General features: G+C 48.7%; 7 protein-coding genes and 1 non-coding gene across 14 annotated transcripts; 4 read left to right on the forward strand and 4 right to left on the reverse strand.

Annotated features, from left to right (window-relative positions):
* The first annotated feature begins 5119 nt into the window (after positions 1–5119).
* Marchf9 (membrane associated ring-CH-type finger 9) lies at positions 5120–8957 on the forward strand. The gene is made up of 4 exons (XM_012948403.2): positions 5120–5476; positions 6481–6636; positions 7271–7463; positions 8094–8957. The coding sequence occupies exons 1-4, from the start codon at positions 5120–5122 to the stop codon at positions 8426–8428; spliced, it is 1041 nt and encodes a 346-aa protein (XP_012803857.2). The 3' UTR covers positions 8429–8957.
* A 2636-nt stretch (positions 8958–11593) lies between these two features.
* On the reverse strand, positions 11594–17482 carry LOC101617739 (25-hydroxyvitamin D-1 alpha hydroxylase, mitochondrial). The gene is made up of 9 exons (XM_004650038.2): positions 17245–17482; positions 16376–16566; positions 15688–15890; positions 14997–15197; positions 14738–14910; positions 14358–14530; positions 14087–14165; positions 13131–13328; positions 11594–12546 (listed from the first exon to the last, which is right to left on the reverse strand). The coding sequence occupies exons 1-9, from the start codon at positions 17437–17439 to the stop codon at positions 12433–12435; spliced, it is 1527 nt and encodes a 508-aa protein (XP_004650095.2). The 5' UTR covers positions 17440–17482; the 3' UTR covers positions 11594–12432.
* Positions 17483–20118: 2636 nt separating this feature from the next.
* LOC101618045 (histone chaperone ASF1) lies at positions 20119–20754 on the forward strand. Its single transcript, XM_012948404.2, is given in 3 exon segments — positions 20119–20324; positions 20327–20477; positions 20479–20754. Coding segments are annotated over 3 exon segments (597 nt in total). The 5' UTR covers positions 20119–20125; the 3' UTR covers positions 20726–20754.
* Positions 20698–20804, forward strand: LOC123461806. Its single transcript, XR_006637871.1, has one exon. It is a non-coding gene; the product is annotated as a U6 spliceosomal RNA (small nuclear RNA).
* A 689-nt stretch (positions 20805–21493) lies between these two features.
* Mettl1 (methyltransferase 1, tRNA methylguanosine) lies at positions 21494–26433 on the reverse strand. 2 transcript variants are annotated; one of them, XM_045151958.1, is made up of 7 exons: positions 25640–26433; positions 24387–24550; positions 24137–24253; positions 23347–23531; positions 23137–23250; positions 22880–22981; positions 21494–22746 (listed from the first exon to the last, which is right to left on the reverse strand). In XM_045151958.1, the coding sequence occupies exons 1-7, from the start codon at positions 25750–25752 to the stop codon at positions 22591–22593; spliced, it is 951 nt and encodes a 316-aa protein (XP_045007893.1). In that variant the 5' UTR covers positions 25753–26433; the 3' UTR covers positions 21494–22590. The 2 variants fall into 2 exon arrangements, with proteins under 2 accessions (XP_045007893.1, XP_004650097.1); XM_004650040.2 differs by lacking the exon at positions 24137–24253.
* LOC101612122 (EEF1A lysine methyltransferase 3) lies at positions 25839–59657 on the forward strand. Of its 6 annotated transcripts, none has more exons than XM_045151955.1 (9): positions 25839–26210; positions 26627–26683; positions 39302–39472; positions 40748–40876; positions 42145–42267; positions 42855–42942; positions 45203–45298; positions 49332–49397; positions 59329–59657. In XM_045151955.1, exons 1-8 carry the CDS (start codon positions 26001–26003, stop codon positions 49388–49390), a joined length of 933 nt encoding a protein of 310 aa, XP_045007890.1. In that variant the 5' UTR covers positions 25839–26000; the 3' UTR covers positions 49391–49397; positions 59329–59657. The 6 variants fall into 6 exon arrangements, with proteins under 6 accessions (XP_045007890.1, XP_045007892.1, XP_045007888.1 ...); XM_045151957.1 differs by lacking the exon at positions 59329–59657 and adding an exon at positions 49485–49668; XM_045151953.1 differs by lacking the exons at positions 45203–45298; positions 49332–49397; positions 59329–59657 and adding an exon at positions 45332–45924 and having other exon boundaries at positions 25855–26210.
* Positions 47164–75985, reverse strand: Avil (advillin). Its single transcript, XM_004650041.2, has 20 exons — positions 75663–75985; positions 71416–71500; positions 70328–70402; positions 68589–68785; positions 65960–66068; positions 65696–65806; positions 65204–65406; positions 62825–62903; positions 62615–62713; positions 61578–61731; positions 61383–61483; positions 60798–60935; positions 60552–60710; positions 59314–59493; positions 55928–56073; positions 55651–55795; positions 53356–53544; positions 52316–52384; positions 49087–49212; positions 47164–47689 (listed from the first exon to the last, which is right to left on the reverse strand). The coding sequence occupies exons 2-20, from the start codon at positions 71479–71481 to the stop codon at positions 47576–47578; spliced, it is 2460 nt and encodes an 819-aa protein (XP_004650098.2). The 5' UTR covers positions 71482–71500; positions 75663–75985; the 3' UTR covers positions 47164–47575.
* Positions 75986–76486: 501 nt separating this feature from the next.
* Positions 76487–102739, reverse strand: Ctdsp2 (CTD small phosphatase 2). Its single transcript, XM_004650042.2, has 8 exons — positions 102618–102739; positions 86478–86626; positions 84721–84759; positions 84231–84332; positions 82969–83025; positions 80714–80806; positions 80407–80592; positions 76487–80239 (listed from the first exon to the last, which is right to left on the reverse strand). The coding sequence occupies exons 1-8, from the start codon at positions 102679–102681 to the stop codon at positions 80114–80116; spliced, it is 816 nt and encodes a 271-aa protein (XP_004650099.1). The 5' UTR covers positions 102682–102739; the 3' UTR covers positions 76487–80113.
* Positions 102740–115577: the final 12838 nt, after the last annotated feature.

Consider the following 115577-nt stretch of genomic DNA (forward strand, 5'->3'; position numbering starts at 1 on the left):
GAGGGGCACGTGACTGGTGCCAAACCCTGGCTGCAGAGGAGGTGTGTGGGGGCGAGAGAGGGCGGAGCCCCAGGCGGTGCCATGGCAACCGGGCCACCCAGGTTCCCAACTCCTGGCGAAGGCCAAGCCCTGAGCGCGGTTCGGGGCTCGGTACTTGTCTGCCGGTGCCTCTACGTGGGCGGGGGGTCTGTGTGCGGGTGGAGACCCAGGTACCCGAGGTGGTGCTGTCACATTTTTCGCTCCATCGCTGTGGGAAAAATTTGCGGCTTTGTTTTACTCATTCATTCAACAAAATTTTGCTAAGCGCTTGCTTCCAGTCTGTATGCGATGTTTTTGTTTTGGTTTGCTTTTGGTGGCCCAGTCGCTAAGGTCTTCCAAGTAGGAAATAAAGCTCGTGTACCCAAGTGTGGTCTTAAACTGAGGGTAGACAATTTCCTTCTGAGAAAACTAGGATTGAAAGATGGACAGAAAGCCGAGCGTGGTGGCGCACGCCTTTAATCCCAGCACTCGGGAGGCAGAGGTAGGAGGATCGCCATGAGTTCGAAGCCACCCTGAGGCTACAGAGTGAATTCCAGGTCAGCCTGGGCTAGAGTGAAACCCTACATCGAAAAAAAAAAAAGAAGGAAGTTGAGTATAGTAATCCAATAGGAAGAGTGGCAAGGTAGTGATGCACTTACCAACTTCCAGACCTCCCCGGGAGTGTTAAGAGACTTGAGTACTCATTGGAGACAGGAATACTTCTCTTAAAGGTTCTTTGCAGCACTAAGATTCTGTATTCTGTTATGTGTGTGTATACGTATGTGGCGAGATACAAGATTAAACATGGAAGTTACCAACACCACAGAATGACTTACATCCTTCTTACTTCAAACCTTTTCTCCTCCTTGGTGTTACATTCTTTTTTCTTCCAGTGGGGTTTTCTTGGCCCTTGTTTCTGCCCTGAATAATTTTCTTTTCCTTTCCTTTTATTTTTGTGGCGGGGTCTCAATCTAGCCCAGGCTGACCTGGAACTCACTTTGTAGCTCTGGCTGACTTCAAACTCACAGTGATCCTCCTACCTCAGCCTCCCAAATACTGGAATTAAAGGTGTGGCTTTTTTTTTTTTTTTTTTAAAGCAGGGTCTCATTCTAGCCCAGACTGACCTGAGCCTCTCTCTGTAGCCCAGGCTGGCCTTGAATTCATGGTGATCCTATTTCAGCCTCCTGAGTGCTGGGGTTAAAGGCATGGACCACCTCGCCAGTCGGCAGAATAGTTTCCTTATGTGGTCTCTGCTCAGAAATCTAGGTAGACACAAGTAGATTTGTCTGGTTTCCTTTGTTTTATTATCATCAACTTCTTTATTATCTCCCAGTCTTTGGGGATATGGGAAGAAGGAATCACTATCCCATTTATGAGAAATTGGCGAAAATCTGAAACTTAAATTTATTTTTAAAGTATTTTTTTTATTTTACAGAATGAGGCAGAGATCGAGAGAGAAAGAGAGAGAGATATGGAGGGAGAGAGGGGAAATGGGTGCTCCAGGGCCTCCAGCCACTGCAAATGAACTTGAGACACATGTACCACCTTGTACATCTGGCTTACCTGGGTCCTGGGGAATTGAACTTGGGTCCTTTGGCTTTGCAGGCAGGTGCCTTCATTGCTAAGCCATCCTTCCAGCCCTTAAATTTAATTTTTGTTGCTGGGAACTGAAGCTGGGACTCTATGCAAGCTAAACATGCATTCAGCCACTGAACTACACCTCCAAGTCCTGGCTGGCCTCAAACTCACAACAGTCCTCCCACTTCAGCCCCCTGAGTGCTGGGATTATAGACATGAACCACCAAGCCTAGCTCTCCATTTTACTTTTTTTTGGTTTTTTTTTTTTTTGGTTTTTCAAGGTGGGTTCTCACTCTAGCCCAGGCTGATCTGGAATTCACTATGTAGTCTTAGAGTGTCCTCAAACTCATGGCGATCCTCTTACCTCTGCCTCCCGAGTGCTGGGATTAAAGGTGTGTGTGCCAGCATGTCCGGCCTTCTTCTTCTATTTTAATAATACTTATTTGCAAGCAGAGAGAAAATGTGGATGTACAAGGGCTTCTTGTCACTGAAAACAACTCTAGATGCATACACCACTTGGTGTATCTGGTTTTATGTGAATACTGGGGAATCAAACCTGCGCCAGCAGGCTTTGCAAGCAAGTGCCTTTACCTCTGAGTCATCTCCCCAGCCCCTAGGCACACTTTCTTTTTTATTTTATTTATTTATCAGAGAGAGAGAGAGAGAGAGAGAGAATGAGTGAGCCAGGGTCTCTAGCCACCACAAACAAACTCCAGACACAAGCATCACCACATGCATCTGGCTTACATGGGTTCTGGGGAATTGAACATGGGTCCGTAGGCTTTATAGGCAAGCTCCTTAACCACTAAGCCACCTCTCCAGCCCCCTAGACACACTTTCATACACATGCAAAAGCACAAAGGGTGGTCCACTCGATTCCAGCTTCACAAAGGAGTTAGTCAAGGTAGACTAGGTTATGCTAAAGAAACAGCCACCCAGATTTCTTTATCCCATGCAACACAACCCTAAAAAATGCACAGAAGATTCTCCTCTTGGCATCTTGCTGTGTCAGAACCCAGCCAGACAGAGTGCTGGGATTAAAGTTGTGTACCACCACACCTGGCCATTTTACTTAGTTTTGATTTTTTTTTTTTTTTTTTTTTTTGCTATTTTGTTTTTATGAGTGTCTCAAGTAGGCTATTTTGGCCTTGAACTCACTATGAAGCCAAAACTGGGCTTGAACTCCTGATCCTCCTGACTCATTCCAAGTGATGGAATTTTAACAAGGCACCACCACGTCCAGTTTTTTTTTTTTTTTCTTTTGACATGAGGTCTTCCAGCAACTTAAGTGCTGGGATTTCAGGTGTTAGCTATCATGTCCAGCCTGAAAACATTTCATTGCCCTGCTTGCCACTCCTTCCACCCTAACTTCTTTTTTTTAAAATAAATTAATTTATTTATATATGCATCTATGTGAATGCAAATGAATGCCTGTCCAGCATTATGTGGGTGGCTGGGGGTTTGAACCTAGGGCAAGAGGCTTTCCAAGCAACATCTCTAACTGCTGAGCATCTCACTAGTCCTGGGTTTTTGTTGATTTTTTTTTTTTTTTTTTCAAGGCAGGGTTTCACTCTAGCCCAGGCTGACCTGGAATTCACTGTTAGTCTCAGGGTAGCCTTGAACTCACAGTGATCCTCCTACTTTTGCCTCCTGAGTGCTGGGATTAAAGGCATGCACCACCACTCCGGCACCTGACCTTCCACCCTAACTTCTATTCTCCTTCATGATCTGGCTGAGAATCCAACAATGCAGGCTAACGTAATTCATGATTTAGGGCAAAATAGAAGAGACATTGGAACAAATTTCCTCCTTTTGCCATCCTCACACTGAGAGTTCTTGGCTCTTGCTGATAAGGACAACTAGGTGACTAGTATGAAAAACCTCCAGGCCTGAATTGGCTAAAGAACTACAGAAGTGGGTGTTTCATTGGCTGTCTTGCTGGGGCTGTTTGGTTTGTTAACCTTTGGAAAGCCTAAGTGTCTGTGAGCCTATCAAACGCCCGTCATAGGTAGTGGTCACTTTTGCTTCACCTTCCACACAAGCCCGCTGCAGCTTACAGTCTTTAGAACAGAAGCCAGTCTCTCTTTGTCTGGCTAAATCCGGGCCTTTTTTTTTTTTTTTTTTCCTGGTTCATTCATTTGTCCATCCCAAGCACTTGAATGCTTCATTAAAAACATGACTGTCTCCTTTGTCACTTTCTATTGAGGAGCCTTAATTTGGCAATCTGTCCCTGGTTACATTCCCTCCCTTCTCTGTTAATTACTCTTTTACTAATTAATTTTTCCCAGTGTATTTGACCCAGTGGGCTCTCCTGAAATCCCTTTTCCCTCAGCTTCACAAAGGCGATGAGAGGGAGAATCTAAGGATAAAGCGGGGGGGGGGGGGTGGATAGAACCAGTTCGGTGGGTCAAGACCCCCCGAAAAACAAAGATCTAAGTATGCATGTGTGATATTCACTTCATAAGAGTGGAGGTGAGGGCAGGAGGTTGCCAAGAAAGACACGCCCATTCCCTTAGCACTCTTTTCTTACTTGCTCACTCACCTCCCTCACACATTACAGTCAAACACTTCTGCTTCTCACACAATCCAATTCCATTCCTTACACATCACCGTCTCGCACTCAGCACACTTTACAGTCTTTTGTGTAAAATTGTTTATTGCTTGAGTGTTTCCTTGCCCACTCACCTCCCTCACACCCCGAACCCACGCAGAAGTCTCTCTTTGCATATGCTCATTTTGCGCGTCTCTCTGCTCCGGGGTACACCTGCATCCTCCGAGCACTCACCTCCCATCCTCGCCCCCACCCGCATTCACACACCTATTCTTCTGCCCGAGTGCACACTCCCCTTCCTTGGCCACTCCCCTCCCTCCCTCCCCCAGGTTCCCGCACACTCGCCCCGCCCCGGGGGACACCTGCTCGTGCCGGGCAGGGCGGGGATGCGCAGCCGCGGCCCCTGCTCCTCTCCCCCTCCCCGCCCCGCCCCTCCCTCCATCCCTCACCGGCTCCCCGGCTCCCGCCCCGCCCGCCCGCCGCTCCGGGGGGGTCTCCGCCGCCGCCGCCGCCGGAAGGAGCCGCCATTTGCCACCGCTACGCGCCCGGGCCGAGCCGAGCCTGATCCGAGAGTCGGGGCGGGACTGGGGCCCGGAGGACGGCGATGGGGGGCGGCCCCGTCGCCGGAACACCCGGGCGTGTAACCCCCCGGGCTCGGCCGGCGCCGGACCCGGACCCGCGGGGCGCGGCACCCTGAGCGCCCCCTCCCTCCTCCCTCCCCGCCCCCTGCCCCTGCCCGGGCCATGGCCGCCCACCCCGCCGCCCCCGGGCCGACGGCCCTCTCGGCCCCGCGAGCCCCGGAGCCCCCGCGGTGGCAGCTGTGAACAGCGCTTGCAGGCCCCGAAGACCCCGGCCGGGGCTCCGCTCTCCAGCGCGCGCCCCCCTCCCGGCCCGGTCCCCTCCCCTCCCCCCGCCGCCCGGGCGCCCCCCCCCCTCGCACGCCGCCCCCCGCTGCCCCCCGGCGCCCGGACGATGCTCAAGTCTCGGCTCCGCATGTTCCTGAACGAGCTGAAGCTGCTGGTGCTGACGGGCGGGGGGCGGCCCCGGGCCGAGCCGCAGCCCCCGGGGGGCGGGGGGAGCGGCTGCGGCTGGGCGCCCTTCTCGGGCTGCTCCGCCCGGGACGGCGACGGCGACGAGGAGGAGTACTACGGGTCGGAGCCGCGGGCCCGGGGCCTGGCCGGCGACAAGGAGCCGCGGGCCGGACCCCCGCCGCCGCCCGCGCCGCCCCCGCCGCCCCCGGGCGCGCTGGACGCCCTGTCCCTCAGCAGCAGCCTGGACAGCGGGCTCCGAACCCCCCAGTGCCGGATCTGCTTCCAGGGCCCGGAGCAGGTCAGGCCTGGGCATCTGGCCGCGCGGGGAGGGAGGGGTGCGGGCCGGCACCTGGGGCGTCCGCGGAGACCGGGAGCAGGGGGCGGGGCCGGGAGGCTGGGCGGGGCCCGGGGCCCGGAGTGGGACCGGGGCGAGGTTGGGCCGGCTGGAGACTCCCGGAGTGTGTCTGGGTTGGGGGGAGCCGGGGTCCCCGGGAAGGGGTGGGGCTTTCTCCTAGGAGGGTTCGGAATTCCTCCCAGCCTGTAACGGAGACAGCTGTTCTCGCCTGCTCTCCTCACCTTAGGGTCGCCATTGGCTGAGGGCATCTGTTCTTTCCGAGGTGGGCAGACAGTGCGTTTGTTCCCGCACCCTGCCTCGCTCGGCGTGTTCTTTTGGTGGGCACTTCTCATTTCTCATTCTGCAACTTCCTACCTCATTCCGAAGAGCCTTCTTTGTTAAATTGCCTAGGCAAAGTTGTCCCGGGATCGTGCCAGAGGGTGTCTCTGCAGAGAGAAATAATTGCTTGACCCAAGGGGAATACGCTGCACTCCCGCCCCCAGGATGTCTCCCCATGTTGACATATGGAAACCGAGAACAGTAACCTGTCCCAGTCACCACCAGATCTATGAAGCACTCTTGACAGTGGTGGAGTGGGTGAAGGAAGACATAGCTTCAGAGCTTTGAGTCTCCCCTCCAAATATCATACGGAGAGAGAGAGACCTTACCTTTGAGAAGTCTTAAAGACCCCTCTTTTCAAATTCTGGGAAAAAAGAAGGCCCACTCTTCCTCACCCCCTTCCCCCAGTTCCCATCCATCATCTCTTTGACGTGGGACGTTTTTCTTGAATTCTGACTTCCTCCTTATTTAGTGTAGCCTTGGCCTTCAGCTCTGTTTTGAGTGTAAGGCCCGAGTCTTCAAAAGTGGGAGTATGGCTGACCCAAAGAAGAGATTTTCAATGCTGCAGCGCAGCAGCGTGGGGTCCAGGTGTCTATGGCTAAAAGGGCCCCTCCCCTCTCTTCCTCCAGGGGGAGCTCTTGAGCCCTTGCCGCTGTGACGGCTCCGTGCGCTGCACACACCAGCCCTGCCTCATCCGTTGGATCAGTGAGAGGGGCTCCTGGAGCTGTGAACTCTGCTACTTCAAGTACCAGGTCCTGGCGATCAGCACCAAGAACCCACTGCAGGTGAGGTTCAGGGAGAGCATTCACACTGGGCAAAGGCCTTTCAGTCATCAGAACCAGAGAACTTGGAAGGAGCCTATTTTGTCTCACTGTTTTCCCAAAGCAACCTCTCCTCAGTGATTGCAGGCCTAAATCTGAAAAGCCTCCATTTATTCACAAAGACACTTACTGGGTGATACTTGTATTCCAGGCCCTGTACCAGACACTGGCACAATAGGAAAACAAAAGAGAGATGATAATGTTGATGACAGCAAACATATTGTGGTTTCTGTGTGTCAGGTTTTGGTGCATATTGTCTTTTACTCTTCATAAATAATCCCATTAGATACAATTATTATGACCATTTTGGAGATGAGGACACTAATGAACAGATTTCCCCAAGGTTACTCAGCTATGCGTAGTTAAGATTAGAATTTAAACTTACATGTTTGGACTTCACTCATCCAGTCCTGACTTGGTAGAGTAAGGCAGACAAACGGCGGCATGCAGGGCGTGCTCTATCAGATCAGGGCATGGAGAAGACAGATGGTAGTCTTGCCCTTCAGGTTTCGAGAAGGCTCCTTGAGCCCGTGCCTTAGGACTTCCCATTACTCGCCCTCTGTCTCTGTGACTTTTTGGACTACTTTCTCCCACACAGTGGCAGGCCATCTCTCTGACGGTCATTGAAAAGGTCCAGATTGCCGCCATAGTTCTGGGCTCGCTGTTCCTGGTTGCCAGCATCTCGTGGCTCATCTGGTCCTCGCTCAGCCCTTCAGCCAAGTGGCAGCGGCAGGACCTACTCTTCCAGATCTGCTATGGCATGTACGGTTTCATGGATGTCGTTTGCATTGGTGAGCACACTTCTCTCCTGGGACCTCCTCAGCATATTTATTTGCTCACTGCCTAATTTCCCTGGCCATCCCCTTAGTTTCCTAACAGTGTGTTCCGGGACTTATTCATTTATTTATTTAGTCTAAACCATACATGTCACTGAGGCCGACAGGGCTATCTTGTTGCCGCTTCCTTCCCTGGTTGTCCTGGGCTCTGTGCAGCTCTAACTTCTCACTCTGCAGAAATGCATGCTTAGTGGGACATGGTGGCACATGCCTTTAGTCCCAGCACACGGGACTAAAGGCAGAGGTATGGGATCACCATGAGTTCAAGGCCAGCCCAAGAGTACATAGTAAATTCCAGGTCAGCCTGGGCTAGAGTGAAACTGTTCCTCAAAAAAACAAAAAGAGCCAGGTGTGGAGGCACACGCCTTTAATCCCAGCACTTGGGAGGCAGAGGTAGAAGGATTGCCATGAGTGCAAGGCCACCCTGAGACTACATATAGAATTCCAGGTCAGCCTGAGCTAGAACGAGACCCTACTTTAGGAAAAAAACAACAACACCCCCCCCCCCCACAAAAGCATGCTTAAAGTCCTGTGGCCTAAGCCTTGACAGCAATTGACTCTGGATTTCTTGTTCCATTCGCTCAGGCCTCATCGTCCATGAAGGCTCTTCTGTCTACCGCATCTTCAAGCGCTGGCAGGCTGTGAATCAACAGTGGAAGGTCCTGAATTATGATAAGACCAAGGACATAGGAGGAGATGCAGGAGGAGGGGCAGCAGGAAAGCCAGGCCCCAGGACCTCACGGACGGGCCCCCCAGCTGGGGCCCCCAGTCGGCCCCCAGCTGCCCAGCGCATGCGGACGCTCTTGCCTCAGCGCTGTGGTTACACAATCCTGCACCTCCTTGGACAGCTGCGGCCACCAGATGCCCGGTCCAGCTCCCATTCTGGCCGAGAGGTTGTCATGAGGGTCACCACAGTCTGACCTGGACTCCAGGAGCAGGGATCTTAAGTCAGTGCATCAGCCAGAGATGAGATCTTCTGGCTGCTGGAGGTAACCACCTGGACAAGGTGTTTGGGGCACAGTGCTCCCACCATTGAGGATCTCTGTGAACAGCCTCCAGCTGGAGACATTGTCTGGCCTCTACTACCTATGGGTTAGAGACACCTGGATGACATTCCAGCTCCCACCGACACCGCCTCACACTCATCCTGAGATGGCCAGTGGGCAGGCGGAGAGAGCAGCTTTTCTTCCTAGAGAGAACCATCTTTACCTCAGCTCTAGGGCCTCCAGCCCTCTGGCTCCACCATGGTGACTTGGTGAAGGGAGACCAATGCCAGAAAAAAGGGGGCTGTAGACCCCTATTCCTCACCCCATGGCCACAGGGCATCTGGCAATAAGACTAGTAAACATTGACCTCCCGTTCCGTTCCCTGCATGAGGGCGGGGGATTTCCCCCTGCTCCACTCCCCCCCATTGCATGGGGGAAGGGCATAAAGAATCATTTATATGCACGTGGAGACTCCTTTCTCATCCGGCTTTTCTGGAGGGCTGGGAAATGTGGGGAGGTTTCTCAGCACAGGCTGCAAATGCAGCAGTGTGTTTGGAGTTGGAGGAGCAACTCCCACTTGCTGGTGAATAATTCACATTGGCTGCTAGGTGGCAGTGCTCAGAGCTAAGGAGGAATGGACCTGCCACCTGTGAGTTGTATGATTTTTTTGTGGGGGGGGATGGAAATCTCATCTATGGTTTTCCTGTCGACCTCATAGCATTAGAATGAGGATAAAATAAGGGATAGGTTGAATGCCATTGTGAAGAAAATTGATAATGGTATAGCAAATTCTAAAATGTGTTTTTCATCATGAGTAGCACAGACTCTTGGAATTTTGTGTTGACAAAATAGATATAGAAAGTTGAGAGGAAACTGATGCAACAAACAGGAAGGATGTTGGTTACTAGTGGCAGTGAGAACTCTGACCCTCTAAGATTGGGACCTGGGCAGTGGGGCAAGGCTGGATTTATCCAGCCTGTTCTGTGAGTGTCTGTGTTCTAGTAAGCATTTCCAGGTACTGTGCTTACCAAGAAAAATGCTGTGAATTGAATATGGACTCATTTGAGTGAGATAGAGGGAAACCTCCTGCAATGTATGGCAGTTGAGGGTCAAGTTCTGGTTCTGGTGGGCCCACCTAGTGGTATTAAGTGGAAGGTACTGTGATTGAAGGCAGGAATGTTGAAGGCTGTTGTTCATAGGGGATTTTGGGAAGGATTGATTGAAACATGGGTCAGAGGGCTGGGGGTGTAGCCCAGTGGTAGAGTGCTTGCCTAGCATGCATAAGGTCATGGGTTTGATCCCATGTACCACCAAAAGAAAGTGGGTCAAACTGAAACCTGGTCCCTTTCCCTTGAAGCCTAGAGGCTGGGTACTAGATGAATGACGGTGTTTTTTTGTTTTTAAGTGAACACAAGCAATTAAAATAATCCCCTCATACATTGCTAAAGTCAGAACCAGAGGCCTTTTTTACTGTTGTTCCTTCTTGTACAGAAGGGTCTGCTGTGCCTCCTCCCTTGAGACCTTGCACCGGCAAACCTAGCTCCATGGCTCTCCAGAAGGGGGTCTTGGCTGCTGTCCATGGTGCTGGCGTCAGCTGCACTTGTGGGTGTAGGAATCAAAGCTGCAACTGGGGTGTAATGAAGGTTCTGAGGGGATCAGGCAGGATGAAGAGGGAAGTGAGGCTGAACACTTCCGCTCGCTGGTGGGAAGCCTACTGCAGAGACATACCCCTGTGACCACTAACCTTAGAATAAGGGCTGGTGGTGAGCAGATGGGAAGCAGCAAATCAGAGTGATTACAAAGCCTATGTCGTAGGAAAGGGTTCAAGTAGTTAAAACACATGTGGGATGCCTGTACCAACCCTGGGATGCCCCCCATGATGGCTCCTCATGGAAGATTAGACATACTGAACAACGTAGTCACACACAGCACCCGTGGACACTGTTCTACAGGTTTGGGGAGACAGTACTTTCCTCCAGCACCCATGGAGAGGGCTAGGCCTGGGGCCAGCCATCAGTATGCTCTCCCTTCCCTTTCTCTAAGTTACAGAAATCATTGTCAAAAGGAGTCATGGGCACTGCTGCCCTCTTCAAGTGCACATTTCTGGGTGTCCATTGAGAAACTTGAGTTGATAGAATGTTTGTGGATTCTAGGAAAATGAGTTTGACAGAAAGGTGAACTCTATTACCCCTTAAAGCTTAAACCCACTAAAACCCAGGTCATTTGGGGTCAGGTTGAGTTTAGTGATAGGAAAGCAGAGGTAGCGACTCAGTGTGCAGTAGAATAGGCTATATGCTCTGTCCATCTACATCTTGCCACAGAAGGCCTGCTGGCTGCCAAGAGTTTCTGTGGTCAGAAAACCATGTCTAGGACAGGGGGCAGAGGTAATGTCAAATGATACCTCGACATCCAGCTAAGTGAAATGGGGGAGCAAAGGAGATGCAGGCCAGTGCTGACACGGGGAGGGTCATCTATCGGGAACAGAAGGAGCTGGACAGCGTGCTGACATCACAAGGGGAGTACTGTGTGCAGCCTCTGGGGGCCAGAGTGCTGACTCGGGAAAACAGATTTCCTTTGCCTAGACCCTTCCCTGTTCCTCAGTGCCCTAGGGCTCCTGGCCACTCTCACATTCAAATTTCATCCTGTTCAGCTGACTCCCCCGCCTGTGTTCCTATACTTCTCTGAAGGAAATTATCTTAGAATCACTGTTCCGGACAGGACAGAATGGTCATTCTATATATCCTTCAGTTCTGGGAAAATTACAGAAAGGTTATAAAAGTACTCTTACCAAAGTCAGCCACTTCTGCCCATCTCTGCAAATCCTTAGTTCCTCAACTGCTTTTACAGCTTAGCCATCACTCTCACTGTTCCCCACCACCCACTTAATCTCTTCCACGAAGCCAGACTTGGCTGATCCCAACTACCAACAGAAATGGGTCTGGGTTTGTCACAATCACAAACCACTCTCCCAGGTGGGGCATCTGGATCTCCCATTGTTGCAGGAGTTGCTCCCAGGATCCCAGAAGCTAACGTGGGAGGTAGGGGGTCAGCATCTTGCCAGAAGTAGGAGAAAAATAAGCCAAATGCCAAGGCTGAAACTTTTATTTTAAAAACTTTATTAATAACTATTAAAAATTCAGTATAAAAAAGACAGACGCCTGGACAAGGAACAGACCCAAAGATGGGAACTAAGTGGTAGGGAAAGCCTACTTATTAGTGGCCAGAGAGCCAACGAAAGCTTTAAAACTATTGTAAGCCAGGCCAGGACAGAGTCCCCTTGCCACTGGCCGGATAAAGAAGGAAGGGAACAGAGCCTGGTAAACTGTGCATCCTTCTGCCAGGTTCAATCTGAAGGTGTGTATGGTGTCACCTGGACAGGGATATAAAGGTCAAATAAGGCTAAGGGTGGTGGCTCATATCTGTAATCCAAGCACTAGGGAAGATGAGGCAAGGGTTCCAGGTCTGGGCTGTCTCAAACAAACAACAACCAAAAACCAAAAAACAACAACAACAAAACAGTAAGCAATAGGCCTCATCCTGTCACTTGAGAACCAACCAGGGGCCGAGCAGATACACACTTAGCTCATGTTGTGATAAATGCTTAGCTAGCAGCACCGGTGAAAACCAGTGGTTATTGGATCCTTCCTCAGGCCACCGAGGATTATTAGCATCTGAATTTGTCCTTGAGTGAGAGGTTCAAATCTGATCCGGATCCTTGAGGGATGATCAAGAGAAGCACTGTGCAGAAGAAGGGACCATGGTTTTTTCAGGACCCACTGAGTCAGGCCAACTATGTTCTTTACATGGATTAGGCCTGCTTCCTGCAGTTTGCTCAGATATACGGGTCTTGGGGGTGAGGCCTGACTTTTGTCCTGTGCCTAATAAGGAGAGCTCTAGCTGAACAGAAAGAGTGATGATGGCAGCCTCTGTCCACAGAACTATCTGTCCACAAACTGTAGATTGATGCTTCTCTCAGGTACCAGGACAGTGCGAGTCATGGGTCTGACTGGGGGAGCATCTGGTTCAGGCAGCACCTCAAAATGTGTCAAGATCTGGAAAGTGAAGAAGACTGGTTGGTAAAGAGCATTATTAGTATCAGACTGATTAATGTGGGGATGGTACATGTGGTCAACAGGGGACTTATTGGCACAGGAGGGGCTTTTGCCACTGCAAATGAACTACAGATGTACCATTTTGTGCATCTAGCTTTACAAGGTTAATGGGGAATTGAACATGGGAAGTCAGGCTTTGCAAGCAAGTGCTTTTAACTGTTGAGCCATCACTCCAGCTCATCTATTGAGTCTTTAAAAAAAAACATTTTATTGTTTATTTGAAAGTGACAGAAGGGGGAAGGGGAGAGAGAGAGAGAGAATATGAATGAATTGGTGTGTCAGGGTAGCCAGCCACTGCAAATGAACTTCAAATGCATGTGCCACATTGTGCATATGGCTTACATGGGTCCTGAGGAATTGAACCTGGGTCCTTTAGCTTTGCAGGCAAGTGCCTTAACCACCAAGCCATCCCTCCAGCCAGTGTTGAGTCTTATATTTTTTTTCTATGTCAGAGGAGTATAACATCCAACCTCAGAGAGTTTGGGTATTTCTAGTCAGGATGGTACAAAATCTAGATTACTCACCTGAGTCAAAGCCATTTGCAGCTCCAGCTCTGCTAGACGTCTCCCCATACAGCTGCGCTTGCCAAAGCCAAAGGGAAGAGATGCGAAAGGGTGGGGGGCTGGACCCTCCCCTAACCAACGAGCTGGATGAAAGGAATTTGGCTCTGGGAACTGGGAAGGGTCCCTTGAAGTAGCATAGTGACACAGAGAGACCAGTGTCTGGTGAAAGATGAACACAAACTTATCAGTTTGGTAGCCAGGTGTGTGGCCCTCACCTTTTATTCCAACCCTCACGAAATAGAGGCAGGAGGACAGTGAGTTTAAGGCCAATCTGGGCTCATAACAAGACCCTGTACTTTCTTTTTTAAATTAATTTAAAAGAAAGCAAGTGAGCTTAGGCACACCAGGGCCTCCTGCCACTGCAAATAAATTCCAAATGCATGTGCCACTTTGTGTACCTGACTATGTGGGTACTGCAGAATTGAACCCAGGCTGGCAGTCTTGGCAAGTAGTGAGCCATTTTTCTAGCTCAAGACCCTGTTCTTAGTACTGTCCTTCCAAAAACAAAACAACACAGACATCATGTCAACGGTGGTGGCACACGCCTTTAATCCCAGCACTTAGGAGGCATGAGGAGCACTGTGAGTTTGAGACCACCCTGAGACTACATAGTGAATTCCAGGTCAACTTGGGCTAGAGTGAGACCTTGAAAAACCAAAACAACAACAACAACAACAAAGACATCATTTTGGGTCCTGTAATATAGGATAGGGGAACATAAAAAAGATCAGTGGACTGAGACAAAAATAGATTCTGGTTGGTAATGAACTCTCTCTCTCCTGCTCTATATCCTAGAGGGATTATATCCTAGAGAGAGACACTGAGGTTAAAGGAAGAGTTGGAAGGCCTTTGGGGGAGTGTCTGAGAACAGGATTAGGACCCAAGATATGAATGGCTCCGCAAAAGAGTCTACTCACATTTTTAGGGATGACATAGTCACCCACATGAATATCTTTGTCTGGGACACGGGAATTTCCAGGTACCACAGGGTACAATCTAAGTCATAAAACAAGATGGAAACGGCAAGATGAGTTCATAGGCTCCTCCTAAATTACCTCCAGCTTCTAAGGTTCAGCCAAGAGCAAATGCCATTTTTCTCTCCTCTCACTCCCTGCTTCCATACACTATCTGCTTCCTCAACCCCATCCTAACATTTTTCGCTAGTGCTTCCCTTCCTTCCCCCCTCACCTTAGCACTTCCTTGACCACAGCCTTCAACAGGGGCAGCCGAGACAGAGCAGTGGATTGGACGCGGGCACAGGAGCCAGGGCCTAGGGCAGCTGTGATTTCAGAGTGGAGTGCGCACTGCACTTCAGGGTGTCGAGAGAGCTCGTAGAGGGCCCAGGAGAGCGTGTTGGAGACCTGGGGGAATAGGTGAGGACATCTCAGGTGCTAGGCATTGCAAGCCAGGTAAAAGGGTGGAGTAGGGGCAGCCTGGGAGCAAGGAGGTACTAAAGCAACGCTGGTCTACACGACCAGAGTGGAGTCCCTGAATCCAGAAAGTGTCTCCGGAGGTTGGGGAGCTTACATTCTGAAAGTGGGGCTCACAGCACGGAGGAAGAACCTTACCGTGTCCACTCCAGCCAGTAACAGCTCTGTCACATTCCCCACGATGGACTGAAGAGGCAATTTCTCCCGAAAAAGGAAGTAGGTTAGGTGAGGCCCAGACGACGGGCCCTTCGTAGGCTTTCCCGGGCTCCTCATGGTCACCTCACCCTCTCGCTGCTCCACGTGCTGCTGGGCTGGACGAGAAGCCACAAGGATGCCTAGCTTCTCCTACGTAGCTTTGTGACCCCTCCCCCACATCCCTCTCAGTTTTGTGCCTTACCAAAGGCAAACAACTGGTCCCAGTCTCGGCAAAGACGGTCCCAGGGCCCGGGCACAAGACGGTGCATCCAGCTGGGCATCGCCATGGTCAGCAGCGTGGACACAAACACCGAGCCTACTGCACGGATGAAGGTCTCTGTGTCCGGGGGTACTTCGGCCTCCAGGCAGCCCAGGCGCGACCCCAGCAGAACCGCGGCTATGCCTGGCCGAGAGGGGGCGCTGTTAGGCCCCAGCGTCGAGGGTGGGTGGCGGGTACCACCTATACCTGCCTTTCTTTTCTTCCTTCTAGTCCACGCTGACCTGGCATTCACTGTATAGTCTCGGGGTGGCCCCGAACTCACAGCAATCCTCCTACCTCTGCCTCCCAAGTCCTGGGATTAAAGGCGTGCAGCACACCCGGCTCTTTCTTTCTTTCTTTCTTTCTTTCTTTCTTTCTTTCTTTCTTTCTTTCTTTCTTTCTTCCTTCCTTCCTTCCTTCCTTCCTTCCTTCCTTCCTTCCTTCCTTCCTTCCTCCTTCCTCTCCTCCTCCTCCTCCTCCCTCCTCCCTCCTTCCTTCCTTCCTTCCTTCCTTCCTTCCTTTCTTTCCTTCTTTCCTTTCCTTCCTTCCCCTCCCCTCCCCTCCTCTCCTCTCCTCTCCCCTCTTTCCCTCCCTCCCTCCCTCCCTTCCTTCTTTATTTATTTATTTTTGATACCTTCCAGTCCAAACTTGTAAAACTCTCCTGCCACGTTCCGAACCAGGTTCGGCGGGCCGGTGCCACGTCCTCGCTGGCTCTTGAGTCGTCGCACAAGGTCACGGACCACACTGTCCAGGGTCTCAGCGTAGCCCGCGGCCGCTGGAGGCCGGAGGAGCAGAGGGGCCAGGAGGCTGCGGAGCCGCTGCCATTCCCCACCTTCCCTGCGGGGTGCCCAGAGGGCGCATCAGGGCGGCGTGCGTGCGCGCGGAGGAGGCGGGGTGGCCTGGGCACCGCGCCTGCTGCCTCCGGGGAGAGAAACTGCTCCTGCCTGCGCTCAGCGTCCATCCTCCTCCTCTTTACCCAGTTCCTGACCGGGGCGAGGGGGGAGGTGGTGGATTCCCAGGTAACCTGAGTCACAGACGCTACATTCTACCCCGATTCAAGAATTCTCAGCCCTTCCGCCGGTTCCCAGGATTCTAGGCTCGAACTATAAGGAGGCGGGGGCGGGGGCGAGGACCGGGCTCAACCCGAGTATGGACCGAACACACCCTAGAACCTGAAGCTGCCAGAAAAGGGGGATGGAAACTGTCGACCTCCTTCAAGCCACCGGACAGGTCGTGTCGTGACCCTCCGCAGGAGAGGGTCGGGATGGGACGGAGGGGGGAGGTGGGGTGGGGAGCTATGGGCCCAGGCCGAGAGGACTCACGCGGTGAGCAGCCCGCAAGCCCGCTGGTGGCGGCGACGGTGCTCCGCCCAAGAGGAGAAGCTGCAACGCTCGGGACAAGGACCCTCCTGTCGCAGCACCTGTTCCACCAGTGCGGGGGCGGCCACGTACACCGTGCGCAGTGTACCGAAGCTGGCCGACCACACTGGCCCGAAGCGCGCAGCGCCTTGCACCTGGAAAACCCACCCAGCAGACACTTGGGCTGGGGACTCTCAGCTGGGCTTCAGAGGGCTTTGGCTAGACTTTGGAAGAGGGATTCGTAAACGGCCCTGATGTTACAATCTTTTTCTCTCATCCCATTAACGTTTAAGTTGGATGGGCGAAACAGAGGAACTTTGCATAAAGCAGGCGGCATCTTTGGTCACCTGGGTTTAGCCCATGTGGAGAAATTCCTCAAAGGGTTTCTTAAACTGCATCTCAGAACCAGCCTCCAGTAAAACATCGAGGAGTGCGTCGCTTGAAGCGAGCCCTATCGCCTGCTTCCTTCTCTCTCAAGCGCTTGCCCCAGACCTGCACGGCATCCCAGGTGTTTGAACAGCCAGAGTACAACGCTTTGCTGGATGTTGGAATGGACTCCGGGGCAGTACAGCTCACCTCCTCTAATCCCAAACTTTCCTTTTTCATAACCCATGGGTATCTTCCCCCCGCACCCCCTCCCCCGAGGTAGGGTTTCATGTTAGCCCAGGCTGACCTGGAATTCAATCCTAGGGTGGCCTCGAACTCACTGCCATCCTACCTCAGCCTCCGGATTAAAGGCGTGCGCCGCCACCATCCATTCTTACTAGCATTCACTCCTGCGCTCTGCACTAGTCTGCCCTCATTAAAGACAGCTAGAACCTCGTCCCTCCTACCTGCAGGTCATGTAGCCTGGACAGCCCCCCTTTGCAGAAAAGTTCAGCCAGGAAGCTAGGCATGGAGGGACCCGGGATGCCCCTCAAGCTTGGGAGGGCTGAATTGGAGCCTCGCGAACCCAGGGAGGCAATCAACCGTGGAGACCAGCGGATTCCGTGGAACACTCTGGAGGCCAGTTTAACAGTCTGGGTCATGGTTAAATTCAGGGAGCCCGCTCAAGAGAGCACTTCTCGGGAGCATCTTGCCTGTTCCCCTATTTAACCCTTGAGGAGGTGATGACACCCCCTCTGCAAGATCCTCAGCCAATCCGCCCGGCGAGGGGTCCCGGGAGAGATCAGCACGGAGGGACAGTAGGCGGGGCTGGAACTTTACTGGCTCCTTTGGTTGTGTTGCAATGACCTTCAAGGGAGGCCGGGCTCCTCCAGTGCTAATGCCCTGGTCCAGCCGCCTAAGGGTCTTTTCCCGGGAATGGCTATTTAGAATGGATTACAGGAGACAATCCCTGGTATTCCCACTAATTCCTAAGGAAGCCAAGTCCCTTCAAATCCGTCTTCCAACTCCTTGCAAGATGGAAAACTAGGTAGAGGCACAATGCACCGGTCCCAAATTCTGTTCACTGGGCTGCCCCTTCTGTCTTTGTGAGAACTTTCCTGAACCAGCTACCCCTTTCTCTCCCCACTGTATAGATAGTATGGGCTAATGGGTTAAAACGACTCCCGGCACCTTCACCTTTCTTAGAGAAAGGTCTTTTAGCTCAAAAGCCCCCTCCTTCCAGCCATAGAACTGGAGTTTAAAGAACAAAAATGGAGGAGCTTTAATTTATTATTTTGATTTTTCGAGGTAGGGTTTCATTCTAGCCCAGGCTGACCTGGAGTTCACTATGGAGTCTCTGGGTGGCCTCCAACTGAAGGCCACTCTCCTACCTCTGCCTCCCGAGTGCTGGGAGTAAAGATGTGTGCCACCATGGCCAGCTTGAAGGAGCTTTTTAAAATAAACAACAAAAATATTTTATTTATTTACTTGAGAAAGAGGCAGATGGAGAGCGGTATGGGCTAGCCAGAGCCTCTTGCTACCGTAAATGTAGTCCAGATGTATGTGCCACTTTGTGATCTGGCATTGTGGGTACTGGGGAATTGAATCTGGGCCATCAAGATTTACAAGCAACCTCCATTTAACTGCTGAGCCATCTCTCTAGCCCCACGAAGAAGCTTTTTTTTTTTTTTTTTGTTTTTTCGAGGTAGGGTCTCACTCTGGCCCAGGCTGACCTGGAATTAACTCTGTCATCTCAGGGTGGCCTTGAACTCATGGCAATCCTCCTCCCCCTGCCTCCTGAGTGCTGGGATTAAAGGCATGCGCCACCATGCCCGGCTTATGAAGGAGCTTTTTACAAAGTAGAGAAGTGTAGAGATATTCTCTGGGACCTTAAGTGGAATAAAGGCTAACTAAGCTCATCCTTGAATCCCAAGTTGACTCAGAGTTCTGTGGATACCTTTCTGTTCAACGGATCTTTCCATTTTGAGCCACAGAATCCTCCAGCTCAGGAACAGGGGAGATGGCTCAGTAGGTAACAGACTTGCTGCACAAGCATGAGGACTCGAGTTCAATCCCCGCTGTCCACATAAAAAGCTAGAAGACATGGACCAGGTGTGGTGGTGCATGCCTTTAATCCCAGCACTTGGGAGGCAGAGGCATGAGGATCGCTGAGAGTTCAAGACCACCCTGAAACTACAAATTCCAGGTCAGCCTGGGCTACAGTGAGACCCTATTAAAAAAACAAAAACAAAAACAACCCTGGACATGGGACTGGAGTGGTGGCTCACAGGGTGCTAGCCTGCAAAGCCTTCAGGCCTGGATTCAACTCCTGAGTACCCACACAAAGCCAGCAGCACAAAGTGGTGCATACATCTGGAGTTCATCTTCAGCATGCTGCAGGGGTCCTGGCACACCTCCTCTCTCTGCTTGCAAATAAATAAACAAAAATATTTTTTAGAGCTGGAGGGATGGCTTGGTGGTTAAGGCACCTGCCAGCAAAATCTAACAACCCGGGTTCAATTCTCCAGTACCCACATATAGCCAGATGCACAAACTGGCACATGTCTGGAGTTAGTTTGCAGTAACTGGAAGCATGCCCATTGTTTCTATCTCTCTGCTTGCAAATAAATATACAAAAATATTTTTTAGAGCTGGAGAGATGGCTTAGAAGTTAAGGCATTTGGCTGCAAAGCCTAGGGACCCATGTTCAACTTTCCAGATCCAACATAAGCCAGATGCACAAAAGTGAGGCAAGACCAGAAAAAAACAAGTTTATAAAGGCCGGGCTGGTGGTGCACGCCTTTAATCCCAGCACTTGTGAGGCAAAGGTAGGATTGCTCAGAGTTCGAGGCAACCCTGAGACTACATAGTGAATTCCAGGTCAGCTTGAGCTAGTGAGACCCTATCTTGAAAAACCAAAATAAACAAATAAATAAATAGTGCAAGTATCTGGAGTTTGACTGTAGTAGCTGAGGCCCTGGCATTCTCTTTTTTTTTGGCCTGGAGGGATGACTTAACCCTTAAGGTGCTAGCCTACATAGGGCAAAGAACCCAGGTTTGATTCCCCAAGCAAGACCCACGTAAGCCAGGTGCACAAGAAGGCGCATGCTTCTGGAGTTCATTTGCAGCAGCAGCAGGACTTGGTGTGCCCATTCTTTCTCTTTACCTGCCTCTTTCTCTCTCTCAAATAAATAAAAGAAGTTTTAAATATGGAAATATTCTCTTAAACTTTATTTATTTAGTGCTGTGGCTCGGCTTGGCTCAGTGTGGGGTGGCAGGCGGGGATTGGCGGCGGTGGGGGACAGGATGGAGGGGCGCCAGGCCCGAGCCCATTGTTTTCTTCAAAATATGGCAAAGGTTCAGGTGAACAATGTAGTGGTGCTGGACAAGCCGTCTCCCTTCTACAACCCCTTCCAGATCACCTTCAAGTTCATCGAGGACCTGTCTGAAGACTTGGAATGGAAAATTATCTATGTGGGCTCCGCAGAAAGTGAAGAATATGACCAAGTTTTAGACTCTGTTTTAGTGGGCCCTGTTCCTGCCAGGAGACAATGTTTGTGTTTCAGGCTCATGCACCTAGCCCAGGACTCATTCCAGATGCAGACGCAGTGGGTGTAACAGTTGTGCTAATTACTTGCACCTATGAAGGTCAGGAATTTATTAGAGTTGGCTATTATGTAAATAATGAATATACTGAAACAATTAAGGGAAACTCCACCAGTAAAGCCAGAGTTTTCTAAGCTTCAAAGGAACATTTTGGCATCTAATCCCAGAGTCACAAGGTTCCACATTAACTGGGAAGATAACACAGAAAACCTGGAAGATGCAGAGATCAGTAATCCAAATCTACAGTTCCTTCTTTCCACAGATGCAATACCCTCAGCATCAAAGGGATGGTCCACATCAGAAAACTCACTAACGTGCTTGCTTCGGCAGCACACATGCTAAAATTGGAACAATACAGAGAAGATTAGCATGGCCCCTGTGCAAGGATGACACGCAAATTCGTGAAGCGTTCCATATTTAAAAAAAAAAAAAAAAAAACCTCACTAAATGTCACATTGGAATCCCACATGGACTGCATGTGACTACCTGCCATCCCATTAGTACAAATTAAGCTATTAAAAACAACGATTTTCCTGAAGTACACAGTCAAGACACCATGTGAAGAATTTGTTAAAAACATCCTGTAGAAAGTTTATCAGAAACAAGTATTTGAACAAATTGTGGAATATAAATACAACTATTTAAAAAAATTATTATTTTTTTTGGCTTTTCAAGGTAGGTCTTGCTTTAGACCAGGCTGACCTGGAATTAGTCTCAGGTGGCCTCAAATTCACAGCAATCGTCCTACCTCTGCCTCCTGAGTGCTGGGACTAAAGGTGAGTGGCACCACACCTGGCTTAAAAATATCATATATATATATATCTGGAATTAGCTGGGCATGGTGACACATATCTTTAATCCCAGCACTCAGGAGGGAGAGGTAGGAGGGTCTCTGTGAGTTTGAGGTCTGAGACTATATAGTGAATTCCAGGTCAGCCTGGGCTAGAGAGAGTGAGACCCTACCTTAGAAAAACAAACAAAAAAGGCTGGATATTTCCTAGTGTGGTGGTACACACCTTGAATCCCAGCACTCAGGAGGCAAAGGTAGGGGATCAATGTGAGCTCAAGGTCAGCTTGGAACTATAGAATTCCCAGTCAGCCTGGGGAGATGGTTCAGTGGTTAAAAGCATTTCCTTATGAAGCCTGCCAGCCAGGGTTCAATTCCCTAGCGACCATACAAAGCCACATGCAAAAGCTGGGCATGGTCACACATGTCTGTAACCTCAGCCCTGAGTTGGGCAGACAGTATCGTTGAGGTTCACTGGTCAGCCAGTCTAACCAAAAGACAGCAAGAACACCTGATATTCTCTGCATTCCTCACACGTGTGTGTCTGTGCACATGTATATGCACACAAACATGCATGCACCACATACACAATTCACATACACAAACTACGTATACTAAATAACACATAAAACCAGGCGTGGTGGCGCACGCCTTTAATCCCAGCACTTGGGAGGCAGAGGTAGGAGGACTGCCCAGAGTTCAAGGCCACCCTGAGACTCCATAGTGAATTCCGGGTCAGCCTGGGCTAGAGTGAGACCCTACCTTGAAAAACAAAAAAAATAAAAAATAAGACTCCTCCAGTTTAGTTCTCTACTTCTCCCCTCGTCCTCCCCTCCCTTAACAGTCCTCTCATCACCCTAATTAGGCTGTGTGCCAGTCAGTCCTGAAGTTCAGCAATCAAAGGTCAATATGAAAAAAGTGAGGGTCTCTGCTCCCTTGCCCTCCAGTGACAGCGACAATAAAGGGAACACAGATTGCCCAGGTCAGTTGAAGGTAGGCAGATGAGAGGAGGCATGTGATACACACCCAGGTCTTTCCTGAGAAATAGCAGCATGGGCACGTGGGCATGCACATCTTATCCTCAGGACTGCAAAGTAAACATAAGCGATGGTACATTTGAGCCAAGCAGACAGTTCAGAAAGTGGACCATTGCATTCTTCTCTCTAGCTGAGGAGAAACAAGAGGACAGTGCTGGGGGAGGTCAAGACCCCACACCTCTCCAAAGATTCCTCTGGTCCAAGGTCCTTTGACCTTCCCAGTCAGCTCTGTTTTCTGTTGGCAGGGGAGGGGCCAGAAGGTAAGAGGAGCCAGGAATGGCATGAACACAGGCTGTACCCCAACTTCTTGGAGAGAGCCCAGTCTCACAGCTGGGGTGGAGGTGGTGGTCTCCTTTCCGGTCTCTGGAAGATGGGTTGAGCAGTCAGTAACCAGGCACAGTGGGGTTGGAGGTCACTGCCTGGAGGATGGGGTCCTGTATTCTTCGGAAGACGGCTGGGAAATTTTTTCCTCCATTGCGTAGAACTTTCTTTCCTTCCTCAGTTGAAGTGCCTAGATGTCCCACAATTGGGTCTTCACTCTGGGGAAGAAGGGTCCAGTATATCCCTGGCCACCTTTCAGACTGCTCTGGGTCTCAAGATTCCCATCTTCCCTATCCTAAGTCAGGTTCAAAGACTACACCACCGATCTGGAATGGGTCTTATCCTACTTACCAGCTCCTCCAGAGGCACACGCTCAAACAGTGGATGCCCTTCAAAGTGGGTGCACATCCACTGGTGTAGCTCCAGCACATCTGTTACAGTATATACCAGGCCCTGTATAAGCAAGGTCATTCTAAACAGAGGCTGCATGCAACTGAGCAGTGACATGATGATGTAAATGATGGTGTGATACCTAAATGCCCCCACAACGAATACTGAATGATGGTCTCCTGGGTAAACTACTCACATTATTTTTCTTTCAAACTCACCCCAACTCTCAGCACGTAGGCATATTCTGCCAGCAGTGTAGGACTGATGATTCTCCACTTGTGTTTTGTTCGCTTGAAATGTGGGTCAGGGAAGAGGAAGAACATCTTTGTCAGCTGTGAGGTAGACATGTACCAACAGGGTTTGTTATGAGCAACTAACCACCATGCTCCATCTGCCTACCAGCTGAACCCACCACTGCTGCTTCCCACCTGGCCCTTGCGGAAGAAGTTAGGAAGGTGTTTCATGGCATTACTGCGGAGACAGGCAATATTCTGGAAGCCACCTCCAGGAGCTGCACGTAGAGCCCGAATCCGGTCTTGTACATAGTCCGACACCTTCACCCGAATCTCCAGACCCAGAATCAGAGTGTTAGGGAAGAGTGGAGACAGTTCCACTGGAGACAGAAATAGCAATAGGATCATCAATCTCATACTTGCAGAAGTGCAAAGAGGTTAACATAAGAATGAAGGCTTCAATTAGCAATTACTGAAGTCAGAAGTGGGGGCAGAGATATTTATATGGATAGATCTCTGCAGAAGAGACAAGGAAGATACAAAAATTGTCATTACAGGCACAATCTGCAATTACTTTAGGGTTTTTACAAGGACTTCATACAGGGTCTCACTCAATCGTTGTCTTTGGTAGACTGTGAAGATGAGGAAAGTGAGGCTCAGAAATGCTCAAGATCATACAATTAACAAAGAGGAGAGCTGAAACTTGAGTCAAAGTTTTCCACCTCCAAGTAACATATTCCTCCTCTACTTTAGGCAGCTACCTGTGTGGGGACATCTAAAACTATGGAAGTGTGTTGTCATGCATGGCCGGGACAAGACAAACAATGTAAGAGGAATCCCAAAACAAGAGAGTGGAGCAGAAAGAATGTGTACTGGTAAGAGAGGGGGCAGGTGAGAGGTGGTGGTGGAATCCCTGAGAAAGACAGTTCAGGATCAGTGGCCACAGTGGCTGATCTCTGACGCTTGTGCTGACCAGCTTACTGACCCAGCACAGAGCAGGTGAAATGGCTCATGCAGGAACTGGAGCCAGACAGGACAACCCAGGTTCTAAGAGGGACTTGAGGTAGCCTCCCCCACCTTCTCCAGGGCAAAGGCCACAGACCTAGAGTAGAGAGAAAGCATAGGCTCTGATGTCACCAGTGTCTGATCCAAAAGGTCAACTATGGTCCCCACCGATCTGCTGAGATGGCAGAACCTTGGCCTCTGCTTGTCCAGAGAGAGGCACGAAGCATTACCTAACAAGCCACCATAACCACAGCCGATGTCTGCAAACTCCACTTGAGCCTCAGCTTGCTTCTTTTTCTTGTCCTTCGGGTCATCATGGCTCGGATTTTGAGTGAGTGGAGCAAAGAACTCTGGGTATAGCTCAGACCAATCCATCTCCTCTGGCTTTACAGGGCTATTGGGAAGACATGACATATGAGAAGGTTGGTGATACCATTTCAGAAGGGCTACTGGTTGTGTGAGGGTGGGAAGTAGATTTTTCGAAACCTGCAACAGAGAGGGCCCTCTGACCACTGGAAGACACCATAGAAAGCCCCTTGGCTCCCAGGGTGAATCACAGGCCCATCATGAGACCAGGAATGCTGACCTGCCAATCTCCATTTCTCAGGGTTGATGTGTTCCTAGCCAGAGACTGGCTACCTAAGGTACTGGGTTACACTTTTATTTATGTGGTCTGTGGGAAGAGGATGGAGTAGGAAGGTACCAAGATTGTGAGTATGTTTGTCTTGTTATATCCAACAAACAAAATTAAAAGATAGAAATAACCTGTAGTTTCAGTAGTACTTGCAACATTTAAAAAATTAATTTATTTATTTTGTTTATTATTTATTTATTTATTTGAGAGCGACAGAGAGAGAGAGAGGGGCGCAGAGAGAAAGAATGGGCAAGCCAGGGCCTCCAGCCACTGCAAACGAACTCCAGACACGTGTGCCCCCTTGTGCATCTGGCTAACGTGGGTCCTGGGGAATCGAGCCTCGAACCGGGGTCCTTATGCTTCACAGGCAAGCGCTTAACCGCTAAGCCTTCTCTCCAGCCCTAATTTATTTATTTTGAGAGAGAGAGAGAGAGAGAGAGAGAGAAAGTGGCAGAGAGCGAGAGAGAGAGAGAATGGGTGCACCGGGGCCACTAGCCACTGCAAACTCCACAAGTGTGCGCCACCTGGCTTTACGTGGGTACCGGGGAACTGAACCTGGGTCCTTTGGCTTTGTCGGCAAGCGCCTTAACTGCTAAGCCATTTCCCTAGCCCTCAGCAGCATGTTTTTCTCTTCCTAGACTTGGCACCATTACCTAGACTTAGGCTAAAACAACACAACCCCTAGCACTGCGCTCTAGGACAAACTACCGGAGCCACGCCCCCAACCGACGTCACGGATCCGAGCCTCCCGCCCATTTCACGTCCTCGCTCAGGTCTCAGTTCTGTGGCTCTCCCAGTCTGCCTTGAGACCCCGGCCCTCTACTCTCTCCCCCGGGCAGGCCCGCTCACTAGCACAGCGTGTGGTCCGCCATGGGGTTGGAGTGTGCGCGCTGGCGGTAGTAGCGCTTCTGAGGCTGCGGGGCCTCGGCTACCGCCGCATTCCCAGCCTCCGCTCCCGCCATGATGCTGGCTCGCTGGCTTCCTCAGAGTCCACGTGGAGACTGGAGGTCCGGGGCGCGGGATGATGACGAAAGCAGACCCCGCCTCTTAAAGGCGCAGGGACAAATTCGGCTGAGCTGTTCTGGGAGGTCCGCGAGGGCAGAGCGCATCTCCCGGGCTCATCTTTCTCGGGACTGGAGGGTCCGACCCGGGGGTCCCGGCCTCTTTCCTGAGGCCCTGCCTGGTCCGGGTCTCTGGGCTGGTTACGGCCATGAGTGTGCCCCGCAGTGACGGGGATTTGGGGGCTCGCCTCCACCCGGAGACACGGTGGGTCTCGAGCCCGGGTTCTCCTCCGCCCTGGTCTCAGGCCGCGTCAGCCTGGCCTGACCTGAGTGGTCCTATGTGGGTCCTGTGGGGTGTGCTCTTGGAAGCGGGGCTCGGTCCCTCATCACCTCCAGGAAGTCCAACTGGAGGAAGCAGGGTAAATTGGGGAGGCGGGGCCGGGTGCCACGGGGCAGCCTGGACGGACCGCGGCTCTCATCCTGCACCCCGCACCGAGCCCGGGTCCGAGCGCTGGCCGTGGTCCTGGGGCCCGTCCTCCCTCCGCCCGATGGCCAACTCCCGCCGCGATTCTGAGACCGAACCCGAATCGGTGTTCCCTCGGGAGCTCGGGCTCTTCACCGACTCTTACTCGGAGAACAGCCGGTTCTGCTTCTGTGGACACGAGCTGAGCATCACGCAAAACTTTGGGTCGCGCCTCGGGGTGGCGGCGCGAGTGTGGGATGCGGTGAGGAATTGCGAGGGAAGGTCCCCAGGAGGTACAGAGCTTCGACCCCACCTCTCCCATACGGAGCCATCCCCGCGGCAATAGATGTTTTCTCTCTCTCTCTCTCTTAGGCTCTGAGTCTGTGCAAGTATTTCGAGAGACAAAATGTGGATTTTCGAGGCAAGAAGGTGATCGAACTGGGCGCGGGGACGGGCATCGTGGGAATCTTGGCAGCGCTGCAGGGTGCGTGAGGTGGCATCGTGGTGGGGGTGGGGGAGGTTTAGTGCTACGTGGATTCCTGGAGAGGGGAGGGTTTTGAGCTCAAGCCCAGTCCTTTCCTTTTAACTAACTCCTCACTCTTCTGTGTGGCCGACAGCCTTAACTGGCGTTCAAAACACCCAGGAGAGTTGCTTTGGGGATAGGAAATAAAAATCAGACAGGCCTTTTAGAGGGAATTGTCTCTACCTCTTTGCAGTTTCGTAGAGAATGCAGCTGCTTAAAGCCCCCTTTGAACATTGTTCTGTTAGATAAATGCATCTATGGGGGTGTTCTGTAGGCGGAAGCCACCTGTGGGTGTCAAATCTCACAGACAATTCTTTTTGTTTTTGTTTATCTTCTTTCTTCTGCCTTGACTCCCAAGTACTGAGATGACTGCTTCTGTCATCATGACCAGCTTTTTTTTTTTTTTTTTTTTTTTTTGAGACAGTCTTACTATGTAGTCTAGAATGGTTTTCAACTCAGCCATTCTCCTGCCTGTACTTTCCCAGTGCTGGGATTACAGATGTGTGCCTCCATACACAGCTAGACCCCTAAAATTTGTATTGCCAGAAGAAACAAGTTTATGAGGTTTTTTTTTTTTTTTTTTTTGAGGTGGGTAGGATGTGTTTTCCTAAAAGTAGGGACAGTAATTAAAAAACCCCGACTTGGGCTGGAGGGATAGCTTTGCAGTTAAGGTACTTGTCTGCAAAGAAAAGGACCCATGTTCAATTCTCCAGGATCCATGTAAGCCAGATGCACAAGGGGGCGCACGCATCTGGAGTTCGTTTGCACTGGCTGGAGCCCTGGCACGTCCATTCTCTCTCTCCCTCTTTCTCTCTGTCAAATAAATAAATAAAATAATAAAAATTATTTTTAAAAAACCCGACTTGGGAAAAGATAGGGTAAGGGAGACTGAACTTCAGTCTTATAAACAGCCAGTAACTAAAAGGTTTCTTAGTTTGTAATCTCAGGAGCAGACAAAACCCCACAGTGACAACACTCATTTACAAACACTTATGAAATCACATTAGGATGTCTTGTTCATAGGGACAGAACTAGGTCACATTGAGGGAAGTCTTTCCAGAGGCAGACATTCATCCCAACGTGTGTTCTAAGTCTTCTTTGTGCCAGGAATCATGCTAGATATTGAGGATTTGACAGTGAATAAGAAGAATTTGCTCTTCCAGGAGGTTGTGGGCTAGGGGAGAACTGTGGGAGTGCTGTGGCACCTTCACTAGGCAGGTCTGTCTTGACTTCTTGGGAATCTGTCAAGGGGAAGAAGCTAGGTCAGGTGAGGAATTGAAGTGTGTCATAAAGGAAGGAGGGAGTGGCAACAGCAACTTTTCCTTGAAGGACGGGTGGATGAGTCAGAAAGCTACCTTAAAAGGGAAGAAGAGGTGTCTGCATGGATAGAAGCACCCACCTTCACATGCGCATTGATCAGCAACTGTTTCTTACCCCCATGTAAAAATCCCAGCACTTCGGAGGCAGAGGTGGGCGGATCACTGTGAATTCGAGGCCACCCTGAGATTATGTAGTGAATTCCAGGTCAGCCTGAGCTAGAGTGAGACCCTACTTTGAAAAACGAATAAATAAAAAATCTGGGTGTTATCTCTTCTTGTGTTCTTTCACATGTCAGAAATTGGCCATCCCTGCATCCTTAACACTTGCACAATTCTCTGCTGCTCTTCCTACTATGTTTAGCTAGTCCACTATAATTTACTTTTCTTTATTTAGTTGAGAGAAAGAGAAATAGGCAGGGGGAGAGAGAGAGAGAATGGGCACACCAGGGCCTCCAGCTGTTGCAAATGAACTCCAGATGTGTGTGCCCCCTTGTACATCTGGCTTATGTGGGTCCTGGGGAATTGAACCTGGGTTCTTTGGCTTTGCAGGCAAACACCATAACCACTAAGCCATTTCTCCAGCCCTACTCCATTATAATTTATTATCTGGATTCTTTTTTTTAAAGATTTATTTTTATTTATTAGAGACAGAGGTAGAGAAAGCGAGTGAGAATGGGCACCCCAGGGCCTCTAGCCACTGCAAACGAACTCCAGATGCATGCACATCTGGCTTATGTGGGTCCTTAGGCTTCTCAGGCAAATAAATGCTCTAACCACTAAGCCATCTCTCCAGCCCCCTGGATTCTTCTTCTTTTTCTTCTTCTTTTTTTTTTTTTGTTTTTTGAGGTAGGGTCTCATTCTAGTCCAGGCTGACCTGGAATTCACTATGGAGTCTCAGGGTGGCCTCAAACTGATGGCAATCCTCCTACCTCTGCCTCCCGAGTGCTGGGATTAAAGGCGTGCGCCACCACGCCCAGGCCCCTGGATTCTTACTAATGTCTTCATGCTTGCCCATGGGAAAGCTTTGCAAGCCCAAATTAGTTTATGTGGTCTTCCCCACCAAACCTTTTTCTCCCTATGGCTTCCCCATCATACTGAATCAAACTACTATGTACCCAGTAGAAAACCTAGATATCATTTAACAAGTCAATGCTTTTATCCCAATACCCATTATTTAAGTCCTGTGGATTTTATCTTGTAAAATCCTTGGGTCTGGGTGTAGTGGCACACATCTTTAGTGCCAGCACTGCAACACAGACATAGAAGGATTGCTGAGTTCCAAGCTACCCTGATACTACATAATGAATTCCAGGTCAGCCTGGGCTAGAATGAGGCTCTACTTCAAAGCAAACAAACAAACAAACAAAACTCTTAGATTTTTTGGGTAAGGCAGTTGCCTGCAAAGCCTAAGGACCCATGTTAGACTCTCCAGATCCTACATAAGCCAGATGCACAAGGTGACGTGAGAGTGCAAGGATGCACGTGCGCACAAGGTGGCACAGACATCTGGAGTTCTATTACAGAGGCTGAAGGCCCTGGAATGCCAATTCTCTCTCCCTCCTCCTCATTCACTTGTATCCTCTTGCATATATATGTATGTATGTATGTATGTATGATACACACACACACACACACACACACTTATTTATTTCTTGGATTTTTCTTGTGCTTCTCCATGCCCACTACCAGTTCCCCAGCCCAAGCCCCTAGCATTACTTGCTCAGACTGCAAAAGTTAGTGCAACTGGTTTTCCCATTATGACTCCTACTGCCTCCTAAACCTCTGTCCACACCACTCCACAGGCAAATTGTGACAGTCATTACATCCTTCCCCACCCCAAATTTTTCCCAGGTTTCCTATTGTTTTTGCAGTGGAACTAATACTTCCATGTCCTGCCTCCCTCTCTTGTCTCTTCTCCCCTTCTTCTTTGTGCTATGTATTGCCCTTTAAAAAGTTTTTAAACATTTTATTTATTTATTTGAGACAGAGAGAGTGAGAGAGAGAGAGTGAGAATGGGTGCACCAGGGTCTCTAGCCACTGCAAATGAACTCCAGATGCATGTGCCACCTTGTGCATTTGGCTTATGTGGGACCTGGAGAATGGAAGATGGGTCCTTAGGCTTTGCAGGCATATGCCTTAAGCGCTAAGCCGTCTCTCCAGCCCTTCTTTTTTTTTTTTTTTTTTTTTTGAGGTAGGGTCTCACTCTGGTCCAGGCTGACCTGGAATTAACTCTGTAGTCTCAGGGTGGCCTCGAACTCACAGTGATCCTCCTACCTCTGCCTCCCAAGTGCTAGGATTTATTTTTTTCTTTTAACAAGCAGAGAGCAAGATCAGGAGAAGACAGACAGGCAGAAAGAATAGACATGCTGGGACCTCCAGCTACTGCAAAAGAACTCCAGATGCATGTGCCACTTTGTGCATCTGGCTGTTCGTGTGTACTGGGGAATTAAACTCAGGTTGTTAGCCTTTGCAGACAAGCGCCTTAACCGCTAAGCCATCTCTCCATCCCCTGTATAGTCCTTTTGTCAGTTCTGCAAACCTGCTTTGATGGTCCCTTCTAAGGGATGGCTTCCTTGGGACTCCCAGCCTCAGCTGGCTTAGCCTGTCCTAGTACTTACCTAGTTGTGCTGACTGGACTCATCTTCCTCTTGTTTTCCCTGAGCCTAGGACAGTCTCAAAGTTACCCAGCTAGCCTATCACACTTTTAAAAAATATATTTTTTTATTTTTATTTATTTGACAGAGAAAGAGAGAGAATGGGTGTGACAGGGCCTCCAGCTACTACAAATGAACTCCAGATGTGTGTACCCCCTTGTGCATCTGGCTAATGTGGGTCCTGAGGAATAGAACCTGGGTCCTTTGGCTTTGCAGGCAAACGCCTTAACCATTAAGCCATCCCTCCAGCTGCCTATCACACTGTCTTTGCCCATTTATTTTTTGACTCTCCTAATTATCTGCTTCATATCTTCCTACGCTTCATGCTTTGAATGCTTCTTCTGCTATGGGCACCCTCAGCTGACTTTCTTACCTTGTTTTTGTTTTTTTTTTTTTTTTTTTAAGACCCATGGAGGATGGCCTTTTAAAAATTTTATTTACTTTTTATTTACTTGAGAGAGAGAGAATGGGCATGCTAGGGCCTCTAGCTACTACAAATGAACTCCAGATGCATGTGCCACCTTGTGCATCTGGTTTACATAGGTCCTGGGGAATACAGCCTGGGTCCTTAGGTTTCACAGGCAAGTGCCTTGACTGCTAAGCCACTTCTCCAGCCCTCTTATCTTTAAAAAAATTATACATATACATATACATATATATATATATATATATATATATATATATATGTATATGTGTGTGTGTGTATATATGTATATATATATATATATATATACACACACACACACACACATACATACATACATACTTACATATACATATATAAGATGTAATTTTTATTTCTTCTTATTATTTGTTTTTTCAAGGTAGGGTTTCACTGTAGCCTAGGCTGACCTGGAATTCACTGTGTACTCTCAGGGTGGTCTCTAACTCATGGCGATCCTTCTACTTCTGTCCTCCTGAGCTCTGGGATCAGAGGTGTGAGCCACTACACCTGTCCTTTTTTTTTGTGTGTGTGTTGTTGGCTTAATTGATTAATTACATTTATTTGAGAGAGAGAGAGAGAGAGAGAGAAAGAGGAGAGAGAGAGAATGGGTACACCAGTGCCTTCAGCCGCTGCAACGGAACTCCAGGCATATGTGCCACTTTGTGCATCTGGCTTTACCTGGGTACTGGGGATTTGAACCTGGGCTGTTAGGCTTTGCAAGCAAGCACCTTTAACCCATTAACCATTTCTGCAGCCCATTTCCTACCTTCTTATTGTTTCTGTTTTCTCAGCAAATGTCCACATGTTTGTCACATCTACTCATCTAACTGTTTATGTCTGTAAGTAACTGCCTGCCATCTTGTTATAGATGGACATATTATGTAAGGTCACGCTCTCTGTGCATCCTGAGACTTCCAGCCTTTCCACCTGCTGAAAGAAACTCTTACAGCAACTCCTACCTTATCTCCCCTGCATTATTATTTTTTTCTTTCTCTCGGGGTTATATTCATATTCTCCCTACCCCTCTCGCTGTCTGTCACACGCATGCATACACACACACACACACACACACACACACACACACACACATATTTTCTGTAATTCCTCTTATCCAAGGAAAAACTTTGATCCTACATCTCTCTGGGGTTAACTAACCATTCCTCTGCTGTACTTTGAAGGAAAATACCTCTGAAATCAGTGTCATTGTCTGTAGTTCCTCTCCTTTCGTCATTTTCCTATCCATTTCAGTTTGGCTTCCCTAGGCCACCCTCCCTCACTTGCGCCCTTCACTTCCAAATACAGGTTGCTAACCTGGGAGTCAGTTTCCAGTCCATGTCAGTTAACTTTACACTTGACACTGACACTCCCTTCTCCTTGAAGCTTCCTTGGCTTTCTGGGGCAACGCCCTTCTGGTTTCTGCCTGCTTCACTGGCACACTTTGCCCTTCTCTTTTGTTGGTCTCTTTTCATCCTCCCCATGGAAAGCTTGAGTGCCCCAGCACTCAGGAGTAGCCTTTGACCCTGTCTTTTGTCTGTGCGTCCTCCTGAGCAGTCCTGCACTTTGTGCCTTCGCATGTCCTTTTATGCTGATGACCTCGATTCTCTTATTTCTTTTTAAAAACATTTATTTATTTATTTATTTGCAAGCAGAGACAGATGGAAAGAAGAGAGAGAGAATGAGCATGCCCGTGCCAGGGTCTCCAGCTGCTACAAATGAACTCTAGATGTATGCGTCACTTTGCACATCTGGCTTTATGGGTACTGGGGAATTGAATCTGAGTCACTAGGCTTTGCAGGCAAGCATCTTAATCTCTGAGCCATCTCTCCAACCTGCTTCCCTTCTTTCTTTCTTTCTTTTTGAGGTAGGGTCTCACTCTAGTCCAGGCTGACCTGGAATTCATTATGTAGTCTCACGTTGGCCTCATACTCATTGGATCCTCCTACCTCTGCCTCCCAATACTAGGATTAAAGGTGTGCACCACCACACCCGGCTTTTTCTCTCTCTCTCTCTCTCTTTTTTTTTTTTTTTTTTTTTGAGGTAGGGTCTCACTCTGGTCCAGGCTGACCTGGAATTAACTCTGTAATCTCAGGGTGGCCTTAAACTCACACCTCTGCCTCCCAAGTACTGGGATTAAAGGCGTGCACTACCACGCCCGGCTCTCTTATTTCTTTTAAATATTTTATTTATTTATTTGTGAGGAGAGAGAGAGAGAAAGAACAGGTGTGCCAAGGCCTCCAGCTGCTGCAAACAGACTCAGACGCATGTGCCACTATGTATTTGGCTTTATGTGGGTACTGGGGAATTGAACCCAGGTTGTTAGGCTTTGCAGGCAAGCACCTTGACTGCTGAGCCATCTCTCCAGCCCCCTGATCACTTCCTAGCCATTGCTAGTTCCCTAATTCAAGCCAACACCATCTCTCACCTGGTCATTGCAGCTGTCTTTTTCCTGTCTTCTTGCTTCTGGCCTTGCCCTTCTGCAGCTTTTTTGGTCACAGCCATCCAAGCTCTTCCCTTAAAGCATGTTCAGTACACGCAGTTCTGTGTAAGAGCCCTCATTGCTTCCCATATCACATGGATGGAAGGCCAAGTCTCCCAGACTTCTCACAAGGTTTAATTTATGACTCAGTCCCTGGAATCATTCCCCTCACCCAGCCCAGTCCCACTGCTGCTCTTCACACCTTCAGGCACAGTCCTGCCTCAAGGTCCTTGTGCTTTCTGACCTGTTTTTGGCTAGACTAGCCAGAGACATCCATGTGGTGTGCTCCATTACTTTCCCCAACCATGACTCACAAGCAACTCATGTCATTTCCCCTGTTTGGTGCTTCACCGTAGCACATATTAGTTTTTTTTTTTTTTTTAAATTTTTATTAACATTTTTCATGATTATAAAATATATCCCATGGTAATTCCCTCCCTCCCCACCCCCACACTTTCCCATTTGAAATTCCATTCTCCATCATACATATTAGTTTTATATATGAGGCGTCTTATTTATTTATCTACCAGGTCTTGCTTTGTAGCTCTGGCTGGCCTGGAACTCATAGCATTCCTCCTGCTTCCCCCTCCCAACTGTTGTGATTACAAGTGTGTACCATCACACTTGGCTATCTCATTTATTTTCTTGTTGCCATCTGTTTCATGCCACTGATTTTTTTTTTTTTTTTTTTTTTTGAGGTAGGGTCTCACTCTGGCCCAGGCTGACCTGGAATTCACTATGTAGTCTCAGGGTGGCCTTGAACTCATGGTGATCCACCTACCTCTGCTTCCCAAGTGCTGGGATTAAAGGCGTGTGCCACTACGTCCCACTTTCACTGTTTTTTTTTTTCTTTTAAGTTTTAGCCAGGTGTGGTGGTGTATGCCTTTAATCCTAGCACTCAGGATCACCATGAGTTCAAGGTCACTCTGAGACTACATAGTAAATTCCAGGCCAGCCTAGGCCAGAGCGAGACCCTTTCCTTGGAAAATAAAACAAAACAAAATTGGCTTATCTGTGTGTGTGTGTGTGTGTGTACACCCAGGCCCGTGCACCAGGACCTTTTGTTGCTGCAAATGAATGTCAGATGTTTGTGTCGTTTTTTTCTTTGTTTTTTCAAGGTAGGGTCTCACTCTAGTCCAAGCTAACCTGTAATTCACTATGGCGTCTCAGGGGTGGCCTTGAACACAAGACAATCCTCCTACCTCTGCCTCCCAAGTGCTGGGATTAAAGGTGTGTGCCACCACACCTGGCTTGTGTCATTTTTTTTTTTTTTTCTGGCTTATGTGAGTAGCCTGGGAATTTTGCCCAGGCTAACATGCTTTGTACATAAATTCCCTTAACCACTAAGCTATCTTCCTAGCCCTGAAATTTTTTTTTTTTTTTTTTTTTTTTGAGGCAAAGCTTCATGCATCCCAGGCTGGCCTCAACCTCACTGTGTAGCTGGGGATGGCCTTTATCTTCTGATCCTCCTGCTACTCCCTCCTGAGTGCTGGGACCATAGGCTTGTGGTGCTGAGGATTGAATCTAGGGCCTTTAAAAAAATTAGTTATTTACTTATTATAAGAGAGAGAATGGGCACACTAGGACCTTTAGCCACTGCAAGTGAACTTCAGAGATACGTGTGCCACCATATGCATCTGGTTTATGTGAGTTCTGGGATACTGAACCTGGGTCCTTAGGCTTCACAGGTAATTGCTTTAGCCGCTAAGCCATCTCTCCAACCAGAATCTGGGGCTTCGTGCATGCTAGGCAGTCACTCTACCAACTGAGCTACATCCCTGGTGACCCCTGCTTTTACTCTTAAAACTATTACCCTTTCAGACCTGAATCTCCTTAGCTTGTTATAATCCTCTTGTTTCAAGTCTTGACACTTTCCTCCTCATTTCTACATCTTCGAGCATGCAGCCTTTCTTCTGTATGCCAGGCTCTTTCGTTACTCGGTGCATGTGTTTACTAGTCTCTGCTTGGGAGGCCTCACATAACTACCTTCTACTTACCCTCCAGAGCTCAGCTGAGGTCACCTCTCCTGGGAGCCTTCCAGGCCCCTGAAGATGGGTGTGTCAGTGGGAGTGGGTGCACAGCTCATCTCCAGCTTAGTCCTGCCTAGGCTTCTGCTGACATCTCGTTGTTGTATGTTGGGCAGCAAAGTTGAAGATTAGCTCGCAGAGAATGTTGATGTTGTAGAATGTAGAGTAATGAGAGCGGCATGGGTGAGACTGGGGTTGGGGCGGCTAAGCCAAAGCATGGACTTTGGCCTGTTCAGACATCGTCCTTTTGGTGTTGAGGTCTCCAAACTCTCCAGGCAGAAGTCAGGAACCCTTGGTTGTTCCCTCTGACTTGCATTTCTCCTCCTTGCTCTCCCTCAGGGGGAGATGTTACCATCACTGACCTGCCTCTGGCCCTAGAGCAAATACAGGGCAACGTCCATGCTAATGTGCCATCTGGAGGCCGAGCACAGGTCTGTGCCTTGTCCTGGGGGATTGACCAGCATGTCTTCTCTGGAGACTATGATCTGGTACTGGGCGCAGATATCGTGTACCTGGAACCTACCTTCCCACTGCTACTGGGGACCCTCCGGCACCTGTGTGGACCCCATGGCACCGTCTATCTGGCCGCCAAAATGAGAGAGGAGCACAGGACACAGAGCTTCTTTCAGCATTTTCTGCCCCAGTACTTCCAGCTGGAGCTGGCCCAGCGGGATGAAGATGTGAATGTCAACATCTATAGGGCCAGGCATAGGGGAGCAAGACCTACTTGACATTACCCTTTCTGTTGTTCTCACCCACTTTTCCTAATGAAGGAACTGCCTATTTCCCAGAGCCGTAAACACAAAGACAAAAAAAAAAAAAAAAAAAAAAAAAAAGAAAGGAAAAAAGGATGGATTGCCCTGACTTCTGTTTCTTTCCTCCTCCTCCTCCTTTTTCTTCTTTTTGTTTTTTTGTTTTATACTTTAGCCCAGGCTGACCTGGAATTCACTATGTGGTCTGAGAGTGGCCTCAAACTCATGATGATCCTCCTACCTCTGCCTCCCGAGTGCTGGGATTAAAGGCGTGCGCCACCACGCCTGGCCTACTCCCTCCTTTTTGTTCCCCACTGTACACTTGGGCAGATGCAGAGAGTACCCTTCTTGCTGGGAACCACAGGGCCTTAGAAGCGCTGGATTTAGAGCTTACAAAGGTGCTAAGCTTTTACTTGAAGAGGAGGAGGGTGGGAAAGTGACCCGGATTGGGGGAGACAAGGGAGGAAAACTGCATGTGAGCACAGCGGCGGCAGGACTGTCGCTGATCACTTCCATTTCTGCTGGTGTCTGTTTATGCAGAGGGACTTTGAGAAATCAAATTCCATGGAATTTTTTAAAGGGAAAGAATAAGCATTTAGTGCTCTCTTCTGCATTCAAAGAATGCAGCTTAAAAAAATGTTTCTTTTCCCAGGAGGTGGGAAGAAACTTCAGATCATCTCTTTCTTTTTCTTTTAAATTCTTCTTTGGCTTTTTCTCCCCTAGGCTGCTTTGGTGTGGTTCCTATGCCACCATCTTAACTGGAAGTCTCTTAAATTCTTTTAAATTTTATTTATTTTTATTTGAGAGAGAGAGAGAGAATGGGCATACCAGGGCCTCCAGCCACTGCAAACAAACTCTGGACGTGTGAGCCACCTGTGCATCTGGTTTATGTGGCTCCTGGGGAATTGAACCTAGGTCCTTTGGCTTGCAGTAACCATTGAGCCATCTTTCCAGCTCCTATGTCTTGCTTGGAGAGGAGAGTCTGGAAGGACCATGATTCTCACTGAACAAGTCCTCCCAGCGCTGAAACTGGATATAAGCAGCAGACCTCTCACTTGTGGCCGTAGCTTCTTCATGCCTTTCAGAGTTCAAGAGCTGACCACAGGATGTCATGGTGGAACTCTACATTGAGTTCTAAGTTCTTATCTCTTGTCTTTGTCTTAAGCTCGGTCAGTCAGTCTTTCCTCCCTAGATTGATTGCCCTCACTTCTTGCATCGTTGCTCTGCGGCAGCTTGGGTGAAGGCTGTCTTTACTACTGCTTAGGCGCACAGCCGTCCCTGGACTGTCTGCTGCCATTCTCTTCCCTCCAAGCCACTCTTCAAACTCTTGTGTCTTACAGAATCAGCTCTAATTAGCTTCCATTGCCTTCAGAAGAACAATTTCCTCTGCTTGGTACTCAGTCTATCCCCTATGCGATCCCAAATTACCTTTCTATTTCATGTCCCTGCATATATTGAACTTCTAGCCAAATGACAAATTACTCTGTTCAAATTACTCTCTGTTCCCTAAATCTATACCAAGATTTCCTGACTTATTCCATTCTTTCTGATGATTCCCTGTCTGGAAATATTCATTCTTTGCTTATTTCTTGGGACAGTTTTTTTTTTTTTTCTCCTTTCCTGAGCCATTTGTTTGGATGTGATTTCTTTTCCTCTGTAATCATTAACTGTTTTCTCATCTTAAGGGGCCTTCCTTACCTTACTTTGTATATTTTCTGATGCTTATAGTTTGCTTCTTTTTGAGGTAGGGTTTCACTCTAGCCCAGGCTGACCTGGAATTCACTATGTAATCTCAAGGTGGTCTCGAACTCATGGTGATCCTCCTACCTCTGCCTCCTGAGTGCTGATTAAAGATGTGCATCACTAGGTCTGGCAAGGACTAGATTACCTTAAGGATAATTCTCTGAGGCTGGCATAGCTCCTGGCACACAGGTGTTAAGCAGATATTTTGCTATATTTATTAAATTTGTTTAAGTGACTCTATCCCACCTGTGTAGATGACCTTTGGCAATTTCCTGTACCCATCTACCTACCTCACAAGTTTGTGAGTCATAAATGGATAATAAATGTGAAACTACATTGGAAATAAAGTGTTTTCTACATGTCTTGTATTGCTATTTTATTTTTATTTATTTATTAGAGAAAGAGAGAGGGAGAGAGAGAATGGGCACGCCAAGGCCTCTAGTCACTGCAAACAAACTCCAGTCACATGTGCCATCTTGTGCATCTGACTTTGTGGGACTTGGAGAATCGAACCTGGGTCCTTCGGCTTTGCAGGCAAGCGCCTTAACTGCTAAGCCATCTCTCCAGCCCTTGTATTGTCATTTGCTAACAACCCATCCGATGGTTTCTCTTAGTTTACATGTTGGGGGTAATTTCACTACGAAATGTAGTTTTGGTAAGCCAAGCAAAGGTGGCAAGTGTATCCCTCCTGTCAGCAGGTGGCACAATCCTTTTCTGACGCGCTCTGGGGGAGTTTTGGGCCTTCCGCCACGCCGTAGGCTGACGCCTCACCGGCGCGCCAGTCCGCGGAAGTCCACTGCTGCCGCAGAGATGCCGCTGCTGGAGTCCTTGCGCCTCTGCCTGGTCGCACGGATTGGGACTCGCCCGGTGAGGGTGCCTTCCCGGCGGCTTTCCTGAGCGCACTCTAGCCTTCCCCCGACCTGGTTTGGCTCCGTTCCACGTTTCCTCCGAGGGCGTCGTCCCTTGGCAGTCCATTCCCCGGCCGTGTCCCTCCCGCAGGCCCCGAGCCTCGGGGTGTCCGCCCGCTCTGTGCTCGCCCACCTTCTCCCGGCCCCTGCCTGCAGCCGACTGCTCATCCCTCTCTCCCTCCCTCCCTCCCTCACTCCAGGCGGCGTCCCTGCTGCTGCCCGCGGCCCCGCTGCGGCGCACGTTCCACGTCGGCCCCTGCTGCCCTTCCTCCTCCGGCAAGGAGCTCCTCATGAAGCTGCGGCGGAAAACGGGCTACTCCTTCGTAAACTGCAAGAAAGCTCTGGAGACGTGTGGCGGGGATCTTAAGCAGGTGGGGGGAAGCTAGGGCCCCGCCGCCCTCTCTCCGTGGGGAGGTCTCGCCGGGGAGCATAGAAGTGACCGGCGATCCGTACCGGCCGAGCCCTAGAAAGAAGAAAATGTAGTTTAAGCGACACCTCAGCCTTTGGCTTCGTCTGGCTTGGAAGCAGTTAACTAAGCATTCCAGTGTTAGCTAACCTTATTTACGGAATACTGGCGTGGCAAGGGGTCCTGTGAGCTTTGAAGTGGGACCGACCAGGACTCAAATTATGTCGCCTTCGCAGTAACACTGTAACGCTGGATATTCTAATCAGTCCTTTAGTTGTGTCATTCTTGTCTATAACGAAAGGCCCCATAGGGTTTTGTGAAGAATAAAGTTATCCAAAGCACCATTTACTACAGTGCCTTGTATTGAGCATTTAGTGCTGGATTGTCGGTAAATAGATCATTGCAGTTGAACTCCAGAGGCATGTGTCACCTAATGCACACGTGCGACCTTGCACTTGCCTCACCTTTGTGCCTCTGGCTTACATGGGATCTGGAGAATAGAACATGGGTCCTTATGCTTGGCAAGCAAGTGCCTTCACCACTAAGTCATTTCTCCAGCCCAGGATTTCTTTTTTAAATCCTATGTGTTTGTGTGTGTGTCCACCTGTGCCAGAGTTTCTTCTTGCTGGCAAGGAACACCTGTCTCTATGTGGGTGGCTAGGGAATTGAACCCAGGACCATAGGCTTTGCAAGCAAGTGGCTTTACGTTCAGAGCCAGCTCTCTAGCCCCAAGGGCCTCCTAAGCGCCCCAATTAAAGGTATGCACCACCACATCCCACAAAGATACAGGAAGAATCATTTGATTTGAATATATTTTATTTTATTTTTTGTGGTTTTGCCAGGTAGGGTCTCGCTGTAGTCCAGGCTGACATGGAATTCACTGTGTAGTCTCAGGCTGCCCTTGAACTCATGGCAATCCTCCTACGTCTGCCTCCCAAGTGCTGGGATTAAAGGCTTGTGCCACCACTCCCAACCTTTATTTTTAAAGCATTTTTATTTATTTGAGAGAAAAAGAAAGTATGGGCACACCAGGGTCTTCAGCCACTGCACATAAACTCCAGATGCATGTGCCACTTTGTGCATCTGGCTTTCTGTGGGTACTAGAGAATCGAACTTAAGAGTGGAAGTCTTTGCAAACAAGTGCCTTTAACCTCCGAGCAATCTTTCCAGTCTGATTTGAGCATATTTTAAAGCACCATTCAGTTCTAACTTCTGTGACGCTTTTGTTTCTCATGTGTAGGCAGAGGTCTGGCTCCACAAGCAGGCCCAGAAGGAAGGCTGGAGCAAAGCTGCCAAGCTGCATGGGAGGAAGACTAAAGAAGGCCTGATCGGGTTGCTACAGGAAGGAAACATATCTGTATTAGTAGAAGTGAGTTGTTAATTCCACATACCAGGAACAGCTGTATCTTGGGGTGTAAGGACCATTTGCATTCTTTTTAAAAAATATTTTATTTATTTATTTGAGGGGGGAGGAGGCGGACAGAAAGCGATATATAGGCAGCCACTGCAAATGAATTCCAGATGCATGAGCCACGTTGTGCATCTGACTTACATGGCTTCTGGGGAATTGAACCTGGGTCCTTAGGCTTTCCAGGGAAGCACACCTTAACTGCTAAGCCATCTCTCCAGTCCACCATTTGCATTCTTTTTTTGTTGTTGTCGTTTTTGGGTTTTCCTAAGTAGGTTCTTGCTCTAGCTCAGGCTGACCTGGAATTCACTATGTAGTCTCAGGGTGGCCTCGAAGTCATGGCGATTCTCTTACCTCTGCCTCCCGCATGCTGGGATTAAAGGCATGCACCACCACATCTGGCCCCAATTTTCATTCTTAAAGAGGAGCTCTGTTTGAGAACCATACAAGATGGTTAAACTTTCAGCACCTCAGTTATTAGCTGGGGGTTAATTGTAAAAGTGCATATGTGTGTTGATGAGAAATGACCTAGCAACCTAGATTATTTCTCCTAGGGGTAAAAAGTCTTATTTTGAAAATTAAAAATATATATTTATATTTGAGGAAGAGAGAATGGGTGTGCCAGGACCTCTAGCCACTGCAAACAAACTCCAGACATGTGTGCCATCGTATGCAGCTGCTTTACATGAGTACCGGGGAATTGAACCTGGGTCCTTCGGCTTTGCCAGCAAGTGCCTTAACTGCTAAGCTATCAGTCCAGCTCCAAACAGTCTTGTTTTCTGAAACAAGTAGATTTTAAAGCTAGTAGACTGATTACAGGTGATTACACTTGTAATCTCAGCAGTTGAGAGGTGGAGGCATGAGGATCAGGAGTTTGAGATCATCCTCAGCTATATAGTAAGTTTGAGTCCAGTCTGAGCTTCATGAGACCCTGTCTCAGAACTGTTAGCAGTAGTTTGGAGTTGGAGGAGCCCTTGAGAACATTAGGCAATCCTCTTCTGAGTATGCAGGTTATTGCTAGCTCCGTGGCACAGCAGATGTCTGCATTCAGTTTCTGGCCTCAAGCAAAAGAAACTGCAGCTTAAAGACTGGGGCCAGTAATTTCTCTTGAATCTACAATATTAACACTGTACTATCAATCTTGGCTTATTCTTCAACCATAAGGTGCTTTTGGAAATTATAAGTAAATAGCATATACAACATGTATAAATTTCCAATTATTTCCACAGGTAAATTGTGAGACAGATTTTGTCTCCAGAAATTTAAAATTCCAACAGTTGGTCCAGCAGGTAGCTGTGGGAACCTTGTTGCATTGTCAGAGCCTGAAGGATCAACTCTCCACACACAGTAAAGTGAGTTGAATTGTCTCCAAAATGCTGGATTTGAATTTGTCACCCCCACCTTAGTCTTTTTTGTCTCCACTCCTTTTTTTAAAAAAATATTTTATTAGAGTGAGAGAGAAAGAGGCAGATAGAGAATGGGTGTGCCAGGGTCTCCAGCCACTGCAAACAAACTTCAGACACATGTGCCACCAGCTTACATGGGTATTGGGGAATTGAACGTGGGTCCTTAGGCTTTGTAGGCAAGCATCTTAACCACTAAGCCATCTCTGCAGCCCAGGTGTTTTTTTTTTGTTTTTTTTAAATTGTGTGCATGTATATGTCAGACGGCGAGATACACTGGGTATGCCAGGGCCTCTTACTGTTTCGAACAATTCCAGATGCATGTGCTACTTTACCCACTTAGCCTAGCTTTACGGGGTAATAGGAATCAAACCTAGGTTAGCAGGCTTTGCAAGCAAGTGCCTTTAACCACTGAGCCATTTCTCCAACCCAATATTTTATTGTTCTAGCCACTTTTTTGGGCATGGACTATTCATGGCCGCTCTCAATGGTTTTAGTGGTACAGTTGACTCACATTTGCTTTCTCTTGCACTTAGGGCTTCCTGAACTCCTCTGAGCTTTCTGGGCTTCAAGCTGGGCCAAACAAAGAAGGCTTTCTCAAGGATCATTTGGCATTAGCAATTGGTGAGCATCTCTAAGGGTTTGGGAAGCTGGAAGTTCAGGTCCTTAAAAGAATTTAGGTTATCAGCCTGGAGAGATGGCTTAGTGGTTAAGGCACTTGCCTGCAAAGCCAAAAGACCGAAGTCCAATTCCCTAGGACCCATGTAAGCCAGATGCTCAAGGTAGCCCATGTGTCTGGAGTTTGTTTGCAGTGGGTGGAAGCCCTGGTGTGCCCATTCTCTCTCTCTCTCTTTCTTGAATAAATTATTAACTAACTAACTAGCTAACTAACTAAAAAAAAAAAAAAAAAAAAAAAAAGCCAGGCATGGTGGCACATACCTTTAATCACAGCACTCTGGAGGCAGAGGTAGGAGGATCACCATGAGTTTCAGTCCACCCTGAGACTACATAGTGAATTCCAGGTCAGCCTGAGCTACCTTGAAAAACCAAAAAAAAAAAAGAGAAAGATTTACTTTTTATTTATTTATTTATTTATTTTTGTGGTAGGGTCACGTTCTAGCTTAGGCTGACCTGAAATTCACTATGTAGTCTCAGGGTGGCCTCGAGCTCACAGCAATCCTCCAACTTCTTGCCTCCCAAGTGCTGGGATTAAGAGTATGTGCCACCACACTGGGCTTGTTCAAATTTAGATTTATATGCAAAACTCTCATAGTTTAGCAGTTCGTAACTAGTTAAAATTATCTTCCTTACTGTTTTGATCAACCAAAGTGTGAACTTGGTGTTTCCTAGCACTGAGGGAGACAGAGGTAGGAGGATCCTATTGAGTTCAAGGCCACCCTGAGACTGCATAGTGAATTCCAGGTCAGCCTGGGGTAGAGTGAGACCCTACCTCAAAAAAAAAACAAAAAAACAAAAAAAGAACTTCCCAAAGTGTGTCCTTAGGCAGAGATGAGATGACCCTTTGGCTTCCATTGGGTCATCTGTGTATATGCTGTAGAGAAAAGAGTAGATGAAAGGTAAAAAGAAGAATTGAGGATCATCTACCTTAAAATAAAATTATTTATTTGAGAAAGTGTGTGTGTGAGAGAGAAAGGCAAATAGAATGAGTATACCAGGGCCTCCAGCCACTGCAAATGAACTCCAGATGCATTGTGCCATCTTGTGCATTTGGATTACGTGGGTACTAAGGAATTGAGCCAGTGTCATTAGGCTTTGCAGGCAAGCACCTTAGCTCTTGAGCCATCTTCCTGGCTCAGCCCCAACCTTTTTTTGTATGTGTGGTCTTTCAAGGTAGATAAAGTTTTACTCTAGCCAAGGCTAACCTGGAATTCATTATATAGTCTCAGAGTGACCTCAAACTCACAGTGATCCTCCTACCTCTGCCTCCTAAGTGCTGGGATTAAAGGCGTGTGCCACCACATCCAGCCAGCCTCAACATTTTGAAGTATATTTAAAATTATTTTTATTTCTGGGTCCTCCCTCTTTATAACTTTTAGTTGTAGTTGTGACTAATGTAGACATATTTATCCAGACCCCTCTGTTTAGTGTCCTATTTCTTCCTACTTTCTGGCTTATTTGGGTTTCTGATGGGAGGGAATCCTGAGAGAAAAAGAATACTGGAATCTGCTTCTCAGCTGTGAAAATGTTCTTTTACTTTTGATAAGGGAAGTCAAAACTGTAAGATTACATGGATTCTGGATTTTCTGGGGCTTTTTTTCCTTTTGGTTTTTTGAGGTAGAACTCAAAAAACCTTGAACTCACAGCAGTCCTCCTACCTCTGCCTCCTGAGTGCTATGATTAAAGGTGTGTACCACCATGCTGGCTTCTGGGGCTTTTTGTTATGGACCATTTCCCAACACAGTGGGTGATCAGCAGTTTTATGTGTCAGGAGTGGTAATATTTGGGAGGGACAATAATTTGCTGGGGTAAAAATCACTTCATTGCTTTGGAGTCAGGTCTGAATTGTAATTCCAGCTCTGCCACATATATTATTGGGTGGGTTACTTAAGTTCTTTATCCATAAGGTTAATGTAGCAGCCAGATTCTGAGTGCTGCCTGTGTGCCCAACACTGTAATAAACTCCCAGTATCCCTGAAAGGTAGTATCATCTCTGTTTTACAGACGAGGAAACTCAGGCTTGATAAGTTAGTAAATGAGGTTATGTTATTTAGCCTCATCCATGATTGTATAGCCAGAAGAGACAGAGCTGAGAAGTGTCTGTGACACCCAGCTTCTATTTTCAGCACTAGAGTACCTGGCACACAGTTGGTATGCCTTCGATCCTTTTCCTTTTTAAACAAAAACTGAAAATTGTGCCTCTCAGTCTTACTGCAGATGGAGTGCAAATGCAGAAGCACTACCTCCCACACCTGTCCCTCTGTGCCTGTGTTGGTGTCAACGCAGTCATCGAAATCTGGTGGTATGTTGGGTTTTTGTTTTTGCTGTCTTATAGGGAAACTAGGAGAAAACATGATTCTTAAGCGAGCTGCCTGGGTGAAGGTGCCATCTGGCTTCTACGTTGGCTCTTATGTCCATGGAACGATGCACAGCCCTTCACTCCACAACCTGGTGCTGGGGAAGTATGGGGCCCTGGTCATCTGCGAGACATCTGAGCAGAGTACAAACCTGAAGGACCTTGGCCGCCGCCTGGGGCAGCACGTGGTGGGCATGGCCCCTCTCTCTGTTGGCTCCCTTGATGATGAGCCTGGAGGAGAGGGAGAGACCAAGATGCTGTCTCAGCCATACCTGCTGGACCCCTCCATCACACTGGGACAGTATGTGCAGCCCCAAGGGGTGTCTGTGGTGGATTTTGTGCGGTTTGAATGTGGAGAGGATGAAGAGGCAACTGAGGCTGTATAGTTTACTGGGACTTTAGGGAGGAGGAAATTTATTTTTAGCTTTGGACATCATTACAAAAAGAAGTCATTTTCTACGCCTCTTCAGCCCCTGAATTTGGCTTTCTTTTGAGTTTATAGTGAAATTATATACTCATGGATAAAGTGATTAAATAGTTGTATAATAAAGTAAATTTTTTTGTTTGCATAACACTGGGTTTAGGCTTTTTGTGTCTTCCTTGTGACAGGCTTTGGGAAACAGCAGGTGGTGTCACCAAGGTGACTGGCTGTGATTGGGAGAACAGTGACAGTTTCCTGTCTTCAGTTTATCATGGTGTCCCTGATGCTTGTAACTCACATGTTCTGTTTTGCTCCTTCTGTGACTGAAGACTCTCATTTTGCTTTTGTTTTATGAAACTTTGTGCTATACACGCCTTTCCTGGAACTTCCCAAGTTATATTACTGTTGTCACATGGATTTTCTAATTGTCTGAAAAATATGGGTTCATTGTAGTTTGTAGCTTGCTTTTTTTTTTTTTTTTTTTTTGTTTTTGTTTTTCAAGGCAGGGTCTCACTCTGGCTCAGGCTGACCTGGAATTCACTATGTAGTCTCAGGGTGGCCTCGAACTCACGGTGATCCTCCTACCTCTGCTTCCCGAGTGCTGGGATTAAAGGCGTGCGCCACCACGCCCGGCTTTTTTTTTTTTTTTTTTGAGAGGTGGGTTCTCATTCTAGCCCAGGCTGACTTAGAATTCAGTATGTAATTTCAGGGTGGCCTTGAATGCACAGTGATCTTCCAACCTCTGCCTCCCGAGTACTGGGATTAAAGGGGTGTGCCACCATGCCCAGCTTGAAGCATGCTTTTTTAAAAATATATATTTTTATCTGAGTGTGGTGGCTCATGCCTTTAATCCCAGCACTCAGGGAGGCAGACATGGGAGAATCGCTTTAAGTTGGAGGCCACTCTGAGACTACATAGTGAATTCTAGGTCGGCCTGGGCTAGAGTGAGACCCCACCTCTCAAACTACCAAAAAAATACTGGCGTGGTGGCACACACCTTTAATCCCAGTACTTGGGCAGGCAGAGGTAGGAGGATTGCCATGAGATTGAGGCTACCCTGAGACTACATAGTGAATTCCAGATCAGCCTGGGCTAGAGTGAGACCCTACCTCAAAAAAACAAAACAAACAACAACAAAATACCAAAAAAAAAAACAAAAACCCAAAACAAAAAACAACAACAAAAAATTGAGAGAGGGTCTTTCTAAATTGCTCAGGTTGACTTTAAATTCTGAATTCATTATTATTGAATTTTGAACTCATTATCCTCTTGCTTCACTCTGCCTGTTCAGGCTCCAGCGTGGCCTTTATTTCCCCAGTACTGAAATACTCTGTCACCATGACATAAAAGCACATGGAAACTCCAGATATTGAAAAGAACTCCATTTGCTTTGATGCTCCCTTTATTTGAAAAGTTAAAAATGCCCTGGCACATCGTGGATCTAGGCATGTGGGTTTTGACCTTGAGCACATGCAATAACCAATGCTTTCAGCATCAAGCTAGGTTTTAGAAATGCCAATCTTAAATTTAAAGCAAATATAGGCCCTGACATAGTGTTAAACATTTTAAGCTTACTTATTTGGTACTTTTGATTTCTTTACATTCATGCTTTTTGTTAAAGCGTTAGCTAATGGCCACAAAAGCCAGAAAATGGGGAGGGGAAAGAGAACATGCTGTGATTTTTCAGAGTATTGTATCTGTATGCGTAGCTGAGTGTCAGGCAGAAATTGGTAAAGTCTTGCTCATATTGGCACTGTCTGCTTTCTTCTATGGTCTGGAAGCCGGCAAGACACTGTCTTGTTTTAGAAGAGTCCCTTTTCTTTCTTTAGCTGGAGCTGTTTCCAGCCAGGCAGAGCAACAAATTGCCCTCTTGTGATGCCAAACACAGTGACAAAGTCCTGTTCGGAGAGGTAATTCTAAGAGAGAAAACAAAGTTTGTAGTTAGAAGGGAAAACATGCCAACAGAGTTGAAGGGTGGGCAAGAGGAAGTCCTAGGGGCTATAAGTACATTTCTGTGGCACAGTGCAGATTTAGCAAGCATGAGGTCCTGGGTTTGAGCCCTAGCACCACAAGCAAGAGGCCTAGGTAAACTTACCTTGAAGGGGAAGGTAAATGAATTCTCAGGAAGGCTGTAACAGACCTAAATTATTCGTGGTTGTGGAGTCCCATTTTGGCATGTGGAAGAAGCTGACTAGGTTCACCACTCTCGTGGTCCCAGTCTCTTGCCAGAAGGATGGTAAATGGATTATATATTATGGATGAGTTATGAACAGTAGATTCTTCAAGGTTAGAGAATTAAAGTGAGTGATGCTCTGCCCCCTTCCCAGGTAGGGTCTCACTGTAGCCAGGTTGACCTGGAATTAACTATGTAGTCTCAGGATGGTCTCAAACTCACTGTGATACTCCTATTTCTGCCTTCCAAATGCTGGGATTAAAGGCGTGCGCCACCATGGCCAGCTATATGATGCATTTTTAACTAGTTGTCATCTGCTTTTAAAATATTCCTTGAGGGCCGGAAAGATGACTTAGCAGTTAAGGCACTTGCCTACAAAGCCAAAGGACCCAGGTTCAATTCCCTAGGACCCATGTAAGCTAGATGTTTAAGGTGGCTCATGTGTCTGGAGTTTGTTTGCAGAGGTTGAAGGCCCTAATGTGCCCAGATCTCCCCCTCTCTTTCCCTGCCTCTTTCTCTCTCTCAAATAAATAAAATATCCCTTGAGGGCTGGGGAGCTAGTTCAGCAGTAGACTGCTTGCCTAGCATGTAGAAGGCCCAGTGTTTGATTTCCCAGCACTACAAAAAGAAAAATAAAATAAACCCTAGTAGCTCTCCATGTCCTTTGGGACTGAGGAGACGGCTCAGCAGTTAAAGGCGCTTGCAAAGCCTGCCAACCCAAGTTCCATTCCCCAGCTTCCCATATGGATCTGGATGGGCTTTCCTTTGTAGCAGTAAGAAACCCTGGCATGCATGTGCATGTGTGTGCGTGTGTGCACACACACAAATTAATAGATACCCTTTGGCTATTAATTATGACTGTGGGGAATAGAATGTGGGGGGTGGTGTTTAACACAGTTGAGTCAGTAGTTCATGATGACTAGACTTGCAGCAGAGAGGTGAAGGGATGTGGACAGAGGATGAATTCATGTGGGAGGTAGAAAACAAGGAGCCCTTAGTTTTTTGTTTGAGTCACTCAGTTGGAGCCCATTGAGTGTTGTCCGTGTGTGTGAACGTGTGAACTGTTCCAGGCCGTATACTAGGGTCTTTAGCTGCCTGAGAGTGCTGCTTCTGTCAGGCCCGGTTCCTTCAGCCCCTCACCTCTTTTTTGGCAGGGTTCACATCCTCAGGTAGCTCCTGATTCTGACTTTTCAGTAGAACCTCTATAGGGTAATATTTTGATTCACTGTTAGCAGAATTCAGGGAGAAGGTTGCATTCTTCATGTCCTAAATAAGAAAGAGTATACACATTGGGAAAAACTGACATGTGATCCAGGTTTTGCATGTGTAAAATATTTATATTTTAGCTTATACCACTTCATTCACTCTTTGTACTTATCTTTCAGAACAATGGTTCCCTAACTTGGATACATGTCATAACTATCTGGGAAAGCTGATTCAGTAAGTCTAAGGTGAGTCTTTATAGCCAGATTAGTAGATACGTAGCCAGATATGCTATTCTTAGGTATTGTGCATTTACTTATTATTTATTTTTGCAGTGCTAGGAATTGTACCTAAGGCTTTGTGCATGCTCTGTAAGTACTCAACCACTGGCTATGACTCCAGTCCTAAGCATCTTGTAAATATTGCAATCACATACCTAAGGCCTTGTGCATGCTATGTAAGTACTCAACCACTGAGCTATGACTCCAGTCCTAAGTATCTTATAAATATTGCAATCACATACCCACACCTTTTTTGTTTTTCTTTCCTTGAGGTAGGGTCTTGCTGTACCCCAGGCTGACCTGGAATTCACTCATGGTGATCTTCCTACCTCTGCCTACCAAGTGCTGGGATTAAAGGCTTGCATCACTACACCTGGCTTATAATCACATACCTTCTACTGGCATTTTATTTAGGTGCTAAATTCCCAATCTTTAAAATGTCTTCAGATCAAAATTTTACTTTTCTGGATTTTCTTTTTCTTTTTCCAGAGACAGGGTCTTACCCTAGCTAGCTCTGACTGACTTGGAATGCACTCTCTAGCCCCAGTCTGGTCTTGAATTCATAACCATCCTCCTACCTCAGCCTCCTGAGTGCTAGGACTCAAGGCTTTCACCACCACACTGGCGAAATGATACTTAACTTCAATTCAAAGACACCACATCACCATTAACTTTGAAACCTGACTTTGTAGAGCACAAAAGACAACAATGGCAGGTGTTTGCAAACCTGGTGGTGTGCATTCATTCCTGATGTCACAGGGTTGTTTGCTTGCGAGCTAGAAGCTCTACTCCCCAGCCCCTAATATTTTATTATTTGCAAGCAGAAAGAAAGAGAAAAAGAAAGAATGGGTGCACCAGACCCCCTAGCTACTACAAACAAACTCCAGATGCATGCACCGCTTTATGCATCTGGTTTAACATGGGTCCTGGGGAATTGAACCAGGTCGTTCATTAGGTTTTGCTGGCAAGTGCCTTAACCACCAAGCTGTCTCTCTCTTTCTCTCTCCAGCCTCGGAGCTCCACTTGTGCCTCCTGCCACTGCAAACAAATGCCAGACACATGTACCACTTTGTGCATCATCTGGCTTTATGTGGGTACTGGGGAACCAAACTCAGGCCATCAGGCTTTGCAAGCAAGTGCCTTCAGCCACTGAGTCACAAGAAACTTGAATATCAGAGTAAACTAAACCAGCTATGGTGGTGAATACCTACTGTATACCCAGCACTTGGAAGGTGGAGGCAAGAGGATCATGAGTTCATAGCTAGTCTTATGTACATAGAGAATCTGAAGCCAGTCTGGGCTACTTGAAACCCTATCTCAAAAGTCCAAAAAGAAGCTAGGTGTGGTGGCACACACTTTAATCCAAACACTCAAGAGACTGAGGGAGGGATACAAAGTGAGTTCCAGGTCAGCTTGGGCTAAAATAAGACCCCACCTTCAAAACAAAAAAGTCAAAAGGGGTGGGAATTGGGCTGGAGAGATGGCTAAGTGGCTAAGGCATTTGCCTTCAAAGCCAAAGGACCCATGTTAGCCAGATGCACAAGGGGGCGCATGCATCTAGAGTTCGTTTGCAGTGGCTGGAAGCCTTGGTGTGCCCATTTTCTTTCTCTTTCTCTCTGCCTCTTTCTCTCAAATAAATAAATAAAATATATATTTTAAAAAGGGGGTGGGAGTCGGGAAGTGGCTCAGTGGGTAAAGGGTTTATCATGCAAGCATGAGGGACTGAATTCGGAGCCCCAGCACCTATGTAAAAGCCAGTCATGGTGGCACATGTCTGTAATCCCAGTGCTGAAGAAGGCACAGCTAGGAGGATCCCTCAGACTAACTGGCTAGCTCAGTGAGTGAGCCTGTCTCAAAAGGTGGAAGGGCTAGGAGATGGCTCAGCAGTTAAAGCTGCTTGCTTCTCAACCCTGTTGACCAGAATTCAAATCTCTATTACCCATGTGAAGCCAGATGCAAAATGGTGCATTGTCTGAAATCCCAATATGTCTATGGCAATAGAAAGTAGAGCCAAGAGGCTGGAGAGATGGCTTAGCAATTAAGGTGCTTGCCTGTAAAACCTGAGAATTCGTGTTTGAATCTCCAGGTCCAAATAAGCCAGACGCGCAGTGATGCAAGCTCGCAATGTTGCACACGTCTGGAGTTCATTTGCAGTGGCTGAAGGCCCTGGGGTACCACCCATTCTTTCTCTCAAAAAAAAAGAAAAAAAGGTGTGGTGCACACCTTTAATCCCAGCACTCCAGAGTGAATTGCAGGTCAGCCTGGGCTAGGAAGACAACAACAACAAAAAAAGCAGAGCCAAAGCTTGAGGGCCATGCATATATACACACACAGAATAAAAACAGTAAAAAACAGGGACTAGGGAGATGACTTAGCAGTTAAAGGCGCTTGCTTGCAAAGCTTGCCAGCCCAGGTTTGATTCCCCAGTACCCACACAAAGCTGGGTGCAAAGTGGCACATGTGTCTGGAGTTTGTTTGCAGAGACCCTGCTGTGCTCACAAACATATGCACATATGATAAAATTTAATAAAACATAACGTGGAAATTGAGGAAGACACCAGATGTTGACTTCTGTCTTGCACACGCACACACACACACACACACACACACACATACATGTGCATAGAAATGAGACATGTAAGCTGGGTGTGGCGGTGCATGCCTTTAATCCCAGCACTTGGCTGTGAGTTCAAGGCCACCTGAGACTACATAGTGAATTCCAGGTCAGCCTGGGCTAGAGTGAGACCCTACCTCGAAAAACAAAAAATTAAGAAAAGAAAGCTGTAGACAACTTGAGGGGTACTCAGGCCCTCTGCAGGCTTTGCCTCCATGGCATGTGCGTGTCCCCTGGGTCTGGGGCTTCTCTACGAGGAAACTCAACTCACAGCGGTGATTCTCATGATAGCAGCAGCATCGCCCAGCTCTTCCTTTAACTGTTCATATGATTTTCCTGCCTGAGGAAAGGGAAGACAAAATGAGCTTTTGCTGATAGGTGACATCTTAGGCAGGTGTATATTTTTAGGAAAAGCAAAATAGGACAATCAGCTGGGCGTGTTGGTACACACCTTTAATCCCAGCACTTGGGAGGCAGAGGTAGGAGGATTACTGTGAATTCGAGGCTACCCTGAGACTACATGGTGAATTCCAAGTCAGCCTGGGCTAGAATAAAACCCTACCTTGAAAAACAAAAAAAAGCGTGTGTCTGGGAAGACAGTCATAAAGCATTTCAGGATAAGTAAAAATTCCCTCTTTTGGGCTGGAGAGATGGCTTAGCGGTTAAAGCGCTTGCCTGTGAAGCCTAAGGACCCCGGTTCGAGGCTCGGTTCCCCAGGTCCCACGTTAGCCAGATGCACAAGGGGGCGCACGTGTCTGGAGTTCGTTTGCAGTGGCTGGAGGCCCTGGCGTGCCCATTCTCTCTCTCTCCCTCTATCTGTCTTTCTCTCTGTGTCTGTCGCTCTCAAATAAATAAATAAATAAATAAAAATTAAAAAAAAATTCCCTCTTTTGGGTTCATTAGAAAGGGCTAAATGAGAAAAAAAAAGAAGAAGAAGAAGAAGAAAGGTTATGGTTCTTAAACATGATCACCATTGTTTGATGGTGCTCCTTAATCCTCCCTACAGGATTTAAGGAACAATTGACTAGGATTCAAGTACCTGGCTTCATCCTGTTAGCTACCTTTGACTTTGGACTAATAACTTTTCCTCTTAGCTTCCTCATCTATAAAATGAGAAACAGTACTCTCAAGATAGCTGGAGAGACCAGAAAGGTGACAGCTGTGTGATCTAGCCAGAGTCCCTGCTACGGGGTGAGGAAAAAGAAATGAAAAGATAGAGGCAGAAAGCAGAGTGGGAATGGGTTCTGGTTTTATCTGAGCCCCCTGGAAGTAAGAACATTGCTCCCCACCCCACAATCACTCTGTTCTTACACTCCAAATGTGAGGGTCCCAGGCCAGGAACCAGCCTGTGAAGGTGGGAGGTTCAAACCCTTGCTTGATGATGAGGATTGGTGTGTTGGGGTCTCGGCCACTGGGGTGAGTGTGCAGGTACTCTTGGGCAGTCACAAGAGCTCTCTCCTTCTCTGTGACATTGGCCTCAGCTCCTATCCACAAGAACACCTGCGGTACAGAGTTAATACTTGTCAGTGCACTTGTGCCAAGGACTAAGTGCTAAGTCATATACACTGATCATTTCCCCTCGGTCATTTGCAGCCTCAGAAAATGTTCTGAGCCTGATGGCTTAGCAATAAAGGTACTTGCCTGCAAAGCCAAAGGACCCAGGTTCGATTCCCCAGTACCCATATAAAGCCAGATGCACAAGGTGGTGCATGTGTCAGGAATTTGTTTGCAGTAGCTAGAGGTGCTGGTGTGCCCATTCTCTTTTTCTGTTGGTTTCCTTCTCTGTTACTCTCAAATAAATTTATTTATTTATTTATTTTTGAGGCAAGCCCAAAGACTAGCCTTTTTTTTTTTTTTTTCCTAAATGCAAGAGAACAAGAGTGTGAAAGACAGAATTGGCACATCAGCACCTCCAGCCAGTGTAATCAGCCTCCAGATGCGAGTGCCATTTTGTGCATGTGTGTGACCTTGTGCATCTGGCTTACGTGGGATCTGGAGAGTTGAACATGCATCATTGGACTTCACAGGCAAGCGCCTTAACCACTAAGCCATCTCTCCAGCCCTATATTTTTAAAAAGAAGATGTTCTCAGTCTAATCTAGTCAGCAAAGACAAAGGTTTTCCCAGATCCTGCGTGAGATCTGTGATTCTTTTTTCATTTAAAAAATTATTTATTTATCTGCAAGCTAAGTGAGATAGAAGAGAGACAGAGAATGGGCATGCCAGGGCCTCTAGCCGCCTCAAATGAACTCCAGGCGCATGTGCCCTTTGTACATCTGGCTTACGTGGATTCTGGGGAATTGAACCTGGGTCCTTAGGCTCCGCAGGCAAACACCTTAACCACTAAGCCATCTCTCCAGCCCAAGATCTGTGATTTTAATTGCTATAACTTGTAGCTCTCAAATATGTATCTCATCCTGAGCTCTGTGAACTTTATCTTCCTGAATTGTTTGCAGAATATCTTCTCCTCTTGGTCATCTCTAAGAACCTCAAGCCCTTCCCCTAAATGGAGTTCTATTTTTCTAAATGTGTGTTTGAGTTCCACTCTTTTGTTGTTGTTGTTTGTATTTTTTTTCTCAATTTTTATTAACATTTTCCACGATTATAAAAAAATATCCCATGGTTGTTGTTTGTATCTTTGAGGTAGGGTCTTGTAGCACAGGCTGACTGCAGGCCAGACTGGCCTGAAACTCACAGAATTCTCTTGCATCAGCCACCAAGTACTGGGATTCTAGGTGTGAGCCACCATGCCAGTTTATCTTTTGTTTTGATAGCACCCATGCCTTGCTTTTAGATATGAGTCTTCCTTTGCTTTTTCCATCCTTCTTTGCCAATTAATGCCTACTTAACCTTTGAGTTTCAAAGTGGCATGTGAAGGTGGAGTTGCCTTGAAGACATCCCATTCCTGTGTCCCCTAAAGACTCACAATCTCTGTAGTGGTTAATACTAGCAGAAGAGCAGGGTCTGGCTCTGCCCCAGGCTGACCTGGAGTTCACTATGTAGTCTTAGGGTGGCTTTGAACTAGTGGTGATCTTCCCACCTCTGCCTCCTGAGTGCTGGGATTAAAGGCATGCACCACCATGCCCAGCTTGTTTTGACTTTTTGAGATAGGGTCTCCTGTGTAGTCCAAGCTGGCCTCAAATGCAAGATCCTCCTGCCTCCACCTTTCAAGTGCTCTTATGCCAGCTTAAAGGTGGTGAGTTTTAAACATTCTGTTCTGATCATGGCACAAAACAGGCTTTTTCTTTGGTAACCACTGACAAACCCTTCCTTGTCTTGGAGATAGTCAAGGATAGCCAACATTCATTCTGGGTAGGGCCATTATGCAAAACCAGGTTAAGGGCTAGAGAGATGGCCTAGCAGTCAAGGCACTTGCCTGCAAAGCCTAAGGACCCATGTTTCACTCACCAGATCCCAAGTAAGCCAGATGTACAAAGGTAAGGCAAGCACAAGGTCACACATGCCCACTAGGTGGCATAAATGGTTGAAGTTCAGTTGTAGTGGCTGAGGCCCTGGTGCCCACCAATCTCTCTCTCAGGAAAAAAAAAAATTTAAACCAGGTTAAACCTGTTAGCCATTTCTTCTGAGCCATGCGGCTGGGTCTTACCTGGTCCCAGGTGTCCAGGAGCATCACATCACCTGGGTTAAGGTCATCCTGGGTAAAGTCTGTGACCTCAGTGACAAGGAACCGGCCAGTCTTGTTAGAACATTCAAAGAGCCGGGCCTGGACATCTAAGATCTCCTGCTGTAGTCTACAATACAGTATTTAGGGGACAGAGCTGCATAGAAACCATGATTGTAAACTGAAAGGCATCTTAGGGTTTATGCAGGTCGTGAGCCCAGAGGCTGGAGACCGCTGCAGAGGGGCTGCTGGGCTGCCATACCTTTTGTCATTAGCATAGGGTGTTTTTCCTCCCAGTAGGTCCCAGAACTCAGCTGACTCCTGGCCCTCGGCCACAGTGTCCTCAGTGCCATCACAGAGAAGCCCGGCCAGCTCCTTAGCCATGGCTCGCTCATCTCCGCTAGACCCCTGAGTGGACGAGCACAGCACAGATGTTAGTGACCCATGACACCTTGACAGGGAAAGCAGAGCTTCCAAGACTGGAATTAGGGTTAGCTACTGAGCCCCAGTACCTCATGATCTGGTGAAGGTTTGTTCTAGAGCTGGTAAGAGAGAAGAGGAGACTGGCAGGATGGGATTCAGAAACCCAAGTGGATGGTGACAGGAATCAGCTTCAACTAGAGTTTTAGCACACAATTTTTTTTTTTTTTTAGTATCAGGAATTGAGCCCAGGACCTGAGCACACTAGGCAAGCATTCTACTGCTGAGTTACATCCTCAGCCCTAGTGCCCAGTTTTGACTTTGTTTGTTTTTCAATTTTTCAAGGTAGGGTCTCACTTTGGCCCATGCTGATCTGGAATTCACTATGTAGTTTCAGAGTGGCCTCGAACTCATGATGATCCTCCTACCTCTGCCTCCTGAATGCTAGGATTTCAAGACATGTGCCACCACGCCCAGCTAACTTTTTTTTTTTTTTAAGGGAAAGGAAAGTTAGTTACAATTAAATTGACTCTTTGGGATACAGTTCCATGAGGCTTGACAAACACAAGACCTTATTACCATAATGAAGGCATAAAACAGCTGCCTCATTACTCTTCTCCAAAATCCCTTGGGGCTATCTGATTCTCTGACCCCCCAGGAGCACTAAGCTGTTTCATAGTGTAGTTTTGCCTAAATTAGTCCTATCATAAGTGGGACAGTAAACTCGTTAGCCTTTGGGTATAGTTCTCTCACAGCATAACGGGAGCCTCTCCCAGTGGCCGCAAGAATGAGTAGTTCATATTGCTGGGTAGTACCCCTGGTGTGGGTATGTGGATATATCTCTGTTTATCCTTGTTTCAATGGGCTTGCCTCCAAGTTAGAATTATGAGTGAAGGCACTATACACATTTGTGTATAGCTTTTTGTTTACTGATAGTTCTACAAATACTCAGGAGTAGGCTTGCTAGATCATATGGTAAACATGTGTTTAATTGTATAAGAAACTGCCAAACTGTTTTCTGAAAGCTGGACCATTTGCAGCTCTACCAATGGTGCAGGGAAGTTCCAGGCTCAGTGCGTCCTTGCACACGTTTTAGTTGGCTCACATTTCTAGTAACTCTAATAGATGCATAGTGATATCCCATTATGGTTTTCTTTCTTTTTCTTTTTTCTTTTTGGTATTTTGAGGCAGGGTCTCACTCTAGGTCAGGCTGACCTGGAATTCACACTGTAGTCTCAGGGTGGACTCAAATTCATGGCGATCCTCTTACCTCTGCCTCCTGAGTGCTGGGATTAAGGGTGTGTGCTACCATGCCTGGCATCCATAATGGTTTTAACTTGTATTTCCCTATGCTAATACATAGTGGTGGTGAGAAATTTTCTTTTTCCTTTATCAAATCTCCTATCTAATTTTTTAAATTAAAATTTTTTTTGTTTATTTTTTATTTGAGAGTGACAGAGAAAGAGGCAGATAGATAGAGAGAGAATGGGCGCACCAGGGCCTCCAGCCACTGCAAATGAACTCCAGATGCATGCACCACCTTGTGCATCTGGCTTACATGGGTCCTGGAGAATCAAGCCTCGAACCGGGGTCCTTAGGCTTCAGAGACAAGCGCTTAACCACTAAGCCATCTCTCCAGCCCTAATTTTTAAATTTTTAAAAATTTATTCTGCGACAGAGAAAGAGAGAGTATGAACGGGAGCAACAGAGCCTCTAGCCACTAAAAATGAACTTCAGACACATGTGTCACCATGTGCATCTGGCTTATGTGAGACCTGGAGAATTAAACCTGGGCTCTTAGGCTTTGCAGGCAAGTGCCACAATCATTAAGCCATCTCTCCAGCCCTTAATTTTTTTTTTTTTTTTTTGAGATAGGGTCTTGCTCTATAGTCCTGGTTGATATGGAATTAGTCTCAGGCTGGCCTCAAACTCACAGCAATCCTCCTACCTCAGCCTCCCTAGTGCTGGGATTAAAGGTGTAACATCACCACATCTGGCTAATTTTTAATTTTTTTTAAATTATTTATTTATTTGAGAGCGACAGACACAGAGAGAAAGACAGATAGAGGGAGAGAGAGAATGGGCGCGCCAGGGCTTCCAGTCTCTGCAAACGAACTCCAGATGCGTGTGACCCCTTGTGCATCTGGCTAACGTGGGACCTGGGGAACCAAGCCTCGAACCAGGGTCCTTAGGCTTCACAGGCAAGCGCTTAACTGCTAAGCCGTCTCTCCAGCCCTAATTTTTAATTTTTAAAAATATTTTTTATTTTTATTTATTTGAGAGGAAGAGGCTGAGAGAGAGAGGAAGAGAGAGAATGGCTCCCAGCTACTGCAAATGAACTCCAGACAAATGCGCCACCTTGTGCATCTGGCTTACATGTGTCCTGGCGAATAACACCTGGGTCCAGTGCCTTAACCGCTAAGCCATCTCCCCAGCCCCCACCCCCTTTTTTTGAGGTAGGGTCTTACTGTAGCTCAGGCTTACCTGGAATTCACTCTGTAGTCTCAGGGTGGCCTTGAACTCTTCAGGGATCCTCTTACCTCTGCCTCCCAAGTACTGGGATTAAAGGCGTGTGCCACCATGCCCAGCTTCCTTAATTTTTTTTCCTTAATTTTTGTAATGTAAGATCTTGCTATGTAGCCCAGGATGACCTGGAACTTGAGATCCTTCTGCCTCGGCCTCCTAAGTAACTGAACTACTAGCTCATGCCACCATGCCCCCCACCATTCCCTATTTTTCTTTATTTATTCACTTTTGTTTTGCTTATTGAGTGTGCGCTCAGTATATTGCCCATGCAGGCTGCACTCTTTCCTCACAGTCCTGCCTCAGCCTCTTAAATGCTGGGATTACAGGTTTGTGCCACCATGCCCAGCCTTAAATTCTCTTGTGTAAACACAATTGCATAAACACTTTTAGTGTGTTTTAAGGCACTCATGCAATATAAATTGATAACATTTCTTGTGTGTTTTTGTTCCTGTTGGCACATGGCCTGTTACAAGCCACCAAGCCCATGTGGGTAGAGGCTGATCCAGCCTCCATGCTGGTGTACCATGTCTCCTGGGGTGAGCAGGGCTGTCAGTGGGCTCCTAGGGGAGACCCAGTGTGGGGGATGTTGGTGTCTCTTTTGAAGATTTCTCGGGAACTTTCTAAGGACTTGCTGACAGGGTCAAGGGTGGGAGTGGCTCAGCTCCAAGGGGCTGGTCTGCCCACGGGGCCCAGCTGTCCTACCTTGCCATACCACAGGTAGTGCTCCACCTGGGTCTGTAGCAGAAAGACGTCGTTAGAGTTTAAGGAAGAGGCAAAGGCCGGGACCTCCACTGCTTTGGTGTTGGATTTGTCATTTCCTTGAATCTGGAAGAGTCTTACTGGAGGATCAGGCTCAGCATTTCCTTTCCTGGAAGTCCCACCCTAGAAAGAAGAATGCAGGCCTGTAGAGCACTACACAAGCACTAGGCTGACTGTTGTGGAACATGGGTGTACTTGACACCATCTGCGGTGGTTTGATTCAGGTGTCCCCCATAAACTTAGGTGTTCTGAATGCTAGGTTCCCAGCTGATGGATATTTGGGAATTAATGCCTCCTGGAGGGAGTGTATTGTTGGGGGCGGGCTTATGGTCTTTATAGCCAGTTTCCCCATGCCAGTGTTTGGCACACCCTCCTGTTGCTGTGGTCCATCTTCTGTTGGCCAGGGGGTGATGTCCACCCTCTGCTCATGCCATCGTTTTCCCCTGCCATCGTGAAGCTTCCCCTTGAGCCTGTAAGGCAAAATAAACCTCTTTTTCCCAGAAGCTACTCTTGGTTGGGTGATTTCTACCAGCAATGCGAACCGGACTGCAACACCATCCTTGCCCTGTGCGAGCTTCTGGCTAACTGGAAGGGCCAGTGGGCTGGGTTAAGGTTCCAGTAGGTTTAGCTTTCACTCCCAGAACATCATCATGTGCCAGGTTCTAGGGCTAGTGCCTTACCACCACCTCATTGGCCCCCAGAATAACATGAAGTAGGAGTGACTGCGTTAGTGCAGATGGGAAACAGATTTAGACAGCTGGCGCATAAATGATAAGGCTAGGGCTTGACCCAGACTTGCGTGCTGTCCAGCATGTGACCACAGGTATGCCTGCCCTTGCTTCAGCCAAGGCCCCATGGAAGGAGTGGGCCTTGAACTAGAAGGGGCAGATTTTGGTGGTGGGTAAGGGGTGCCAGCATCAAGAGGGTACAAGGTGGGGAGCCGAGGCTACCGTGTCTGCACAGGTAATGTGGCTCAGATTGCCAGAGACCATGAACACTAATGGAACAGTGGTTTGGACTTGGAGCCTTAGGTGTCTGGGATTCTCTTGAGCATCTCAGACTAACCCTTTGTGTCTGAGTCAGACTTGCCCCTATTCCAATCCTCACCTCTCCCGTGGCCCCCACTGCCTTGTTAGCTCTGAGCACCCCTGCTTAGGGTATCCTTTTCTGTGGGTCCTCACCTCATAGATAACCAGCTTCCCCCTGAAGATAGTCATGAAGTGGCGCGGTTCCTTCCCCATACTGACCCGAACCTGCACAGGGGCCCCATTAAACTGCCGATCCACCTCCACGGCCTGGTAGGCTGAGGCTGCCAGCTCATCCTGTGAGGCGTGGCGACCCTGTGATGGTGAGAGGGAGTGATGGGCTCCACTCCAGTGGTCAAGGAGGCATCCAGACCCAAAGCTGAGAGTTGGCACCAAGCCTACCTGCCAGATGTACAAGATGTAATGGGGCTTCCTGTTCACCTCATATGTGTAGAGAATCAGATAGCAGTCTCCCCCGTAGAAGAAGCCGTGCCACTGATGTTCCACAGGGACCAGCTCCAGGTTCTCAATTCTCCAGACCTGGGTACATAGGAGACACAGGTCCCCAGGTAGGGTCATCCTGTCCAGAGAGTACAACCTGAAAGGAACTGGGCCATCTTGAATGGAGAACCCAGGTGGGCAAGGTGCTAGTGACTGTGCCACATGTTCCCTCCCCCTCTCCCTGGGTGAAGGCTTGTCACGCTAGTATGCTTTGAATGCTGAGAACAGGGTAACACCAGTCCAGTGTCTCCCATCATGCAACTGGGTCTATGTGAGCTGAGCAATGACTTGAATATGTCTGCCAAGTAATAGCCCATTGAGGGATGTGACTCCCGACACCCCCAAAGCATTGTTGGCAGTATGCCAACCCCAAGCCTCTTAGAGATGATGAAGATATCAAGGGAAAGGTAAGCCAAGCATCCCAAACCCATCCGCTGCCTGCGGCAGGTACAGCTGAGAGGGCCCGCACTACCCTCCCGGATTCACCTCAACCTTCCCATTGCCATCATCCACCATCCTTTCTTGGGCAGCCACCTCTGGCTTGGTGTGCAGCAGGGTCACATCAAACTTGTCCTGGAAAACTTTAGCTGCAAGGGAAGGGTGAAAAAGCCAAGCACGTGAGCAGCAGGCATGCCTCTTCTACAGTCCCAGTGGAAGAGGAGGTTTCAGGGGCAGTCTTACCAATTTTGCCAAGGCTGAATGTTTTCCCCAGGCCTGTGGTCTGCTCTTTCACCGACCACTTCTGGAACAACTGCTTGAACATGGCTGACTCAGCACCGTCATTGACAGTCTCCACATTGGTACTGCTGGGATAGCCCTTCATCTTGATGAAGTCCTGCACCCCCATCCCCATACAAAATCAGCTCACTGAGGGCATGCAGTCTTTGCTAATCTGGTAATTCACACCTCTGAAGCCAGGTGGTAAAATTCCCCCTGTCCCTAGGAGTCACAGTCAAATTCTAACTCACTTTTACAAATCATTACCTACCTCAAAGAATGACAAGGTAAACTGGGTGTGGTGGTGCACACCTTTAATCCCAGCACTCAGGAGGCAGAGGTAGGAGGATCGCTGTGAGTTTGAGGCCAGCCTGAGACTACATAGTGAATTCCAGGTCAGCCTGGGCTAGAATGAAACCCTACCTCAAAAAACAAAACAACAACAACAAAACAGTGAATAGGTAGCTAGGTGTGATGGCTCATGCCTGTAATCCTGGCTCTTGGGAGGCAGAGATAGGAGGATTGCTGTGAGTTTGAAGCCAGCCTGGGACTCCAGAGTGAATGCCAGGTCAGCCTGGGCTAGAGTGAATGGTTGTGTTCCGCGTACCGCCCTGAGTACTCGAACACTGACAACACCCCTGGGAGCTGGCTGTTACCCTGCTTAGATACAGGAAACTAAGGGTCAGAGGCACTCGGTGGTCTTGCCTAGAACATTCAGCTGCATCTGAATTCCAGCTTGTCTGTATGACACAAGTCCACATATGTAACTATTATGTCTGCTCAAGTGCCTGGTGTGGCTCGGCACACACCCACACTGACACTGGCAGAATTATTCAAGTAGCCGGGTGTGGTGGCGCATGCCTTTAGTCCCAGCATTCTGGAGGCTGAGGCAGGAGGATCACTGAGTTTGAGGCCTGCCTGGGCTACAGTGAGACCCTGCCTCAAAAAAAAAAAAAAAAGGAAAAAAGAATTATCAAGTAGTTTGCACATCTCCAGCTTACCAGAGCTTTGGACATGGCTGCTTGCCTCTCAACCTTTGTGGCTCCTTTGCCTTTCCACACATAGATCTTGGTTCCACTTTGGTCCAGGATGTAGCAGTCCTGAAGTAATCAGGGAGAAACGTGGATACTGCTGCTCAAAGCAGAGGCCGGATGCTGGCCAGGCTTTCACATGTCTGGCTTCCCCAAGCAAAGCTCCCTGTGACTACTTACATCATGGATCAGCAAGTCCTGGACCAGAGGCCTTGTTGCCACCTCTGTGACTGTCAGCTGCCCAGCCGAGTCTGACACCCTGGAGAAGGGGAGTGGTAGGTTGCACCTTTTTTAAAAAAAATCTTTTCATTTATTTATGACAGAGGGAGAGAGAGAAAGAGAGAGGGAGGGAGAGAATGGGCACACCAGGGCCTTTAGCCACTGTAAATGAACTCTAGACTCATATGCCACCAATGTATATCTGGCTTACATGGGACCTGAAGAATCGAACCTGGGTCCTTAGGCTTCACAGGCAAGCAAGTTGTACCTTTTTTTGCAAAGCACTCTATAGCTAACTTAATGTTTTAGTGTGGAGTTTCTGGGTAGATCTTGACTTAAGACAGACCTGTGGGCTGGGGATATGACTCAGAAATTAGAGGCAGTCATTGACAAAACCTGGAGTTCAATTCCCAATTGCACATGTAACACCACATGTTTGGAGTTCATTTGTAGTGGCAAGAGACCCTAGCATGCCTATATACACTCACCCTCTTTTTCTTCCCTCCCTTTGCTCACATATGAATAAATAAAAATATTTTCTGAGGCCAGATGTGGTGCCACACACCTTTAATCCCAACACTTGGGAGGCAAGAGGAACGAACATTTCCATGAGTTACAGGCCACCCTGAAACTACAGTCTCATACTACATGGCCCAGGTCAGCCTGGCTAGAGTAAGACCCTACCTTGGAAAATTTTTTTTTTCTTAAAAAAAAGTCCCTCTCCAGGTGTGGTGGCACACGTCTTAATCCTAGCACTTGGGAGGCAGAGGTAGGAAGATTGCCATGAGTTCAGGGCCACCCTGAGATTACATAGTGAATTCAAAGTCAGCCTGGGCTACAGTGAGACCCTACTTTGAGAGGAACAACAACAACAAAAAAGACCTGGGCTGGAGAGATGGCTTAGTGGTTAAGGTGCCTGCCTGCAAAGCCAAAGGACCCAGGCTCCCAGGTTTGATTCCCCAGAACCCACATGAGTCAGATGCACACAGTGGTACATGCATCTGTAGTTAGTTTGTAGCAGCTGGGGCCCTGGCGCACCCTTTATCTCTCTGTCTCTCAAGTAAATAAACAAAAAAAAAACATTTAAAAAAAAGGAAAGAAAGAAAGAGGGCTGGATAAACTTAGCAGTTGAGGTGCTTGCTTGCTTGCAAAGCCTGAGGACACACAAAGGTGAGGCAAGCGCAAGGTCACATATGACCACTAGGTGGCAAAAGCATCTGGAGTTTTGATTTTAGTGGCTAAGGCCCTGACTGGAATGTCAATTCCCTCTCTCTCTTGCTCTAAAAAATAAAAATAAAAACAAAAAAAGACAGACCCAGCCAGGCATGGTGGTGCATGCCTTTAGTCCCAGCACTCAGGAAGCAGAAGTAGGAGACAAGCTGTGAGTTCAAGGCCAGCTTGGGACTACAGAGTGAATTCCAGATCAGGCTGGGCTACAGCAAAACCCTACCTCAAAAACAAAACAAAACAAAACAAAAAAACAACCAAAACAACAACAAAAACAACAACAACAAAGGAAAACACTGTTCTTGGCCTGGACAGATGGCTCCCAGAGGACCTAGATTCGACTCTCTAGTGCCCACATAAGCCAGATGCACAGGGTGGCGCATGTGTCTGGAGTTTCTTTGCAGCAGCTGGAGGCCCTGGCACACCCATTCTCTATCTGGCTCCCAAAATAAATAATATTTTTAAAAAGACAGACTCAGCTTGAATGCAGACAGTAGTGTACAGGAGTGTGTGCTTTGTTTTCTGGAGGAGACATCTGTGCATTTCTCACCCAGATTTTATCCCTATTGCATCCCTGGACATGATACCCTCGAATACAGGAAAAGTCTCCCCAAGAAGACTTAAAAAATTAAGAGAAGGGGAAGAGAGAAAATGGGCACATCAGGGCCTCTATCTAGTGCAAAATCCAGATGCATGCACCACCATGTGCATCTGGATTATGTGGGTTCTGGGGAATTGAACCTGGGTCCTTAGGCTCCTCAGGCAAGCACCTTAACTGCTAAGCCATCTCTCTAGCCCAAGGACATTTTTTCCCTCCAAAGTAGGGTCTCATTCTCTAGCTCCCGCTGACCTGTAATTCATTATGTAGTCTCAAGGTAGCCTAGAATTCATAGTGATCCACCTACCTCTGCCTCCCAAGTGCTGGGATTAAAGGTGTGCACTGTCATGGCAGCTCCCAAGGAGATTTTTTTTTTTTTTTGACACAAACACAGATATCTTAATTTAAAAGAATGGACACAGATGTGTTCATTTGCAGCAAAGAGTTAAGCCGAGTGCCTGGCTTTCACCTCCCCGCAGCCAGCTTCAAGCCAGCAGCCAGGCTTAGATACTCACTGGTACAGCATGATATTTGATTTCTGCTGCTGATCCATGACTTCATCGGGGACTGCAGGCTTGATAAAGGAGCGTCGGCCAAGGGTGTCCTGAAGGACTGTCATCAGCTCTGGGCTGGCTGCCTCCTTGTCTCCCTCGATCACTCCTATTTCAGCACGACCCCCTCGCTCCCTGTCCCGAATGTCCTTTGCTAAAAGCATAGCCTGTCAAAGACACCCAAGTAAGGACTCAGCTCACCCAGCCCCCTGGCTTTTCTGATGGCTTCAGGAAGGATTCCAGACTCAGTAGATTCTCTGACACTGAGAACCCCTGGGTGAGTCCATGCCCTTAAGCCTGTCTGCACGACAGAATGTACTCTAAGGTGGCAGTTGACCCCGGGGCCTTGGGGACCAGCTGGCAGTGAAGGGAAAGGGAGAAGGCCCCTGAGAGAGCCCAGCCCCATGACCAGGGCTGAGGGTTTGGAGAGGGCTCTGAGATGAGAAAGAACCAGACCTTCAGACGTTCCCCGCTGTTGCTCTCGGGGCCATTCCACTGGATAATGACCTTCCCGAGATCCAGCAAGAAGACATCACCTCGGTTAAAACTGTCCCAGCTCATTTCTACCTGTGTGCGAGAGGTCCACTTTGTGTGTGTGTGTGTGTGTGTGTGTGTGTGTGTGTGTGTGTGTGTGCGCGCGCGCGGGGGGGGGGTGGAGGGGCTGGTTCCCAGGTGCCAGGGAGGAGGGCTGGGCCAGGACAGCCAGTGCATAGGACTCACCTCAGTGGCCCTGATGTTTCTTTTCCCCTTCACATGCAGCAGCCGCTTCACATCATAGCTGTTGGTCTCCACGTGCTTCATCCCAGAGGCCACACCCCCCTTTTTATAACTGAGGGAACATGCATTCGATTACTTGTTGAGCACTGAGACTTGAGGGAAGGACAGACATGCAGTGTCTGCCCGCATAGGTTATGATAAGAAATGAGCCAGGTAAATAAATGCACTTGACCCGCCGCTACCCCACCACAGACCCGGTGACTGAGAGGCCAGAGCAGTCTTCTCTCAAATGGTATTTGAATGAAGAAACTACAGTGAGCTGGGCGTGGGGCCCACACCTTTAATGCCAGCACAGCAGAGGTTGGAGGATCGCTGTGAATTCGAGGCCACCTGAGACTACATAGTGAATTCCAGGTCAGCCTGAGCTAGAGTGAAACCCTACCTCAAAAAAACAAAAAAAAGCCAGGCATGGTGGCGCACACCTTTAATCCCAGCACCTGGGAGGCAGAGGTAGGAGGATTGCCGTGAGTTTGAGGTCACCCTGAGACTACATAGTGAATTTTAGGTCAGCCTGAGCTAGAGTGAGACCTACCTCAAAAAACCAAAACAGGGCTGGAGAGATGGCTTAGTGGTTAAGCGCTTGCCTGTGAAGCCTAAGGACCCCGGTTCGAGGCTCGGTTCCCCAGGTCCCACGTTAGCCAGATGCACAAGGGGGCGCATGCATCTGGAGTTCGTTTGCAGAGGCTGGAAGCCCTGGTGTGCCCATTCTCTCTCTCTCTCTCTATCTGTCTTTCTCTCTGTGTCTGTCACTCTCAAATAAAATAAATAAATAAAAATTAAAACAAAACAAAACAAAACAAAAAAAACCAGAAGGGGTCAATACCAAAGGAATTCTGCCCCAGATCCTCCTGAATGAAGGGCTTCTAGGAATTGTATCAGTGTGTAATGGGAGAGGGGCACAAGTCAGGTAGAGGCAGAAACATTAAGGTTATCCTGTCCTTAGGGCTACCCATCCCAGGAACCAGTTCTCTAGCCCTGGGCACCAAACTAGACATCTCCTACACAGTAACAAGACAGTTGCAGCTGCAGACAGTCTTTAGGTCCCCTGGTGGCTGCCTTAGTGAAGACTGCTGACTTATAAGAAGCTGGCCTTGACCTGGCCTCAATTCTGAAGCTTCTGGTAATTCCTCTTTTCTTTCTTCCTTTTTTTTTTTTTTTTTTTGAGACAATCTCATATAGCCCAGGCAGGCCTCTAACTTGCTATGTGGTCAAGAATGATGTTCATCTACCTTTACCTCCCAAGTGCTGGAATTACAGGTGTGTACCACCACACGGGGCTCCTCTAGTTGGTTTTGTTTTGTTTTGTTTTTTGAGATAGGGTCTCACTCTAGCCCAGGCTGACCTGGAGTTTACTATGTAGTCTCAAGGTGGCCTTGAACTCACAGTGATCCTCCTACCTCTGCCTCCCAAGTGTTCTCTTGGCTTTTTGTTGTTGTTTTTAAATTTTTATTTATTTATTTATTGGGGGGGGGGACTTCAGGGCCTCCGTCCACTGCAAATGAACTTCAGACACATGCACCACTTTGTGCATCTGGCTTTACATGGGTACTGGGGGAATTGAATCTGGATCCATTGGCTTTGCTGGCAGATGTCTTAGCTAGTAAACCATCTCTCCAGCCCCTCCTCTTGGATTTTAATCTCAAGAGCTAAAAGTGGAGTTTAAGCTCCTGTCTTCATGGAGTGTTATCATCATGGTCCTTTCAAGCCCCTCTCATGTTAAGTGTCTGTTTTTGCTTTCATCAGTGTAACCAACTCCATTCCTTTCTCTCCCCTTTTATTCCAATGAAATGTGTCCTGTTGCTTGTGTGCATTATCCCTGTCAAGCAGAAGTTGGCATTCTGTTGTGTGTCTCAGTCTGTTTCTCACGTTGTTCCTTAGGTACACATTTGTGAGATGTGTTCACGTGTGCTAGGTGTGGATTTAATCTGATGCTTCTGATGGGCATGTCCAGTCTCCTTGTAACAGACACCTACACTGCCCATAGCTTCCTCCACCATTCATGGTTTTTGTTGTTTATTTTGTTGGTTTGTCAAGGTAGGGTCTCGCTGTAGCCCAGGCTGACCTGGAATTCACTATGCAGTCTCAGGCTGTCCTTGAACTCACAGGGATCCTCCTACTTCTGCCTCTGGAGTGCTGGCATTAAAGGTGTGCACCTCCACGCCCAGCCACCATTAATGTTTTGTTGAGAACATTTTGGTTCATAGACCCTTATGGACCGGAGCATGTGAAGAATTTTAATTTTGGGTTATGCACCAGAAATAGGATGTGCCTTGGTGGTACCATTACTCTTCAGAATGCAGAGCCAGCCTGGGATACAGTGAGTTCTAAGTCATCCTAAGCTAGAGCGAGACCCTGCTTCAGAGCCAGCCTACATTCCCTGCAGCAGAACACGAGGCTCTGGTTCTCCACATCCTCCCCAGCATGTGGTGCCGCCCCACTCTAGTTTGTGTTGGTCTGATAGGTGCCAGTGGTCTGTTTTGCATCTGTGTGCTTTCTTCACGTGCGCATATTGGCCTTCTGGGCGTCCTCTTCTGTAAACTGCTGCGCCGGTCCTTGCTGTGCTACTACTCACATGATGCCCTGCTTGAAGTAGCCACGGAAGGTGTCAGACTCGTGGTACTGGACTTCACGGTGCTGCACGGGGCCACCCCCCAGGTAGTCATCCAGCTGTGTTGTATAGATGGCTGCACAGCTCTGTTCATCCTGGGATGAGTCCTTCCCGATCCAGAAGTGGATGTTCTGCGAGAGCAGACTGCCCACTCTCCGGGTCTAGAATGAAGCCAGTGAAGTCACAGCATGCAGATCTTGTCCTGCCCTGGCTTCAAGGCAAGACTAGCAGCACTTCTGCATCCCTGCCGTGCAAAGTAGAGTTGTCCTGAACCCTGTGTTGACCTGAGACTGAGGCACAAGCCTTGGCAGTCCTAATTCTACCTATATTGGGGAAGGTGGCAGCTTTTTGTTCCCCCAATAAACAAGACATCAATGGGCAGTTTTCTCCCAGTCAGGCTGCAGGCTTATTTTACAGGTCTCCCTTCACTACACAGCTTACCAGTACCACTGTGTAGCTCTGTCAGCACTGTTTGTTGGGCATTTCCTCCACTAAAATGAGGACTGTTTTATTTTTATTACATTTTATTTTTGGTTTTTTGAGGTAGGGACTCACTCTAGCCTAGGCTGACCTGAATTCACTATGTAGTCTCAGGCTGGCCTCAAACTCATGGTACTCCTACCTCTGCCTCCCCAGTGCTGAGATTAAAGGCTTGTGTCACCACACCCCGATATATAAATATATGTATTTCAAGGTAGAGACTCACTCTAGTCCAGGCTGACTGAGAACTCAGTGATCCTCTTGCCTCAGCCTCTCAAGTGCTGGGAGTAACAGCATACACCACCTCACTTGGCTAAGTATTTTTATTTATGGGGGGCGTGCATGCCAGAGCTACTTGCTGCTGCAAATGAACTCCATATGCCATCTTGTGCATATGGCGTTAAGTGGGTATTGAGGAAACTGAACCCAGGTCAGCAGGCTTTGTAAGCAAGCACCTTTAACTGCTGAACCATCTCTCTAAGCCCCCTTAAGGTTTGAGGGTTTTTTTAAACAAACAAACAAACAAAATAAACAACAACAAAAACCAAGGTCTTATGTAGCCTAGGCTGGCTTCAAACTCCTGATCCACCTACTGCTTCCTCTCAAGGGCTGGGATTACAAGTGTGTGCCACCATGCCTACTTTTTTTGTTGTTGTTGTTTTTGTTTTGAGGTAGGGTCTCGCTCTAGCCCAAGCCGACCTGGAATTCACTATATAGTCTCAGGGTGGCCTCACATTCATAGTGATCTTCCTACCTCTACCTCCAAGCACTGGAATTAAAAGGCATGTGCCACCATGCCTGGCTGAATATTTTGTTTGGGGGCAAGGTCTCATGCTAGTTCAGGCTGGCCTTGAACTCATGGTGATCCTCCTACCTCACCCTACCAAGTTCTAGGATGACAGGTGTACATCCCTACACCTGGCTTCCAATGAGCACTTTGAGGCCAGAATTAGACCTTGTATGTCTGGTCTTACTCCTGGGAGGGAGGGCTACTGGTGGGGAGCTTGGGATGGGAGTCAGGCTGAGGAACCACACCCACCTTCTGATGCACAGCTATTGCCCTAGGCCTAATGATGGCTTTTTATAGTCAAACCTGAGGCCTGCTCTGCATGGCATGAGGAAGAATTGAGACAGATGTCAGGACCACCCTCCCCCCTTCCTCACCAGCAGAGCTCTCAGCAGCCTGAGAACTTGCTGTCAGGGCCATAGAGGATGGTGCTTACCGAGAGGACGATATAGCAGTCCCCCTCATAGAAGTTGCCATGGGCATTCAGGGGCACCAGGGCCAGCTCCATTTTCTGGAAGGACAAGGAAGTATACAGACTGTACTCCTTCCCTCCTCCCCTTCCCCACAGCCTCCCTCTCTCGGGTCATTTGGCACAGGTGGTAGGGGAGATGTCTCCTGACCTGCCCACACCACCCTGGGTCCTGTCCTGTGTTCACTTGCCCTGTCTCAGTTCATATGGTGTGCCTCGTGAGCCTACAACCCTCCACAGGGGGGGAGAGTTGCATGTAACTGTCAAGTGCATGTCTTTAGTGCCAGCACTTGGGAGGCTGAGATAGGATTGCTATGAGTTCTAGTCCAGCCTGGGACCACAGAGTGAGTTGCAGGTCAGCCTGGGCTAGAGTGAGACCCTACCTAGAAAAAAAAAAAAGATGTTAAATGTGAAAAGGTTAAATACACAATTTTAGTAGCTTATTCCTGAGTGCTGGGATCAAAGACATGTGCCACCACACCCAGCCTAGCTTATTCATTTTTAAGTAAGTGGGGAGCTTTCAAATACTGTAAAGTGGTCTGGGCCATTCTGCAAGCTCTGAGAGGATGGATGGAGAGCTGTGACACACTTCCCCTTCCTAATGGAGGAGGGTGAAGGAGGCATTATCTGTGGGGTTTACGTAACAGCAGCTGACTGGGTGGAGGTGACTGGGGTGTCCCAGCTCAGAGCTCTGAGTCATGCAGAGGGGACCAGTCCTAAGGTTGAAGGGGTGAGCAGTGCCACCTGTGCAGTGCCCCTAGTTGAAGCTACTGTTCTGAAGATGGCATGTTCTGTTGCTCTGGCTGGCGGCCTGGAGTCACCTGGGGGTGGCCCATCTTCGCAAGGAATCTACTGGAAGTGCGCACTTGCTGGGTGAAGGACAAGTTAGCCTTTGCCCTGAGGCCCTGATCTCAGGGGCTAACAGAACTGCCGCTGACTGCCACCTGTTTTGAGCATGAGGTAGGAACAAGGACCGGCAAAGCCGCACTGTGATGCTGCCCCTCAGCCCATGGGCTCAGGTCCTAGACAACAAGAGTGTCTCCCACTCTGCTCACCTCGATTCTCCAGGTGATGATCCCAGGGTCATTGCCCACAGCCCTGAAGGCGCTGCTCAGAGACATAGTGCTTGTCTTCCCAGAACTGAAACATCAGAGCCAGAAGTGATGCCCCTCGCAGTGGACAGGATCTGCTGTCCCTCCTAAGACACCAGTCTCACCAGCCATCTTGCTATCTATCCTTTTGGTGTATCTGCCACCATTTCACTATGGTAGGGGAAATGACTTGTTCAAGGTCACATGGTGAGACTGGCTGGCCCATCCCCCCCCCCCACTTCTGCTTCCCACCTTCCACTTACTTGGTTAAGAGTTCTGGTAAGGAGAGGTTATGCACACCAAGAAGTCTTCTGGTGGCTAAGGAGATGCCTCAAAGGTTAAAGGAACTTGCTTGTAAAGCATGTCAGCCTAGGTTCAGTTCCCCAGTACCCACATAAAGCTGCAAAGTGGTGTATGTATCTGGGGTTTGTAGGCTAGAGACTCTTACGTATCCATTATCTCTCTGCCCTTGCAAATAAATAATAAGTGCATTTTTAAAATATCTTTTTTATTTTTTGGTTTTCCAAGGTAGGGCCTCACTCTGATCCAGGTTGACCTAGAATTCACTGTGTAGTCTCAGGGTGGCCTCAAACTCATGGCGATTCTTCTACTTCTGCCTTCTAAATGCTGGGACTAAGCCGGGCGTGGTGACGCACGCCCTTAATCCCCGCACTCGGGAGGCAGAGGTAGGAGGATGGCCATGAGTTTAAGGCCACCCTGAGACTCCATAGTGAATTCCAGGTCAGCCTGGCCTAGAGTGAGACCCTACCTCAAAATACCAAAAATAAATAAATAAATGAATGCATGCTGGGACTAAAGGTGTGTGCCAGCACGACCAGCTCCAGCGCACAAACAGGTCTAAATGTCTGTGCTTACCCCCTTCTATCCATGCTGCTCTAGTCTTGGCTAGAATTCATCCTTGGCAGTGAATACCAGGGAGATCCATCCAAATGTCAAGAAAAGAAAGCCCACTGCGCAGAGGAAAGGAGGGGTCTCTATCACACCTGCCAGGGCTTAGGGAACATTATGCAGGAAGTGGTTCATTAAATATGAGTGCTGCTCTCACTACACCTGACAGCCTCCTCCAGGGAGATGACATTGAGGAGACTAAAAATTCATTAAAGCAGAAAAACAAGGGCTGATGAGAGCTCAACACTAAAGAAGACTGACGCTCCCACCAAGGCTTAAGGAACATTGCTCACAAGGAGGTGGAAATATCTGCATTGTCATCTCCCCACCCCACAGACACTGGTGCATTCATGACCTCACATTATTGGTTATTGATGATCCTACTGAGGAGGGCCCTTAGTGGAATGGGGCAAGAGAGAAGGGACTTACAGAGTATAACCTGATGGGACTATGAAAGTTCTCAAAAAAGGAACTGGGGGATGGAGAGATGGCTTGGTGATTAAGACACTTGCCTGCAAGGCCAAAGGACCCAGGTTTGATTCCCCAGAACACACATAAAGCCGGATACACAAGGTGGTGCATGCGTCTGGAGTTGATTGCAGTGGCTGGAGGCCTTGATGTGCCCATTCTCTCTTGCTATCTATATGCCTTTCTCTCAAATAAATAATGAAAATATTTTAAAAGGGGGGGGGGACTAGAGGGATGGCTTACCAGTTGTTTGCCTGCACAGCTAGAGGACCCAGGTTCAATTCCCCAGAACCCATGTTAGCCAGATGCACAAGGGGGCACATGTGTCTGGAGTTCCTTTGCAGTGGCTGGAGGCCCTGGAGTGCCTATTTTTTTTTCTCTCTCTCTCAAATAAATAATAATAAAAGAACTGAGAGCTAGGTGTGGTGGCATACACCTTGAATCCCAGCACTTGAGAGGCAGAGGTAGGAGGATCACCGTGAGTTCGAGGCCACCCTGAGCTAGAGGGAGACCCTACCTCAAAATAAAAAGCTTTCCTTCATGTCACCTTATAGTAAAGTAAGTAATGTGTCCAAGGGCACACATTAGAATGAGATCCACATTTTAAAATATTTTTTTACTTTACTTATTAGAGGGAAAGACACACACACACACACACACACACACACACACACACACACACAGAGAGAGAGAGAGAGAGGGAGGGAATGGGTGTGTGCCAGGGCAACTGCAAATGAACTCCAGATGTATGGGCCACCTTGTGCATCTTACGTGGGTCCTAAGGAATCAAACCTGGGTCCTTTGGCTTTGCAGGAAAGTGCCTTAATCACTAAGCCATCTCCCCAGCCCCACTTTTTTTTTTTTTTTACCAGTCTAGCTAGCCATGTAGTCCAGCCTGGCCTTAAATACCTTCCGCCTCAGAAGTGCTGGGATTATAGGCTTGTACCCCTAGGCCCAGCTCCATAACTACTCTCCCCACCCCGTGTTTGACCTGTACTTTTAGCTATTTTCATATACTGCCACCCTTCTTAAAAGTAAGTGGCTCCTGTATACAAAATTCAATCACAAAAAGTATGTCCAAACTGAGCCTCCTTCCCTCACACTCTTCCCAGATTCCAGGCTTGAGGTCACTGTCACCTCTAACCTGTTTCCAACTTTTACCTTTTGCCTCCTTACTTGCTCCTTTTTAAAGTAAATTGTCCTAAAACTATGACAACCCTCCCTGCTATTACCATGACTGGTACATATTTGGCCTTGCAGAAGAAAAGTAATATGGCAGGGCCTAAGACAAAGGACTTCGGGTGCTGGTAGGTGAAGATGGGTGTGGCCTGATCTTGTCTGTAGGCAGATGGCTTCCTTGTCCCCTTGCACACAGACCCTGGCTTCCGGTTACCCTCACAGAACATGAGAGGCCTCCAACTTCCACACACCCGAACAAGGCAGGTTGGGGAGGGAGGAAGAGGCAGTAAGTCCCAGGGGATCCTTCACTGCAACCAAGGTGTGTCTTGAGTTATTCAGCACAGTACATGTCCAAGGTCACTTATTAGTTTTATGCACATGCCTTCCCAGCAGTTCCTGCACTTAAGGAGCTTGCAGTCTGACAGTGGGTCTAACTATGAACACTAGATTTGTTTCTCTCAAGAGGCAAAGGAAAAAGGATGGGATTGATATGTTTATGTAGGATTAAAAAGCACAATTACACAGAGTGGGAACACATAGATTTTTTTACTATTTGGTGGTATACTGGAATTGTTAAGAGAGAATCATATCCGGGGATCAGGTGTAGCTCAGTGGTAAACCATTTGCCTACAGAATGCTTGAGGCCCTGGGCCTTTTGCACAGGGCTGCCCCACCCTGTGCAAAAACAAGAGAGAGCATGTCTGACCATTCAATTTCTTTTTTATATATCTAAGTAGTATTTAATTGATTTAATACAGTTCAGTTTATCACATGAAACAGCAAAATTTTATTGTTATTCTTTTCTTGAGACTTGGTTGATAAAAACCAGGTATGGACAGTAGGTGCCACTAGTATAGTTTGGCCAAAAATCAAAAACCACCAAAGAGCAAAGTCCCTTTGTGAGCTGCCAGAGCTAGACTAAAGCAGAGCCTCGAAGCAGAACCGCCAGTGTTTGAGGATTTGATCAGAAGGTTCTGCCCCACCCCATGCAGCTCAGAATGGCCAGGGATTATTTGTTCAGCTTTTCTTCCAACTCTGGTTTTCGGTCGGTCAAGTCAAATACGTGACCCAACTAGGGAAGTAAACCAGGACCAATGACTTCCTGGTCATTAATACTGGAGTCTCAGCGCCCCTGTGCAGCCCCATTTCCCAGCAGGGACTTCAGAATCCAGGGGAACTCGCTGGGTCAGGGATGCCAGATACAGGAACTGCCACACCCAAAAGATTTTGCCAGCAACATCCAAGTCCCCTGAACCTGGGCCTCTGCATCTCTCCTTGGGTCTCATTGAGAACTGTTCTGACCCCAGAACAGGACATAATTTTGACATTCCAAGTCCAAAGACAGTGGTTAGTCTCTCAGATTCCCATATGAATGGAATCAAGCAGATGAAGCTGGTTGAAAGTTCTCTTGATCATGCCTTCTTTGAGGGACAGAAGGGTGTCTTGCCCCAATCTGAAAATGTAACCCATCTATTCAGTGGGCTCTAAAAAGGTCCTCTATTTCTCAATTGAAAGTTTGTAAAACTAGTCTGAAACTCCAGGTTGTATCTTTCAAAAGCCTCAACCCAGAAGACAAAACCAAAGGAATGTCCAACGTCCCTTTCTGCCTCATTCACTAGATTAACTGACAAGCACCCATCAACCAGAGGCCTTACCTTGTCTTCTCTCCCAGTCTTCTGGCAAGCACAGCCTCAAGTGTGGTCTTGACAAACTACCCAAAGCAGGAGGCTCCAGGTCCTGCAGCTTCAGCGGCAATGGCCGCACAGACACTAGGTTATATTTGCTTGTGTTTGCATCGTAACTTCATTTTCCTACCTCTGGCCAATCAGGGCCAGCCTGGCCCTGGGCTTGACTTATTCAAAGCAGAGGGAAAGCTTTATCTGTTCCTATTCAAAACAGCAAGAACAAGAGCAGACTTTTAAAGGCTTCTTTTAACTCCGGCTCCACGCCCTGCTCTATTGATTTTTTTTAAAGTGCACAGCCCATCAATAATGCAGGAAGAGGGAGGGAGGATATGAAATTTGCCATATTGTAGATATGAGTGCATGATGCTGGTGACAAGAGAGGCTACAACTGCCTGCTGTGTGTCTGCACATCCCACTGGGAAGCTTCTGGGCACTTCTGAGGGAAGCAAGTCTGGGAGAGGGGTTATCAGGTTTTTGTTCCTTAGGAGTCTCCACCAGTCATCCTTTGGTCCAATCGGTATTTGAGGTACCTTTTCAGTAACATCAGATGAGCCCGGGAGAATCAGGAGTCCAGTTCTCTTAGGATTTCTGTTTGTGCTCAGCAGTCAATAGAACATCAAGCATATGCTTTTTAAGCACCTGGGTGAGGCTGGCCCCATGCCGGAGTCCATTACTGTGACCTTGACCAGGTGCTCCAGGTTCGTGACCAAATGGGCCATAAAGGAAGAGGGGTAGTGTTCACTGGGTACCCAAATGAGTAGTGGCAGGGTAAGAAGGCAGCTTCCATCTTTGGATAGGTTTTAAACCAACTTTTATTAATTAATTGTAGTACAAATATTCCAAAAATATAAACACTTAATGGTGTCCTACACTTCAAGTTTTTGAATACAACAAATTTATCAAATCATGAAGCAAGGTAGTCAGATTCCCATAGCCCAGTCACAGCGGGAAGCAGACCCCTCTCCTCCAAATGGCATTGTGCAAGGGAAATGGGCAAATTAGGGGACTAACCGGCAAAGGAGTGCACCAGTACTCAGGGTGGAGGGCTGCCCCCGAGGCAGGCCCCCATGACAGGAGTGAGGCAGCCAGCCAGGTCTCTCACCTCCGACCTGCTCTCCCCGCTGGTAGAATATTATTTATTGGTGTTTAAAAAATAAACAAGGGGCTGAGGATGTAGCTCAGTTGGTAGATTGCTTGCCTAGCTAGCATGCAGGAGGCCCTGGGCTTGGTCCCCAGTACCGCATCAGCTGTGTGGTGGCACATACCAGTAATCCCTGCGCTCAGGAGGTGGAGGAGAGAGGATCAAAGGTTTAAGGCCATCTTCGGCTACATAGCAAGTTAGAGGCCAGCCTGGGATACATGAGACCCTGTCAAAACAAAAACAAAAACAAACAAAACTAAGCCCCCATTTACAAAAACAGTGACTGAAGAACAGCCATTATTAAGAAGCCACATAAAGGCTCAAAGGGCAAATTAGGCTTCCCACCCTCACTTAGCTGGGATGAGCCACTGGGTACAGAAACCTTGTGTGGGCCTGTCTGCTCCTGAACCTAAGGAGCAGGGCAGGGACAGTGCAATTGCATGGGATCCATTTCCCAGGGAACAACTTCCTTGAGACACTCCCACGCTTCTAGTACAAAGAAGCTTCTTGGGCACTGTTACCAGGTGGGGGTGGGAGGTGTACACTGACACAAAACTCTTCGGGAGGCAGGAGGGGGCTAAACAGAAGGTTCCAGGTTAATTGAAAGTCAAGTTCACTCAACCTCTCTAGTAAGGGACTCACGGGCCTACAGTGTCCCCTCTACAATATGCAGAGTAGAAACCCTGACCTGGCCCTTTACCAAGCTAGTCCTGTGTCCAAAGCTCCCCCTATAAGAGGGACACGAACATCAGGCTTTTCACTTAGAAGCCCAATCAGAGAGACACACTGTGTCCCTGAAGAGGCACCTTAAAGAACTGAACCTGGCAGGTCGGCAAATTCCTGGCATGGCTTAAGTTGGTGCTGACACCAGGCTTGGTGGCCTACTGATTCCCAAAGACCAATCTGAAATGGAGAGAACTGGCGGCAAGCCCTGTAACAGACTGGGATGAATTGGCTCCCTCAGTCTTTCCTCCAAAAGTGGATCTGCCAGATTCCTCTGAGGAGCAAGTTTTGCAAGCATCACTTGCCCCTAAGACAGTTAAACCAGCAAGTGGACAGTCGATTTTCTGCTGACTCTGGTCTGCATGGAAAGAGCCTGTTTGGGTTTGGAAAGCGGGGAGTGGGGATGGCACCTGTGTAGAGAACTGCAGTTGGCAAGCAGGGTTCTGATGACAGCAGGGCCTATAATGCGGGGGCTTCATGTGGAAGCAGCAGGGCCACTCCCACCAAGCACTGGGGCAAGCCTGACCAAACTGGGGTGTGGGCACAGGCTCTTCGGCCACAAGGAAAAAACGTGGAAATTTAAAGGAGAGCAGAAGGAATTCTCGAAAACTCCATTAGCTTTGAGCCTCTTATTGCTTAGTCAGAAAAGTTTGGCTCCTCAGGACAGACGAGTTGGTCAAGGGCTTCTCCTGCAGTGTTGGGATGGGAGAAAAGCACAAGGCCGGGCCCTGCAGCTGCAGCCGAGCTCCCGTGTTCCTTCAGAAGCTGGTGGTCCTGGCTAGCACCTGGAGCCCTCTTCCTGTCACCTGCAGTGACCCCACAGGCACCAGAGCATAAGGCTGTTTCACTTCTGTGTCACCAAAGAGAAAGACAAGTCCTCACAGTTTTGGCACAAGGAAGGAAGGTGGCACAATGCTAGAGAGGTGCCAGCAGCCAGCTACCACTCAGAACACTGAGCTCCACACGTGGCTTTCTTGAGGCTTCACTAAGCGTGTGGAAACCTAAAAGGATTATGGTCTGAGTCCTGAGTGGGTGGTGACCACACCTGAAGCAATTCACAAATGTTCTAGGACACTTGCCTCTAGAGGAAATCGAGATAGGGACAGGAACTCCCACCCTAGAAAGAGGTAAGAGAAAATTTACCCAGCCCTGGGGGAGGCCCCGATTAAGGCAGTGATGCTGAAGTGGGGCTCCTTTTGGGGGGGGCTCCCTTGTGCTCCCAATTACAGTAGCACTTCCTCTTTTGTTTTCCATTCTAGAGAAACTCCCATTATGTGACTTATTTTTAAAGCACTCAATACTTAGAACCTTTGTGAGTAGAGATCTCCAGAGTTCAGGTCTGAGGTCTCACTCCTGTTACTGGAAGCAGGCTGGCAAATCAAATGACAGCAACACCTACTCCCCTAGTTCTGGAAGTCTCACATGGCCCTGGAGAGGAACAGAACCAAACAGGAACAGTGAAGGCAGGAATGAACAGGGCTCAGTCAGGACAGGGCCCCACGGAAGACACACTAGGAAGAGCCCTGCCCAGGCAAAAAGGACTGGGCAGCTTGGCAGCCCTTCGTAACTTGTGGAGCTAATGTCCTTGCACAAACATAAGCACAAGCAGAATCCCTGAAGGGCGATTTTGAGAAAGCAGCTCGGCTGAACTGCGAGGCGGGGACACACAATCCGCGTCCGACTCCTCCCTGTACCTCAGCACCTGCCACACTCACCTCAGGCCCAGGCCGGCAGCTTTGCCAGAACAAACCAGGCCCACCACTCCATATTTAGAAAGAGAATTTTAAAACAGAGTCAAAAGAACGGAAATCGGTTATCTTTCCTCTTCCAGGGCAAGGAGAAGACCTCCTTCCCCACAGGAGCAAAACTATGGCTAGGAAGGTAGGCCCAGTCAGCACCTGAGCCTTGGGGAGACACAGAAAGGGCCCACAGCCCTCGGCCAGAGGCAAGTGCAGCTTGTGGGCCACAGGACCTGATGGCTAAGTGAGAGTACTGGTTCTGCAAACAAGTTCTCATTTTTCCTGGAGATGATGTCCTTGTGTCTGCAGCAGCTGGCTGGACAAAGTTCTACATTTTCAGAAAGGTGTGTTCCTGGGGTATTGGAAGGCAGCCTCTAGCCCCGTCTTTCTCCTTGGCACAGGCCTTATGACACTGAGGCAAGGGCGTGGCTTGGCACTGGAGCCTGTGATGGTCTTCATCTCTGTAAAGCTCAATGGCTCACAGGATGACAGGGGAGGAGACAACTGACTTGGGAAGATTCTTATCTTTCAGCTTCTCCCCCATTGAATCCTGCACACTCAGGACCACAGTTCACCAGACACTCACACTTACAACCAAGGAACCCAACTCTGAGTGCAGGCAGTTCTAGATATGTTGCTGTGACTTGCCCACTCCACATCTAACCTGCCCTAGTGCTTTTTCCAATCACTCTTCACTACTTCCAAGCTCCTTGTTGAGGTGCTCCAGCTTCCACACACGTGGGTTGGTCAGGAGGATCAGAAAGGCACAGTGTAGCCAAGTCCCCTACTGGGATGGCCGCTGCTTGAAAGCAGGAAGGCTAAGGGGCCCGCAGCTGCCCAAGGATGGTGTAGACATCATCTGCTCCGCTCAGCTCCTCAAAGATTGGGATCAGGTTCAGCAACTCAGTATCTGCCATGTCATCAAACCAGGACTGCACAGGTACCTGGGCAGGAAAAAGTTCAGTCCATTGCCTTTTCCCTTCCTTGCCAGGACCTGCTACGCTAGTATGACCGGGTCACTCTGAGGTGGCGTGCTCTAGTGACTCGCACGATCCCAGCCCATTCCCCATCTCAGCCCTTAGTGCCACGGGGGCCCACCAGCTTCACTCACTGCGTTCTCTGGGTGGAAGATGTAAGATGCAGGTGAATTGTCCAGGATAAGGGTTTTCCTCAGGTCCCTCCCCAGGCGGCTGAGGTCTTTGACATAGCAGCCCTGGTGGAACACACAGGACTCCCGGAACAGGCGGGCCCGGAACACTCCACAGCTGTCCAGCAGGTCTGTCACAGGGTCGGCATACTGGGAAGAGAAAGGGGCCTTAACATGGATGCAGTGCTGCTTGCTCCCTTGTATCCTGAGGACAAGCAGACAGCTGCTGACCACCTACTACTGGCTGCTGTTCTCCCCTGCCCTCCGGTACCTTGGCCAGGCTGGCAGTGAAGAGAACACATTCAAAGAGCTCCCCCATTCGTCTCAGGAACTCATCCACGTAAGGCCTCTTGAGCACGTACACCTGGGGGAAGCAGGGTGGCTGGTTGGAATACCCTGCGAGGGAAAGGCAGCTGGCAGAGTAACAAGCAGGCTCAGACACTCCCACCCAGCCTCTAGGGCCAGACGGCTGGAACCTTCCGTGTCAGTCCCAAGCTGCATTACCTGGTCATCAGACTTCTGTGGGCTCAGCAGCACCAACCCTAACCCAGCTCAGGAAGCAAAGCACACACCATGTCCTAGGAGCCGTCTGTTTCCGTGGACCATCAGCTGCCTCCAGAAACAAGTAATCAAGAATAGGCCTCGCAGATGGAAATAGCCTATCCTGGATTACTTGAATCCAGCCACAGCCGTTCAGGAAGCTTTCTGTGCCTGGCTCCAGCAGGACGGCCTGTCCAGGGCTCCTCCAGACAAGGACATGGGTATTTCCAGAAACATTTGCCCTCACAGGGCTTCTTTGAGCCTGAGTCACCATAAAGAAGTGTGCGCTTTCACAATCCTGCGCGTTCTGCTTTCAGAGGTCCTTCAGCTGCACGAGGCCCTCCCCCTCCAGTGGCGAGCTTGCTGCTTCCTGCTGTCAGCCTGCACAGGCTCTTCTAGGATCTCCTCAAAACCCCTTTCATCCACATCTCTGTCATAGTATGGGCCTACCGCAACCCCTCCTGGCCCAAATCACCCACCAACTCTCAGACCCTTTCTAGCTCTGCAGCAGGAGCTCCCTGCATGCGGCCACAAACTGCTCCTACCTTCTGCCATTCTCTACCCTTCATAAACAAGAGCCTTCCTCTTCTTGGCTACCCAGCAGGCTTGATCTCACCTGCCTATTCTTTTCTTAAATTCACCTTGGATAGGCATCCCTCCTCTACTTTAATCTCACTCATTTTCTATTACTCATGACCTTCCTCATTGATCAGTTCACAATATGTATTTGTGTGTTTGCTGGGGGGATTCCCTCAATAGTCTGCAGGGATCATCCGCCCAGCAGATCACCTCAGTTGGGAGGCTGCTGTGCAGAAAGCTTCTAAAGGAGAGGGGATGTGATGACAACATGGAGTCTCAAGCCACATTCTCTAGGAGCCCCTGTGTGACCAGGCCATGCAAACAAGTGCCACACCTCCCAGGGCAGCTACTCCACGGTCCCTGACCCTCAGGCCAACGAGCAGGTCTTCTGGGCAAGTGTGCAGAGTACGTCTTCTCTTACCACCAATGCCACATGATCCTCAAGCCCAGACAGAGCAGGGTATGCTTGGTTGGAGCCTGGTCTTGTTTAGACTCCAGTGCTCTTCACTTTGACAGATGCATACCAAGAACTTACTCGGGCAGAATCCAGGGGAAAGACTCAAAGGAAGGGAAGACAGAGAAGGTGTCACAGAGGAGTGAGGTCTGGGCTGGGGAGGAGGCATCTCACTAGCTCTTCACAGGGGTGGGGATACAGAGGAGGGCCTTCCAGGCACAGAACAACCACTCCTGGTCTCGTTGCCTATAACAGGCAGAGACACCACTATTGAGGAATAAAGAAAATGTAGTAAATCCTAACAGTTCTGTCTCATAAAATGTGGGTTTGTCTACTTAGTGGGGATCAAGGTATGATGGTTATGACTACTATTAAAAAATGTAAACATTAGCCGGGCATGGTGACACACACTTTAAATCCCAGCACTTGGGAGGCAGAGGTGGGAGGATTGCTGTGAGTTCGAGGCCACCCTGAGACTACATAATGAATTCCAGGTCAGCCTGGGCTAGATAGAGTGAGACCCTACCTTGAAAAACCACAAAAGGAAAACAACAACAAAAACCCAGTAAACATTCTTTCAGATAGTCAGACCACAGAGAGGAAAAGGAGTGACAGCTAGAGGGGCTTCCAGGGCCTCCAGCTACTGCAAATGAACTCCAGATGCATGTGCTACCTTCTGCATCTGGCTTATGCAGGTACTGGGGAACTGAACCTGAGTCCTTAGGCTTCTCAGGCAAGCGCCTTAACCACTAAGCCATCTCTCCAGCCCTGAAATTATTTTTTAAGATGAGAAATCCTTGAATGTCAACACTACCAATAAAACAGGAGGCTGAAGTTACAGAAAAAGGGATAGCTGAAGGAACGAACACAAATCCTGGGAGAACAGAGGCACTCAGTGAGCAGAAAAGGCCCCCACTCAGGTGGGGCTGCGTGTGGCCTGGCAGGTAGCTCACCTGGTGAGTGGTCCCCTCAATCTCTACAGGCACTATGAAGTCAGCATTGTTGATTGGCTGAAAGTTAAGATAAACAACAGTGAACTCAGGGTAGAGGCAAGAAGCACCTGCCACAGCCTGATGGGGGCAGAACTTAAAGAGACTCTGGGAAGCTCCTCCTGCCAGCCTACTTAGTGGTGCCAGCCCAGTACAGGTGCCATATTCCCATCTCCTCACTCCGTCCACACCCCAAATCCTACTTAGCAGAGACTTGGCATTTTTTGAACCATGATCCTCCTGCCTTAGCCTCTCAAATGTTAGGATCACAGTCGGACGTGGCGGCACAACCCTTTAATCCCAGCACTGAAGAGGAAGAGGTAGGAATGGTCACGTGAGTTCTAGGCCAGATTGAGGCTACATAGTGAATTTTGGGCCAGCATGGGCCAGAGCAAGACCCTACCTCCAAAATCAAAACAAGGGCTGAAGAGATGGCTTAGCAATAAAGGCACTAAGTTCGATTCCCCAGGACCCACATTAAACCAGATGCACAAGGTAGTGCATGCATCTGGAGTTCATTTGCAGTGGCTGGAGGCCCTGGGACGCCCATTCTCTATCTACCCCCCCCAAATAAATATTAAAAAATAAAAATAAATTAAAAAATGTTAGGGTTACTAGTGTTCCATCATGCCTGGCTTAAGGCTTTCAAATCAGATTCAGTGACTTTAGGACTACCTTATAATGGAGTTCTGGTGGCTTTCTGTGCTACGTAGCTATAAGCAAATGTAGCCTTGTGGGTAGTAACTTGGAGGGGAGCAGATAGATAGTTCTTCCTCAACATTCTTCAGTATGGCCTCTGGATATCTGTGACTCCAAGGGTAGCCTGTACTTTCCCTTCTGGTCACTCTTGTTCGTTTTTGGTGGTACTGGGGTTGAACCCAGGACCTCCTATCTGCTGAGAAAGTGCTTTGCCACTGAACTATATCCCCAACTGTCTTGTCCTCTAGCCACTTTTTGTTGTTGTTGTTTGCTTTTTGTTTTTTCAAGGTAGGGTCTCACTCTAGCTCAGGTTGACCTGGAATTCATGGAATTCACTATGTAATCTCAGGCTGGCCTTGAACTCACAGCAGTCCTACCTCAGCATCTTGAGTGCTAGGATTAAAGGCCATCACACTCGGCATCCTCTGGCTACTTCTCTCTTCACCTTTAAACTACCTTACAACATCTGTTATGCAGTTCATATGCAGGCCAAAGATGGAGTAGAAAGATTCCACATGCTGACTTACTTTAAAGGAGCTATGCACAAGGGTTTCATCTAGGTCAATGACCACGCAGATCCTTCCTTGATCTTCTTCTGTCACCTCCGGGAGCAGGCAGGTCCCAGGGATCTAAAACCAGAGCCAGGCTGCTGTGATGTGTTCACCAAGAAGCAAGCCCAATTGTTTCCTTCAGAAGAACTCTTCTGGAAAGGGTTGGGCTGCCTGTAGAGACAGAATCACCAACCCAGGACAAGCACTGCTTAAAGGCAAACAGAGGCAGTTGGTTCTAGCCTTCCATGGAGACTATTACGTGACAGAAATATGAGGTGGCAGCTAGGGCTGGTGTGAGGTGGGGAGCAGTGGTGACAAGAACATGAATGGCTGTCCAAGGCTTACTGGGGGCCTTCAGTAAGTACTTAGCACAAATGACTTCCCAAGCAGGAAGGTAGCAGAAAGTGAGAGCACTGTCCTGCCTGCCAGGTTAGCTGGGGACCATGTGTCAGCCATATTCACTTACCTGATAAAACTGGTACTGGAGACACTGGAGCAGATCAGACTACGGAGAGAAGGGAGGTGGTTAGGTCAATTCATACATTCCTCCTGTCCTATTCAAGCCACTGCTTCTGCCGCCCCTAGATCTAGCAGTGCCTCACATGACGAAAGTGGCCTTTTTTAGGAGCTGGGCTGGCAAGGGGAAAAGCCAGAGCTTTCTTTCCACATTAAACCTGATAGAGGCTAGGGAAGATGGTATCCTTGTTCTCAGCTTCCAAGCCTCTTGGTTGGACAAAGTGAGGAACAGAGAGCTCAGAGGCTGATTCAAGGACTTGAGTCTTCATTCTCACACTATGACAGCCTTCTTGCTTAGTCCTTAAACCTAGTTTCCCTTTGAGAATATAGGTTTCCCCTGGGGCAGGGTCTAGGGGAAACAATGAATCATCACAAAACATTAAGTAAGCCACTGTGGGTACCCAAACTGTGAGGGAGGGTAGTGCTGAGAGATCAGTATGACCTCCCTTTTCACCTTTTGACAGTATTAAGTGTTATGAGAAGGGCTGGAGAAATTGGCTTAGCAGTTAAGGCACTTCCTACAAAGCCACAGGACCTAGGTTCAATTCCCCAGGACCTATGTAAGTCAGATGTACAAGGTGGTGCATGAGTCTGCAGTTTGTTTGCAGCAGCTGAAGGCACCCATTCTCTATCTTCCTCTCTCTCTCAAATAAATAAAATTAAATTTAAAAAAGATTCACACATGATAGGGACATTTGCAGGAAAAATGTATAAAATGTTGACATTTTAGTGTTTTTCTTCAAGTTTTTAGGTGAATACTTTTTTCCATGTTAATATATAATTTTCCATCTGCCTTTTGAGTTAATGATACAACACACTAATTTTTATGTCACTGAAAGTACGTAATAATTGGGAATGCACAGTAATATTTGGTCCTGTTTGGAAAGAAAAGAACAGCTAGCTTCACTGCTTCAGAGAGAGGTATCAATGGTATTTGGGGAAGAATATTATCTTGTTGGTTGAGGCTGACTCCATCCTAAAAATGCTAGCTATACCTACTGGTCATGTGATAATAAAAAAGCAAGGCTGGGCGTGGTAGTGCACAACTTTAATCCCAGCACTCGGGAGGCAAAGGTAGGAGGATCGTAAGTCTGAGGCCAGCCTAAGACTACATAGTGAATTCCAGGTCAGCCTGAGCTAGAGTGAGACCTTACCTTGAAAAACAAAACAAAACAAAAACCAAAACCAAAACAAAAAACAACAACAAAAAAAACCCCACACAATTTCCAAATATCTCTAGCTGGTACAAATGCATGCAGTTCTAAAGGGTTATAAAGAGCATGACAAACTTTTAATTCCTTGATCTCTGCAAGGAAAGTCACTTAGAAGGCAGCTATTATAAAAGAGAACACCAAACATAGGCTCCAGAGCCAGAGATCTGAGTTTCAATCCTGAGAGCACCAATGATTCCCCATGGCTCCTCAGGAAGTCTGTACAGCTCTGGAGTTTCACTTTCCATAGCTGCAAAGTGGGACTCTTTCTGTGGGGATGCTATGTGGCTCACGTGACACTGCACACAAGGTACCTTTCAGAGTCCTAGAAACCACAAGGACATCTAGATGGCTCCCTAGAAGGAGATGGACTGACTACTAAGGGAAAGGCAGGAAGGACCCTGGGCCACAAATCTTCATGACTTCGGCTGAGGTGAGAATGTCTGCTATCTATGGACTCCCTTGCTGACCGGTATGCACCACCGCATCCTGGTACCTTAGCAATGGTGTTAGCTTCCTCCTTGTATGCAGTGAGCTCAGTGGAGGAGCTGGACTGGCCAACATGCTGGGCACGAAAACAGCAAAAAAGGGCCTTGAAGATGTTCCGGCCACGAGGCTTCTTAGGAGAGGACTTGGAGACTAGACCTAGAGAAAAGATTAATAACAAAGGCATTAGCTACAGGGACATTAGACTATCAGCAGCTAACCTGTGCTCATATTCTCTCCAGTCTGGAAGCTCTGCCCCGCACAGTACATGCCTGCTAAACAACCACATGTGGTGACAATGAAGCGTGCATGCTTGTAACATCTTCTCTTTAAAGCAGTGATCCCCGCACTCTGGCTTGGGAAATGGAAGGCCTGAGCTGCCCAGGACTTGTTCTTCATTCTATGGGAGTGGGGCACAAAGATGGGCCAAGGCACTTACATGGATGTTTTGCTTGTGTGGCTACAGCACACTGAAGAGGCCCTCAAAATTAATTCAAGAGGACCCAAGTCTCTGAGAAGACTACCAGTTCTAGATAAGAGGGTCACCTTCCCCTTGGAGTCGGGGAGCAGCAATTCACAGCAGTGTCCGCTTCTCTAGATGCTGGGCCAAAGACAACGGAACTGAGTCCAAATTGCCTAAAAACTCCAGGCTAGAAATTACCAAACCACCACAGGTCCTAAGGAAGAAGGAATTGTTAATAACCTTGCCTCCCCTTTCCATGCTCCAGCCACTTTCCTTAACATTGTCTTTCCTGGAGACACAAAGCCTAGTTGGAAACAATTGGATTAAGTCCATGGACCATGCACATCCACACCCCAGGTCTTAGGCTGAGGCCTCTCCTAGACTAGCTGCTCTACCCTACCTTGACCATGTGGGCTTTGGAAGAACAAAGGTATTTCAGTATAGGAAGCTTGGCAAGGCAGCCCCAGAAAGTTCAAGCAGATATAAAAGCTAGGGGCATTATAGGATTGACAGGAAAAGGACGTGAGATCTGCCTTTGCAAGTTCTGTTGCTTCAGATGACCTGCTTTACCAACTGTTGAGCAAGTGGGAAGATGGGAAGGGCACTGTGGCCGGGAGGTGGTGCTCTACAACCACTCACAGAATGGTCCCCAGTCCTCCAGAGCTTAAGCAGAAGGTCTCTCCCCAGCCACACCAGTTTAAATCATGAGACAAACTAGCGCAGGCCTGTCTTTGTGAGGGAAAGGAGAAACAGAATGAAGGGAAGACACCAAGGTGTGGGGGAGCAACTCAGCTGAGCCCAGCCCTCAGGTCCTGCACAGAGGAGGCCCTTTCAGAACAGGTAATGGAAGTGCCACATCCAATGACTGGGCAGCCTGAGACTGAGGTAGATGAGAGAAAACCAAACTTCCTAGGACCAAGGTGGAGAAATGGCCCGAACACAGCAGCTAGTCAAGTGAATTAGCCGCACCCAGAGGGCACAGGACATGCTACCTATGCAGTCAGGGCACCCCACTCCTGAGTTATGCCTCTGCTATGACCCACGGGAACCTTGCCTTTCTAGTAGTTAGCATGAAAACCTAGACACCATTTTGAAGCTTCCAGCTGTACAGGTATGAAGAATCAAGATTTCTTTGGGCATTTTGTCCTGAAGTTGTGCTGGGGACATACCTCAAAGCCTTCATGGAGACCAAATCCAGCACTTAGCAGCAGAATAGGGCATTCCCTGGACAGCCCCCAACACACTATTCTTAATCTATGCAGAAACAAAAGGCAGCTTTCCCACCTGCCTGTTGGCTCACATTCAATTGTAAACTCAGGGACTCAGCAGATGCTGAACAAAGCTCCAAGCCCAATGCCGAACCATTGCTTTTTCTTTGGTTTATGGTTTCTTCATGCAGAACCACAATTGGAGGCTTAACCCTGCACAGAACTTTTCTTAAAAGGCCACATAACCCAGGCCTTTCCTGAAGAGAGGCCACCTCAGGAATGTGCTCAGCATCTTAGTGACAGAAGCCGTGAAGGCTGAGTAATCATGAGAGGCAGAGGGTGAAAGGGGCAGCTGGCTGGGGCCATGGAGAGGCCTTGCCTGTGCCCACTGCAGGAGGCCCACCAGACAAGTGCCCTGTCCCTATGTGGGAGCTTGGGCGCCAGGGGATAAGGGTCTTCTCAAAAGCATAATGTAACCAACAGCTCTGCATTCTCAAGAGATCACAAATGCACTGACTTTGGGAGGAGCTCTTGAAGCAAAATACCAGGAACAGCAAGGTCAACCCCCACTCCCTCTCCTTCTCCCTCTCCCTTCCCTCCACCCTTCTTCAGGCTGCCTGTCAGCCTCACCTTTACACAAACCCTCCTGAGAATTCATCCGCCCGGCTTCAGCTTCCTCCAACACGGCTCCCTGCACAGTCTGTTATGGCCTCACAACCTATAGGCAACAGCCTTTGGCCTCAGTGTAGCAGGTGCATAATAAATTTCACTGACCAAGACTGTGCAGAGCCTCTGTCACATCTATAGAACTAGGACCTGGAGAAGCCTCCACTAGTCTGTCATGGCACAGAGAATTAGAATCAGAAAAGGCCTCCTTCATGTGCAGAGAGGAAAGTGGCACTGAGAGAGCTGTGTGCCTGGGGCTTGCAAGCCCCTAAGTCTTTTGGGGCCATAACCATGCTTACAGAGCACCAGAGATGTACCAGGCCTGTGTTAGGCACTTGACATTGTAACCACCTTGACTTAAAAACTTCCTACAAACCCGTTTGTAAGTACTACTTTCCCAATGTATGGAAGGGTATCTGAAGCACAGATAGGCTAAGCAACTTGCCGAAGGTCAGGAGGTCTGACATTAACACCACTATCAGTCTGAACCTAGAAACAAGGCTCTTAAGTGTTTCCCAATGGGGCCTCTGTCATTCCAGGGACACTGCACATATTCACTCATGCAGCTACTACTAGGCTTGGGAGCAAATTCAAAGTCTCTTCTTGGAACTTTTGCTCTATTATTCTCTAGGATGGGCTAGCAAAAACTCCGTTTGGAATCTAGGTCCCCACGTCCAGTGCAAGGCTCTGTGAGTCTACTCCTGAGAAGCAAGCCCTCAACGTGTGCATACCTACCGGGGAAGGAGGCCTAGGGCGAGGAGTGTGCTTAAGGGTCAAGGGGAACTACAGACTAGAATGGGGTCAACATGAGCCCAAAGGGCTTTCAATGGTTCTTTTTCTTTCTCAAGGTAAGTTCTCGCTTTAGCCCAGGCTGACCTGAACTCACTATGTAATCTCAGGGTGACCTTGAACTCACAGAGATCCTCCTAACCTCTGCCTCCTGAATGCTGAGATTAAAGATGTATGAAATCACACCTGATTGAATGACTCTTTTCAACCAACTCTCTATTACATGCCAGACAGACAGGTGCAAACCACCCTCAAGCCCACCTGATGGGGAGGAGTACCTCTCTCCAGGACAGGAACACTGGGCACAAGAAGATATACAGGCCTGAAGGGATCGCACCGCATGCGGCTTCGCTGGCAGGGAGGACAGGATTCCAGTGGGGGTCTGGAGCCCCACACCAGCTGCTCTCCCCCTTCACCTGCCCCTCCCCAGCTGTACCTTCCCTGTGGACACACAGCCGTCACCTCCCGTCTGCTCATGATATGTTCTCCCTGCCCCAAACCTTGAGGTTAGGGCTGGGTGTTGGAGGGACCAGTAAATACCCAATTACGGGACTACTCTGACTGGAAGGGCAGAGGCTGAGGACAAGGCCGCGCCCCACCCTGCACCTCACTACTGAAGGCTTTCTACTGAGGCAGGCTGCAGGGGAGGGGAAGGAGGGTGATGAGAGAGGTATCTCTCTATTCAGACGGCTGTCTGGGCTCAGGTCCAGTCTTGGGTTCCTCATTTATAAACTGGGATACAAGGCCTGAAAGGATCAAGACTTAAGAGGAAGGTCCTATGTGAACTCTAAATGCCCTGCTTGTTTTAACTATCTAATTGGCAATAGACTGGTCCTCATTCATGGACCTCTAATTGGGGACATTGTAGTCTCATTTCTGGAGACCAGCAATGGTAAGATTAGGAGCTTCTCCCACCTTCATCTTTTTTTTAAAGATTAAAAAATTGTTTTTTAATTATTATTATTGTTTTTTTGAGGTAGGGTTTCACTCTAGCCCAGGTGACCTGAAATTCACTATGTAGTCTCAGGCTGGTCTAGAACTCATGGTGATCCTCCTACCTCTGCCTCGTAGGTGCTGGGATTAAAGGTGTGCACCACCACCGCCTGGCTCAAAAAAAAACTATTCGTTTATTAGGTGGGGGAATATGGGCATGCCAGTGCCTCCAGCCACTGCAAACAAACCCCAGATGCATGTGCCACACTGTGTATGTATTTGGCTTATGTGAATTCTGGGGAAGTGAATCAGGCACGCACCTTAACCACTAAGCCATCTCTCCAGCCCTCCCACCTTCATCTTAATGGCTGAAGTTCAAGACTCAAGGAGGAGGGAAGAATTACCATGAACAAGTTTCATAACTACCTCATATCTTCTCCCCAAGACACCAAAAGCTTTGTTTCTGTTCTCAACCCCACTGAATGGTACTCACAAATGCTGGCAAATCAGGAAAGGCTGTCCTACTTGATCTGATCACCTCCTTCTCCCCACTGATGTGCCTCACTGCCTCAAGAAGAACCAGCCAGAGAGGGCTGGAGAGATGGCTTAGCAGTTAAGGTGCTTGCCTGCAAAGCCAAAGGACCAGGTTCGACTCCCCAGGACACACATAAGCCAAATGCACAAAGTGGCACAAGTGTCTGGAGTTCGTATGCAGCGGCTGGAGGCCCTGAAGCGCCCATCCTCTCTCTCAAATAAAGATCACACATTTTAAAAGAAGCACCAGATAATAACCCTACCTGCCTGTGCCATGTAACAAGCAAGTGCATACACACATGTGTGCATACATACAGGAAGACCAGCCTTATCAGGGCAACACTATTTTTAACCTTATGAAGGTCAGGTCTGGTTGCCAACAACACAGCTTAGTGCCCCAGCAAAGGACTCCTCACAGGAGATCCGTGTGGGACTGGGCAGAAGACAATCCCTAGAGCTATGAGATTTTATTAAGCTTATTCACTCACAAGGATGCTTTCTTGGCTCACCAAGTATTTGTGCCCCATGCCCCTCACAGCAAAGGTCACAGCTGGCTATCACTATGAAATGGCCTCTCTGAGCAGCTTCCCTCCCTTTATTTGGAGGAAGGAGAATATTTGGAGCATTTCCGGCCTTTCTTGGCTAGCTGCCTAGGCTTTGCAGCCAAGACACATCTGATTGGGGCTCCCCCTGGAGAGGAGTCCTCCCAGGTTGTTGCAAGAGGCATCTGTGCCTTGGCTAATGGACAGGCTCTGCACAGCCAGGTGGACGGAAGGACGCCTTGGACCAGCAGGTGAGTGGGCAGGGAGACAAAAGAGGGTAAGAGACATCCCCTGCACAGAAAAAGACTACAAACAGTGGGCAGGGGAACCCCCTTCTAGTGTGCCCAGCCACTGATACCACTTTCTGCTAACAAGGCAGGCAGGGCCTCACAAAGCTAAAAAAGAAGTTTGAATTACACTGTTTGGCTCACACTAGCATGGTCTACACTGGTACCCTTCTGGCAAGCAGCAACTGGGGCAGTTCGAAGCCAGCTGGAGTTTCCATTAATTCCCCTGCCCAGGGCAGGAAGGCTCCTTGCCCTTTTTAAAAAAATATATTTTATTTATTTATTTGAGAGAAAGAAAGGCGGGGGGGGGGGGAGAGAGAGAGAAATGGGCACACCAAGGTCTCTAGCCACAGCAAACTAACTCCAGATGCATGTGCCACCTTGTGCATCTGGCTTATGTGGGTCTTAAGGAATCAAACCTGGCTCCCTTGAAGGCAAGTGCCTTAATGGCTAAGTCATCTCTCCAGCCCTCCTCCTCCTTTCCCTTCTTCTTTTTTGTCTCCATGTGCATATGCACAAGTGAGGTTCCATTTCAATGTAGCCCAGGCCGGCCTCAAAGTCAAGATCCTTTTGCCTGAACCTAGGGAGGACTGTGGAATGGGATAAGGGTTACCTGTTATAGGCCACTGCACCTATTGTCTCTCCTACTCCTTTTAGCAATTAGATCTCTGATCTCAACTTTAGGGACCTTTCCTCAAGGACTCCAAGTCAGTTTTGGGAACAATGATTGCAGGCAACTTCTAAAGTGTGACCAGCATCATTTAGAATGGGCCTCTAAATGAAGTCGTGGGCCAAATCTCCTAGGAAGTTCCAATATTTAGAAAATACATAGTAAAAAGACATTTAAAAAAATATATTGGGCTGGAGAGATGGACCAGCAGTTAAGGCACCTGCCTGCAAAGACCTAATGACCGAGGTTCAATTCCCCAATACCCACATAAAGCCAAATGCACAAAGAGACACATATGTCTGGAGTTTGTTCGCAGTGGCTGGAGGCCCTGGCACACCCATTCTCTCTTTCTCTCTCTCTGCTTACAAATAAATAAATTAATTAAAATTAAAAAGTATTTTATTTCACTTGGCCTAGTGGCACACGCCTTTAATTCCAGCACTCAGGAGGTAGAGCTAGGAGGATCATAGTGGGTTCGAGGCCACCCTGAGACTACATAGGGAATTCCAGGTCAGCATGGACTAGGGTGAGACCCTACCTCAAAAAGGTCAAATTAAAAAAAAAAAAAGAATATATGTACATATGCATGTGTAGTGGAAGTCAGAGGAGCTGTCTGGTCTACCTTTTTTTTTTGCTGTTGTTGTTGTTTATTTTTACTTATTTATTTGAGAGTGACAGAGAGAGAGAGAAAGAGGCAGATAGAGAGAGAAAATGGGCGCGCCAGGGCTTCCAGCCACTGCAAACAACTCCAGACGCGTGTGCCCACTTGTGCATCTGGTTAACGTGGGTCCTGGGGAATCGAGCCTCAAGCTGGGGTCCTTAAGCTTCATAGGCAAGTGTTTAACCGCTAAGCCGTCTCTCCAGCACTGATCCACCTTCTTTGAGACAGGATCTCTAGCTGCTGCAAATGAGTCTGGCCTGAGGGCTTCAGATTCTCTTGGCTTCACCTCCCATCATTTTCTGGCATGCTGGGTGGGTGCAAGGGAATTGAATTTAGGCTGTCAAGGCTTTGCAGGCCCCTAAATAGAGATTGTTTTAAAATTATTTTTATTTTTATTTATGATTTGACAGAGAGAAAGAAGGAGAGAGAGAATGGGCGCACCAGGGCCTCCAGCCACGGCATATGAAGTCCAGACACATGCACCGCCCCCTTGTGCATTTGGCTAATGTGGGTCCTGGGGAATAGAACCTGGGTCCTTTGGCTTTGCAGGCAAATGCCTTAATTGCTAAGCCATCCCTCCAGCCCTAAAAAGACATTTTAAAAATATTTTTTTTATTTTAGAGAAGGGAGGAGAATGGGCACACTAGGGCCTCTAGCCACTGCAAATGAACTCCAAACGCATGTGTCTCCTTGTGCATCTGGCTTATATGGGTCCTGGGGAATTGAGTCTGGGTTCTCTAGCTTTGCAGGCAAGTGCCTTAACCGCTAAACCATCTCTCCAGCCCTACAATGACATTTTTTAAAGGGTGTGCTGGGCTAGGGCCCCAGAAGCAGCACTTTCTGGCCAGGGATAAACAGCATTTCCTCACCGATATCAGCAGGATCCTTGGGTGGGGGCAGGGGAGAGGGCAGTATCTGTTACATCTGATGGCCCACAAGGCAGCAAGGACAAATCTGAGATGCCATCCAGGGAAGAGTTGGATTTACCCTGCGTCATGCCAGCTAGAGCAAGGGTGACATTGTGGGGGACTGGAAACCAGTCATTTTAGTCCTCTTTCCTCCTGAGGAGGGGCTGAACAGGCCACTGGGAGGGGGTGGGCTGACAGAAACTTGCCAAGCAGGACCGGCACACCCTCTCAGTCTTGGTGGCCTCTGACTTTTCTGACTCGGCTCTCGGTCCCAACTCCTGAATGCTCGACGGAAGCCAGTGCTTCTTTCTCCTCCAGCATCTGAGGCTCATGGAGTGGACACAGCATGACAAGAGAAGGAAAAGGAGCCACTGAGGCCCAGGACAAAGCAAGAGGACCCTTGGACCAGGAAACAAAACAGTGGTTACCCAAGGTGCACTGATTTTATTTTAAATCCAGGCTCCTCTGGAGCTGGTTCAGTGTGCGAGGCCCTAGGTTCCATCTCCTACCACTGAAGAAAAAAAAAAAATCCTGACTCTGCCAGGAATATAGTAAGCAGCCAAGAGCCCCAGTTTCTCCATTTCCAAGATGGGAAGAGTACCTCTATCTCAAAAGAGGATGAGAATTACAAGGAGTGACCTGGCCCCAATCAAAGTTCCCTGTCAGCTGGTACTCACAGAGAACAATGTACTTCAGTCTAAGACCAGAGGTTTTGACAGGACCAAGGCTGGGAAATGCTTTTTTGAGACTTCATAAAAACTAGTCACATAAGGCAGTCCCTTCCTCTCCAACACTGGCCAACCAGTTCCTCCCAAGAGAAGCATCTACCTTTAGAACACGTTTCTCCTCCCGCATTTCTCAGCTTCCCCTAGGCCCAGCCAACCAGTATAGGTGTGTCCACCTGAGTGTGCACTCTGTGTTTTGGGCTTTTGTTTGTTTGTTTGTTTTGAGGTAGGGTTTTGCTCTAGCCAAGGCTGACTTGGAATTCAATATGTAGTCTCAGGGTGGCCTCAAGCTCACAGTGATTTTCCTATCTCTGCCTCCCAAGTGCTGGGATTAAAGGCCTGTGCCACCATGCCAGGTTTGTGTTTTTATGTGGCTTGAGCAGCTCTGGGCTTGCTTGTTTCCTCAGGGGCCAACAGGAAAGTCAAGGCAAATGAAAGAGTGCACGTCCTGGATGAAGATGACCACTACAGTCTGGATCTGACACCAAGTTGGTACCCTGAGGACAAGGTGCTTCAGTTCTCAGCAGACACCCTCCTTATCTATGATGGGGGAGCAATTCCCACCAGCTCAGGTTGCTGATGACTGCCAGAGACACTAATGTAAAACCAGCCATAGTCCTGCCCTGTGGCTAATACGTGCTCCATAAATATTGGCTGTGATCATTACTGGGTAAGCAAGGACAACTATTCTGTCCATTCACTTAGAGAACTTTCGGCTGGGTGTGGTGGTGCACACCTTTAATCCCAAGCCCTTGGGAGGCAGAGGTAGGAGGACTGCTGTGCATTCAAGGCTAGCCTGGGACTACAGAGTCAATGCCAGGTCAGCCTGGGCTAGGGTGAGAGCCTGCCTTGAAAAACCAAAAGGGGGAGGGGGGAAATGGAAAGAAAACTTTGGATTCTCCTGGAAGAGCCACAGGGTTTCTGACAAACCTAGCAAAGCTGGACCCCCAAGGGGAACCTTCTGCTCAGGCCTGAATAGGCAGTTGGAGCCACTGCTGTGCTTCCTGGCTCTTCTCCCAAGACACCTGTCAGAATCACAGGGAGCATTTGGAATACACTTGCCTGGCCCACCTGCCATGCTATGAGTCAGTGGGTCCCAGGCTGGGGGAGGGGGTCTGTATTTTTAGTAACTCTTACAGGAGATTCTGATATGTGTCCCTGGCCAAAAGCCAGAGGCCTCTGGGTAGTCTTGTCAGGACTCAAGGCAACTCCAGGTCCAGTGAGCCCCTCTCGACCTTACATCTTGACTGGCTAGGATTTTGTAGTCCTCAGAGTTTGGTTTTCTTCTACTCATAAACGGGTCAAAAGATCTGAGCCAGCTGTCTCTCCCAGTTGCTGTGAAGGAGGGGCCTCCTCCCTATTCTTCTATGGAAACAGAAGAGCTGGGATTCGCTGTCCCTTCCCATAGCTCTGTGTTATGCAATTTGAGCCGTCTCACAAATGGAGTTGGAGCCACCTTTACTGCCTGGGAATAGTGCAGGTGGAAAACAGCAAACTCAACAGGATGGAAGGAGTCTGTCATGGTATAGTACGGGGGGGGGGGGGGGGGGGGGGGGGGGAACTACTCAGAGACTGAGGTGGAGAACCCAAAGTTCCAAAGTCCTTTCTCAACACACACACACACACACACACATACACACTCCCCCCCTCTCTCTCTGTGTGTGTGTGTGTGTGATTGTGTGTCTATCTATGTTAAAAGACCCTGATGAGAAAAACAAAAATATTTTTGGAGGATTGCTGTGACTGGGACTACAAAGTTAGTTCCAGGTCAACCTGAATTAGAGTGAGACTCTACCAAGAAAACAAACAAACTTTTTTTAAAAGTCCCTGGCAGAAAAACCAAACAAAAAAGCATTAAGCCAGGCGTGGTGGTGCACGTCTTTAATCCTAGCACTCAGGAGGCAGAGGTAGGAGGATCACTGAGAGTTTGAGGCCACCCTGATACTACATGGTGAATTCCAGGTCAGCCTGAGCTAGAGTGAGACCCTGCCTTGGGGGGGAAAAAGCATTGAGTACTTCCTACTCAGTGAGAGGATTTGGTGCCCACAAGAGTGCCCATCCTACAGGAAAAGGTTTGGACTCAGGTACACACCAACCTCAAGGAATGGACACCATACTATGCTCACAACGAAACTGCTCTATTTGGCCTGGTCCAGAGAGGCTTCCAGCTCAAAATCCACTTGTCTACTTTGATTTTGGCTTGTTCCTTTAGAAGACATGCATGTTAATGTGCTCATGTGTAGCCCAATCAGATACTGGGCAGTCAGAACTGCATCTATACTCCAAGCCCCCAAACTAATGAGTCAATTCCAAGCTTTCTGGAGTTGGCCAGTTTGAGACAAGATGAAAAGCTACTTAATGATCTCCCAGCGTTCTACCCCAGAACCAAAGTGCAAAAAGCAAAGCTTCAAAACATCAAAGCCTACTCCTTGGGGCTGAAAAGATGGCTCAATGGTTAAAGGTGTTTGCTTGCAAAGCCCAGGTTCAATTCCCACGCCAGCCATGTAAGCCAGACACACAAAGTGGTACAAGTGTCTGGTGCTGGGTTGCTGTTACAAATACCCTGGTGCACCCATATGCTAACACACACAAATATTTAAAAAAAAAACAAGAACAAAAACAAAAACAAAAAAAACTGGGTCTGGTGGCACATGCCTTTAGTCCCAGTGCTTGGGAGGCTGTGGTAGAAGGATCACCATTGAGCTCAAGAACGGCCTGGGACTACAGAGTGAGTTCCAGGTCTGCCTGGGCCAGAGAGAGACCCTACCTTGAAAAAATTAATTAAAAAAAAACAAAACTTGCTTCTTTTAACCCTTCTTGTTATGAAGAGTCTCTAAAAGAAATCTGAACTCAGTCGAGCATGGTGTGGTACACACATCTTTAATGTTAGCACTTGGGAGGCAGAGGTGGGAGGACCACTGTGAGTTTGAGGACAGCCTGGGCCTATATAGTGAATTTCAGTTGAGTCTGGGCTACAATGAGACCCTCCCTCAAAAACCAAAAAACGAAAGCTGGGCCAGGCATGGTGGTGCACGTCATTAATCCCAGCACTTGGGAGGCAGAGATAGGAGGATCACCATGAGTTCAAGGTCACCCTGAGGCTCCATAGTGAATTCCAGGTCAGCCTGAGCTAGAGTGAGACCCTACCTTGAAAAACCAAAGCCAGGCGTGGTGGTGCATGCCTTTAATCCCAGCACTCGGGAGGCAAAAATTAGGAGGATCACCATGAACTCGAGCCCACCCTAAGACTACATAGGGAATTCCAGGTCAGCCTGAGCTAGAGTGAGACCCTACCTCAAAAAACAAAAACAAAAAAATTCTGAAGATCACCACTAATCTCAAAGCAAACACACTCAGCAAGAGGGTGGCACACAACTGTCTTGTATCTAACTGTTACATTCACCTCTAAGAGGTCAAGTAAGTGCAGGTTTACTTGGACTTCAGAGACTCTTACAGGAGGCACATGACTCTCTGGCCTCCTGCCACTTCCCCAGATGCCCAGGTGCTGGTCAGAACGACTGAGGCCCTAAGGCACATGCAGACAGACTCTCATGCCAAGTCACACAGATACAAAGAAAGGGATCTGTGGAAGGCTGTAAGGCTCAGAGGTGAATCTTTCCAGAAGGCCTAAGCTCTCACATCAATGTCCCCTCTGCCCCTTGGACACCTGTCTGTAGCAGTAAAACCCACATGACTGCTGACTGTTTACACAGTGAAGCCTTGGGAAAGAAGGGGAGAACAGAGAAGCAGTCAAACTGCTTAAAAATGACATCTGTAATATAGAAAGAAAGCATTATTCCTATTTTATAAGTAAATTGCTCAGAATACTGAAGGGATAGACAAAGGGTTACTGTGAACAATAAGAGCAAGGATTTGAACCCAGGACTGAAGCAAGCTGTCTTGCTGCTGGAACAATAAATGAATATTGGATGCTTTAGCCTATGCCATACTAACTTGGTCCCAATTTACTCAATCTAAGAACCCAACTTTCCAAGATGGAAATAAAAGATAATACCCCAAAGTGTTCAAACACTAGCAGGAAGAAAACTGAGGAAGAGGAAGAAGGGAAGAAAAACTATCAGAGTATATACACGTACAGACACATGCACAATCCCACAGACTGTTTTTCTTGTACTTAGAAAAGTTGGGAGCACTCAAATCACACTGGCTAGAAATGTGCCTTCTGAGGGATTTACCATGCATGTTAAGGGATATGGAGGGGAATTCTCTAGTGGAGAGGAAAGAGAGACCACCATCACTGGCACTCCAGGGTCCTTCCACAGGCATTCCAAAGTCCTGCTCTGTTGCAATCTCTGCCTGTCAGCTGCAAAGCCTCAGGTGTTGGGCGTTTGCAAGCTTGGTTATTAAGAGCACTCCCTGGGTGTTCAAAGTGTGGCAGCAAACACTAGCTTGAATGGCCACACAATCCCTACCTGACCTTCCCCCCCCATGGGAAAAAAGCCAAAAGAGCCCCAGAGGTGACTCCCACCAGCTGAGGGAACACTAAGAGAACAAGGCAGAAGCCGAGCTGGGAAAAGGGAGCAGCTCCCACCCTGCACGCTGCTCCAAGGAGCACCAGGTTCTGGAGGCAGGTGAGGAGGAAACCCGCAAGCCAACTTCCAAGGTTCTCCCCACTAAGGACTTAAGTTGCAACCTACAGGAAAGGTGTATGTGTGAAAAGGTTCTCCCCTCTGACAGCAAGAACAATCCTACTTTTTAGGGATGCCAGAGTCTTTGAGAAGAACTTTTACTAGGATGAGCTATCAGAGCCTGCCTGCCCAGCTCCACCTGTGAGAGGAAGCCAGGCCTCATCACCCTTTCCTAAGAACAGGCAGTCCACCTCTCCCACAACAAAACATCTCCGAATTGGCCCAAAAGGCCTTGTGGATCACTGTGCTGGGGTCTTGTTTCCTTGGCTTATCCCCATCTAAGCCCAAAGCTGGGCACAAGTAGTGACATCCTCATATGGGGCTGCAATAAACAGTCATTCTTGCCAAACTGATAGCAACTTTTCTATTTCTGATGCTACACACAACCCTGTCCTTGCTGTACCAGGAAGCCATTTCTCCCATCTGTCTGGGAAGATGATCCAATTTTGGTGCTTTTATCATCAATGCTTTCAGCAACTTTGTTCTACTTCTACTGTAATTACTTTTGAATCATCAACATACCCAGACAGCCTAAAAGCTCAGAGAACAAAATGCTAAAAATGAAAAAAAAAAATCTGCAATGGAAAACAACTTCAGTGAGAAGCCACCCAAGCTAGGACAAAATTATTTCTCTTCTAGAAATTGACTTGTGCACTTTGTGCATCTGGCTTTAACAAGGGTACTGGGAACGTTAAGGCTTTGCCTTAACCGCTGAGCCATCTCTCCAGCCCCAGAAATTGACTTAATAAACTGCCTCACACTCCTTCCCATTTTTCCCCAAGGTAGGTAGGGGCTGGGGATGTGATGTGATGAGAGGGAGGGACAGGACCCTAAAGGAGCTAATGAAAACATCTGTCTGCTCCCTCCCTTGGTTGAAGTGTTTCAAGATGCAGGTTCTGTTTGTAAAGGATGTGGAACTCAGCAAGCTAGTTTGGTTGCCGGGTACCCAGCGTGCTCAGGAAGAAAGCATGCCTTCTGCGGAATGCAATCAAATTACAAAGCAAGGAGAGAAAAACAGTCGCTAGTCCTGAGAACTCAGATTTCTCCAGGGCTAAGTTTGAAGGACAAACCACATGCACAGAAAGAAAACAAAAATGTAACTCCAAGAAAATGCACTCAGCACCAGCGACCCGATAGCACGCCAGCTGCTTTGCTTTCTGAGCTATCTGTTCTGCTGCCCAACACTCACCCTCCTAAATGACTTCCAGCTCTGATTGCCCAGCATCCCTTTCATCCTGGTGTGGCCCGTGAGGAGCACCTGGTGGGAAGCAAAGGCTGTTCTGCCTGGCTCCTCTCATGTCCTTCCTTCCACATTCAGATTTCTTCTCCTCTACCTGGCTCTTGGGTTCTTTACTGGGATGAGGTTGGAAGTCTGGCAGAGAATTACAAACGCATGCAGCCAGTCTGCGGTCCTCAGCTCAGCTAAGCAGCCAAAAAAGGCGTGAAGTTGCTGCTTGGGTCATACAGCCAGGTCAGCAGGGATACCAACACCTAGTTCTGGGAAGCAGGGGGCTTGGGAGTGGGTTGGATCTAAGCAGGCAAGTTCCCATCCTTCCTCAGGGCAGGTTTATTTCAAGCCTCTCCCCTCCCCCCATCCACCCTGGCTGCTTGGCCTCTAGACAAGCTGGGGGAACTCTCTAGAAAGTGAATCCCAGAAAAAATGACCTGCTAATGTTGCCTAATAAGGGGAGGTGGGGTGACACCCAGGTCCCCCGCAGCTGGCAGCCCTCCAGGTGCTAGGCCTCATTCTATTCAGCACTGCTGGGGTGGGGAGGAAGAGGGCCAGGAACGCGAAGGATTTGGTCCCAAGAACGTGCTCTCCACCCAGTCTCGTGGCCAAGTGGCCCCAAGTCCTGGGAGTGCTCCAGAAAAAAAGAAAAAAAAAAGTGACGCTATTCCTTACTCCCTGTGGAAATTCTACCCGCTATTTTGGACACCATCCTGAAGATCAGAAGAACGTTGACGAGGAAGGAAAGAGTTTGGGAACCCCACTGTGACCAAACGGAGCAATTCCATCCACGGGGAGGGGGGTGCAAACCTCCTCCCCACCCTCGCGGAGGCCTCACTGGAGCTCCGGTCCCCAAGCCCACCCGGAGAAGGCCTGCGACGCGCCCCTCGCGTCTCCACCTGACCCTCAGCAAGGCGGTGGCCGCGAGCTGCTGCCCCCGGGTGGGGGTAAAAAAAAAAAACTCACACTTTTTTTCGCTGCGCGATTCAGAAACACGCCGGGTCTGATGCCATCCGGCGAATTATGTAACCAGGGACACCGCTCCCGGGCTAAACAAACGCGGCTCTGTGTGTGCGCGCGCGTGTGACTGTGTGTGTGTGTGCGTGCGCGCAGCGGCGGTCCCGGGGGAGCGCACCGGGGCAGGGAGGGGCTCCGGCCGGGCTTGTTTGCTCAGCGAAACCGGCGGGAGGCAGCGCAGCCAGAGGCCCCCGCGCCGCCGAGGACCGGGGCGCAGCGTGCGGGGCCAAGTCCGGTCCGCGGGCGCGGACCCCTCCCCCACGGCAGGCGGCCGCCCCCGCCTCTAGACGGTGAACTTGGTCCCAAAACCCAACCGACGCTGTTCACTGCCCACCGCGGGAGCGCCCTCGGGCCCGGGGTGGCTAGGGGAGAGTGGGGGGGGGGCGGTGGAGGGGTGGCTAGAGAGTTCAGAACCCCAGCCGCGGCTCTATTTTAGCTCGGGACCCCCTCTACCTCCCTTCCCCACCAAGCCCGCGGCCCTGGGACAGACGCGCGCACAGGGGCAGGAAAAGTGACGCCGCCCCCATGTCCCCCACTTCAGGTGGGGGTGGCCGCGGATGGGCTCCTAGGACGCGGCCGCCCCCTCTCCCTGGCCCCCCCCCCCCGGGGGGAGGGGTTGCAAGAGAGGGTGACAGCTGCGCGGATGACACCCCCTCCCGCTGGGGCGCCGGGAGCTCGGGCCGCGCGCAGGGCCCCCCACACCCGGGTCCGAATGCGGACTGGGATGCCAGGGCAGAGGCTAGACTTCTCGGTCCTGAGCCCCGCGAGGCCAGGGGCCCGGGACCTGGGTTCGCGGAGGGGGGAACAAATATGCTCACCCCCTCCCCGCCCGGGGGGCGACGCAAAGTTTTGGGAAGTTGCTGCCCCTACCTTGCTTGGTGAGCACCAGGGCGTCTTCCCTCCGCGCCTGGGTGATGATGGAGCCGTGTTCCATCTAACAACCCCGCGGGCCCGGGCTGGCGGGGCGGGAGGACCGGAGGGCGGGCGGGCGGGCGCGCAGGCTGGCTGGGCTGGGCTGGGGGGGCCTGGGCGGGGGCCCGCTCCAGAGACACCGATTCCCGCAGCTGTTCACATCCCCCCGCTCTCGTTTCCTCCCCCGGGCCGAGAAGGGAGGTGGCCTGTACGGAGGGCGGGTGGCCCGGGCAGCGGCTACCCCCCGGTGCCCCCCGGCCCCGATCCCCCCGGTGGCAGCTCCGGGCTCCTCAGTTTGGGTCCAACATGGAGAATCCGGAGCGAAAACAAGAGGAGGAAATGGGACACGGGGCGGTTTCCAGGCTCCCCCCTCCCCTCCGTACTCCAGATAAACAACCCGCGGCTGCAGCGCCCACCCCCGCGCGCCTCCCGGCCGCTGACCCGATCTCTTCACGGCCTACTCGGAGCTTCCTACTCCGGCCCAGCGTCCTAGGCCCCGGGACCCTCCACGGGTGAACCGCGCGGCTTGCGGACAGTGCGGACGTTTGCTATTTTGTTACGGAAAAAGCGAATCCCGGAGGGGGGTGGGGTGGCGGGCGGGCAGGCTGGCGGGGGAGACTTGAAACCGCTCCGGCGTTCCGATTGGCCATCTCGCAAAAAATGGGCGTGGCCCCTCCTTACTATGCGGTGCGAGGACCCAACAACATTCCAGTCGCCGCGGCCACGCCCCCAGCCACGCCCCCTCGCGGGGCTGCGGCCTCCCAGTCTCCTCGGCCACACCCCCTTCCCAACTACTTAAAAGGCCACTCCAAAGCTCCCGTTTCCCTGCTCGGGTACTAGGTGTTTCGGTTTCTGGGCTCTACTCCGGGAAGGCCGAAGGGTTCCGCCCTTCGGGGAGCCAGGGCAAGCCGAGAAAGCAAGCCTTGGTGGACCTGGGTTACGAGGTTCGGAGTCGTTACCGTACTTTCTTCTCAGCCTTGCTCAGTAGCCCCTGACTCACGTCTAGTACACCGTTGAATCCTGAAAGGGGCGGGGCGTGGCGGGTGGCGACGGACCTAGGTAGGACTCCTGAGTGTCAGAGCTGGAATTGACCTCCAGGCTGAGTGACCGCCACACTTGAAAGGACACTGTAGGTACAGGGCCTTTGCTCAAGCCACGCATCCTCCAGCCTAGCTCCTAACCATCCTCTTTTAAGAGGCTCTTGAACTTGGTGCACTCAACCCTTTGTCTTTGCTTTTTAGGCCCAGGTGCTCCTTTTGAATTTTTAGCCTCCTGAGAGCACCCCTCAATATTGCAGAGAAGGGATCTCACCATTTGTCTCCAAGGAGAGATAGTTCCAAAAAGGCAGATCTCACCTCCTTATCAGGTCTTTCTCAGCGTTCTGACTACAGGTGCCATGGGTTGCCTTGGGAGGAAGGGAGCTGTCCAGGTCACGGCCGCGATAGGGCTGGTATGCAGTGCAATTACAAAGTGTGGTTTACGAGTTACTTCCCACCCCAGTCTGCTATGATTGCGTGGAATATGTGGAATATAGAGGAAGGGCAAGACTTCTCTGGCTAGTCCTTGGGGAATGGGAGCAGCTGATGGTCTTCCAACTATAGTTCTCATAACCCAGCATGCATCTGTCTAAGGAGCGCTGGTGAGAGGACAAGAAGGTTAAAACTTAACTTGCCAGTCACTGTTCTCATATGTAGGTGCCTAAGTGCCCAGTGTTCATGCCTGTTCCTGTGGTTTCCCACATACAACAAACTTTTTTTTTTTTTTTTTTTTGAGGTAGGGTCTCGCTCTAGCACAGGCTGACCTGGAATTCACTAGGTTGTCAGGGTGGCCTCAAATTCACTATGATTCTCCTACCTCTGCCTCCCGAGTACTGGATTAAAGGCATGCACTACCACACCCAGAAAACCTTTTTTATATAACACCATCTTAATGGAAAGGCTGTTGTTCCAAAATGGAAGTGGCTGTTACAGAAGATCTGAATGATGCTTATGTAACTTTTAACACAGTTTGAGTAAATCCTAATTCATTAACAGAAGGGAAAATGGAGTACTGACATATTTAATTCCCACTATTAAAACAATAGGATCCTCAAGGCAAGTCTTCAGATCTCAGGTTGCTAGGAGGCCTTTTTGGATCTTGCCCCTGTTCCCTGGCAGTTGAGAGGCAGTGGGAGTTTGGCAGTGGCAGTGTGGGCAGGAGCAGAAGACAGGAGGACCTGCTATCCTGTAGTGTTGGGTAGGACATTGCTTCTCTCTGTATCCATTTCCTTGGCCACAGATATAGCCCCTCTCCTATAGCTACAGAGTACTTCCATGTACATTATCTGACTCATTTGATTTTTCACTTTAAAGTTAACAGAAGAATTATGCCGATGTTATAAACAAAGAGACATGGGCTGGGCGTGGTGTCGCACACCTTTAATCCCAGCACTCAGAAAGAAGGTAGAGGTAGGAGGATCGGTAGGAGGATTGCCATGAGTTCAAGGCCACCCTGAGACTACATAGTGAATTGCAGCTCAGCCTGGGCTAGAGTGAAACCCTACCTTGAAAAAAGAAAAGAAAAGGAAGAAATTTGATTTGTGAAGGTGAATTGACTCATCTGAAGTTCCACAGCTCAAGAAGAGATGCAGAAGCAAGGAGTGGTGACGACTAAAGGATCATGAATTCAAGGCCAACCTCGCTCTCAAAGTGGGGAGTGAGGGGGGCTGGAGAGATGGTTTAGTGGTTAAGCCCTTGCCTGAGAAGCCTAAGGACCCTGGTTCAAGACTCAATTCCCCAGGACCCACATAAACCAGATGCACAAAGTGGTGCATGCATCTGGAGTTTGTTTGCAGTGGCTGGAGGCCCTGACATACCCATTCTCTCTATCTGCCTCTTTCTCTCTGTGTCTGTCACTCTCAAATAAATAATAATAAAACAAAAAAAATTTTTTAAAGAGTGGGGAGTGAGGGAGAAAGGATTAAGATGGTGATATTTTTATCTTTTCCTTTTTTAAAAAATACTTTTAGAGAGAGAGCTAGAGAAAGATGGAGAGACAGAGAATGGGTGCATCAGTGCTTCCAGCCACTACAAACAAACTCCAGGTACATGTGCCCACCTTGTGCATCTGGCTTATGTTGGTCCTGGGGAATTGAGCCTCAAACCAAGGTCCTTCGGCTTCACAGGCAAGGGCTTAACTGCTAAGCCATCTCTCCAGCCCAAGATAATGATATTTTTAGACTTCAACTCTTGACATTTGACTGCATTTCTTTCTTACCATCTTTAGGGTGGAGGAAATAATAGTCACTGTATTTTTTTCCTTTTTGGTTTTTTCAAGATAGGGTCTTACTCTAGCCCAGGCTGACCTGGCACTCACTCTGTAGTCCCAGACTGGCCTTGAACTCACAGTGATCCTCCAACTTCTGCCTCCCAAGTGCTGGGACTAAGGGTGAACTCTGTCATGCCCAGGTAGTCACTATACTTTTGGGAGTTTTTTTGGGGGTGGTTTGAGGTAAGATGGCCTCACTCTAGCCCAGGCTGATCTAGAACTCACTCTGTAGTCCAGGCTAGTCTCATACTCTTAGAAATCCTCCTACTTAAGCCTCCAAAGTGCTGGAATTAAGGGCATGAGCCACCACACCTATCCTTTTTAAAAATCTCTCTCTGTCTCTGTCTCTCCCTCTCTCTCTCTGTGGTGTATGTTCAAGTATGAATGAATGTGTATGTGCAGTGGTGTGAGTGTGAAGGTCAGAGGAATGTCAGTTCTCACCTTCCACTTTGTTTGAAGCAGGTTCTCTCATTCTGCTGCAATATAGCAGGTTAGCCCGCCTGAAGGTTTTGGGGAATTGTCCTGTCCCCACCTCCCATCTCTCTGTGGTGCACTGGAATTACCAAGCTCCGCATCTGGCTTTTCATGGGCTCTGGGGAATCGAAACCAAGGTCCTCACGTTTGTGCAGCCAATGTTTTAGCAACTGGGCTGCCTCCCCAGCCCCTCCTTATGCTCATTGCTCGCTGAGATGCTAACTGCACCGCCACCTCTGGGAAGCCCTCCTGAACCCTCAGACTCAACTTGAATCTCTTTTGCCTAGCATAGAGCCTGACAGTCTAACCAGTGTCTTGTTCAGGGGCTCATCGCAATAAAGAAAGAAGTTTTATATTGTGAGATAACTAAAATAAATGCTTTATGGGACACTACTTATCCTTGTTATATGCATATATTCTGTTATTGTCTATTGCATATTATCTTTTTTTTTTTTTTTTGGTGGTTGTTTTGAAATAGGGGCAGAGTGTGGTGGCTCATGTCCTTAATACCAGCACTTGGGAGGCTGACGTAGGGATCACTGTGAGTTTGAGGCCAGCCTGAGACTAATTCCAGGTCAGCCTGAGCTAGAGCAAAATCCTACCTTGAAAAACAACAAAAATAAAATTAAAAAATATATATATGGTGTTTGTGTGTGTAGGGTCTCACTATGTAGCTCAGGCTTCTGCCTCAGTGTCCCCCCCCACACACACATACACAGTGCTATAATTATAGGTGTGTGCCATCATTCCTGGCTTCTCTTTCTTTTTGGGAGGCTGGGGGTGTGAAGCAGGGTCTCACTCTAGCCCAGGCTGGCCTAGATTTTCCTCTTCCTTCAGCCTCCCAAGTGCTGGGATTAATGGCACTCACCACCACATTTGGCTATTTTGTTTTTTAAGGTGCTCTCTAAGTGGGTTTATTGGGTGGATATCTTCTTTGTGCATTATGTCCCTGAAAGATGCAGAAGAGACTCTCAAGCACCTCTTGCTCTCAAGCCACAGAAAGTTCACCTATAACTGGGAAAAAAAGAAAAAAAAAAATGAAAAACTTTCCAAAGTCAGAGACAAAGTGGGAACACAGCCCAGTAAGGAGGGGTGCGAGAGGGAACAGGGCTGGTGGAGGAAGGGCCCTCCCTTGAAAGGCCTGGTAAGGAATCTTGTGCCACTAAAGACTGTGAAGCCAGTGGCAACTTCATGGGAACCTCAGAACCAGACAGACAGTTTGGGCTTGGTGTCCGGGCTTCTTTCTGCCATGCTCCAGGATGATACAGGAAGCTCTCTGGGGCTTCCTAATTAATATTCGAGGGTGAGGGAAGTGGAAGGCAAAAGACCATTGCAAGCTTGGACATAACTGCATTGTCCTCAGTACTGGAACAAGGAGACAGTTGAAGTGGGGTGTCACATGGACTGACTGTCTTGACTCCCATGATGATTAAGGTCATTCCTGAACCAAGGCTGGGTCAAGGAAAACAGCTAGAGGGATTTCTCTAGGGGACATGAATACCTGCCGTGCGCTTTTCTCTTCAGAGAACAAGCATGGGGCAGGGCCTAGAGAGACTGTTCTTGTCTCTGAAGTCATTGAAATGTTATTTAAAAAAACTTTTTGTGGGCTGGAGGAATGGCTTAGCGGTTAAGCACTTGCCTGTGAAGCCTGAGGACCTCCGTTTAAGGCTCGATTCTCCAGGACCCACTTTAGCCAGATGCACAAGGGGGCACATTTATCTGGAGTTTGGTTTGCAGTGGCTGGAGGCCTTGGCGTGTCCATTCTCTCTCTATATCTGCCTCTCTCTCTCTCTCTGTTGCTCTCAAGTAAAAACAAACAAACAAACAAACAAAAAAGTTAAAAAAAACTTTTTGTAGCTTTTATATATTTTTTGTTTGTTTTTTTCGAGGTAGGTCTCACTCTAGCCCAGGCTGACCTGGAATTCACTATGGAGTCTCAGGGTGGCCTCGAACTCACGGCAATCCTCCTATCTCTGCCTCCTGAGTGCTGGGATTAAAGGCGTGCACCACCACGCCTGGCGAAGTTTTTTGAGGTAGGGTCTTCTGCTGTAGCCCAGGCTGACCTGGAATTCACTTTGTGTTCTTAGGATGGCCTCGAACTCACAGTGATCCTTTTTTTTTTTTTTTTAATGTCTGATAGTTTTTATTTATTTATTTATTTGGGAGAGAAAGAGATAGAGAGAGAATGGGTGTGCCAGGGCCTCCAGCCACTACAAACGAACTCCAGACGCATGTGCCCCCTTCTGCATTTCACAGTGATCCTTTTACCTCTGCCTCTCAAGTGCTGGGATTAAAAGTGTGGGCCACCATAACCAGCTGTATTATTATCTTAACAAATAGAACCCATCCATTTTCTTGGTGTATCTGGTTGTTCCTGTAGTCTCGGTTCTGTTCCATTGTGGGTCAGGGTCTCAGCTCCAGGCCTCCATAGCCCTGTGTCCTCTGGTCATAAGGCTTGTGTACCAGGGCAAAGTCCTTGGTAAAGTGGGTGGAGTAAGGGAGGGAGACAAATGGTAGTGCCTGAGGCTGTGGGGTGCCAGCCACTGAGGGCTGAAGAGGGGAAGCTGCAGGAGGGAGTACAGTGTCTGTAGGGCCACCTAGGAAACCTCACAGGGTCTCTTGATTTCTGCTGAAGCATTCTGCAAGATGCAGGCAGGTCTATCATCCCAGTCTCACCACTTAGCTACTTACCTCTGACTCAGTTTCCCTTAGTACAGTGAAGATAACAATGGTGCCTGCTTCTCAGGTGGTTGTGAGAATTCAATAAGAAAACAGGTGACCTTTAATCCCAACACTCGGGAGGCTGAAGTGGGAGGATCGCTATGAGTTTGAGGCCAGCCTGAAACTACATAGTGAATTCCAGGTCAGCCTGGGCTAGAGTGAGACCCTACCTCAAAAACAAACAAACAAACGAAGAGGTAGGCCTGGTGGCCCACGCCTTCAATCCCAACACTTGGGAGGCAGACGTAAGAGGATCGTTGTGAGTGCAAGGCCATCCTGAGACTACATAGTGAATTCCAGGTCAGCCTGGGCTAGAGGGAGGTCCTACCTCAAAACAAAACAAAACAGGGCTGAAGAGATAGCTTAGTGGTTAAGGAGCTTGCCTGTGAAGCCTAAGAACCCAGGTTCAATTCTCGAGGTCCCACGTAAGCCAGATGCACCTGGTGGTGCAAAAGTCTGGAGTTTGTTTGCAGTGCCTGGAGACCCTGGCATGCACATTCTCTCTCTCTCTAATAAATAAATAAAAATGAAAAAAGAAAAGAAGCCGGGGGTGGGGTGTGGTGGCGCACGCCTTTAATCCCAGCACTCGGGAGGCAGAGGTAGCAGGATTGCCCATGAGTTTGTGGCCACCCTGAGACTACATAGTGAATTCCAGGTCAGGCTTGACTAGAGTGAGACTCAACCTCAAAAAAAAAAAGGGCTGGAGAGATGGCTTAGCGGTTAAGCGCTTGCCTGTGAAGCCTATGGACCCCGGTTCGAGGCTCGGTTCCCCAGGTCCCATGTTAGTCAGATGTACAAGGGGGCGCATGTGTCTGGAGTTTGTTTGCAGAGGCTGGAAGCCCTGGCGTGCCCATTCTCTCTCTCTCCCTCTATCTGTCTTTCTCTCTGTGTCTGTCGCTATCAAATAAACAAAGAAGGAAAGAAAAAAAGAAAAGAAAAACAGGTTAGGTGTGTAGTGCCTGAAACATTGAAACAGAGGGTGCCGCCATCCCTGACTTTTGGTTCATTTTGTGTGTAGGGGGGTATGCATGTGTGTGAGCCAGAGTGCACACACTAGGTGTGTGTGTGTGTGTGTGTGTAGGCCAGAGAAGAACATCTGGAGTCCTCTATTGCTTATCTGCTTATTTCCTTGAGAAAGTCCCTCTGTGAACCTAAAGCTGTCCTTTGTGTGAGTCCCAACATGACTTCTGCCGTTGCAGGAAAAACACCGCAGAATGAGAGTGAGCCAACGCTAACCAGCTGCTGTAACTCTCAAGCCCCTCCAACAACACACCTCCCCCAACAAGACTCCAGCTCCCAAATGGCCACCAGCTGGGGACCCAGCATCCAGAACACATGAATTTATGGGGGACACCTAATTCAAACCACTGCACTTACGTTTATTATTATTTTATTTTATCTGGTTTTCCAAGGTAGGGTTTCACTCAAGCCCAGGCTGACCTGGAATTCACTATGTAGTTCCAGGCTGGCCTTGAACTCATGGCAATCCTCCTGCCTCATCCTCCAAGTGCTGGGATTAAAGGTGTGTGCCACCACACCCAGCCCTGTTGAATTTTTTAAGGTGTTCTCTAAGCGGGTTTCATGGTCCACTTCTAGGTGAATGCCTTCCTCTTGTAGGGCTGTAGATGTTCCAGGAAGATGCAGAAGGGGTGGCCCTCTTGCTCTGATGTCAAAGAAATGTTCAATAACGATTACTTTTCTCCAAATTAGCCTTTCTTCCAAATCTGTTCCTTTGGTCTCCATCTTCTACCTGGGTTCCTGAGCCAGAAACCTAGTCACCAAGTCTTTTCCTCCCCTCCCAAGACTGCCAGGCCCTCCTTTCCATTCCCACTGCTGCTCTCACAGAAGGTTGGCAGCATGCTCCTAGCCAACTCTTCTCACTCCCTGAAGCCCCAAATTCCACTCTGCTCCCAGAAAATGCAAATCTGATGCTGTCTCCATGGAATGATTCAGCAATCCCCCAAGGCTTTCAGGATGAAGCTCAAATGCCTAGCTGAGCACACACGGTCCCCAGAGCGGGCATCTCTAGCCCTTGAGGACATGATGGCGTTTCTGTGCTTGCCCCACACGCTGTGTTACTGTCAGGGAGCATTCAGGACCTGGGACCCTTCTCCTGACACCTTGTGCCTCCACACAGCATTGACAGTCCTGTCTGCCTAATGCACTTCCCTTCTTCTGTTAGTAACTCCTCGCCTTTGAAGATTCCTTTCAAAGACACCCCTTCCTCAATTCCTGCAAGACCCAGTGTGCTTCCTGGGGCTGGCTCCTCCACTGGTTATTGACCCCCTCCACACTGCTTATTTATGGACCCTCCACGGAGGTGCTTGCTCAGGCCTTCTCTCTCTCTCTCCTCTCTCTCTCTCTCTCTCTGTTCACATTCCTTTCACTGAGTCTGACACTCTCTGCTCCCTTGGAAGCCAGTCCCATCCCGCACTAAGTCCGGGCGACACCCAGGTCAGAAGAAACCCAGAGCCTGCTAGCATTGCCCACCACATAGTCACAAGATCCCGAGGTCACAGAGTCTGTTCTACACTGGGCTTCAGAGACAAGACTCAAGTCAGTTGAAGCTTTCAGCACACACATTCAGGAAAGGCACCAGGGCTGGGGAACCCACAGCAAGCTGATGCGCTAGCCATCCCGGCATCCACCTCTCAGCACTGTGGGGAGTAGGAGATAAAGTTGGTTTGGTACTGGGGACTGAACCTGCGGCCTTCCATATGATAGGCAAAAGCTCCGCCCCTGGGTTACTGCCCCAGCCCCAGGGTGGGCTACTGGGCTCTGGAACCCAATTCCCCTCCTTGATCTTCACGCCCTGGGGCCTCCGCAGGTCCTGGAGACCACGGGAGTTGAGCCCCCAGCAGCCGCCACGACGCGTACGCGGGGCTCCCGGCTGCTCCTAAATAAAGAAGCGACAGGAGCTGATCAAGTTTCCCGGCCGGTTTTTTCAGGCTGTCTGAACTGAGCCAACCCTCCCCTGTTCCTCGGCCGAGAGGCGAGCAGGGGCCCTGGCGGAGCCGCGGCCCCTCCCCGAAGGGGCCCGCCGAGGTCGCCGCATTCCAGAGCCCCGCGGCTCTGAGGTCACGTGGTGCGGTGGGGGTGGGGAGGCAGGACGCCCCTGGCCCGCGCCCCGGAGCGTGCACGCTGGGCTCCCTCCTCCCGCAGCCTCCCCGGGCCGGCTTTGTGCTGGCCCCGAGAGCTCCGGGGGAGGCCCAGCCGGTTTTCAACCCTCGGTGTCTACCCGTGCCGGGGCCTGGTGCTGGGCACCTGCGGATATCCCGGCTCCCCAGGAGTGGGCCGCATACCTTTCCCATTCCAGGACCTTGGCGCGAGGCCTGCAAAACGGAGGGGTAGAGAAGCAGAGTTCCAGACTTAGTGTGAGCCAAGATCAATCCCTGTTAAGAAGGCCTGAGTCCAGAGCTAACTGGGTATTCTCTGCTAAGCCTGGGTCCCAGGCGTCTTTAGAACTGTCTTTGGGACTGGGGACAAGGAGACAAAGGGCATTTCTTCCAAGCTAGACGGACAGATAGCCCCAAGAAACTCAGGACAATTTAAGGGGAGTAGAAACCCTTGCCCTGGGGTTGACTCTGATCGCAAGGGGTCCTGGCTTCCTCACGTGGTGAGGCTAGAGAGAATAGATTGGGAGTTGAACAGTGGCCAGAGCCAATTTGTCTGAAAAGTATGACCTTGTGGGAAGGAGGAAGAGTAGACTGTAGCAGGCCAAAGGGAGATGAGGAGTCAATATTTAGGATGGGAGGGAAGTCTGCATTTCTCAGTGGATCATTAACTCACTCATTCAAATGTTCGTTGAGTGCTTAATAATTACTGACTGTCCCAGTGTGGTGGTGCACGCCCAGCACTGGGAAGGCTGATGTAGGAGGCCATGAGTTCCAGCTTAGCCTGGGCTCCAGAGGGAGTTCCAGGATAGTCTGGGTTAGAGTGTGACCCTGTTTCAAATAAACAATCTATTGCTGACTTATTTGGGTACCTAGAGGTTCAGTAAGAAGACAGAGATCCTACCCTCTGTGGCTTACAATCTAGTGGGCAAGCCAAACTAAGGGCCTTATAATCCTGTGTGCTACAGGCCACGTCTAGAGATGGATGGAAAGAGGAACATTTAGCTAGATTGGGGAAAGGAAGCAGGTTGTGGAGGAAGTGTTGCATGAGCTTGAAGGAGAAACCAGAGTTTATTGGTTAGGGTGAGAGTGGAGTAGGGAAGAATACTGGTCAGTGCATGAAAAGTCCCAGGGGAATGTTCTGGAAATGTCAGCAGTTACTAGGGCCACCAGCTGCTGGCAGCCACAGGAACAGGGAAAAGTGAGGGAAACTGAGGAAAAGGGATGAGTTGATAAGTAGTGCTACTATAGAGGATGGGAATGGGAAAATGTCTTCCTTCCAACTCCCCTGAGTCCTGCAGACATGTGGCAGGGAGGATGTAGCATCAGAGCTATAGCCACTTTGTAAAACTAATATTGCCAGGCATGGTGGCACACGCCTTTAATGCCAGCACTCCAGAGGCAGAGGTAGGAGGATTACCATGAGTCCTAGGGCAACCTGGGACTCAGCAAGTAAGTTCCAGGTCAACATGGGCTAGAATAAGACCCTGCCTCGAAAACCCAGTAATAATAATAATAATAGGGCTGGAGAGGTGGCTTAGCAGTTAAGCTTTTGCCTGTGAAGCCTAAGGATCCTGGTTCGAGGCTCGATTCCCCGGGATCCACTTTAGCCAGATGCACAAGGGGGCGCATGCATCTGGAGTTCATTTGCAGTGGATGGAGGCCCTGGCGCACCCGTTCCCTCTCTCTCTTTCTCAAATAAATAAATAAATAAATAAATAATTAAAAAAATAATAAACCTAATATTTACCTTATCAAGATAGCATGCAGCAGGAAAGAGGAAAGATGGCTCAGTGGGTAAAAGCACTTGCTGTGGAAGCATGAGGACCTGAGTTTGATCCCCAACATCCACACAAAAAGCCAGACTTGGCAGGGCATGCTTATCACCCCAGCATTTTGAGGGGGGTAGTACTGAGGTGAGCTGGTAGACAGTCTACCCCCCTTCCCCAGCAAAACCCCAGGAAACTTCCAGTTTAGGTGAGACTCTGTCTCAAGGAAATAAGGTGGAAGAGAGATAGAGGACCTGATACCCTCCCCTGACTTCTTCCTGTGTGCGCCTGGGGCATGTGCATCTGCACACATGCATGCCTACACCACATGCACACACACACACACACATACACTACACTTACTGCATATACACCACCTATACACACACACTACACTATACTTAACTGTATCTACACCACATGTGCACACACACACACATTACACTACACTTACTGCATATACACCACATATACACACACACACTACACTATACTTACTGCATATACACCACTGTGCACACACACACATTACACTTAATGCATATACACCACATGCACACACACACACACTACACTTACTGCATATACACCACATATACACACACACACTACACTATACTTACTGCATCTACACCACTGTGCACACACACACACATTACACTTAGTGCATATACACCACACGCACACACACATACACACACACACACACACACATACACTACATTTACTGTATATACAACACAGACACACACACACTACACTTACTGCATGTACTACACATAACCACACATAACTACAATCACAACAAAAAAATAAGATATAGCCATGCGTGGTGGCGCACGCCTTAATCCCAGCACTTGGGAGGCAGAGGTAGGAGGATTGGCGTGAGTTCGAGGCCACCCTGAGACTACAGAGTTAATTCCAGGTCAGCCTGGACCAGAGTGAGACCCTACCTCGAAAAACCAAAAGAATAAATAAAAAAATAATAAAAATAAGATAGCATGTACATAATTTAAAAGCATATAGTTAACTGGGTATGGTGGTTGCACGCCTTTAATCCCAGCACTTGGGAGGCAGAGGTAGGAGGATCGCAGTGAGTTTGAGGCCAGCCTGAGACTACATAGTGGATTCCAGATCAGCCTGGGCTTGAGGGAGCCCCTACCTCGAAAAGAAACAAAAATCAATAAAACAAAAAAACAGCATATAGTGTTAAGAGGCAAGTAGCAAAACCAGAAGTTTCCCTGGTCTTTCCCCTGCCCTTATCTTAGTCCCTAAGGGCCACTGCTTTCAAGTCTTCATTGTTTCTTCTGATATTTCCTTTCTAATTTCTAAGTCACATATGCACTACCATTTTTGATTCATCTATCTATCCCCCTTAAAAAATATTTTTTAGTTTTATTTATTTGCAAGGAAAGAAAGAGAAATTGGGTGTACCAGGGCCTCTTGCCACTGCAAAAGAACCCCAGCGGCATGTGCCACTTTGTGCATCTGGCTTTACATGGGTACTGGGGAAATCAAACCCAGGCTGTCAGGCT

This window comes from Jaculus jaculus, chromosome 6 (genome assembly GCF_020740685.1).
Source record: "Jaculus jaculus isolate mJacJac1 chromosome 6, mJacJac1.mat.Y.cur, whole genome shotgun sequence".
Classification (NCBI taxonomy): Eukaryota; Metazoa; Chordata; class Mammalia; order Rodentia; family Dipodidae; genus Jaculus; species Jaculus jaculus.

What these genes read in the sequence shown, in the direction of transcription:
- Ctdsp2 (XM_004650042.2), bottom strand. Translation starts at nt 102,681, where the DNA reads ATGGAACACGGCTCCATCATCACCCAGGCGCGGAGGGAAGACGCCCTG. An exon ending in TCCAGTACCAGTTTTATCAG is followed by an intron (nt 84,333 to 84,720) that starts GTAAGTGAATAT and finishes CTCTGGTTTTAG; the next exon opens with ATCCCTGGGACCTGCCTGCT. An exon ending in TTGAGGGGACCACTCACCAG is followed by an intron (nt 80,807 to 82,968) that starts GTGAGCTACCTG and finishes TGCTTCCCCCAG; the next exon opens with GTGTACGTGCTCAAGAGGCC.
- Marchf9 (XM_012948403.2), top strand. Translation starts at nt 5,120, where the DNA reads ATGCTCAAGTCTCGGCTCCGCATGTTCCTGAACGAGCTGAAGCTGCTG. An exon ending in GCACCAAGAACCCACTGCAG is followed by an intron (nt 6,637 to 7,270) that starts GTGAGGTTCAGG and finishes TCTCCCACACAG; the next exon opens with TGGCAGGCCATCTCTCTGAC. An exon ending in CATGGATGTCGTTTGCATTG is followed by an intron (nt 7,464 to 8,093) that starts GTGAGCACACTT and finishes CCATTCGCTCAG; the next exon opens with GCCTCATCGTCCATGAAGGC.
- Mettl1 (XM_045151958.1), bottom strand. Translation starts at nt 25,752, where the DNA reads ATGGCGGGAGCGGAGGCTGGGAATGCGGCGGTAGCCGAGGCCCCGCAG. An exon ending in ACTTCTTCCGCAAGGGCCAG is followed by an intron (nt 23,251 to 23,346) that starts GTGGGAAGCAGC and finishes TCTACCTCACAG; the next exon opens with CTGACAAAGATGTTCTTCCT. An exon ending in GTGTGCCTCTGGAGGAGCTG is followed by an intron (nt 22,747 to 22,879) that starts GTAAGTAGGATA and finishes CTTCTTCCCCAG; the next exon opens with AGTGAAGACCCAATTGTGGG.
- Avil (XM_004650041.2), bottom strand. Translation starts at nt 71,481, where the DNA reads ATGTCTCTGAGCAGCGCCTTCAGGGCTGTGGGCAATGACCCTGGGATC. An exon ending in TACTTCAAGCAGGGCATCAT is followed by an intron (nt 66,069 to 68,588) that starts GTGAGTAGTAGC and finishes ATGTTCCCTCAG; the next exon opens with TTATAAAAAGGGGGGTGTGG. An exon ending in GGAAGCTGGTTATCTATGAG is followed by an intron (nt 59,494 to 60,551) that starts GTGAGGACCCAC and finishes TCTTCTTTCTAG; the next exon opens with GGTGGGACTTCCAGGAAAGG.
- LOC101617739 (XM_004650038.2), bottom strand. Translation starts at nt 17,439, where the DNA reads ATGACCCAGACTGTTAAACTGGCCTCCAGAGTGTTCCACGGAATCCGC. An exon ending in TACTGGCTGGAGTGGACACG is followed by an intron (nt 14,531 to 14,737) that starts GTAAGGTTCTTC and finishes CTATTCCCCCAG; the next exon opens with GTCTCCAACACGCTCTCCTG. An exon ending in GTGGTCAAGGAAGTGCTAAG is followed by an intron (nt 14,166 to 14,357) that starts GTGAGGGGGGAA and finishes TTTATGACTTAG; the next exon opens with ATTGTACCCTGTGGTACCTG.
- LOC101612122 (XM_045151953.1), top strand. Translation starts at nt 26,001, where the DNA reads ATGAGTGTGCCCCGCAGTGACGGGGATTTGGGGGCTCGCCTCCACCCG. An exon ending in ACATATCTGTATTAGTAGAA is followed by an intron (nt 40,877 to 42,144) that starts GTGAGTTGTTAA and finishes TTATTTCCACAG; the next exon opens with GTAAATTGTGAGACAGATTT. An exon ending in AACTCTCCACACACAGTAAA is followed by an intron (nt 42,268 to 42,854) that starts GTGAGTTGAATT and finishes TCTTGCACTTAG; the next exon opens with GGCTTCCTGAACTCCTCTGA.